At 33.7% G+C, this 110,781-nt stretch overlaps 4 protein-coding genes and 1 pseudogene across 6 annotated transcripts in view; 1 reads left to right on the top strand and 4 right to left on the bottom strand.

The window, feature by feature from the left end:
* PYROXD1 (pyridine nucleotide-disulphide oxidoreductase domain 1) overlaps positions 1-13,415 on the bottom strand; it is a 24,983-nt gene extending 11,568 nt beyond the window's left edge. Inside the window, exons 1-6 of one of the 3 annotated variants that reach the window (XM_025047338.1) lie at positions 13,235-13,378; positions 13,021-13,099; positions 10,830-10,910; positions 5,508-5,627; positions 2,663-2,791; positions 709-782 (exon numbers count right to left, since the gene is read on the bottom strand). In XM_025047338.1, the coding sequence (XP_024903106.1) occupies positions 709-782; positions 2,663-2,791; positions 5,508-5,627; positions 10,830-10,910; positions 13,021-13,068 (452 nt within the window). In that variant the 5' untranslated portion in view covers positions 13,069-13,099; positions 13,235-13,378. Of the gene's footprint in view, positions 1-708; positions 783-2,662; positions 2,792-5,507; positions 5,628-7,917; positions 8,023-10,829; positions 10,911-13,020; positions 13,100-13,234 lie in introns of those variants that run through there. The other 2 variants (XM_006912671.3, XM_015590006.2) reach the window with 2 other exon arrangements.
* A 14,670-nt stretch (positions 13,416-28,085) lies between these two features.
* On the top strand, positions 28,086-99,794 carry SLCO1A2 (solute carrier organic anion transporter family member 1A2). The gene is made up of 16 exons (XM_006912669.3): positions 28,086-28,238; positions 63,656-63,842; positions 64,188-64,301; positions 68,968-69,109; positions 73,469-73,601; positions 75,579-75,679; positions 77,783-77,929; positions 80,601-80,699; positions 81,270-81,488; positions 83,605-83,769; positions 85,106-85,301; positions 86,691-86,856; positions 87,770-87,942; positions 91,378-91,442; positions 91,999-92,116; positions 98,629-99,794. The coding sequence occupies exons 3-16, from the start codon at positions 64,245-64,247 to the stop codon at positions 98,840-98,842; spliced, it is 1,995 nt and encodes a 664-aa protein (XP_006912731.1). The 5' UTR covers positions 28,086-28,238; positions 63,656-63,842; positions 64,188-64,244; the 3' UTR covers positions 98,843-99,794.
* Positions 36,844-40,022, bottom strand: IAPP (islet amyloid polypeptide). The gene is given in 2 exon segments (XM_006912670.1): positions 36,844-37,033; positions 39,943-40,022. Coding segments are annotated over 2 exon segments (270 nt in total).
* Positions 99,795-105,585: 5,791 nt separating the features above from the next.
* LOC112480426 lies at positions 105,586-105,704 on the bottom strand (annotated as a pseudogene).
* Positions 105,705-108,870: 3,166 nt separating this feature from the next.
* LOC102889322 (solute carrier organic anion transporter family member 1B3) overlaps positions 108,871-110,781 on the bottom strand; it is a 37,768-nt gene continuing 35,857 nt past the window's right edge. The window contains exon 15 of the mRNA XM_015589993.2: positions 108,871-109,490. Within this exon, the coding sequence (XP_015445479.1) occupies positions 109,277-109,490 (214 nt within the window). The 3' untranslated portion in view covers positions 108,871-109,276. The remainder of the gene's footprint in view (positions 109,491-110,781) is intronic.

Here is a 110,781-nt window from a genome sequence, read left to right as displayed (position 1 = left end):
AAGACTACTCTGTGGCTTGGAATGGATGAAATTGAACAAAGACAGGGCTTTGGCAGATTCCTTATTGATACAAATTTATCCTTTTTGAAGTCAGACCCAACTTTCTGGCCTGAAAAATATCTGGAATATTTCTCCATGTCAGCCATCTACTGGAAGATAAATCACAAAGAAAGTGAACCAATGCTCTTGTAGACAACAGCAGGATATTTTCAATGGTTTTTGAACTTGAAATATCTTAAGATGATAATATTTCATTAATTAATGTGTTTGCATTTTCTAAACTTTCAAAAACCAAGAGCTGGGAGTACCACATAACCTGAAACATGAATCACAAACCTTTGGGTTTCATGATCCAGAAAAGTTAACACAGATAAGTGAACCAGGATGAGTACAAGCAATAAAAAATGGTGGGGATTATGACTAGTAATATAGTACATGCTTATAAAACACATATGGGTCAAATCTAGCCACTCACCAGTGTATGACCCTTTGAGACCTAAAGCATTCCCTAAATTCATGTTTTATAAGGACATTTCTATAACTCTGAATTCTATGGAAGCTAAAAAAATAAAGTGGATTTTTCTTCTTGAGTATATGAAAAACAATTATATTTATCTTTGTTTTTCAGGCTAACAAGATCTTTTCTAGTCTGCCAATAATCACACGAATCACAGAGGAGTTCTTAAATATTTAAAAATATATACTTACACTAATTCAAGTGCGATACCACCATTCCCTATGATCATTATTCTCTTAGCTTTAGTAAGCTGCTTCTGAAATTCCTATATTAAAAAGAAAACGACAGTGTTTTATATAGTGGGCAATATCAGAAGCAAGAGGCTTCACTGACAATTTCACTTTCCCACTCTGCCAGGATGCACCCTCCCAATTATTACAAATGTTCCCCTCAATGTTCCACCTCAAAATGCCTCTATAGGAATGCCTCTCCTGATTTTGTCTTTTATGTCATTACATTTAGAGTAGTAGTTCTGAATTTCATCAAGAGGCACTGTCTTTAGTTTACAACATTCCCAACTATTTGACCAAATCAATTTACTAACATGACATTGATCTGTATCTTAGATAACGGGATTCTTCCTTTTCTTTAAGTCCCTCACACAGTTGATACTCCCTACAGTCACTCGGCACTTAAAACTTGCAGGAATTCTTGAGAAGGATAGCAGCATGGTGGTTAGGAGCACAGAGTCCCTGGTTCTAGCAGTTTACTAACTTGGGCAAGTTGCTTAACCTCCCGTGGCTCACATTCTTCACCCATAAATAAAAAGCGACTATATCTTAAGGGTTCTGTAAGCATTAAGTAAGCCGTTAGGAGTAGCAGGCACTTAATAATGTCTAACATTTATTTTTTAAAATGTTACATTATTACAATTATAAGACCTCCACATTCCCATGCTCCCCACTCCCCCCACCAGAGATCACAACGAGCTTTCAAAAGTACAGAATAGTCCAATTGCTTCAGGATTTCTGAATAGCTAAATTCTTCCTCCTATGTCAAGTTACCATTTCTATTAAATTGACCTCAAAATGTATGATAATATTCAATAAATAACCACTGTGATTAGCTTACTTAAAATTCTACAAAAAAAAAAACCAATTTTAATTTGTTCTTCATTGAGGGCAGTAGATAATCTAAGCAAGATCTGTAAAGAGCACTGGACATGGAGAGATAAGTGGCATGAGTTTAAACTACTGATAAACTTAATAACTACCATAGTATGGGTCAATTACTTAATCTTTCCATCTCAGTTTCCTATTTGTAGAGCGGGAATAATGGCTATCACACAGGATTATAATGAGGATTCAATGAGTTCATGTACGTAGAGGGCATTGCTGGAACATAGTTATGAACGCAGTCTTTGATAATACGAACCTAAAATATTTACAAGAAGATAATCGAGTCTGGTTTTCTCTAAATTCCTAATTATTTAAGAACAGGCTGAAAGTAAACTATCAATTTCCAAGATGATAAAACATTATGTAATTGTAAATGTATCACCGCATGGGACAGAACAACGAGCTTCAGGTAAGTAAGACAAGAGTACTGTGATTCGAAACCAGGAAGAGCTTCTTGGTAATAAGGACCAACAAACTCCGAAATAAATTACCAAAAGTTGGATAAGGTTCCACTGATAGAGTTTCACCTTACTGGGATAGTACCACTGTTCTTGCGCAGAACGATAAACCCAGTGACTTCTTCAGTTTTAGGACTGTGTCATGGTTCTGTACCACAAAGATCTGACTACTAATTTCTTTGCTGAGGAGTAAGTTCAGTAAGTTTTAATATGTTTCGCCTTTTGGGAAAAAAGATCATTACATAATTAGGTTGCAAATCACATATTCCCAGTCAGAATAGATTAATGAATATGTGCATACTGCAAATTGTAATCTTCAGCATAACCGTTACATCTAAAAGTTGCATAACAAGGAACAGAAAACATTGTCATGAATAAAAAATTATCAACTAAAAACAAACTGAAACTGGCCGTAATGACATTATAACTACTTTCTGGTTTATGTGTCATCAAGGAAAAAAAACCTCTCTTCTACAGTTTAGGAGTTAACAAGAGTGGAATACTGTGATTTAAATGTAGAAAAGCCTAAGAATCTTCATATATCCCATGATCCAACCTCAAAATGTTACCTGAGCACTGTCTGTATCACGGATTCCTAAAACATAAGGATTTCCTTTACATATCAACTTTGGTTTAGCTCCAGCACACAGACAGAGTTTCTTATACACGTGCTGACTGCCATCTTCCGTTAAAATGCACTGTAAAAACATAGGGCAGTGAAGGGAAGAAAAAACATTTATATACGGGTACAATTCATTTTAAAAAGACAAAAGCAAAAAATATATTAAGGTTGCCTCTTGGTGGCACTCAATATTGCACTCAATACAGCGATTGCAAAGCTACCAAACATGAGAATGCATTCTTCAATCCAGTGATTCTTAATCATTTTAGAGCTATAAACCATTTTGAAAATGATGAAAACTAGTCTTTTTTCTTGGGAAAAAAGGCGTAGTCACATGAAATTTTGCATAAAACTTAGGGAATCTCATGATATTGGGAATGTTGACCTAAGATTAAAAATTAAAAATTTAGAACTTTTGAAATTGAGCATTCTGATGAACATTTTTGATCTCAATGGAAGTTACTTGAAGATCTAGTGAATCTAACTAACATATCTTAATATCTGTTATGGGTACAGGGGAGTAGTGTGGTAGAAGTTACAATGTCTTCTTATCTAAAAAGATTAGAAGTGCTAAAAAACTTTTTATATTCTTAAATACTAATAGCAATCACTTTACCAGCAAACTATATATTCTTTGGGGATTATATTTTCACATAAGTGACAAATATGTTAACCTTAAATTCTAGCATGCACAGGCTTTAAAGTTACTTATATTTTTAATAATATAAATGAATTTAAAAATATACATTAGAGATCCATTGTTTTTGTTCATTAATACTGAATGAAACTACACATAAGTGATAGCATTTAGAAAGCAGATACACATGCTATGAGAGATGCTGGACTTTGTTGGATGGTGTAGGGATGGCATAGGAGTTAACGTCTGTGCCTTGTGTTTGGAATTATAAAACTTGGCAAATCATGACACAGCACTTACTACTCATTGAGACATCTGTTACCATGTTAACTCTTCAGCTGCATAACAAATACCTAAAACCAATAATCAAACATAGTATAACCCATATAGAAATTCCATACAAGTATTCTTTCAGATAATCTGATTAGAATTTTATCTGACAAACAGAAGTTAGTTATAGCCACTGACCAAATTTAAGAAAGAATTTGCATTTAGCTACTGTAAAAATAAAAACTCTTGACTGGCTACTGTTGAATTTTTGGAAGCAGATACGAAGATAAAACACATTATCTATAATGCGATAAACAATATAAAGGATGGATAAGAGGATACAGACCTGTGTCTCATGTAGGACACTTTTCAAATGGTAATGGACGGCACTCTGATTCAAATGTCTTGATATATAAAATCCCTCACAATTCATTAGTATACTTTCAAGCTTACCTCAATTTGCAAATTGATTGAAGAGGATGTTATACTGAAGAAGTACTACTACTGTAAGTATTAGGAACTTACTCTGGTTTGGGGAATCAGGTTTTTAATTTTTTTCTTATAAAATTCAGTTCTTTCTCTTAAATTTTTTTCTGTCAAATTATTTGTCTTTCAAATGTGGTATACAGTGTTTTATCCCTAAGGGAGAATTCACAAGTTAAAGCTGCTTTAGAGAAACAACTACAGACTCTATTTCCCATCTCTCTTAAAGCTCATGTGAGGATATTGTTAATCATCTGATAACATCCTTTTCTGAGACTGCCTTATTCCTGAGACTGTCTTAGTTTGGGCATTATATCATTTTGGAATATTGCAACCACTTTCTAATCTGGTTGCTGGCCTCCAGCCACTCACTCAACCCCAGTTCCTCCTTGACACTGCTGTCAGATATTCCTAAAAGAATATCTATTTCATCATCACTGCTTCCACTTAAAATCTCTTTATTATTTCTCCATTGTTTATAAAATAAAAACTCAATTTCTTAGCATGACATAAAAAGCTTTTCACAATCTCATTTACTTATTTCTCTGGCTTTGTCTGCCAATCTCCTTTACTTATCCCCGCCCCAATCCCCTTGACAACCTTACTGTACCATGTGGCCCGTTTCCTTTCTTTGGGTCTTTGAACATGTATTCTCCTCTTCCTGAAATGCCCCCCTCCATCTAGAGAACTCTTAATTGACCCATCTTTTAAAACAGAACTCAAGTACTACTCGATCTGTGACATCTTCCTAAATATCTAATATCAGAACTTTGACACTATCTCAATGACTCCTTCTCATGTGTCCATATAATTATATGTATGCATGTCTATATTCCCTATGGCAGCGGCCTCCAACCTTTTTGGCACCAGGGACTGGTGCTCCTATGAGAGTCTAATGATCTGAGGTGGAGCTGAGGCAGTGATGCTAGCACTGGAGAGTGGCTGCAAATACAGATGAAGCTTCACTTGCTTGCTTGCTTGCTTGCTTGCTTGCTTGCTTGCCGCTCACCTCTTGCTGTGCGGCCCGGTTCCTAACAGGTACCGAGGTCAGGGAATCCCTGCCGTATGACAGTGAACACTCTCAAGAGCAGGCTCTTTATATTATTGCTGTTGTGTCCTACCTAGCACATAATGCAGTGCGCAGAAAACACTAGATGCTATATAAATGTTGACAATAATTTGAAAGATAAAACCTAAAAAAAATGCCAAGCTAAACTAATTATATAAATCTCAATAAACTCACAAAAATGTGTAAATTTTTCTAATAATAATGGAAATTAACATCACTAAAATTTACTTGCTAGGGATTTTGGTGGTGTTACAGGCGGGGCCAAAGGAAGACAGGCAAAACCTCACCAAGATGTAAGAAAGGAAAACGTCATTAAGAAAAAAATTCTCTTACATGTTCTTCACTCTTCAGTTGCTTTACTCCAGACTCTATAACCTTAATGTTGGGAAAGCGGTTTTCTAACATGGTACTTGGTTGTTCTTCAACATCAAATTTTTCCAATACTTTAGAAACCTGTATTAATCAAAGAGGTAAAAAGATAAAAACTTTTTCTTTCGAGAATTTTAAATAAAAATATTTTCATTTCTTTTTATACACTACTTATTTCATGTTCATAAAATAAGAAAGTTGGCCAGCTGCACTATAGACAGTGGAAAGAGGGCTAGACTCTGCATTTTAAGATGAACTCAAACACTAGTCCTAAGATGAACTCAAACACTAGACTCTTGGGCAAGTCAGGTAGGTCACTGAGCCTTAGTTTACTGGCCTGTAAAATGAGGGCAACACTCAATCAAACAGCTTATCTATCTCCTTACCCTTGTAGCTTTCTTCTTCCACTTGCTAGGTAACCTTATTACGATTGAGCCTTTGGACTTTTTCCTCTTCTCCAAAATCATCAGTATCCTCTTGGATTTCCCTCCTATCCTGCTAAGAGTCCACTAGGAATCATTTCATCTTTTGCCCAAACCCTTTATTTCCTTGTTCTCTTATCCTCAACCATTAATTACCCTGAAAATTTCCAACCATAGATCAAACTACCTGTTTTCTCCAGTCTGCTATGGAAGAACCACATACCTTGCATATTGGTATCCAGCATCAGTTGTTCTTTAAACACTGCATAGACATCCAACTATATGACCATAGCAATTCTCAAACCTTCGTCCTCAAGATCCCTTTACACTCTTACAAATGACTGAGGATCCCCAATGGACTTTTGTTTGCTTGAGTTATACCTAGCAATATTTGCTGCATTAGAAATTAAAGCTAAGAAAAAGTTTAAATATTTCTTAATTCACTTAAATAATAAATCCGGTATATGTTAAACAGATATGCTGTTAATGAAAAATAACTACTTTTTCCATAACAAAACAATGGCACTATTTTACATTTTTAAGTATCTCTTTAATGTCTGGCTTAAAAGAAGATAACTGCAAACTGCTCCTACAGTCTTCATTTGCATTGAAACTATTGTAATATGTTGTTTTGGCCTCTTACAAATATGCAGCCCTTTCAGGTAGCTGTATATTCTTTCTTAATGCATCGTTAAGACTCAACAAGTTATGGTTTCTTAAAGATTAGATGCAATGTAGAATTTGAAACCATATCAAAGAATTCTTCATACTCTATTCCTGTGAAATCCATTGGTTTATCCTGCATTTTGAATGGATCCTGAAACATCACACACTGCTCATATGGACAATGGTGGTTCAGTTACAGAGATCTTCCAAATACTGACACATTTCATAGCTATGCAATATAAAAAATAACATTCATTATTATCACCAACAATCTAATCAGTAAAGTCTTTAAGTACTGTATGACTCAGAGTGAAGAATGTGTTTTCCAAAATCTCCAATTTTTGCTTGCAAGCTATAATTTTGTCATATTGGCAACAAATACTGTCAGTTGTTTTCCTTGAAGTGACAGGTTCATTTCATTTTCCAAATATGAATGACCATAATTTGTCAGTTGTTCTTTCAAGTAAAATTGATGTCCCAAGATAAAAAGTACATCTTGCAACTCAGCAACTCCCCAATGGCTTTTCCTTGAGACAATACTGCACTCTTGTATGCAGAAGTGCTTGATGCATGCATCCTAGTTCATCATACAGAATAGTAACAAGATGTGCACTTGAGAGTAAAGATTTAATAAAATTAACATTTTTTACTGGCTTTTATTTTTTAACAGCTTGTGTGGCAGTGAAGAATGCGATGACCACTAGTATTTTTGCCACTATTGCTTTCCTACCATCGGTGCAAATGTCAATATAAGAGCAAATAAGAAGAGCAAATAAGAACTTGGTAACATATTCTAATCCTTCAGTGACTTTTTTCAAACTTCCACCACTCTAATGTTCCCCAAACACATTTCATCCTCTTTATTCTCAACAAATCACCTTATTTCTAGGCTTAAAGCAGCTACTAAGAACTATTACTACTTTCCCATTATCTAATTTCTCTGCTATCATCCACCTTCCTTGACCCACTTTCAACTTCTTGAAGTGAATCCATTAATAGCTGCTCCATTTCCCATCCTTCATCTTCGGCCTTCCCCACTAGTTTCTTAATCTCAAGAGGTAAACATGCTAAGTATATTCCACATGAAAAAATAAAACTCAATGTTAGACCTCATGTCCTCTTTTTTGCTACCACCCTGTCTTTTCTCCCTTCACAGTCAAATTTCATGAGAACAATGTTTACAGTTATTTTAGAGTTACCTCCCATTAATTTCTCAAAACAGTGTAAAGTATCTCAAAGTCACCACTCATTTTTTAGAAATTGCTACTTTTGACTCATTATCTTACCTGACTTCTACAGGATCTGACATGACTGATCACTCCTCTTAATTGAAACTTGGGCCTTTCTTGGCCTCAGGGATTCCGCTGTCAGTTTTCCCTTTAGATCTAAGACTAAGAAGAAGAATGGCCACTTTAAATTTCTCCTTTCTCTCTAATCTCCCCTTAAATGTCAGTGTTCCATAGGACATCACCACTGTGTTCTCACTCTATGCACCTTCCTGGGAAACTGCAACCCATGCCTGTGGCTTCAGCTGACACTGAGGGAATGATGAATAAAAAATTGTTATCTCTACCTTGGTCTTATCACCTGCTCAAAGTGCTCCAGAAGTTTGGCATCATTTAAATTTAAATAAAATGCAATTCCATATTGTGGTATGCAAGCCTGTCATGACTTGGCCCCTGCCTATTGGTTTAACCTCACATCACACTCCAGCAGTGCTGAACTGGTACCTGTTAGAGCACATTACATAGGCATACATACACTTTCACGCACCTTGGCGCATGCCTACATCCACTTGACCGCTGCAAACATGGTAAAACCTACTTATTCTTTAAGTTTCAGTTTCAATGCAACCTCCTAAGTAAAGCCTTCCTTGATTCTCAAAGGCAGGCTTCAGCATTCATTAACAGTGTTATTATATGAAAATATACATATGTTGGAATATGACCTCAATTTTTTTGCCTGTCGGGATAATTATACTGTATAACTACTCCTTGATTATCTGTTGCCCCGATATATAGTAACCATTCTGAGAAAGTGCTATTCATTAATCATGAGGACTCAAGAGCCAAAGTGCCTATATTCAAAACCTGACTATATACACCTTGAAAATGTACCTAACCTCACTGTGACTTTTTAAGCTCATCTGTAAAATGAGGTTAATGTAAAAACCTACTTCATAAGGTTAAGAATACATTAATATATTTAAAACATTTAGAAAAACGGTATATACTAAGTGTTCCATAAATAATGTGAATTATTATTAACAGTAATTTATTCTCCTTTAAAAATTATACAAGTCAGGAATACATGCTGTTTTTAACACTAAAAAAATAAACAAGTCATAATATAGTATAAAATGTTAAAATCCCTCTTTACTGCTTTCCAGCTCTCACATTTCCCCCTACCTCTGAGATAACCACCAGTGTCTTTTTGGTTATGTTCTATACTTTTAATTTCTGTATCCTGGGTGCCTAGCACATTGATTGATATATAATACAGATGCTCAATGAATGATTCAATTTCTGACTTCTAAACACCAAGAATAACTGACATTTGCATATTTATTATTTCAATGTACTTTTACATGTTAGTACAGTAAGTCCTTACTTAACATCATCAATAGGTTGTGTGACTTTAAGTGAAACAATGTATAACAAAACCAATTTTACCACAGGCTGATTGATAAAATCAAGAGTTAAATTCCTATGGCATCTCATCAACATTTTAACAAAATGACAGAATGATGTTACTCAAGGACCTGCTGTACATTTTAAGCCCACAACCTTGTTAAGTAAGCAAGGAGTATATCACCCTAATATTACATGTAAAGCAACTCAGGTACAGAGATTTGCCAAGTAAATAAAAGGCCTAGAACCCAAGTTATTTTCTTCTATTGTATAAAAGTTAAAAAATTGGCAAAAACTGAACTCAAGTCTTATAACTCTGGGATCATTACATCAAATTAAGTCTTCTGGAAAGACATTTATAAGACCTAGCTATTCACTTTTCTCTTATGGATGAATGCTTAAGCTTATAATTGAATATGCTATTTTCTTTTAGAGAAATTGTTCTCTGGGTCTTCAAATCCCATAACTCTTTTTCTGTACTTAGGTACTAAGACATTTTATGTATCTATAGGCAGGTTATAAAGGAGCAACATGGGCAACTAACTTCCCCTTGGTCTTAGGAGTTTATGTAAACCTTAGGAGTTTACATATGAGAATGAGGTGGGTTAACAGTATATTGATCTCTTCCCTGGGAGATAATATGTAAAATAATTTTTATAAAATATACTTTAAGATTAGAAAGGTGTGTCTGTAGGAGATGGCTAGGGGGAAGGTGGTTTTTCTTCCTTGGCATTAAATCTATTAACCTTTATATGAATAATAAGTCTTAGACAAAAATGCCAAAAAAAAAAGTTATACTCTATTAGAATATTATAAAGGAAAACTCGTATTAAATCAAAGACTATGATAGTAGTCTTCATTGAAGTATGGGAAGAAAAGATTTGTTTTTCACTTTTTTTATTCATTTATTTTTTGCATAGGCATTATAATACTCTTAAGTGTAGCCACTGAAACACATGTAATTTATAAATATATAAATGCACGCATATGAGAATATGAGACCAAAACTTTTGAACAGTTGAGGTACAGGATCAAAAATGTTTAGAGACCACTCTTCCACGATACTGACCTCAATGATCTTAGACTCCTATTACAGTGTTATAACATGTGTAATATAAATTCATGGAACCACGGTGTTCTGAGATGCTTATTACACATCCGAAACACTATCTACAAGTGTAAACTTGGCTCAGAAGCACTTCTGATTTGTAAATACAAATAACACACACAATTTACCATGAAGATATACACAGATATTTGCATTCATATTTAGATTTCATAGCATCTTTCCCCCCAAAAGAATCTTATTTTAAGTTTTCTGAAAAGTAATTCATAATGGGAAGAAAAGACAGGAGGGAAAAAACAGTAGACTAGAAATTCAATTCAGTATTATACTGGGTGCTTTGGTATTCAATTGGAAGAATTCTAAACTTTGAACTATGATTTTAAAATGAATATTAAAAGAACATTTGTCATTTTAAACAAAATACTATAGTTAACACTAACTGCTATGGAAGTAATTGCAATTTTTAAAATTAATACTAAGAAAGTGATACAAAGGTTCTTACCTGCTTGAAGTTTGTAACTGCTTTAATAACAGGAGCAGCTGTTATCAAGAGAATATCTTCTGATGGAAACTGAATCGCCAACTTATTTTTAAAAAAGTAGGAAAAAATATGATAAATCACTTTAGGTATTAGTATATTTAGCATTGGGTGTGAGATAGGGATAATGCAATTTTAATAATGTTATTAACCTAGGAAACTAAAAACTCACTGTTCCTCATCTAAAGGTCTCTATTATCCTGATCCTGGGTCTTGTTCATCATGTTTATAGGATGATGAGCAGTAGTATATTTGCACTAAATGCTAACAAAGATTTGAATAAGAGAAGTGACATAAAGAGGTATTTCTAATTTACTTAAACAATTTTATATGCCAATTTAAGTTATCATGCGGAGGATAAGAAGAAATGATCTTCCTATATAACAGTTAAACCAACTTCTATTTATTGTAAAATATTTTCATTTGCCTTTCAGCAGGATAAAATTACAGAAAATAATAAAGATTTAGAATCTTAGCCTGACTTTTCTCAAGTGCTTTGGCACTCTTATCCTGCCTCTTCCAAATGTCCAGCCAGTATATCTTCTGAGAAGACCAAGCCATTTTAATATTGACCTTACAAAATTTAGTGGTTTGACTTGCTCATTTCACCATTTTCCTCTAACTACAAACTTCTTTCTCACTTTAAACTTCATAAAAGCATTTTCCTAACTCATGTTTCTGTTCCTGAATTCTACCAATCTATAGTTTTATCGCTAGAACTAGAGATATTAAAATTGAGCATGAAGGGTTAAAGAAGTACAAATTAGTAGTTGATAGATGGTCATGGGGATGGGGAGCACGGCACAGGGAATGCAGTTAGCATTAATACAACGGCTAGGTGGAGAGCTAGAGAAGAGAAAGAGCAATTAGAGCGATCTTTTATAAACTACATAAATGTCTAATCAATGAACTGTATACCTGAAACTAATAATTAAAAAAAAACAAAACAGCATATTCGATTCACCTACACATTCTCAAAACCCCATATTTTTTAATATCGCCTTAAACATTCTACAATATTTGCCAATATTATCACTCTCCTCATCTTTCTTTCCTTTATATATTCTGTAATTTTTTCCCTTTCTGTTTCCATTGCTAGACTAGGCCTTGGAAACTTCTTTAAACTACTGAAGTCACCTTTAAATTGGCCTTCCAGTCTCATATTAACCAGCTGCTCCTGCCCCACATATTATAACTAATCATCTTGCTAGAATTTCCATTTGATCACAGTACTCCATTGCTCAAAATCATCTATTGTAAATTCTTGTTAAATTCTTAGCATCCCTTATGGTCTGGTTTCTGCCAACCTTCCTGGCTTCATCTTTAGTCATCACCAATACATACTTTGCTTCTCCCAGAGGATGCCACGCTTTTTCACCTGAGATTCTACTGTTGCCTCTCTTTGGAATGTCTATCTTTTCACATCTACCTGGTGAACTTTTACTCATTCTTCTACACTGAGACAAAAAGGTATCTCCTTTAAAAAAAGATACCTCTTCCCTCACTCCCTACCAACTCCATAGGCACCCCTAAGATAGCAAACACACTAATGAAATGATTTGATTACATGTCTTTTCCACTAAGCTACTATTAGTCCCTACAAAGGAGGTATCATGCTGTTTTATATTTGACTATTCAGCCCTTAGCACAGCAGAATAGTTAGTGCCAGGGTCATAGGGGTTTACTTGGTAAATAAATGGAAAATACCCATCCAAAGATTAAAAGTAAAAAACAAACAAAATAATTAAACTGTAAATTTCTTGCACTATTTATTACCGGTGATTGCTTACGTTTCCTTAATATCAAAATAATTTAGTCCTTTTTGAAATATATGTATATATAGTCATTATAATCAGAAAAGCATTCCCTAGCTGCATTTAATCCCTTGCTGGTTGTTTTACAAAAGATTACTAGAGATAACATCAATCCCGTCTTGGGAGTTCAAAGTATAGGAAACTTACGTAAGGGGCATGATGCACTAAGGACTTGACACCTATCTGGAAGCTGAATTCAATCATCTAATTTAAAAGGGGGCTGAATTTCCTGACCAAGTATTTACTAGTTACAAGCCCTCTTGTCTGCTCTGACATTACTAGGACCAGAGCCTGCCTGGTTCAGTGAGCTTTGGGTTCTCTCCCAACAACTTGTTCGTTACCCGTCCTCCATGCGCCTGAGGTTCAAGTTTGCGAGGTACTAAGGACATCAGCTCAGGGCCACCACGCAGTCTCTAATATCTGGGAGCAGGAAGGAGAGCGGGGTTAGAAAGCTTCTAAAGGGACCAGGAAGGACTAAGGAGTGGGTAGGAGGGAGCCTTGAGCACCACCTCCTGCGGGGTCGACGAAGCGGAGCCGCCTGCGTGCCAGCCCTACCTGCTCCGCGCAGGTTACACCCGCGATGCCACCGCCGACCACCACGAACTTCTCTGCCCTCGAGGGAGGGCGTGCTGCCTCCATGTTCTCAGTCTTCTAATGGTTTACTGACTACAGTGGGGTGGCTGTGGGAGCTTGCATTCCGGGAGAGGAGATCGAGCGGGGCGGTCACTTCCGGAGCCGGAGCCTGCGAATCCGACCTACGGGTGCCCAGGAGCTCACACTTAGTCGCCTGGCGTATCGGTCTTGGGCTGCGTTTCGGGAAGCACAGAACCTTGTTGATTCCAGGGCTTTCCGTTGCTATTATTACGTCTGAATGTAGTTTTTCCATGTAGATTTGAAACAGAGAAGACGAAAAATAATAATAATAATAAAGAAGATAGGTCGCCAAAAGAAGCTTCGAATTGTCTAGAGACAGACCAGTGTTCTCACGGGGCAAATGAAATGCTCTCGAGTTCTCGCTATAAGTTTCTTTGAGAAATTAGAGTCTGCAATGGGCTCTTGGAAAACTCATTTATCCTTTCCCTCAGCAAACCCTGAAAATGCATACCAGCCTACCATAGCATGTCTTTTTTCTGCTGTCAGACCATCTAGCTAGCCACATCTCCTTGCCATCAGTTGAATGAGATGCCACTTTCTGTATCCCTCACACTCCAGGGGATACATGTAAAGCCTTCCAAATAGATCTCTTGAAGTCTACCTCAATTATGCTAGGAACAGGGATTGTATCACCGGTGAGGTGAGAGTTCTCTCCCACTCCTCTCGTGCATTGCAAGTGTGTCGATGCTGGCTGGGATCTGGAGGTATTTTTCCAAGCATGCCTACGACTGTCTTTAAAAGAATTCTTATTACAGCCTCTGCAGTTCGTCAATGAATTCTTTACATTCTCTGTATAGCCTCAAGTAATATGACGGGCTAATGCTGGCAAAACTAGCTTTATAATCTTTTAGCATGCACCTACTTTCTAATCTTTTAGCATGGTCTAGTACTCTGTGCTAAAGGCATTGGGATACTTGGTACCTATTATATTGTTTTAGCTTTCGGAGCAGAATTAACCAGGAAAGTCAAATTTAATTCCACTGTATTCGTTTTTCTTCTATAAATATCGGACTCACCATTTAGAAAACTTGAGGCATTTTTTACACTATAGAGCCACAACCCCAAATTCGATTTCCCAAGTCCTTCCAACTCAGAAGAGTTTCTCAGTCTCTTCATTTTAGTTTTGATTGTTGACTGCCCTATATTAAGCCTTCTTCTTCCACTTGGACTATTAAATGAGGTTCCTAATGGTTCTTTCCTCCTCTGTTCTCTGCTTCTAATGTTTCTTCTATACTGCTGTAGGAGTTATATTACTATAAGGGAAATGTGGTTACTCTCCCTACCCAACACTTTTCCTCTGGCACATTCCCATTTTCCTGAACACATCAAGAATTTTCTTGTCTCCTCCATTCCAGGCCACTTTGTCCTACCTATAAAAATCTGTGGATCTATGAATGGCAAGCTCAAATGCTGCCTTCCCCACCTATCTCAGGCAGAAATAATCATGTCTATAGTACTTTATTGCATTTAACAGTGTTATTGTGTTAGGGTTTGGTGTGTCCCTATTGGGCTTCCTCTTTGAGGAAAGGGAGTGTATTTTATACACTTTTGATTTTCTTCCCTATGCCTCCAATCCCAGCACTTAGCACAATTACTTAAGCGATGCATGTGCAATAAATGTTTCTCAAGCCTTCAAAATTAGCATAGTAGGACTGATCTTACAAAGATTGAGCCTTCAGGGTATGATAAGATCCACCATTGTGAGGTATGAATTGGCTTTATGAAATGTTACTGTTCTTTCTTAAATAGTTTGCTATGATATTTTTAGATCAGATTGTTCTGGGTAGATAGGTGTTGAGGTTATCCCACAGTATCCACACAAAATTTGGTTGGGATGTCAAGATTTGATACACACACACACACACACACACACACACACACACACACACCATGAGGTAATGAAGAGGTTTATTACAAAATGAGGTTTTCTGAAGCTTCTGGGGAGAGCAGGGCAGTCTCTCAAGCTGATCCAAAAATGGTTTGAGAGAGAAAGGAAAGAAGACTAACTCTACTTTTATTACGATTAAATGGTTGGACTGGGGTGAGGGTTCCAGCACACATGGGCCAGGACTCGTTGCGGTTTGAATTTCATGCCAGCACCAAAGGTGGGCATGCCTAAATTTTCTCAGTGTGCCCATATGTGAGGCAGAAGAGCAAAGGGTAAGGCTTGAAAGCTGTTAACAAACGACAAAAATGGAGTCAGGTTCTTTATTACTATAGGTAGCTTTCTTGTGGTTTTCAACTCTATTTGATAAGTTTATAAAATTTCCAAGCTCTGCACAAGCTATACAATGAGCATCACAATTTAATTTCAATATTAATACATATTACCAGAAAACAGTCTTATCAGATTTTAAGTACACAAAGAAATTCCAAAATCAAATATAAAGTCTTTTTATTACTCCCAATTTTTCTATTATAGAAAATTGAGAATTGTCTTTAACCTTTTAAACTTTTTGAGTCATGATTAAAATTTCTGAAAGATATTCTTCACAGTATGAAATGTTATTATAACACAATTTGCATTTCTTTTCTGTATATTCTATAAATAAAGAATATTGATTTGGGCCTTATAATAGCTTTCATGCTATTTTTGAATAACATATCTCTACATATGTTCCATGGCATTTATTTGTTAATTGCTATACTTTTCACATATAAAATTATTGTACAGCACTTGAAGGAATTATTATTTAATTACCTCTGTGCTTAATTGTTTACCATTTTAGTGCGTGAGGCAATATTTTACTATCAGCTACATTGACGATAAGAGAAATTCAGTTTTCTCATAAGTAAATAAAATGTTTCCTATAGGTATTATATTAAGGAGATAGACAGGAATAACACTTTGTATTTATAATCTTTGTTTATTGAAATCACTTGTATTTCCCATAAAATAAATGCAGATTTATAGAAGGTAAAGCATATTTCCTTCCAAATGAGAAAAATGTTAAATTATGCTATCAAATGGATAACTAATTTATTTCAGTTGATATAAAATACTGAAAATAGAATTAGATTGCACCCCTTAAAGAATTTTATATATTTTAAAAAGAAAAAATCTTGTTTTAAATAATATAGCAAATACTGCATTATCCATTCATTTTTCAAATTCACATTAACCCAACACAGATTTATATGAAAGTTTAAGTAAATTTTTTTAGTATTGAAAATATATTTAAGTTTACATGAAACTTTAGAATTCTAGCTGTCAAAATGATCTTTAATCAATTTATTTATGGTAACAACAATGATATACATCGAGCATGCTTACTGAAGCATATCAAGCTAAAAGAGAAAAGAAGATCTCAGTTTATCATTAGTCTTGGGAAATACAAGTTTAGCTCAGGTCAGCTCATTTATTGAATGGATTACATTTTGAAAAACAGCTGTTTAAAAAAACATTTTATCTAACACCAAAAAATGTTGTTATTTATTATGGCTGTGAAATTGCATTCACAGGGGAAATTGTTTTCCTCAGAGAATGAAATATTTGTTTAAAAGACACATCAGCTGGCTTTGCTGTGATTCATTTTTTGATATCGTTGAAGTAATCTAAAGTTTTAATAGTTATAGAATAATTACAGCATTTGATGTTTGTAGAGAATTGGACACCCATTTATTTCCTTCTTTCTTTTGCCCCAGCCATCTACCCTAAGAACCTACACTATTTTTTTTTTTTTTTGTATTTATCAATGCTGTAGTTGAGAAAAAAAGTTAGTCAATTATCAGATGACCATTGCTTGTGGAAACATAATGGAACTACCTTCCTCACATTAAAAGGTAATTTAGAAATGTGTTGAAACATTTTATAAACCTAATAATATTGCAAAACATGAATAACTCTTTTAACAATATTCTTATTTTTCTTTTAGATCTCTAAGTCCTTTTCCTCTCTTTTCTATGATGATCTGCTTCCCCACCCCACCATGCCCCTAAATCCACTTGTTTCTGAAATCTCTATTCTCTATGAAGTTCTTTTCCTTTTCTATACTACCTTTATCAACACATCTGCTCCTAGTTACCCATTGAATAGGCATTCTCTCCTTCTTCCTTACTTACAGAATCCCAGGTGTGTTTAAATTGACAATGTGTTACTTAATAATATCCATTTTTCCAGACACTTTGGCAGCTAAGGTGGCCACATGGCACAGTTCTGGCCAACGGGTAAGTGAAAATCAGCCAGGGATTTGGGGGAAAGCCTTTGTTCTCCTGATAGGGATACTGCTAGTTCCTCCTTTTCTTTTCTTCCTTCTTCCTGTCTGGAATGTGGATGTGAGATTAGGAGAAGAGCAGCCATCTTGCCACCTTAAAATCACAGCTAAGAAGATAAAGATATATTTTCTGGTGATGTAGAGAGGAAAAGATGGAAAGATCCTTCTTGATGGGAAGAGCTGAATGAGCTACTCTGGATTGCCTACCTCCAGGCCTCTTGTTACCCCAAACAAATAAATCTCTATATGTTTAAGCCACTATTAGTTTTCTGTGCTTATCGCTGAACATAATTCAAACCTAGCCCACTTTTATGTCATTACATAAAGTCAGAAATATTTGATTCACCCTAACATAGCATATCTTTAAGCCAGATTTATTCCTATTGCTCATCCCTAATTTCCCGTCAATGTACTATTTGAAAGTGTACAAAACTGAAAGCAACATTCTGTATCGCTTGCAAAGTCAAATAAATTGCTTTTAGTTCAAATGAGTTCAGTGATTTATTCTGGCATTTCTCACTGTGATTTATCTGCAACATTTTTCTGTAGGCACAATGTGATTTATAATTTGGGGACCTTGCTGACCATTTGATTTCCTGCCCACAGTGGTGTCAATTCAAGTTAATCACTCTTGCAAACCCAGTCCAAATTAATCTTTTTGTGAATTTACTTTGTGAGAGGGCATGACATATTTTATCAGACATAGATTTCAATTTACTACCTCTTCTATGATGAGGTTGCTTAGCAGTGAGCAGAAAGTGTGTCACTGTTTAGACTAACATAATTAATACCTGTGTGCTTCTATATGTATATCTATATCTAGACCTATACTTGTATACCAATATTTACATCTAAATATGATTGAGATATAAAATAGTTGTATAAATGTAATTCTTTTAAAGGCAATTAATTTTCCTCCCAATCATCATGGATTTTATTTAATGATTCGATATGGCAAATTTCTAAGTCCGAATGTATTATTTCTTCAGTGTCATAAAACTTTATATTAATCAAAATTAGCCAATCATGCTCAATAAGCGTGTTTTCCTTTTGTAATGAACAATATAATAAAGTGAAGGACATTTAGGTTATAAAAATGCAAACCAGTTGGACCATGCTAATGTCATCTGAAAGTCTTTAAATTGTTACATTTTTACTCATTTATTCATTCGACAAACATTTACTAAGCACCCGCTATGTGCTAGATATCATTCTAGGCACTTGGGATATAACAGTGAATTTCTGCCACACCAAGGAAATACAGACAATAAACAAACAAACAAAGTTGTATGTTAAAGAGTGCTAAGTGTATGGAAAACAGAACAAGAAAAGTAGGATTAATGACATGTACGACGGTATGCTGTTTACAATTTTATTTATTTATTTAATTTATTTGTTATACATATTTTTTATTTCTTTCTGTCACTACATATTTGACACCTTTTACCCTATCTACAATTTTAATTAAGGCCAATAAGTAGGTCTCATTGGAAAGATGTTATTTGAGGTAAGACATGGGAGAGACATGTGGATATCTGGGAAAGAGCAATACAGATGATGAGGCAGGGACAAGGTGGTGGGTGATAAGTGCAAAGGCCCTAAAATGGGAACATGTCTGACTTGAACAAGGCATTATAAGGAGGCCAATACGGCTGGATCAAAGTGCCTGAGGGTGAAAGAAGAAGGATGTGAGGCGAGAGAGGGTCAGAAAAGGGATGGACAGACTTAGTAGAGCTTTGTAGGCTACGTAAGAACTTTGGCATTTATTTGGTAAATCAAGGAGTCATTGTAGGGCTTTGAACATAAGAGTGACATGCTCTGAAGACAAGTTCAAAAGCAGAGAGACAAAATGTGGCAGGTGACAGGAGATGGTGGCTTGCCTCAGTAAGAAGTATTTGGATTCTGGCTCTACTGAAGAAAGAATCAATAGGATTTGGGGCAATTGACCATATAATTTTTATCATTTATACTAGACATTTCTAAAATTGAAAAGGGGTGCTATTAATATTACACCAAGACAAGAGACATAAACCAGAAGTGTCTTGGACAAAAGTGTACATAAGAGTATAGTCATTACTGACCTCGTAAGAAACATTTTCTACCCTTTGTAGAACAATTTCCTTTCTCTTAAACCCACTCCAGTCAGGCTTAACTCCCATAATTCACAGCAATTGATCCATCTTGCAATTGTTCATCCTAGGTCAGAATAATGTTCTCTGGGCAAAATCAGCATTGAATGCTGGGAGAGACATGTTAGATGAGAAAGAGAAGCAAATATTGCTCCAAAGTTTCCAGCTAAACTAACCAGAAGGAAGATAGGATGATATGTCATTTACTGAGATGGAGAAGCTTGCAGGTGGAATAGGGTGATTTTTTTTTTCTTTTCCAGTGGAAAGAGAGGCAAAGAGAAGATGAGTTTTGTTTTGTATATTTTAAGTTTGATATGTCTAATAGAAATCCAATAGAAATACTGAATGGGCACATATCTGAAGTTTGGTGGCAATGTCTAGGCTGGATATATCTGTTTGGGATTGGTTAGCCTATAGGGAATACTTAAAAGGTCATTAGATGAGATCACAGAGGAAGTTAAGTATGGATGGAATAAAGAAGACCAAAGACTAAATCATGGGTATTCTAGTGTTAGAAGATTATAGAGAAGATGAGGGTCCACTAGAGGAGACTGAAATAAGTCACCAGCAAGATAAAAGAAAAACCAAGAGAATGTGGCATCCTGGAAGCCAAGTGAAGAGACTTTTCAGGAGTAAGGAATAATAGACTTTGTCAAATGCCACAAAGAAGTCAGATAAGAGAAAACTGAGCCATTAGATGGAAAGTTCATTGGTAGGTTGGCCATATAAGTTATTATTCAAACTTGACTTTTCTAAAACCAAAAGTAGGTGTGGCTATTATTTATGAAGCTAAAATAATAAGTATAAGTCAGAACTGACCTGAGCAACACTGGACGTCAGGTCACCCTAGTCATTAGTGATCCTTTGCAGAAATATTTATTTTCTTCTCTTCTCTTAAATTAATTCCAGTCAGACTTTTACATCCACACTCCACAGAAATTGATCAGTTTTTCAGTTGTCTATCTTAGATTAAAAAATAATTTCTTATGAATGAAAGCAGTGTTGAATGATTGAATTCTAGGATTATATCACATCTTATTTTCTGCTACAGATAGTAAATATTTTTAGCTTTATAGACCATACGGTCTCTTTCATAACTACTCAACTCTACCATTGAGGCATAAATGCAACCATAGGAAATATGTAAACAAATTATCATGACTGTCTTCCCATATAACTTTGTTTATGGATGCTGAAATTTGAATTTTATGTAATTTTAGCATGTTTTAAAAAATTAAACATTTTATAATGAGATAATTAAAGATTCACATTCAGTTTTAATAAATACAACAAAAAGATTCATGTACACTTTATCCCTCTTCCCACAATGGTTATATCTTAAAAATTACAGTACATTATCACATCCTTACAGAACATTTCTACCACACAAGGATTTCTGTTTCCTTTTATATCCATACCCACTTCTCTACCACCCTCATCTACTCCTTAATCCTTACTCCTGTTCTTGTGTATAATTTTCTTATTTAAAGAATGTTATATAAATGGGATAATTATCTGGAGACTTATCTAAGTTGTTGCATGCATCAATAGTTAAACCTTTAGTTTTAGCTGCCTTACTAGCAGTGGAAACTCCCTATCTCTTTGAATTTTTATACATGATTCTTCTACATTCTGTGCCTAAAATTTCCAATCTTTACAGTTCTCAGTAGTTTGATTCTGTTTGTTATTTCTTCTGACTCTCACTCAAATGAATTTGCCTTTCCATTGTTTGTGGAGCTAATTATTTGATCTTAATTGTGAAACTAAATTCGGAACATTTTTCTCCAGGTAGTATTTCCTTCTCTTTTTATTGTCTCACAGAGGCACACTATCTGGAAATGTCTTCTAGAATTTTGGCTCAGTGTTGAAGTCTCATGCTTAGCTTCCCTCTGTTGCTTCTGGACTAAGGTGTAACATCCCAATACTAGTATTGTTCTTGTCTTCATCCTTAGAGCTACCCAGGTCCTGGTTGGGAGTGGGTGTGGGAACATAGAGTTTTACCAACCTTGTAGATCTACTCTACCTCTGCAAAGCCCCATGGCATGCTGAAAATGTATATTTTCTTTTCATAAGCTGGGTGTTCTGTAGTGGGAAAATCTCTCAATGCTTATCTGACATAATGCTGGAAGCAAAGCACAACCATATATTTCTATAAGTTTATTTGATTTTGGCTACATTTTAATACATATGAACATAACACTTTTCTAACAGGGTCTAAGATTTTTCAATATTTCCCTCATTTTCCCAAATAGTTCAAGAAACTCAGCATTAAGTAGCTTCTCCTTGATACCCACTGAATTTCATCTTGCACATAATTTTGGTTATTGAATATATTAGTTACACATAGTTTTTATTTTTTATATAGTTTTAAACAAATTTTTAAATTTGTTTTTCTAAGTGTCAAAATTATGCATGTACAAATTTTAATAACTTTATAAAACTTGTAACAAAAATAATAATCTTTGTTTCTTTTTCCCATTTCCAAGTCTCCCTCATCAGAGGCAACTATTTTCAATATTTTTCACTTTTTTTTTCCTGGTATCACCTCCTTTTTCTTTTTTTAGAAGAACAAAGTAACTGGCTTTCTGCTTTTTATCTACTTTTTCCTATGGATGACGTAACTCTCTTAAATAACCCACTGTACGTATATCTGTGTATATCTACACTACCATACTCCTTTTAATAGTATCCTAATATAGTCAATTATAATTTTGATTAAATAATTATTCAATGTTTATATAGTAAGGACTTCACAGCTGATATTGCATTATAATCATATTTCTTTTCTTGTGCAACCTTTTGTTTCCCCTGAAATTAATAATTACCTTGCTGTTTTATTTGCTTTGTTTTCTTTGTTCCTATCACTAAATTTTCCCAAACTGTCCAAAAAGTGGAAGGTATAATAGGAATATAGAAAATTAATACATTGGGTACCTACGGTGTGCTACTTACTGCCCTCCTAAGGCTTACATTCTAGATCAGTAAGTGCAAATACTTAACATCCTAAACCACTAAGCTCAAGCATTTAACATTCCAGCTCAATAACTTCAAACACATTAGTAGTGTATTGGTTTGGTTTTAACCTTGGAAATGTTCCTCCTAGAGCCATTCATCGTTCTAATCCAGTTCAATTGTTGCTCCCCATTCTTGCTGCACAGGAATTTCTCTTCATCATCACAGAAATTTTATTCACTTAAGTTGGCTCACTTGTTTTCTAAATCTAATGACATTCTTTTTCTTGTTTTACTCCTTCATTTGCGATGAGTATATCCAGTGCAAAATGACTATTTGGGGCTCTTTGTCCAAATTTTGAGAGGAACAGCAGACTATTAAACAAAGGGCCCCACAGAGCATGAGCCCCTTTGTGACTGTACAGATCAAACACACATGAGCCTGGCTCTGTTCTGAGGTTTAGGAAATTAAAATGTAAAGCATATCTCCTCCTAATGATATTTCTAACTGGGCGATAAATAATAGGTACCTAACCTGAAGAATTATTTTGGAGGAAATGATGATTTTCAGTGGGTTTTTGGTATCTGGAATTCTACATATAGAGGTACATCATTTCCCACCTCTGATTTAACTGTGGCTGTTAGATAATGAGTTCTGGTCTTCCTACCTAGCAATGCCTGACAGATTAGCCAATATCTCTGGAGTAAAATGAACTCCGGGCTCAAATTTCAAGACATCTGAGAGCACAATCATTTGAAAACAACAGATTGGGTTATAGATTCAAATGGAAAGAGACTATTAGAACAGATATAACAAAAATTAAAATTTTTATAATATAATAAAATAATTAGCATAATGAATGCAGTAGAATGGATACAGCTTGAGGAATGAAGTTATGAAAGAGAAGATCAAGTTGAGAAAATCCTCTAGAAGAAAGTAAAAGACAAAATAATTAGGAAAATATAAAAGAAAAACCAATAGACAAGGAGGCTAGAAATGCCAGTCTTCCAGTGTAAGAAAAAAAAACAGTTTTACCCTCCTATCTTTCTGTGTGTCTCCCTCAGTTTTATACTACCAGCACACTCACATACCTCTGACACCAGATGTAGGCTTCTTTTCCCCTCACACCAAGCAATTATTTGTGACACCTGGGTGTCCTGAGGTTCAACTTAATTCTGACGCTATCTCCCTAGAGACAACATCAGATCCCACAGGTTAAAGGCTCAGTCCTACAAGACTGCCCTCAACCCTTTAGATGCCAAAATCAGAGGTTCCAGCAATCTTCTCCTTGAGTTTGATTAATTTGCTAGAATAGTTCACCAAACTCAGGCAAACACATTTACCAGTTTATTAACAAATACGGATGCACTGCCAGATGACGAGGTACGTAGGGTGAGGTCTGGGAGGGTCTCTGGTACGAGAGCTTCTGTCCCTGTGGAGCTGTGATGTGCCACCCTCCCAGCGTGAATGTGTTCACCAACCCGGAAGCTCTCTGAACTGAACCTCATCATCCTATTGGGATTTCATGGAAGCTTCCTCACATAAGCATGATCAGTTATTAGTATCATTTCTAACACTCTTCACTCTGGAGGATAGGGTAGGGCTGAAAAAAGCTTCCAATCATGGCTTTGTCTTTCTAGTGATCGGCCCCCATTCTGGGGTCATCCAGGAACCCACCTGGAGTCACCTTAGTAGAACAAAAGATACTCCTAGTGCTCTTATCACTTCCGAATTTAAGAGGGTTTTAGGAGTCCTGTGTAAGGGAAGGATTCAAAGACAGATATTTAAACGAGAGATACACCTAGTGCTCTTACTACTTAGGAAATTACAAGGGTTTCAGGAGCTCTGTGCCGGGGCAGAAACCAATATACATTTTCTATTATCTCACAAACCCACATGCTCACCAAAGGGAAAGCAGATGACTGAACAGTGATACATTCATTCAATGAAGTTTTATGCAACAATAAAACAAATTAGCTACAATGCAATAAAATAAATGAAGTATAGCATTAAGTGAAAAAATCGAGTTCCCTCAAATTACATACAGGCTGAAACTCAAAAGGTTAAACAATTAAACAGATACACGCATACATGCATTTTCTCCTGCTCTCTCCACAATTGCAAAGCTATTTAAAAATGAAAGCAAGGAAATGATGCATGAAAAATTCAAAATGAACCCAAAATTCAGGTGGATGGTTACCTTGGACTAGATGAAATAGGAGGTGAGTTAATGGGGGACACCAGATGTTTAGACGAGTAGTTTATTGACAAGTTTCTAGGATCTATCAATAGAAGCATACCAGGTATGGACAATGAGAACACATTGTGAACCAAGAAGTATGATTAATCATACTTCCTGAGGTTCGTAAAATAACTTTTTACCCAAGTGAGCGATTTCCTAAAAGGCTTACTTTTTACCTTTTCAAAATAGGGCACAGAAGGAATTTAGGAGGGACCATGCTTGACTAATCAGTACTCACTGAGAGAGAACTTGTGCAATGGGGCGAAGAGACCTTGCATAATGTCTCTGATGTTCAGAGGGATATAAACAGGGTGTGCAGCCTCTGAAGGAAGCTTCTATGCTGTACAATTCAGAGATATAACCATGATCTCAAAGGCTGTTTTGAAACCTTCGAAGATAGTAACAGGTCACGCATCACAAATGAATTCATTCCAGTACTTCACATTGCTATCTGTTTAGCTGGAGTCCCAATTTTTACCAGAACTCTGCTAACACTACCACAAACTGGTACTCCAGAAGCATTGTTCTACATTAAGAGTTAGCATTTTTTTTTTCCGTAAAGGGCTAAATAGTTAATATTTTAGGCTTTGCAGGCTATAAGATACTGTCACAACTATTCAAATCTGTTATCGCAGTGATGAAAGCAGCCACAGGTAAAATTTAAATGATAGAGTATGGCTGTGTTCGGTAAAACTTTAATTGCAAAAATAGGCAATAGGCCAGATTTGACCCCGAGACAGTTTATGAAACCGCGTTATATACCACCCATCCAATGATGACTCTTTTATCTTACAGTGGGAGTATCAACACAGCAGGCTCATCAGCGTGGTAAAATGGTATTTAGGTCAGGCCTTACCGTTCATGTTATTCCCCGACAGTTGCCACATCTTCTAATGTGAGAAGAAACAGAGTTCTATGATCCAGACTCTGGAATTGTTATAATGGAATTATTATCGGAGAACACTATCTCCAGAGTTGAAAGTTTGAGATGAGGATTTGAGGAAAAGCAAACAATAAAAAATAGTTTTTAAAAAGCGTCTCAGTTTTTATTGGGGAGTGGGGTTTATCAGTGCTTTCAGAACCCTAAGATGCCTATCTGGGGGTGATCTGCAAACTGTTTATACCTTCACCATCTGTGTATTAATAAGTTTGAAGCTATTTGAAAGCAAAAGTAAGCTTTATTCTACCAGCCATTCAAGGATTGTTTTAAGATAACTTTAGGATCTTAGGACATTTTCTTTTATTATCCTGTTTTTTAGAGTGGATAACAAGCTCACATTTTGCAGTTTGGCATTCTGTAAAAAAACAAAGACTAAAAGGGTAACCAATGTATCTTCACAGCCTGCTTTCCTGATTCATATGTCTGCCGAGAGCTTTTATACGGCAACTTACAGGACCAGCATCTTCAACATGACACAGACCACACTGGATTTTCAAACTCAAGGAAAGGAGTGGGATATTTCTTTGGTGACAATTTAGGGTCTCTGCCTCCGCTCTTGCTTCTTGTGCTCAGCCCTTTCTTTACACAGCAGCCAAATTTTTTTGTTTTAAACAGAAATTGATCAAGTCATTGCCCTACTCACATCCTTTATTGGCTTTTCATGCCCACAGAATACAATCTTAACTCCTCGCTGCACACAGAGCACTGTATGTGATCTGGCCTCTGCTTAGCATCCTAGCTGTATAGTCCCAACTACACCAATCTTCAATCTCCGAATACACCGTGCCTGTTTTTTTCCACCTTTAGGAAGGGAGCTTCCTCGTGGGGCTTCTTGAGAGAAAAGAAAGGTTGGAATTTCCATTTCCACTCTGAGTGACGTGACAGGTGGGATCAGAGCACTTCCTCCCCACTATCTGCCCCCACCCTCTGTCCGCTTTCTAAGCGGTTCTCAGGTTTTGCCCACAGGGCAGCAGGATGGGCAGATGTGCCCATCCTTCTTCAAATTAAACAGTTGAAAACAGCAAAAGATATCTCACCCTCAGAGGCTGAGGAGCAGTACAATATCTGAGAATTATTAAATATTATCTTGGGCAGAAAAAAGACATTGTAGAAAAAAATCCTAACTGGTTTGGTTATTAAGCATTCACACACACACACACACACACACACACACACACACGCACGCACGCACGCACGCACGCATTCCTCACAGCTTTTAAAGTATATTTATTAAATAAGTCCATTGAAGGAAAAAGATTCCCTCTTAATCTCATTATGCTGGCGTGTTTATTTTCTTCTTTTCCTTCAATCGGCATAAACAAAATCTATGAGGTAGAGATCTAGACCATTTTGTTCATTATTATATCCCTAGCACCTAGAATAGTATTTAGCATGCAATAGGCACTCAGCAAATACTTGTTGAATGAAAAAACAATAATTTCAGCAATTCCATGAGGTAAATGCTGTAATTATCCCATAGCTTAGACTAGAAATGTGAGGCTAATGAACTTTTTCAAGATCATAGCTAGTCAGTGCTACATCTGAGTTCAGCCAGTGCTTTTAAACATTCCATACCCTCAGTATCTTGTTTCCCCCTCTAAAATATCAACCCAAGCTATCTTTTCCAGTCAATCCCAAATTCCAACTGGATATGACCACTTCAGGACCTGGCAAGGCCTCTTAATTTTTTCATTCATCCAATCCAGTCAACAAGTTACTGGTAGAATAACTGATAGATAGACAGTTTTCTCTACTGTACAAAAATGTTGGTGTTTCCCACCCCTGCCCCCCGCCATAAGATATTGGTGCCACCCTATAGAACTGAATGTTTCTGTCTATAACCACCCTATGTTAACAAGTCTATTTTTATTTGCTATCATCTTTTTTAAGTTACACAGCTACACAGAAAATTGAACTCAGACTCAATTTTTTAAGCATCTTAGTTCACTAGTGAATAAACCAGTAATTCTTTGATTTACAAAAGACTTGCCAAATTTTTCTTAATCACAAAAGAAAAAAAAATTGAGAAAACTGAGACTCAGCAAGTTAAGTAACTTACTCATTAACTGAATTTTTCTATTGCCTTTTGATCTGATGTTGCTGTATAAGCCACAGCCACATAAAGGTTAACTGTTTAAAAAAAGAAATCTAAACCCACAAGGAGGAGCTTCTGGTTCCAAGTGACTAATCTTTTCTATAACCTGATTTATGCAACCCTGAGAGCCAAAGAAACTTTATAAAAGGATTAAAACTTATATAAACAAAGATCTCTTTATTTGCAGCTCTGATACTCTAGAGAGCAAGAAGCTCCAGCTTACATGTGTACAGAGCTTTGTTTATATTGGTTACTCAATGTATAATTTTAAAAATATCTGATGATCTTATACTATTGAAACAGCAGAGAATAGAGAGGATAGTCAATGCTAAGGTAAGAGAAATTCATTCATTTGGGTTACAGTGGGTTGCAATTCAGTCACTTTGGCTTGGAAAAATATCTAAGGTAGATTTAAAACTCATTTATAAACATAAGACCCTTTGAGTTTTCTAATTAACTTGTCTATAATTTCCTGATTGTGACAACAATTCTATTTAATGCAAGACTGTGTAAGAGTAATAATATTAGTTTTTCACAAACACAAACAAACATATGGGTATATACTTTGATTTTTTCCATATGTAGTTACAAGTAGTTTGAAGTATTGGAAAGGAGTCTGAATGATTCCAGATGATGTTTTCTTCCTATTTTGTCCATAGCCTGAAAACCTCTCTTTGTTTCGCCAGTTCCTCTAAGTCTATCCTTCAAGTTTTGATTAAGTCCTGTGTTCTCCATATCCCTTTCCCTCTCCCCTGAAATCCTAGTGAGTCACACACACACACACACACACACACACACACACACACACACTTTATTAGAGTTTTCTTTCAAAATTCAAAACTGAAAAAGTTATTTTTTTTAAAAGACCAAATAACACAAAAGTTTAAAAGAAAAAAGTCAATTTGGTACTTTTCTTTTTAGATTTTTCTAATGCTCATCTAAAAAAAATATAAAACATATATGTTTTATGCTTTTATATACATATACTCCTCCCTCTAATTTTATTCACAAGAAAAGGGTCATCATTATACACATGATCTGACTTGTTGCTGTCTTCATTTAACCATGTACTATGGACATTCCTCTAGGTCGGCACATAGATCTAAATTATTCTTGATCTATATATCCTTAGAAATAAATGTGTTTATTTTTATAGAATAAATTTCCAAAAGTGAAATTACCAGAAAAAAAAAAAAATGTGTAGTGCAATTCACAATCTTACCAGTTTTCTAGTCCCTTAGATGTTTTAAATCTTTAAAAATTTTGTTAATTTATTATATGAAAAAAATGAAGATGTTGTGTTGTTTTGAATTTCATATTCTTGGCTTTTAGTGAGAGTTAGCATCTTTTATAAAAGGCTTTTAATAAATCTTTTAGTCTATTTGCATCTCCTTTTTTATAAAACCTTAGTTCATACCTATGTTTTTTTGGTAGGAGTTTTTTTTTTTTTTTACATTAGAGATATAAACCCTTGCCTCATATATATTTCAAACATTTTCTCTATGTCTTTTTTTAATGGTATTTTTTTGCTTTTGTGTAATTTGTATTATGAAGTCAACTGTAATTTTTTTCCCATTATAATTTCTTGGTTTTTGTCTTTTTAAAGTTTTTCCTGACCATAACATTTTCTTATTTTATTCAAATATTTTTATTTTTTACATTAAAGTTTTTAATCCATTGCTCTTTTTATTTTCAAACATGATATTATCCAGGACTATCACTTTATTTTCCTTTCATATGGAGGTCTAATTATGATATCAAGATAATTCTTTAACTAAGTTGTATTTTGTTCTTATGAACTACTAAAGAAGTATTTATCATGCATTACATTTTCATTTATACTGGGTCTAGTTATGGTGACTTGTACCAGTGACTTGTTTGCCTATATTTTTTTCTTTCTTTTTCTTTTCTTTTTTTGCTCATGACTTACTGTTTTAATCAGGTTAGTGTCACAGAGGTTTTAATATCTCTTATGGCAGTATGGCAGTTATCTACAATCTTTTTCAATTTCAAGACAAGATGAGGTATTCTTTCTCCTCATCTGAAGCCTAGTGAGTTTGACTTAAAATTTGCTTAGAGTGCTTTATATTTGTCCTCTGTAGTTTGGAGGTCACAGGGAATTGGTGTCTGACTGCTACTTAAGAAGTCTAAAGGGTAGAAGGCTGTGGGTGTATCCGCCTGCCAGGAAGTAGAAGGAAGAGAGGGTCTATTTTAAAAGTAGCGCCATGTCCTCCCCCCCCCACTTTTTTATGGGTCAGCTGGACCTAGTTTGGGGATTGTCTTAGATATAGACTGATTGGATTATATGGAATAGTGTTGAGACCTCAAAAGAGGCTAAAAGTGTATGCAGCATATCTAAATTTAAAGGAGAAATTGTGTATGACTAGTCAGATGAGGTACCTGGTGCATTTACTCTGCCAAGGACACGTCGGGTGAGAGATCATGAATGAAAGGGGAGCTATCCAAAGATCTGTAAAAGCAGCCATGAGAGTCAGTTGTAAATATCTGTCCGTGCGAAAGGAGGAAAGGATGACATTTTCTGCCTCTTTAACTCCTCCCTCACAAGTTTCGACTCTGGAGGAAAGAGAGGCAGCTTGTTTAGCTTTGGGCAAAAGCTGAGTGTATTGAAGTAGGAAGAGGTTGGGAGAAACTGGAAAAGAAAATAGAGAAACAATCTGGGTTTTCCCAACTGAAGGCTTTGAATATGTTGTAGTGAGAGGAAAGAAACTAAAATTTAAATGATGTTCAAAGTTACTTAGATATATTAATCCAGAACTGAAACTTGTTGTGGGACTAAACATTATTGGAAGGCTTTTTTTTCTTTTGAAGGTCAACAGAAAGTAGTAAGACCTGTTTGAGATTCCCATAAAATGAATATGATAGACAATGGGGGGAGAAGAATAAGACTATTTTCTGATATCTCCACATAAATCCTCTTTGTTCAAGGCATTTGCACTTGCAGTCCATTTCTAATGTAAATATTGTTTTCGAGAACAAGGGTGGATTATTTCAAATTGAATTTCAATAACACATCCCTTTCAGTAAACATCGGTCTTCTCAGAAAGACACTGGAATTATGATTTTGCCTTCCTGCAACACTCCCTTCATTTTGCTATACTATTGCTAATTTTTCTACTTAAATATTTTCTACACATACATAATATTTTCTACTTATATATTTTCTACACATAGATATTTTTCCATTTAACCTGGAAATATCTTTTAAATCATGATAATAGATTTAGTTTTAGAGGCATGTCATCTGTCGAACAAACTCGAAAAGAGTCTGGAGGCTCCGGCCAGAAATAAATGATAAAGATTTGATTGAAGGTCTTAGGGTTTGTGAAATGGAAACCCAGCTAGGCAAAAACCCAGAAATGTTCTAAAGAAAAAAGAAATATTAAAAGTTCTTCTAGTAAAAAGTACATTATTGAGAATTATCAGTCTCCTATTCTTAGCCCTAGGATTAGTTCAGGACAGTTATCAGTTAGATGTCAAGCTGTCTGGATGGTGAATGTAGGTGGTTTGGAAGATGGGTGCCAAAAAATCTGGTCACGTCTGGCATTCTGGGTAATGGATGTTAGATGGATATCATGCGATCTGCATATGTGAATGCTTCAGGGGCTAATTAGAAGGTTATCTGGAGGTCTGGTGTAGGTCCAGCCAGGTATTGACACACAAAGAACTGATGTATAACTGGGCATTGACACAAGACTGGATAATTCAAAAGTTTAAGTTTCCAGGAGTGTTAGGACAAGAATAGAATTGTTTCTTTATGTCTCAACCTTCAAAACGTTAGTAATTTTAGCAGCTTGGTTAAAGTGACTCCATTTTATAAATTTTTTATCTCTACTATTTCTTCACACCAATTCTACAGAAAAGGAATTGATAAGGGCAGTCAAAGCATTTGAATCAAATTTGGACTACTCTATAAAGGGAGATTTTTTAAAGTAGAACTTATCATTTATCATAATGATAATAATAATTTCAGAAGTTTATATAGCATTTTAAATCTTCAAAATCTTCAAGACAGGAAATAAATAGAGTTACAATTCTCATATTTGAAATGAGTACAGAAAGTACAAATGTCTTAGGTGCTAACTTAATGCAAGTACTTAGAATCAGAACGAGGACAAGATGAAGCTTAAGCTTGACAACTTTTCTATTACTTTATCTAGCAAAAAGGTAATAGGAGCCACCAATTATTGAAATTTGCAATGTGTCAGGCTCTCTGACAGGCACTATACATTATTTATCTCATTTTTTATTATATGCCATGTGGTTGTCTAATCTTTTAAGGATCTAGAAATAGAAGATTTAAGAATCTCCTATTTGAATTAATTCTAGGAAGTCCAACGAAATCCGCCTAGATGGTCCCTTAGCAGCCTATGAAACATCAGAGATATTTAGGCTTTGAGGGCTTAAAAAGTGAGAATTAATTTAAATGTGGCTGCAACAGCTTGGGTGTTCCAAAACGTCATCCAAATATATGATGGAAATGTTGATAATGCAGGCAAAGAATGAGAGAATGTAAACTGAGCTCTACACTGTCCTGGTTCACCAATATTTTTGTCTTACAAATTAGAAATTTTTTTGACAGTAACAATCTGCGATTTTATTTATTTTTATGAGAATACAATATGGCGATCCAGTGAAACAGTCTACATTTTATTTGCATTCTAAAATAAAAAAAACAGCACATGAAATATGACTATGAAAATCTCACAGGAGGCACCTCATTTTGAAGAAGTCCTGGTTTCTTTTTCTATCCATTTTCTCTTCTATCTATGTGTTATTTTTTTCTTTATTTTCTGATGTCACTTATGTCATTTATGGTTTATGCATTCCTATTCTTTATGCTGTAAATCTTAGCATTAAAGCCCATGCTAACTAAATAGGGCTAGTTGGTAGGACTACTTAATATCTAAATTCAGCATAAACTACAATGTCACAAATATACACTTGAATAGTGAACATATCTTTGATTTTGCTATAGTATCTTTTGTCACATTTATATGGAAGAAAAGAGAGCTGTTTTCCAGTTGAGACTCTGATCATTTGCTAACCTCTTAAGTCAATATTGGATCTTAACCTGTTAATAATAAGTCTCACCTGAAATTATGGTCACATTTGTGGGTATTTCTGTAGGCTAAAATAGGTTTTAAATATACATTCTTAGAAAAGACTAAAAAGAAAGTGTGTAGGTGGTAATAATACCTAAGCTTTTCAGAGACAAATTCTAGATAAAAACAATAAAATGTAATTATAATAATTATAACTTTTTAAAATATATAAATAATATATGCTGATGCCTTCCTGTATTATAGATGAAAGACAATTTACCTCAAATTACTGGTTACAGTGACCAAGATCATTTTTGGTAATAAAGCACTGCATTATCCATTTTAGGTGATTCAGCTCCTAAATTCAAATATAGCAAAAGAGCAACATGTACTAGAGATGTATGAGATTCAAAAGATATTAAAGAGTTTCAGTACATTATGTCTCAAAATAGCCACATTAGATTGCTGTGTGATGGTGTTTGCAATGACAAAACATAAAAGAGTCTTTTCTGCATTTGAACACATCCTAAAAGACTAATCATACACTTGTGGCATTTTACCAGTTGTGGCTTTTAGAATCTCCCAAACATCTCGACCTGTGGGTTTACTTTTTTCTTGTTTTTTACTCAGAAGTCTGAGAATCAAGGTGGGGTTAATAAAGTAATGAAGCTGTGTAATTATTTTTATCCCGTCATGCTTTGGTCAATGCTATATCCTAGTATTTTAGTTAATAATAATCACAGCTAAAATTTACTAACCGTTGTATTGCCATGTATTATTATATACTAAGTGCTTTTCAGGCATTACCTCTATCTTCATATTTTTATAAAGCAGATATTATTTTTTTCATAAATGAAGGAATTGAGGGTAAAAGAAGTTAAGAAATGGATATAAATTTTCGAAAAAGAGCCAGGTTCTCAAAAAGGTCTGCCCTGATTCCAAAACCCTGTTCTTGCCACTATCCCAGTGGTCTGACTGAAGTAGCTCTCAGTGTCCTATTGATTTTTTTGCTCATTGACAGCACAGTAGAGAATCCTTTAAATGCTTAATTCTACTTTAATACTATGAAAGTTGACCACACTTAGAGCATATCTCCTGGTAGAGACAGACACTTATTATAGCCTCAGTTCCAGAAACTGATTTTGAATTTCCTGGAACTCAAAGGGTGTGGTTCTGTTTCATAGCCTCTTTTATTTTTCAGTGCATTTCTGCAGGAGGATTCTGAAAAAAGAGGGTTCCTAAAGGTGCAGTACAGTCTGAGGAAGCCAGATGAAGCTTCAGAGAAGCAAATGGTTTCCATTGTCTTGCTCTTGTCCCTCTTTTGTCCCGACAGCCTTCTCTACCCTGTCTACTCAGATTAACATTTAGGCTCTTTATAATCAGAGTAGAACTGGTGCTTTAAATTCTTGATCATGCTTAGCTATGTGCAAGAAAATGGTTGCAAATGTATGTAGGCTCTAAACCCGACTGGAGAAATTGTAAGCGAACCAGAACTCCTTTTGCCTTTTCTCCGCTGCTCTTTCTCCTTTTTCTTTTCCTTATAGATCACCCCTCTCCTTCCTTCACCATTTTTTTCTTGTTGTCAGGTACCTGCCTATTCCATTCTCCTGGGGCTTTGTTCTTAGCTTGCTGTTAACTAACTTCAACTAGGGTATTAGTAAATAATGATAAAGATCTCCCTTTCAAGAAGAATTTGACTTTCAATGAGAAACTCTTAAACTAAAAGATTCTTAAAATTCCAAAGAATGAATTTCAAATTACAGATTGTGATGGGAGTTAATTCTGGACTGGGTTTCTGCTCAAGACCTGTCATGGTGATTATTCAGATAATTCATATTTTCAAAAGTGGAGGCACGAATTGAACAAAGGGAAATGAATTATCACATACCAGAATACAGTTTTATTACAGTTATAGCTGTGTGTGGGACCACAGCCTCCTAGGCTTTATGTAAGCTCATATTAATTATTTTAGCATTTCTATTACATAGGCCCTATATTCACATGTTTACAGGATAATCAGGGCATTATGCCTATGAAGATGAAGAGATTTTTCTTATTTAAGTCTATAATTTTTTATAAAATTAATTTTCCTTTTTTATAATGCTTGTCCATAATTTCACTTTTAAAAGCATTAAATTTCTTAACATATAGTTTGCTATATATGTGATAACATTTGTGGCCACTTAAATTTGATCATTTCAGAATTTTAGAATTTGCTCTCACTCTTCTAATCTACTTACAACCCAGGTAAACTCTACCAGATATGCTGTTTCTATATTGTCTTCTATTTCCCTTTTAGGATTTGTATGACACTTCTTACTGATTATAACCTTTGTTCTAAATAACAAAAGAAATGTTCCCACAAGGAAGAGGGTGGATTTTTCTGAACCTATATCTAGTATGGTTTTGTCAACATTTTGTAATTCTAGAAGCAATTGCATAAGACAAGTGCCTTTGCATCATTGGTTATTGGAACAGGACAGGTATCTAGTGATACAAATCCTATTTAGGATTTGGGTAGATTATTTTTATTCTATTTTTTTTTGTTCCTTTGAATTTTTTTCCACATTGTTTTGGGTCCACTTATGTTGCCTACCTATATCTTTTTGCTTCTCACCTCTCTTTTTAAATCCTGTTTATTTTCTATTAATAACAAAAGTGCCCTTTGTTATACCAGGTCATTCCTTTATTCGTGTACAGTTACCATGGCTATAATAGTTACCACTGATTGAACACCAAAGATGTGCCATTGCATATTTTATTCCTACTCTTTAATAATTAATAAAACTTTACAATTATTATCTCTGTTTTACAAAGGGGGCACAAGATGCCACACTATCAACTTTATCACACCATATTAAATCTGAACTTTACATTAAAATTTACTTGCTCATTCATTTGTTCACGACTCATAAAATATATTTATTTAAACAATATTTTCAAGGTATTCTCAAAAACTCAACCACTAAAACAACATCAAATACCAAAATAAGCTCAGTAAAAACTGTTGAGTGACTAAGTAAATATTTGAATAAGCTGATATAAGAAAAGTAATGCAGATCAGAGTCTATGTAAATTCAGAAGAAAGTTGAAAGGATCATGAGAGGTTCCTTAGAGAATGTGGCATTTGAGGAGAATGTGGATATAGACTCCCGGGGGTAAGGGAAGAATATTGCAAGGTGAGCAAATTTCATGGGCAAAGGTATGGAGGTTAGTGAGTGTGAGGTGTGAAATATAGAAGGTTAATAGACAAGGGGAACAGTAGCAATGCAGATGTAGTCTGATGTCCCATGGGAAGGACCTTAAGGGACTGGCTATCAAATATGGGCTTATTTGCTCAGCAGAATTTTCAGTTAACCATAAAAGAAAAAAATAAAAACAAGAATATTCCAACTGAGGCAGGAGCAGGATTTAATTTTTTTAAAACAGCATTTTATCTCATTTCAGGAATCTAAAGCAAAGAAGGATGGCTTAACAAGGATACTTAAAATTGCTGGGTTTCTAATGTTCAGAATCATAACTCTACTATTAGCTGTTTACAATTTACCAAGTTTCCAACTATCATTTTCTCTTTTGTTCTCAAACTCGGGTCATAAAGATATAGGCAAAATAAATGGCTTTTTAAAATGTTTTAAAAATAAACATCTATAGCAAAAACATTTTATTTTCTAAGACTGACATTTTATTATAAGATCTTAGTTAGTATTAAATTTAACACAATTTTTAACATGACAATTTATGTGTACCGGCAACAAACATGTGACACAGAGATTCAAATATTCAGGCTAGCAATGCAAAAGGCATTGTTAAATTATACAGGAAATCACTAGAGTATTTATATTCAAACAGTAAGAACTGTAGAAGTACATTGACTTCTAAAGGGGTAAGTCAGTCAGCGTTTTTTTATTTAAAATCTCAACTGTATTTCTCTTGCCATATGTGTTGGATCCCACATTGGTAAGTGAGAGAATGACACTAAAATTGTTGCTGGAATGGACTAAAAAATTTGCTAGCCACTGAATTGCATATATGGCAGTGTCGCATTTCTATTTTTCCACCTGAGGACTAGAAACGTGGATCAAATACCACAAGTTAGAGATTTAGACTCAAGATTGGATACAGCTATGCAACACCAAGTATCTCATATAGATAAAATTTCAAAGAAACGTTTTCGCATAGGTAACTCAATGTTTTGGTTTAGAAACAGCTGGATGACTGACTAAGATTTTTTCTGACATTTTGAAGATGCAGCAGAATCAGTTTGTGACTAGGAAACCATATAATAAAGCTTCCATTATAGTCAATGTCAAATTTCACAATATGATATTTTCTTTGGAAGTTCAAACTATATTTTAAATAATAATAATAATAAAGTATCTTTGTCTTATATTCTTCAAAATCTTGTTGAAGAATATATTTCCTTATATGTAAGAAAGACTTAGAATGTGAAATATTTATGTAACCTAAAATTTCCCACATCTTTCCAACAAGAATTAAGCAGTATAGGTGAATTTTTAAGTTTTCTAAAATCATTGAATCAGAAATATTATGAAGTCTCAAAGGTAATCACACTCTGACTGTTGTATTGTGGGAGTTTTATTACTCTTAGCATAAATATGTAAACATTACCATCTTTCTGACACCTACATGGTTTCTATGCTTTCGACAATTTTAATAATGGATTAGGTGAAATGTTAAAACCAAAAAACTTTTTATGTCAATGGTATTAATGTTTACCACATTCTTTCAGCCACCTGAAACAATTGCATAATAGTATTATAGGTAAGTCAGTAATGATCTATAATCAAATAATTCATTTCAATTTTAACTTTTGTTTTTATTTATAGAATTTATTTATATCAACTCTATATTTTTGCACCACATTTTTTTTCAATGTGCTTTCGAAATGGTATTGGAAATAGATACAGAATAATATCATTGCTTTCTTTTCACTGATTATTAGGAAAGGTAGGGAAATGTTTTAGTTTTTCAGTACCATGGAAATCAAAATATTAGTGAAACTTAGGGTAAGTGTAAAGTAGGAAAGAGATGTAGGTCTGAAGTTATGTCCAGAAGCCAGTGGATATACATATCTTGGGCAAAACGCAATGGATTTTATCTTTATGTGTTTACTTTGTGTGGGGAGTACTTCATTATCTGTATCTTTGTATAGACATCCCTGTTAGTAAATATTTTTAAATCTATGATTCTTAGGGTTTATATTGTCATATTCCCTCCCAAATACAGAAAATTCTTTTTATAGAATCAGGTGAACTGGATATCAGTTGAGTATAAGTTTGTTGACAAACCAATTATTCAGGCAAAGGAAACTTGCTTTGAGACTAATTATCTCATCTATATATCAATACTATTTATACTATCTATTCAATTATTTTTCTTTGCATGTATAGTAAACATGTATATTGTCAAAGAATGATGTAATGCTTTCAAGGAATGAATCTATATTTCATACATTGGACAATAAATTCTGAAAGACAATAAATGTTTCCTGAAAAACATCAGGAATTGGAATTTGACCCAAACACTTCAAACTAATAAATTTAAATCAATAAAGAGAATTATAAATAAGACTGAGAAGGTTGAAAGGAATATCTATCACAATATGACCTGCAAATGCCTGTAACAGAGTGTGAAATACTCTATGTGCTAAATGTCTGAGTGGTTTTTGATAATTGTTCTCAAAAACTGTAACAGAATTTAAAATTATTCTAATTAAAATACTATCTCATTTGCATTGGTTAGAAGAGACATTTTACTTAAAAGAAATATTAAGAGCTTTTATGTTGGTTGATTTCATAATTGTGAAACTGCTTAGCTAGAAGGGCCATCATTCTACTTAAAAAAATATTAAGAGTTTTTATGTGGATTAGTTTCATAATTGTGAAACTGCTTCCATAAACAAGACTTTTCATGTAAATATAGTAATCAGTATGTACAAAGTTCTACCAAAAACTATCATTAAGATGGAAAAAGATAACTGAAATGGTTAGTGAAAGTCACCATAGGCCTACTTTCAGGTGTTTTTCCTCATCGACTACCCAGGCAGACAAGCCTTACCTGCCTACCAGCTATTAACAAACACTAGTTTAAAGCTACTGACCACTTACACACATGCACAGATACACGGAAATTCTTGTCTTTGATAGAGTTTAACCAGCGATGATATAGGCCAAACTATAACTCTTAAATTGTCTCTCTTTAAAAACATCTCAATTTCAAGGGCTTTCAAAACAGTTTTAAAATGAGTCCCTACTCGCAGCTTTTAATATTCATCTGTGGAGTTGTGTGAATTTCTATAGGGAACTCATAGTGGCTATAGCTTAAAACCCATGTAATTATGCTTTTAACTACCCTCTGACTTCTGCCAGGCAAATATTTTCTGCTGAGTGTGAAAAAGTTGCTGGGCAAGTGTGTGATCTTTTTGGCTCAGTCATGAGTGTAAAAATAACATAATTATTTCTATATATTTTACTTTCCAGAAGGAGATGTAAAAGTTTTGGATATTACCAGAGCCCTCTAAGAAAAAAAATACACAGTAAAATTCCACCTGATATAAAATATATATTTTTAAGTTTTTCCGTTTATTTAAGAATCAGGTTAATACAGTAAAAATTGCTACCCTTTGGTTTTTCCTGCTTCATGTTCTGACTTTGCCACTCTAAGTTCCAGTAGTATATTTCTTAAAAAAAACCTAGAACTATTCATTCCTGTCTGTCAGAAGTTCCATCAGGGGGAAAATAAAAAGAAGTTCCATCAGAGACATTTATCAGTCACTCTCATTATTCTTTTTAAAGAACACAGAATTCAAGAAATAGTTGAACAGCTTAATATGCTGTTCTTAAGGATGATTTAGTCAGAACTCTGATGACACAAGGGCTGTTAATTATATATCAGTAAATAATTCTAATTTTCTCATACTTTACAAAAGAGACAAGATATTTAAAGTTATTAACTTTTCAATGGGTGTAGCTTTCAGTTGGCTTAGTGCAACAGAGGGCACAATGAGAACTACTAGAAGCTGTTGAGTGCACATTGCTTCTCAAATTTTCTGAAAAGAATAATTCAGCACTGAAATCAAGAAATTTCTTATAGCTCTAATGATGGCATTTTGAAGTAGAGCCTACTTAAAAATTTTTTTAAACATAACCCCCAAAGATCATAATTTTATTGATATAGTTCCTCAATACTGTTCACATAATTTTGAAATATTTTCAAAATTTTCACTTTCCCAATTTTCTTCTCTAAACAATCTGGAAAATTGATATTATAGTACATTCTTCCTTTAGCCTTTCCTTGAAGAAAGCCATATATTTAATCTCAAGTCTGCTCTTTTCCTAAATAAGCAATACTTTCCCAGAAATAGCAAATTCTTTACCTTTTAATTGTTCAGTATCAGAAAATGCCTTTGTTAACAAAAAAGCTTCATGAAAAATCCCAAGCTTGCAACCACTGGAATATTACCTCCGAACTTCTAACCAGTCATCCAGCTCTTACAATATCCTTCACACCTTTCCAGGTCTGACATCAGGCAGCTCAGACAGACTGTCATTAATTTCCATCCCTATAGATAGAAACTGCCTCTTAGACAGCAGTAGCAGATGGGTCATTATTACATTAAACATCAATAAATATTAATGTAGTAGATACAGACTGTCTCTGTGTAGTTAATGGTGTGTCACACACAGCAGAAGTTTAAATTTGCCATCTTTGTAAAATTCCAGGATCAAATAGTATGTTACAGTAAGAAATTGATAAAGAGAAGTAATTAAGAATAAAACCAAATGCGTTTATATGAAAAGAGTGAAGCCAGGGACTTTGAGAATCTAGCTAAATCCAAGTGACCCCAATGGTTTAATTCTATGAGCATTCAGTAGTAGATTGGGTATAAGGGCAGGCGTGTGAGAAATGACACACAAAAGAATCAAAACTCACTTATGATGAAGAGAGGGAGGGAGAATTAAAGGCATAAAAACAATAGTTTTCAATTCACAGATTCATTTGTCAGCCTGTGAATAGAGAGACATAGCTACACAAATGTATTCAAGCAGCTCTTCACTGACTTTTTACATTATTACATTGAAACATCACAATTATTTTGAAGTAACAGATTTAATTTGATATTTTTTCCAAATTATTTTTTCTTGTATTTTTAAGCTTTATTTAATTTAATATTCTAAATAATGACAATTTAATATCATATATGACAACTAAAACAAATTCTACTGTCAGGGAAAATGTGTATATCTGTGTAATCTAAAAAAGATGGAAGTTCTCCAAGTAAGAAAATTAAGTTCATTGATTTCATGAACTTCTTTAGAGCTTAATAATATCATTTGAGGGTGTTTAATAAATATTTCAGAAGGGAAGAAAATAACTTTTTTTCAATTCTTGTTCTAATTATTGAATGATTCTGCAATTTTAATATTTCTGTGAAATTTGCTGATATTCTGAAAGAAAACAAAATATATAAAACAATTTAAGTAAGAATAGTGATTTACTGTAAGAAGATAAGTGATGTATTTAGCAAAGTGTATACAATAATTTAGAAATAATACAGAAGCCCAGAGGTGTTAAATAACTTGTCCAATATCACACATCTAGTTTGCGTTGAATCCTGGACTAAAGCTTAGCTTTTCTGATTCCTTTAGACCAAAAAGCCTACTTTTATGCTACATATTTATTTATTTTATTTTCCTAGCTTTTTGTCCCATCTGAAATGTTAAAGATGCCAAACATAACATTCAAAAATTGATTCTCTATCACTCCCTGGGAAAGTGTTATGAGGAAAATGTTCTACCTAAGAAAGGAACATGAGGACCTGGTACTTTGCAAGGACTACCACATGCCAGGCACAGTGGTTTAACTGGTATGTGATACCTCACTTCATCTTCACACTGCTAAAGTGAGTAGCATTTGCCCCAATTGATGCATGATAAATGTGATGTTCAGAGACTATAAGTGACTGCTTAAGGTTACACAGCTACTCAGGGGCAAAATCAAATTCAAATTCTCACCTGTCTGTCTCAGGATGTTTATTTCTTTGGTAAAAAGGACCTCTACTGCCATATACTGAATTGCTAATTGCTTCCTGTAAATTTTGCATCTTATTGTAACACTGTGAATAACTTTTTTAAAGCCAGATGCAGTCTCATGTTAGTTTTGGATAATGTTGGATAAGGTCAACAACTGTCCCAGTCTCCAATAGTTTCACGTCTTCCATGAAATGAAAGTGAAGGTGGTACATGGTGACTTAGATTGTTTTTATGAAGGAATTCCATTACTAGATCATAAGCTATTTCCTACAGGACAAACATTGCTATGTCTCATCTTTGTACCCCGTCTAGCCTGCTTAGCCAAAGTGTAAGCAAAGTGCTGGCAGCTTTGGCATCACCTGGAAACTTGTTAGAAAAGCAGAATCTTGTCCCCACCCCAGATCTCCTGAAAAAATAGATCTCTCCTCGGTGATTGTACGCACAGTAAAGTTTGAGAAAAACTGTCCTATTACACAGTTCATTTACTCACTGGTTAAATAAATATTAATTAAGGACCCACTGACAGGGAATGTTCTAGCTACTGGAGATACAACAGTGAGCAAAGCAAAGTTCCTGCTCTCATGCAGCTTACAGCCTGTGGAGGAAATGAAGAGTAAGCAAGTGAACAGGTAAAAATGCAATGAAAAGTGGTAGGTATTGTGGAGAAAATTAGTATGGTGGTGAGAGAAAGAAAAGTGGCGACTTTTAAGTTGAATTCTAAAACTTAAGAGATAACCAAGGAGAATGATGAGAAAGTGTTTAAGAATTGAGAAATAAAGCAAGTGCAAATTCAAGTGAATGAAGGGGAAAGTGGTATTAAGATGATGCTGGAGACATAAACAGGAGACTGAAGATGCAGGGCTCAGAGGCTGTGTTAAGGACCTTGGATTTATTCGGAGGGCAGTCCTAAAACTATTGAAGTGATCCATGTAGAGGTGCAATATCTTCTGTTTTCAGTATCTTTAAAATACCAGTCTGACTTTTGTGTGTGGAACGGATCAGAGAGTGCAAAAGTAAAAACAGAAAATCTGTTAGGAGACTAGACAGTGTTCTAGATAAGAGTTGATAAGGCCCTAGACCAGGGTGATGGCAGAGGTGTTAGAGAAGTAAATGAACTCAAATCATATTTGATATAATAACATGAAGTCAATGAACTAGGCAGGTATGGGGAACAAATGAAAGAGAATTAAAGATACAAATGAGTGCCAATTTAGGATATAATTCATAATAAGAATTAATGGGCTTCATCCCATCAAAATAAAATAGTAAAAGATGTTTAATATTTATTTTAAAATATTTTTTGTTTTTATCAAATTTGTGTGTGTTTAAAATTTAAAAAAATTGAATATTATTACAAGGCTAGCTGTTTCTCTATATTCCAAAAATTATAATTTCTCTGGACACTCCTGATTTATCAATTTTAAATGTTATATGCTTGTATTCTAATCTGGAAGATGAAGATTGAGTGTTGAACAACCACTTTTCTTCTCTACCACCCTCCTAAAATATTTTAATAAAACATTTGTATTATATCAATATTAGGTTTATTTTTTTTTATATTTACATTTTAACTTTTGGTTATGGAAACTTTCATGTATATATAAAATTTCAACAATTATCAACACATGGTCTGTCTAGTTCCTTTATATTCCTACCTACTTTCTTCCTGCTCCACACTAGATCATTCAAAACAAATCCTAGACATCATATAATTTTATCTGTAAATTTTTTAGTGTTTTATCTATGAAAGATAAGAACACTTTATACAACATAGCCATAATACCATGATCAGAACTAAAAATAAAATTTACAATAGCTCCTTAATATTCATTCAGTGTTCACATTTTTCAATTGTCTAGAAAAAAGTTTTACTTGATTTGTTGGAATCAGGAACTAAATAAGATTTCATTGATTGCTCTGTCTCATATGACTCTTTTGATATGTAACTCTCCTTTTTTCTTTTTCTTACCAATAATCCATTAAATAAATGTGGTCATTTATTGTGCAGAATTACCCACAGTTTGTATTTTGCTGACAACATACATGTGGCATCATTTAATGTGTCCTTTTCTCCCTTGTATTTCCTCTATACTGATAGCTTGGTCTACTGGTTTTATCCAATTCATAGTTTTGGTAAGAATGATTCACACGTGATAATGTTTATTTCCTATTGTATCACATCAAAGGACTCATAATATCTGGTTGAATTTCTTTTATGATGTTAAGATTGATCTGTGAGGTCATATGTTGTCAGCCACATTGTCTACTCTGAGTTCTCCATTAGCTCTTCGCTTACTGGTTTTTGCCACCATTGGTGATAATTGCCTGGAATCATTGTTTTCTGCTGTTTTAAGGTGGAATGTGCTATAAATGTTTATTAATTCATCTAGTCTAATGTGTCATTTAAGGCTACTTGGAATCTCTATCTGTTGATATAAGTGGGGTATTAAAGTTCCCTACTATTCTTGTATTATTGTTGATCTCTCTCTTATGTTTGTTAATATTTACTTTATGAATTTAGGTGCTCTTATGTTGGGTGCATGGATGTTTATAAGAGTTATAACCTCTTGTTGATTTGATCCCTTTATCACTACATATTGCCCATTTTTGTCTTTTGTACAGTCTTTATTTTAGAGTTTATTTTGTCTCATATAAGTATTGCTACCCCAGCTTTTCTTTTTTTCGTTTTCATTTGCTTGAAATATCTTTTTCTACCCCTTTACTTATAGTTTATGTGTCTTTCAATCTGAAATGAGTCTCTTTATGCAGAATATGTACAAATCTGTTTTTTTAATCCATCCAAACACCATATGTTTTCTGATTCACGCATTTAGTCCATTTACATGCAGAAAAGTTATTGATAGGTGTAAAGTTATTGCCATTTTATTAATAATTTTTCAGTTGTTTTTGTGGTTCTTTTCTGTTCCTTTCTTCGTCTCCTGCTCTCTTCTCTTATACATTGATGACTTTCTATAGTGGTTTGTTTGGATCCCTTTCTCTTTATTTTTGTTCATTATAGGTTTTTGGTTTATGGTTATTATTATTATATTATTATTTTAATACTACTGTAGTTAAGTGCAGTCCAGCATTACATGTTGATTCCTTTAAGAACTACTCTGTACCTTTGATAGGTATCTAAACTACTGTCCTAACAACCTTTGCTTTTTCTTTTTCTTTAAATTTTTTCAATATTGTTAGATTCTTATTTGTAGACTTCATACTTTAAAGTTACTTTTTGAACATAAAAATGTAGAGGAAGCAAAAATTAAAAATTGTGAACTAATGATAATAAAATATGACAAAACATTGTCTGTATACAATAGTTGAACTATATAGAATGTTTGGATATAAAAATAGAGAACATAAAAATAGTAAGAGTTTTTGTGTTTAAGTACTAAGTTATGGCTGATTTTCCTCTAAGCATTTTTTACATTGCTACATAGTTTTAAAACTATCTTGTTATAGATTTACCACACATAGAGTGAAGCTTAAATAATTTAAAATGTGTTTTGGACATTTATGCAATTTATTTTTTTAATCACCTGGAAATATTAATTTAGATTTCAGGTTAGGTCTGACCTAGAGATATGGAAGGTTTTAGACATGGATTATATAATCTAAGGAGAGCATGTACAACAAGAATAAATTAAGACAAATATGTTTTGGGAAACATCAAAATTTATGAGTCATGTTTAGGAGTAGGAGCCAGGGAAAAATGTGAGAGTGCTCAAACATGGCTTATTATTATTAAATGTCAGAAATAAAGTGAAAAGGAAGTTCAAGAAGGAAGCTTGATATGAATGTCATACCATATAGACAAATCACATAAGATGAAAGCTAAAAAAATAGAAATTAGAAATTAGCAAGTAAAAGTTTACTGATGATTATAGCTAGGATGCTTTCATTGCTTGGTATGGGCAGATGCAGATGTAAATGGGGTAGTGCGACAGTTCTGAAATGTTACCGATGTGGATCAAATAGATCTTAACATTTTGAGAATCAAAGGTCCTTTTGTTTCTTTTTTCTGGAAAACGTGCACTAGAACTTACAGCCTAAATTTCGAACACAATATCCAGACATTCATATTTCCTCTGACAACTTTCTTTATGTGGATTCCCTTACTGTTGCTTCATTGAAGAGGTTTGATTGTAGAGGGAAGCAGAAAGGCCAATAGCTTTCAGGAGAGGCTAGGGATATGTTGATAATGTGTAAAAATACCTGACACTTGCTAACTACATGTTCAATAAATGTTTATAGATTATTCAGAAACCATCAGGAAAAAAGAGTTTTGTGAAACAGGAGACAGAGAAATAATTGTTGTCAGTTATGCACGCCCCAAAATGAGAGGCAATGAGATCATGAGTATAGTAGAGAGATTAGTTTTACAGGGAGGAGAGAGGTAGACAGTAAAAATGTATGTTTATTCAGAATCAACTTTGTGTCAGGCATTGTGTTAGGATATTTCTGTACGATATCTCATTCTTCAAACAATCTTGTGAAGTAGAAAATGTTAACTTTTACAGATGAACATTTTAATGTTTTGAGATTATACAACTTTTCAAATCCATATTTAAAAGTGACAAACAGAAGAGTATGACCTTCATGTATCACACATCATAGCTGCTATATGGCTGGAAAATTATACAGAAGTCAAGGAATTAATTCTTATAACTAAGATTAGATTTCAAGAAGATGCAAATTTGAGAAATTTGACTCTCTATTTTCACAGTTAAGTGACAGAAAATGAATAGCTGAGAATGACCATTAGCCTGGCTGTCTCTCCCTTACTGATTCGTAAGCAATGTCCTTTAGTTACTTCAAGTAACATCCACAGAGATCTGCAGCTGATTGGCTCTGGACCCTCCCTTCATCTATGTCTGACTGGAAGCTGGAATCAGGGAGATCTCTGGGAAAGAGCCACATTGTCCACAGGAGCTTTTAAAATATGAGTTAAATGGAAAGGGAAAAAAAGAATATAGTAGTCTGTTAGAGCAATCACATATTACCTCCCACCAAAACCACTGAGTTTTGATTTTTTTTTCTTCTTGAGCACCATCAAGAAAGTACAGAAAGAGATTGTGAATGTTCCATGTTGTAGAAGCTTAGGACTAATCTTTTTTTCCTACATAATATTGTTGTGGCGCGATCAATTCTAAGACCCATGGAGCCAATTGAGATGAATTATGAGCCTTTATTAGCCGGCCACTGACTCTCTACCATGCAGGGTTCGAAGAGATCAGCTCCAAGCTCCCAAAAGAGGCAGTTTAATAAGCCTAGAACCACACCTTGGTTTAACATCAAACAAGCAAACAGATTAACTACACCCTAGTTAACATCAAACAAGCAAGCAGATTACAGAAGCAGAAGTTGGCCATTAGCATATCTTTGCCCAGAACCACACCCTTAACAATATTACTGCCCATTTTGGTTCAAAAAATAACTGGTTCTTAGAAATATTGCTTATATTTTTTGTTTTGTTTTATATGTAGGGACACTTTATGAATAATATTACTTTCTGTTGTTTATATTTGAGTCATATTGCAATTTGATCTAATGCTAAGGAACTTCCAACATAAGTAGATATGTGATAAAATTAACTGGCTCCAAATAGTCATTTCTTTTGGTTATAAATGTTGCGGTTGGGTCTAATTATAGAGTTTTAGTGATAATGTATATAGTCACAAATGAAAAATTCTGATTAGGATTTGATTATTTAAACTGATCTTATAATAATTAAAGAGGGATACCCTGTGATTATGTTGTAGCACTGCTCAGAGAAATAACATATAATTAAGGTTGAAATTGTGGGGCAGGAACAAGCTTTCTTCCACCCTCAAGGTTCTTCTGGCTGGTCTAAAAATCAAACAGACATGAGACAGATTAGCAAGAGAAAATAATCAAATTCAATACATACATATGTATGGGAACTCCACATACATGAGAGAGTCAAAGACCCCACATACAGGAGAGGTTCAGAAATAGAAAGGGGATCTAGGTATTTGAGACATCCTGAGCTAGGGATTAGGTAATGTACTTTGGGGTCTTCAAAGGGGCATTGCAGTTGACAAGAAAAGTAGATGCTTAGTAAATAAAACTTCATCCTGCCCTATAAATAGATTGAAAGAGATTATCTCTGATAATCTCTTATTAAGGGCAAGGCCCCTAATTCAAGTTCTTCTAAGTAGTTGAGGGAGGGGCAGAAGTTTCTCTTGAGCTGAAGGCTAACATTGCCTTGAGCTCAAAACAATCCGCTTACCACAAAAACACATCTTGGGGTGGCTTGTTCTCAATCTCCACAAAATCTAGCTATTTAATCCACTGTTTAAAAGTTTAATAACTCATGACAAAAATTCCTTTAAAGTTTAGTGGTTTCACTTTAAGTGTAAATTGATTGGATAACAAAACTGCCAAGCTCACAGGAGTATTTGCCTATATCTACCTATATTCCCCCATCCCCGTTCCCATGGAAATAGTCAACTAACCAGTGAAACAACCAAGCATATAGTGCAACAGTGAAAGAGTATTGTTATTTTAATGTGTTTCAGCATAACAGGATTGAAGATATTTGATGCATTATGCTTTGGCTGTGAATGGAAGAGTCAATACCTATGTATTCTGAATAAATATTTTGAGAGGCCCAAGCAACAAAATTTTATCAACAAACTATAGATGATAGGCAAAAAGTGCAGCCTTAAAGGATTTAGTGATGATGACTGGTGTTTTTAGACACACTCACACACAGAAGATCCAAATGTTCAATTTCAGATTCTTGCAATCAGATGACCTTATTGAAATTAGGTGAGGGTGGAGAACTAGGGTAATGATCAAGTTACTGGGAAAATAGAATAGGATTAGTTGAGATTTCATTGACACTATGGGATTGGAGTTACCAGACAAAAGCCCCTTAGGGCTTTTGATAGCTTGAACCTCCTAAAATTTTATCTGATTACTACCATCCATTCCTTTTAGTTTTCCTCAATTTGCATTTTCAGAGATAAGTTCAGTGTTGGGGATAGAGGCCTGCACTGAAGTGCTTGGTGAGGTGCTGTTCTAACCTGTAAATCTGAAATAAAATAGCAGAACTTACTGTGAGAGAATGGAATCCAGCTTGACTCCAAAATTTATGGTTTGGACAGTTTATATAGATAAATTTTAAATTTTTGCAAAATATCCAAATTGAGACTTTGAGAAGGCAATTGGGTCTTTATAGCTGGTAATGGAGACAATAAGAGTAGGTAGAACTCCACACAGACAAGATGAAGAAGGAAAGACTAATAACAGAGGCTTGAAAACTGTCAGCATTTATAGAATAGGTAGAAGAGAAGCATCCAAAGGAAACTAAGAAGGAGCAGATAGAGAAGAAGGAAACTCATAGAAGATAGGATGACTATTAATATAAATGGTTGAATTGAATTGATAGTAAATTCAAATGATAGGAATGTCTTCTGGCTTCAATCTCTGTGGTTGATAAATGATTCAGAGTGCAGTGAGGGTGGGTGTGAGGGATGATATAGAACGTGGTGTCATGAAGCCAAGGGAAGAGAATGTTTGTTTGTTTTCAAAAAAAAGGAATGGTCCTCAGAATTCAATATTGCTAATACGTGAAGAAAAGGGAAGACTAAAAGGTGGATGTTGAATTTAGCAACATCGAATTCACTGGAGGTCCTGACGAAGGCATCAACATAAGAAATGTCCATGTCGCCGCTGGAGGGCACTGATGATTTCCGCAGACACAGTAAAGAATCACCTACAAATCAGTGAAATTTAGGAAAAGTAAGATTTATTACAGTATGTTGCAAGAGAGAAAAAGGCCACACCAGGGACCTGCAAAATTCAAGAAGTGTACCTTATATCGATCTTTGCAAGGGTGTTAACAGGAGTAGGGGTAGGTGATTGGCATCTGAGATTGATTGATATTTAGCTGTTATATAGCCCTTTGTCTATTATGCATGCAGTTGCCCAGAATTCAGTCTTTTATAATTAGATTTATGAACTTCTGGGCATATGTATGATAACTTAATGATCGTATAATGAGGCTAATGTTAAGGAAATTCAGTATATGTACTAACTGTGCAAGCGCTTGTGGCCGAACTGTAAAATACGAGTTTCGGGGTGGTTCTAAGGGAGGTTTCTGGGTTCGGCCTTCATTTTCCTGTTTCTCACGTGTATCTGTCTGCCTCACAACCAGACCTATAGAGAATTCTTATAAGTTTATTTGAACAAAACTGATGACATATGCCAGGAAACAAGATCTCAAATTCTGCCTAGAATAATAGTTTTGCAACTTCTTTTAGCATTTGTAATTAAGAAGGGAATTAAAGAAGATTACATAGAGGTGAGAGAAATATAGGTGGAGATTAGATTACAGGTTAGTTAACAAGATTACTGCTGTCTTGAGGATGGTTATTTCAAAGGTGTGTTTACCTAGATACACAGAAACAATGGACAGGGCTTCCTTAAGACAAATTAGCTTTTTACTAAAGAAGTTTTATTCCCAGAGTGTGATACCCACCATGACCTGCCCAGTTAAGAATTTATTGCAATCAGATAACCCTGTGAGGTTCCATTTCATCAAACCCCTTTTTTTGTCTACAGAAATGAAGTGGAAATTTATTTTTTTTCTTATAATAATCAACTATCTCAAAAGAAAAGTAATGATAATAAACAAGTTGAACTGATAATAAAGAGATAAAAAGTTCATGTGGTTTGACCATTTGTGTGACTCAAAGAACTTTGGGCCTAAGAATGGGGGATAATATTTGTAAATTACTACTTATTCTGAAAGTCTGAAGACATGTTCTAGTAAAGCATGACCAGTCATTTATTTAGTCATATTTAGTTATAGAATCTCTTGAATCTACATTATTGTCCTGGCCAGCATCATGCAATCAGTACATCGTCAAAATGCAACACTAACTAGAAATTGTGGGTCTAAAAATAAGGTAAAATCATAATTCTGAGCCACAGGAAAATGTAAATATTGTTGAAACATATTTACACGAAACAATAAATGCGCCTGATCAGCTATGATACATGCTAACGGTGAAGTACAGACAATTACTGCAAACGGAGTTGGAAAAGCTGATGAAATGGTCTCAGGCTACCTCTAATACCGAATGCACTGCTTTGTACCCTGCAGGTACCAAATAAATTGTACTTGGGGAAGTAGAGCAACTTGGGCTAATTAATATACCATTGACAATGAAGTTTTAAGCACGGTTTCTTTAATGCTTCACTTTCAACATTCAATATCTTTCCAATTCAAGTTATCAAAAGAATTACAACTCCTTATCTTTTTAAAATTTAATTTATTAGTGTAGCATTCATTAATAAAATTATATAGGTTTCAAATGTACAATTCAATAATACATCATCTATATATTGCATTGTGTGTTTACCACCTAAAATCAAATCTCCTTCTGTCACTATATATTTGACCTCTTTTACCCTTTTCTACCTCCCCCTCCCCACTATCTTTCAAAATGATGCAGTTTTAACAGATGGGTTATAAATAATGCTTTTTTCCCTGTAGTTCAAAATAAATCTGAACTCGGGATCACTCATGTTACTAAAAGCTTCCCACAAGGAGTGAAGGAAATGCTTTACCTTACGTAGGGGATTAATGGTGACAATTCCCACAAAATACAATGGACCTACTATTGATGGAACAATGGCGCGTGTGTAACTTGCTAGCCCATCTTATTTCCAAAAGAAGTGCATTGGAAAATGTGACTTTTTCATAGTGAAGTACAGCAGACAGCCTTGGTTATATCTTTGCAAATTCGAAATATACAGTATCTAAACAATGCTGGAGATTGGGTTATGAATAAGCCAAATTCTAGTGAGAGGAAAATTATTTTGAAATCTATAACTAGGTATTTATCATGGCTGGGAAGATGGTTATGCCTGCGGCTTTTGCTGAACTAGAGATAAAAGATAGTCATTATTACACATATGTTTTCTTTTGAGGATTATATCTTCTCAGTGCAAAGTCGCACATATTTGGGAGTTATGGTTTGTTATACACATTTTTTTCACAAATAATAATATATTCAATGAATTTTTCATTCTTATTATGCTTATAATACTACCTTTATAATCCCATAGGGTAGGCAAGGATTTATTCTGGCCCAACTGAAAGAAAAGAATTAATAGATTGGGAGCATTTAAGATCCTGCTTCCCGGTATATATGTCATCAGTTTGGCTCAAATAAACTCTTTTGAAAATTTGAAAAACATTAATGAACCACCAACAGATATTTAATTAGTTCTCTTTATATTGGGAGAGCCAATGATATTTTAAACAAAAAAATATGTTAGTAAATTATAACTATTGATTATTCTTCTGCTAACTGAGAACCCTTTTGACATTGTATGATGAATTTGAAAACATCACATTTTCATAAACTCAGAATTATGGCCTAGTGAGTAATGAAAGTAAAATGTTATCTAGTTATGTAAACCAGTGATTCATAATTAGTGACCTTTTGTGAAAAACTTGAGAAAAATGAGGTCTTTGAGCTATAGCCAACCTATCTCACCTTTCTTTCTTTAAGCTGTATTAATCAAAGCCCTTTGTATAACAGCTAATTTGCAAGCAACTCAGATGATTAGATAAACTCAAAAGAATTTTAATTCATATTTTAACACATTTATCTCAAATAATAATATCAATAAGGGAGTTTTTTTAAAATCTGCTAGGGTAACTTGAAATAATATTTTGACTACTTGGGATACTGATGTCAATTTTATGCAAGTCCCAAGTAAGAGGCAAAATTGGCAAGTACCTACCAACTTAAGAAGCATAGAGCTAGTTTGAATATTTCAGAAATAATTTAAAAAAACATTTAATTTTTATTCAGCTTTTTCTAATGTTAAACAATTTTTTTGCTTCACTTATTCACATCATTTTGAGGTGCAGACCAGCCTTTTATTAGCTCCACTTTCTCCTTCATACACAGCAGCATTAGCTACGACTGAATTAATACGACTGAAGAAATTCTTTGTGGTTCTGCCTGCACTAAAAAAAAAAAAAAAAAATCAGTAACAGCAGTCTATAGGGCCATGTCAGTCTGGCCTGAAACTAATCACTCCTTTGGGTTAATATAGACAAAACTGGGGTCATTACTTCTAGGTGTTAGCTAGAATGCTCATTTGTCCACCTGTAAACAGATGGAAAATAAGGTGTGTGTGTGCGTGTGCTGTGCATGTGCGTGTGCGTGTGTGTGTGTGTGTGTGTGTTGAGGTTTAGGAGGACAGAGAGACTGAAAGAGAGTACAGGCAGGACAACTGTTGCTTTGGAAATAGGGCAGGCGATGGCTTGTTCCTCCAAATATCTAGAATGTGACCTTAAGTTAATCTCTTAATGACTTTGGTTTCAGTTTTTTCATAAGAAAAATAGTGGAATCATCTAATCTGTCTCTGTATTTTTATACAGAGAAAACATTAGCAATAGGAGAAGAGAATGTGAGCCCAACAGGAGAAGCAATCATCAGACATTTAGTCTCACTCATAACTAAAAGCCCATCTTAAGATTTTGACCCTGACTCCTACATGTCCATGGTGGAAATGCAGAGCTTCTTAAAGGAGCCCTGCTTATTTCATGCTAGACCTTTGCTCTTTTACTCTCCTGTTTGGAATGTCTTCTCCTCTCACTTTGTCTGTCTAAACCCTACCTTTCAAGTTCAACTTTAGTGGTAACTAATCATAAAACCTTCTCTAACTTTCTAAGTCAAAAGCGATCTTTTCCTCCCTTGGGAATTGTAACTAATATTTTTTGAGTACTTTTTATTCAGGCATGATGTTAAGAACACTGCACATATCAAATCTTTTGATTCTCATAGCAAACCTCTGAGGTACTCTTATTGAGCAGATTTCATTGAAAAGGAAACAAGGTAGATAATTTTTCAAGGCCGCATAGCCAAAAAGTTGTGCATCAGGATTGGAATCAAGACAGTCTGGTACCAGAACCTACTCTCTTACCCCTTTGTCTATGCATTGGCATGACATAACTTTGAATTATAGTTGCTGCTACAGTTATCTTATTTATTAGATGATAGATCTCCTATAGATAGAAATCATCTTCTAAAGCTACCTATCCTCCAAGCATCTATAAGACTTTTCTGTATATACTAGGTATATAATATATGTTTATTGAACAAATCTGATACATAAAAGAAGGATGGGGAGAAGTACGCAATCAAATACTGGAGAGAGAATTATTTTCCCTTACTGAACAAAAGAGATAACATTGAGACCACAGGAGACAAGATAGCAAATTGAACTAAAGTGATGGCAAAGAAGTTGAAAAAAGAAAAAGACTGAATTGATTCAAGAACTACTTAAGAGAGAGAACAGACAAGATTAAATAACAAGAGCACTCATAAAGCTCTCCCCACTTCACCCCTGGGATGGGCCTAGTATTTTTATCCACCTCATTTGGTTGGTCTGAGTGTCATATTTCTTCATACAGAGAATATCACATGAACATATTAAGACTCGTACAAATGTGTTTAGACAATCTCACTAATAAACGAGAGTGTTAAACAGCAAAACCATCAGCTGCTGCCTCTGGGGAGGATATTTAATAGTGGTAGGGTGAATTATAAGAGACTCCATGTTTTTGCCAAAAGTAAAGCTTCTAGCAAAAAGCAAATAGAAAAATACAAAAAAAGTACAAAACAAAACAAGTACAATAAATACAAAAAAACGAATAAATCTTCGACACCAATAACAAAAAACAAGTATAATAAAGACTGTTCCATTGCTTTAGTTTAGTAGAGAACACAGAGGCAATCAACTAGAAGACAAAAAAGTGCTCAGAACAGATAAATGAGCAAATCACAAAACAACTGCAAATAGAGATATTCGTCATTCCTGGTTAAGAATTAGAAAGGTGGCAAGTTCTTTTAGACACTTAGTTTTATTTTAAATTTGTGAAGTAAGAAAAAGTATGAATTTATTGACAAATACATCCAAAGATAACATGGCATTGTATTAGGTTTAGGAATCAAATACATTGGGGGAAAACAAAACAAAAGTTGATGTCAGAACCCATGATAAGAAGTTATCTAAAGTTGATAATAGAGAGGAAAAAATTTTTTCCGAGGGGAAAAAATAAATGATTATTTCAGTGCCGATCCATATTGGTTATAGTAGAAGATGGTGTTGGGTTGGAATTGGGGGTATCAGTATAAACTCATGCTTAATATCTACATATTTGCCTATATCTAAATTATTTATCTATATTTGCAAATATAGACACATATTTCCTGCACGTACATATATCTCTATCTCTGTCTTAGTTTCCAAATATTATTTACCAATAACAGAACCAGGGTTTCCTGGAAAAAGGGTTAATTTGAGAGCTGTGCCAAGGAAAGAAAAGAAATGAGCCTAGAACATCTAGGAAGTAGATGAAAGTAAGGAAGTGCCCAAACAGTGATGAGGACATAGCAAAAGGATACAGGAACCAGTTTTAACAGGCTTCTACTGTGAACTTATCAGAAGGATCTATGAACCAGCTTGAAGGTATTCTATTGGAAAATTTGAATATGAACATAAATAATAAAGGCAATAGATTATAATTCATTGAATAAAATAAAATCTCATGTGTTCATACTGAAATAAATGAATAAATATTGAGAGAGAAATGGAAGCTCTTACAGTAGAATGCCCACTAATAAATATAACGTGAATAATGGGATCAGAAAATCATTAATAGATCTAAAACTGATGAGGATGAAATATGATGAGAAACAATATTTATATATTCTCAAAGTACCTCCATAAAAATCACTTATTAATTACAAAGGGAAAGTAATAACTATACTGAAAAAACTGGCAGATATACTTTAACCATGTGATCAAAGCTAACATCCTCAATATTGGAACAAACTGGCATTATTTATCTCAAGATATCCATTAAAGAGGACATAATATAACTTCAGTGGTATTCCTGTCCAAAATGTGTAACCGAAATCTAATTATAAAGAAACACCAGACAAACTCATACTGAGGGATATTTTAAAAAACAACTAATGTATAATCAAAAAATGTTGAGATCAAGAAATACCAAAAAATAACCTGAGTAACTTTTTCTGATCAAAATTAACTAAAGATATATGATAACTAAATGCAATGTATGGTGCTGGATTGGATTCTGGGCCACTTAAACAAAAAAGCTAAAGGACATTATTAGGACAACTGACACAATTTGAATACAGACCATGGATTAGATAATAATATTGAACTGATGTTAAATTCTCAAACTTAAATGATTGTTCTAGTATACAATAGAATATCGTGCTTTTAGGAAATACATATAGAAATATTTAGTAATATTTAAAGGACCACATATCTCCAACTTATTCAAGTGGTTCAGAGGTTGGGGGTGGTGGGAATACATAGAGTTAGCCACTTATATCCATGAGTTCTGCATCTGAGGATTCAACCGTGGATCAAAAATATTAAAAAAAAAAATGTTACACCGTTGCTAACATGCGCTATGTACTTAGGCCTACAATGTACTATGTACTATGTACCATGTAGTTAAGCTTACAATAAATAGATGATTTACCTAAAATGTTTTATTTTAGATCAATTTGTAGACAATAATAAACTTTATTAATTTAATATATGGTAATTTTGAGTATAAAGACAAATTCTTGTCATGTATGTCATATTATTTAACATGTAATATAAATTCCTTATTTTTTATTAATGCTGTGAGAAAAAGTATGACCTGTTAAAAATAAATTCAAAGAAAATATGTTGTATTTGGCTTTAAAGAGTAACATATTAAAATGTAGATTGGTGTTTATTGTACGTGTTAAGATATTTAAATAAGAAAAAGGTTATGTCATAATGTTTGAAATTTTTATAATTTTACAATTTTTTAAAAAGTTACTAAAAAAAATCAATAAACTCAGTTTTATAATGTTTGAGTATTCTTTAGAATTGAGGAAATAGGAGAATGGGTTTTAAGCCATTATTTACAGATATTTCTTTGAGTACGAAAAAACTAGGTAAAATTCTCTATTCTATTATTCCTTTTCAAAAATTGGTTTTGGAGCAATAGAATCATAAAATGAGGTATTAAGTAGAAATTTTGACTAGATCAATGAAACTTACTGATCAGACGAAGGTAATCTTGAAGAAAATTTAAATATTTTTAAACTCCCCAATAGGTTATATTTTAATATCAATGCTCTTTTATGCTTCCTGTCTTTATCCAATAGCCAATTAGAGGTATAAGTAATAGAACATATGACTACAAATAAAGATAATTTAAAATTGTCTAATGATCCAAACCACCATGTTGACCAATAGTATGCAGCTGAGTGGTAAGCTGAAGAGCTAAGTTATGTGCACAGTCATCTGATTAACACTAATCTCTGAGCATCTTGCTTAATACTTATTCAGAACTCTGAATTGTTTTCTTTATATAATTTAAATAATTATTTTACTTATTAATCCCAAACTAGAAATTGGAATCAATACCATTATGGCCTGTAACCAAATGCAACCAATTGGGAATTTCTGAGCAGTGACTGTAGGTGCCTTCCAGTTGTAACATTCAGGCTGTTTTGCTAAATGAACACCCAAATAATCAAGGAGAAGGGAGAGAAAGAGGAGACTGACAAATGTTCTTAGTGAAAACAAAATAATTAGAGAAATAAGAAAAAAAGATAGAAATAGTTAAGAACACAGCATTCACGTGGTTTAGAAATGTGCTACATTCTTATCACATTTTTAAAGAATCAATTCCAATGATGCTTGTTCTTTTTCTCTATAATTTTTAATTTAAAAACGATTAATGATCCTTGTTGAAAACAGCTCAGAAATTTCTAAAAGAAAACCAAAATAAAATCAACCACTTTTAAGACTCTGGTTTCATTTCTTCAGTATTTTATCTTAGTGAATACAACAGTGAGCACACACACACACACACACACACACACACACACACTCGCACACACACACACTCGTACCCCACATAGGCAGAACAACAGCTTAGGGTAGTGATTAATAGTCCCTAGGGCCAGACTGCCTGAGTCTGAATCTTGGCTTTGACACTTAAAGCTGTGTGACCTTGCACAAGTTACTTGACATCTCTGTGCTTCAATTCTTGCACCATTAAAATTGGGATACTATTATTTATGTCATAGAGTTTTATAAGAATTAAATAGATTGCCATCCATAAAGCTTCTAGAACAGTGGTTGGAATATAGAAAATAGTATAATATTTATATTTTTATTATCTCCAATTATATTTACAGTTTTACAAAAAATGGTATCATATTGTACATATTTTATTAGAATTTGGTTTTTTTTTTTAAGTTCTAATATAAGAGCCCTTTAGGAAAATCTGTTACTTCACACTTTTCTGGTATGTTGGCATCTTTGGAGCATCCAATGAATAAATAGAAATAAAAATAAGCTTCCCCCATCCATACTAACTGTGAATCAATTGAAAAATAAGACAGAGAAGTATGACACGTGGAGTCTAAAATATAACTTTTTGCATTAAGCAAGCTGACATAAGGGAATGTGGCTTATTTCTGTTGGCCATCAGGCTTCCTTATAGTTAATATCCAGACTTCCCAATATCATTACTGGATCCTGTCAGCCTTCTCTGACTGGAGTGAGTGAGGATAAGGAGAGAGGAAAGGCATGTTGGGCTAGTGGAATTCCATCTATGTAGAAGAAAATAATAAGAATGAAGAACAATGATAGCATTATCCTCTTTTCTCCTTCCACCATGAAAAGTTTTTACTTCTGACTTTAATGTAACGTTTTTAATCTGGTTATTGAAGCATTCTCACAAAGCACTTGGTGATAACTAACACTGTGTATCTTGGATCTTTTGGACATTTTCCCTATACCCTACTTAAATAAGAAAACTGGATAAATTTTGCTATGTGAAGATTTGGTGACAGTGGCTGCATTTACCTGATGCAAAAGTAGTTGGTTAATGTATTTGAGTCAGTTAAAATTTAGTTGGTTTCATGATAAAATCTCATGTCTTATTTGGTATCACCTAGAGTTTGCAGTGTTTACATATGTAATGTCAAGTGTTGGTGAATTGTGCAACTAGTTAAATATCCTAAATCCTCTGTTGCTGAGAATAAAAAGAGCATTAAGGATTGAAGGTATATTACCCAATAATATAAATAACTACCCTTCACTGGATGTTGATTTTGTGCTAGCATCATAGTACTAAATATGTTATCTTATTCAACTCTACTGCAACTGATTATGGTTGTGTTAGTCATTTGTTTTTCTGGCTTCACATGCCCCTCCCCCCGCTGCCCGATTCTTTATCCTGAGGAACTGACTTCGGAAGTAAAATTTCAGGCCCCCTTGCCTCTGATTTCCTTTTAGATTGTTAATGGGAGATTTGGGTGAGAATGGGGCTGAAGAATAGGGAAGAGCTAGGGCATTTCTTCCCCTCCACCTTTTAGGGTTGCCTCTGGCAGTGGCTGTGTACTCCAAGGGCTCAAGCTCCTGTAGCTCAGCCCCTTTCTCTTTCTGAGGAGTGGGAGTGATTTCTCACTGGTATAAATCTCTGAGATGTCCATCATCTGTTTATTGGGGCTTTTTAATTCTTCTAATACCTTTATAACTAGTTTCCCATTTAAATTCCTCTATTGAACTACCTGTCATGGGTTCTATTTTCCTCTTTGTCTATTTTCTTATCTGATATAAAGGTAAAGACTATCTTCATTGTACGGATAGATAAGTGACTTGTACAAAATTGTACACCTGGTTTAAAAAAGGCTTTCAAACCAGTGTCCCTCCTTTCAAAGCCCAAGTACTTAAACTATGATGTGGTATTCAAATGATATTCCAAATGAATATCCAAATAAACAGTTTTCATTGATCACCTCTTGCTATTACCTAGCTCAAATTGTCTGCACTGTGGCACTAAGTAGCTATTATTATCATTTAATTGTCTATCTCTCCCTATAGCATGTGAGACCCCTTGGGAGTAAGCACGTATGTTATTCATCGTTGTATCCTTAGCATCAACTACTGTGCTTGGAATATAGTAGAGCCTTAATAAATATTTGTGGAATGAATGAATAATAATCACTGCCATTTAAGGAGTGACTTTTATTTCAGCAGCCATGCTAAGGGTCTGTCTTGTGTAAATTTTATAATTCAGTCTTTATACCAATCTTGCAAGATAGGCATAAATATTCCAATGCCTTAGAAAAGTTAAAAAAAAAAAAAAAGGCTCAAAGAGTTCAAGCAACTCACAACTAAACTAGGACTAAACCCGAGCTGACTAGGCTTCGAGGTCTGGCATTTTGACTATATCCATTAATGTGAATTAACAAATAAATGGGGAAAAAGTCTAAATATTTTATTACATTTTGGAACTTTATAAGCTGATTAAAAACCCCTTTCTCTGTGAGAAAAAAAACAGTTCAGTATTTACTTGTCATAATTAAATGAAGGAACATGTTTTTTGTATCCAAAACTATATGTGTACAGGGAAAAGGAAGAGAAGAACTGGGATAATAATTTTTAAGAAATGAAATGGTTTGAATTGCTAGTGTGGAAAACATTGGCTACTCTCATAATCATCTAATCAAACTCTAGCATTCCTTGGCATGGGATGTAACACTGAGGATATTCACAACTAGTTCACCTAAAGATTTGGGAAGTCAACTTTCAGGTTGGCTTTTCCATGTCTCGTTCTATTACCAGAGTTAGTATGTTATCCAAAGTAACAGGATAGATATTTTTATTGCTGAATTGCTGATCATAGTATTTGCTTGTGTTTCTGTGCATTTCATTCTTTGCTTTGCCTGGTGAAATCATATGTATGGTTCTATGGTTCAGTAAAGTTTCTCTTCTAGTTTTGCCTAAAGTGATACAGTCTTGATACCTCCCCTGAACATAGGAAATAAAATATTATCTATATATGCAAGGCTTATTTGCAGAATCCAATATCTTATTCTTTGATTTCTAATGGAAATGAATCAACAGAAGTAAAATAATTTGGTAGGCACTATACAAAGAGTCATTGTTGGTTCTACATGTGCTTCATTGGCACATAGTTACTTGGTTTGGTATTGGTTGAATTATTTCAGCTGGATTTCATTCCAAGAGGCCATTCTTTTCTAGGAGCCATTTGAAACTTCTGGTAAAAGACGATTTTCATAGATTGCTGATGGTATGACTCTCTCTCTCTTTTTTTTTTTTCCCAGAGAAAGGATGTTCTCCTAAGTCTTCTTCATGTATGTACTACTAGTTTTGCATGATAAAATAAAACTTTTATTTTGTTAATTTAATAGTATAATGTAAAATTAAATGTATGTATTTTCCCAGGTGATCTATAGCAATAAAAAACTATATCTATATACTTAACACTGGGGAAAGAGCACAAACAAGGGGGTTGTTTTGTAAAAAAACTGTATTCTTTTGTGATTGAGACGTGTCATTAAGGCTGACAACTAAGGAGTGTCAAAAACCTGAGCGTTGCTATTCAGTGGGTATAGAGTTCTAGAGTCCTGCTATCCAAAAATGTACATATAGTTAACAATTCCGTAATGCACTTTTACTACAATTAAAAACAAAACAAAACAAAACAAAAAACCCAGAGTTGTGTCCAGTAGTCATGGAAGAAACTCTACTACATTTTTGTGAGAATGTACACTACTCTCCTTCAAATACTGAGGAGTTAGAGAAATAAAATGATTCTCTTCTTAATAAAACTTCAGCAAGTCATTTTCATTAGCAGTGATGATTGATGAGGATTTATACTGTGGCGCTGTGATTCCAGGGACAGAAGTCACTGTGTAAACAACACCGTGCTAACAACAGGGGACTGTTTACATGGCTGGCACTTGTCAGGGACTGCCGGCCGCAAGGAGCAAAGAAACAATGTGTGCCTTCCTTGATTTGGGGCAAAAATGTTCAAAGTGACATTAACTATTGGATTTTGTAAATTTTATTTAAAAACATAATAGATTTTCTTCAGTCAGTACTTTATTTTCCTCCATTAAAATTTAAGGAATGTGTCTGAAAAGCTAAAATGTTTTCACTGTATAAACTGGCAAATTAGGAAATGTTTAGTGTTAACTGAATCACATTTAATTCATTCCAAGTGCTCAGTTTCAAACACTACTTCCTAACTTAGAAGAGACAATTATTTACAAAACTTCTCTCAAGATAATAAACACAGTTTGAAATAAATCTTTGAGACATGGTTATATAATATGCTCAGCATAGTTACATAGTATCATAATGCATAGAAGAAATGACAGAATTCCCCCATGTGGTGATTTTCTGAGTCACTCCTCTACCTTCTATGTCCCCTGGCCAAATAGGAAAAATAAGCATTTAGAAAACCTTTAGCCACTAAAAAGAGTGAAGACAACTTCAGCATGGAAGAGGAATAAGTTTTCTCTCTTTTATTGTTTGGGTGACTATATTGAGCTCAGATATTGGCAAGGAGGGATAGAAAAAAAAAAAGAAAGAGGAGCGGGATTAGGTTCTAAATCATGAGAAGGGAGACATGAAGGCAGTTGAGAGGTTTATAATAAAAGCAAATGTATTACAGATGAGGACCAAAAAATAACAGTTCCCATTCTTTTGAAAAATCACCCCATTCTATTGGTTTTTCTAAAACTAGTGCACTTGCATTATAGTTCAGATGATTTAGCATTTTATGTGATGGCTGCAGCATGAATTTGTCCATACGGCCATTTAGAATTGCCAAAAGTGTCTTTAACGATTTTCATCCATGACCTATAATTTTCACCTCTTACATACCGATCAGTTTGTATTTGATCGTACACTGTTTAATTCTCTTTCAATGTGTTTTAGTTAAAAGTTTTAATAAAAATTTCCAAATAAAAATATAGATTCCTTGGGATCTGAGTTCAAGTACTTTTCAGAGAGCCTTACCCTTCTCTAACTAGTTTATATTGTCTATAGGAGAGCTTGTCTGTCTTGTTCACTTCTGAAACCTGTGCTTAGCAAAATGACGGGCACCTAGTGTCCTTTCAGTATACAGTTGTAACCACGAGAGAATGAGTAAAGAGAGCAAAGCTCATACATTTTTCAGTGACTATTGCCTTAATGTATGTAGAAGACTGGGATCCAGCAAACTGACAGAGGTAAAGCAGTTGGGTTTTTAAAAGTTAGTGCATTCAAGATCCCTTCTTAAGTGGATATTGTTCAGAAGATTTGAATAAATTAACACTGGAGATACCGTTAATATATCATTCGCACAACTTGAAGTAGATTTACTAGAATAAATATTGTCACAGTGAAACACTTTGGTTTTGGTACAAAATATTGCCCTGGTTTCAAGATACTAAATAGACAAAAGGGGTTAGTAGAATTTAATAGTTTAGGTAATCTTTTTTACATATAAAACTGTGCACCTACATTATATGTGTATATATCTACACACACACACACACACACACACACACACACACACATCTGTATTTATTACCTGTGTAGACATACAGATGTGTACTTATGTGACTGGTCTTTTCCTAAACCTCACATCTTAACTTGCAACTAACTGTAGGATTCTTTTCCAGATCACAGAATTATTTGTTATTTTTACTTAGGCTATTTTCATAATTAAAATTCCATGTCTCCCCAGGTTTCTGTGAATCGGCAGTGCCCCGGAAAGTGTTTCCTTTCTTGAAACTCCAGGGAAGTCTTGGAACACAAAGAACTTCAAGAGGGAGCCTAGCCAAACAGAGATTTTTGAACTTTGGTAGGCTTGCTGAAGACTTTTAGCACAAACACATATCAAAGTGTGTGTGTTTTAAAAGCATCATTTTCATGTAAGTCCAAGAAGTTTACTTTGGTTCTATTTATTTTGGCTAAAGAAATGAAAAATTTTATTTTAACCACGTGGTTTTTATTTTACAAAAGGACGTTAAGAAAGAATTCCTTTAATCTCACTAAAGAGTAGACAAAGTTATTTGATGTAACTTTTTCGATAAGAAATTAACAGCTAAATCTTCTTTAATGTCATTATTTTCTAGATCTGAATCAAAAGCTTCCCAGGTATTTTTGTAATACAATGGATTCTGATTATGTTATTCAGATTCAGTATTTTCTTCAAAAGAATGACGACTTATGATTTTGTCAGTAATTTAATAGATTTTTTCTTTTAAAAATGATAGAACTAAGAAATATCAAGATTTAAATCATAAATACTTTAGAATACTCAGAAGAGCAACATGGGAGAAACTGAGAAAATTGAAACCCATAGAACGAGATGTATTTCCAAGTTTAAGGTATGAAAATATTTTATGTGTGTGTGGATATATGTGTATGTACTGTGTTTTTTAAAACTTAGACCTTATAAGGTTGCTCATATGTTCATGAAGCGATCTAATATTAATGTCCTACTACCTGAGATATTGATCCTTTCTTGCTTTAATGAAGTTGGTTTTATAACTGAGGATGTGTTCAAATAGGTTATTAATTCAGAAAATTTAATCAGAAATGGTTCTGAGGGACTTAAATGCTTCAACGACAAGATCTTAAATTTTTTCATGCACATGTTATGTTACAGCAGGACTTATTTTCCTGGATCAAAGGCCAATTTAATGTTTACCCCAGAGGCTTCTAGGCCAGAGGAGTGTAGAGATCTCTTCCAGAAAATGGTTCCTTAGACAGTAATTACTTTACAATAATTCATTAAAAAAAAAAATTTACTTCAAGCTTTGGCACATGTTAGTTATTCTCTATAAGAAAAAAAATGCCCATTTTGTTAGCCATTTCTGGTATTCTTGACTATTTAAGAGCAAATTCTTTTTGCATAGCTTCAAAGCCATTTTGGCTTCAAACAAAATTTGTTATTTTAAACCAAAGGATCTTTATCTTTATTCTATAGCTAGTGCCTGCAAGTGGTTTCCAAACTAAGACACTGCCACCAATTTTCTCCCTATCTAAAATTTATTTCTTTGTACATGTGTGGGGAAAATCTACTCATGTACATGAAAGTAGAGAATTGTAGTATAGATCTAGAAAACTACTTTTGCCTGAAGTGCCATGTTAATTGTATTTTTTAAATTTCCCCTTAAATTTTCCCTCAATTCTTATGTTCTTCTCCTAATATTGAATGGCTAAAAATATTTAGCTGAGGCATCACTTCTGAGTTCAACGGCTTACTTGCTGTGACACCATAGGCAAGTTGCTTAACCTCTTTGTGCTTCAGTTTTCTCATTTGAAAAGGGTAGTAAAATATTCCTATCTCATAGGATTGTTCCCTTTTTACGTGCTTAGAATAATGGCTGGAATATTGTAAACATTTAGTAAATATTAGCTATTATTATTGATAGCATTTGTGTATAAAAGTCAAGTCAGGTGTTATTTAGAAACAGTGATCTTTAATTTTTGATTACTTTGGAGTTTGGCAAGATTAAACATTGATCTGAATGTCAAGGCAAAATATTGTAAGCACAAGTTTATCAGGGAAAAGTGAGAGGCAATTACTCAATAATCAGATTTTTAGACATTTACTCTGAACTTAGAAATGTGCTCAGTGAGTAAAATTCTTTAGAAAGCATCAAAAGACTGCACTCAATACATTCACTTCAAATTTTGGAGCGTTATTGTTAAAAGCTAGTAGGCTTTTATAGATATAGAAGTTATTTTGCATGAATAGAAATTGCCTAGCAGATAGGAGGAGATACACGTATGCATGAGCCAGAACGGCCACTGATTGCTTTCACTTCATGAATAGAACCCAATAGCTTCAGCCCCAAACAGGTGTTTTAGGAAAAGAACACTGGGATTGTTGTTCTCTAGTTTCCTTTCTTAAAATGTTAAATAAATAAATTATTCTCTCAAATACAATTTATACTTTATTTGGTAGACCTTGCTTATAAATATGAAACCTGAATCATAAAATCACTTGAAAACTGTTTACTCTCAATAATGTGCTCTGCGAAAATTTATAGTGTGAAGAGCGACAGAGTTTATACAAATGATATTTACTCTAAAGGATAAATAACTAGAGATATAGCCATACTATTTCATCAGCCGTATAAGAATTTGACTAATATTGAGTTTGATGTTTTAATTTCACAGGTCTTTTTCACATAAAATTCTATTCAGATTTCCCTAAATGAATTACTACAGCTAACTCTAGGCTTTGGTATATTTAATCCTATTTCATTTCATCTTACATTCAGTTTACTTTCAGCTCTGACCAGTTTTTCAAGACGTTTTTGAATTCTTATTTTGTCATTAATCCTATACATTTGTATTGAGTGTCTACTACTTATCAAGCACTTACTACATACCAAAGATACAAGGTGAATAGTATATGGTTCCTATACTTGAACTGCTCACAGTATAGTGGGGGAGGACATTGTAGGCATCCAAATACATAAATAAACTGCACTGTGATAAGGGCTGCAATAGAGAAAGGCACAGTAGGGTGGGAAGATAAGAAGTGAGTGAGTGGTCAAGGCTACCGAGAGAGCAGAGAGACAAGTGATGATAAGAGTTAAATTTTAAAATTTGAGTACAGATTTATATAAGATGCACAAAGGGGGAAAAAAAAGCATTACCAGTGGAAGACCATCCTGTGAAAAACGCTAAGATGTGAAATGGCACAGTGAATTAAAGGAACTAAAAGAACATGATGTTTAGGGGCAAGCAGCCGGAGATGATACTAAGCTATAGATGAGGCATTGTTTGCCATCTAAAAAAGGTAGGATTTTTCTTTATGAGAGGTGACTAAAGAGTTTTAAGAGGTGAAATCACATGTTAACTTATTAAAGAGAACAAAGCTCATACATTGTTCAGTGACTATTGCCTTAATGTATGTAGAACTGGGATTCAGCAAACTTACAGAGCTAAAGTAGTTAGGTTTTTATAAGTTAGTGCATTCGGGATCCCTTGGTAATCATTAATTCTGACAGATATTTACTAAGTTCAAAATTATTGGTGGTGGCAGGTGGAAGGGAGGTAGAAGGGAGATTAGAGGTGGACAAGACTAGAGGAGACTAAAACATGATTGCAATTGTCCAACTAAACTGTGTATACATTTAAGAGATTTCAGCATATGAGTGACAGTTAAAGTCATGGGAATAAGTGAGGTTTTCTAGAGAGAGCATATAAAGCAAAAAGAGTACAGGGTATCAGACAAAAGCCTGAAGGAGTTAGCCAAAGAAGATATGACTGAATAAGATCTAGCTGGTAAGAGGAGAAATAAATATGCATAGGAGGAGAGAATTTCAGAAATAAAAGAGAGATTAATGGTGTCGAATGACCCAGAGAATCAAATAAGCTGATGACTAAGATGTATCTATGGAATTTGGAAATCAGGAAGTTCTTTATGACCTTTTATGGAGTAGCTTCAGGAGAAGCCAAACTAAAGCATAAATGATAGGTTAAATAGTCTAGACAAAGAATCTAGACTGTTCTTCCAAACATCTTGATGGCAGCTATTTTAGCTATTTTAGCTACCATCAAGGGTGAGAGACTGTACACACACACACACACACACACACACACACACACACACACACACACACACAAATATATTGAATATATTTATAAGATAGTAGAGACAGAGGCAGTAAATAGTGTGAGGCTGAAAATAGAGAAAGAAGGCAATAATTGATGAATCAGGATCTCAGAAATGGGAAGAATGAATTCAAGGGCATGGGTGGAAGTATTTTATTATACAAGAGGATGAGTACCTATTCTTCTAAGATGGGAAGGAAATTAAAGGGGCAGGGATAGAGGTAAGTTTGAAGGTGAAGTTGCTGAGATCATTAGCTGGTCATAAAGAGCAGATGGCTGGGTTGGAGACTTAGAAAATGATGTGAATAATATTGAAAGGAATGTACAAGTTGCAACATTAATTGTGGGATTGGTTCAAGATTGGGAATGTGGAAGGTGGTAGGCTAAGGATTTTAGGGATTTGAGTGTGCTGGATGGATCTGAGTGGACTGAATGGTCTCCCGGGATGGAAGTGTCACCAGGAACTATCTTTAAATAGGACCAAGAAAAACACCCCTATGGCGTAGGTTTGGAGACCACCACCATTAGGATTGACCTAAATTTATTTATCCCAAATTTGTTGATTTTGAAGCAGTAAATAATCCACCTAACTATACTGCGGCCCAGTATGCAATGCTCCTTTTTCAAATCCCTTGCTAAATTCTAAATCTTTTTCTTTCCAATTTAATATAACTATCAAAATTTTAACTTCTCAGATATTTAGTAAAACTGTACTAGCTCCTGGCTATCACAATGGTTCTATTTGTTAAGTTGTTCTCGATTTTTGTTACAGATTTCATTAACCTGGCTGCTCTCTGGAACTTTATCAATATATAGGAAATATGATTCAATATATGGAAATTTATTATATTCATATTTGTTTATCATAGCAAGTACCTGTTTAGTTTATAAATATTTTTTTATAATTACAATGTTGCTTTAAATAAATTAACTGGCAGTGAACAGTAATCTAATGTATAATTTGCATATTACTTTGGATAAGGAAGACCTTGAGCAAATTTGCTGCAGAAAAAAATGTCTTTGTGTAATACTATTTTACTTTTTTCATTAACATATATGTATTATTTTATTCTACAGATAGCATTGTAGTGCTGAAGATCTGTGTAAATCATGAGCCATATCTTATTTAAAATGACTAATTGTTTCTATGTATGTACCAGATGCGCTTATGAAATAAAGAGACTACAACTACATACAATATTCAATATCACTAATTAATTAGTCTTATGTTGAGTTTCCAAAGAAAGAACATGGTATGAAAGACCAAAAGAATAAACCACATTAAAAGTTTCTTGCAAAATCAAAAGTTACTTAAGTTGAACACAATCAGTCTGTGGTAGAAGATATTTCGTCAACAGGTGGCAAACATACAATTTAAAAATGTTTTTCATATGTTTTCTTATATTTTTTTCTCCCTAGATATTTCTGCTAGCAATAATACTTGCATTTGTATCCAAAACACTGTCTGGATCTTATATAAATTCTATGCTCACACAAATAGAAAGACAGTTCAACATCCCGACATCACTAGTTGGATTGATTAGTGGGAGCTTTGAGATTGGTAATGAATTATTTCTGCATTACTCCCTTTTATATTTTATTTTATCTATAAAGCTAGTCTGAATTTTATTCTTATTTATTGCTCTAGACCATTTAATCTTACTGAATAATACGTTTTCTGAAAAAGAGTGACTCTTTTAGCTAATTTTGGAATAAGCTTCAAAACAATTCATTTAAATATTACTTCTAAATAACACCTAAATATTGCCATATATTCCACCACTTTAAATAAATTTATTCTAATAGTTTTTTGTTGTTATCTAGCATAAGTAATTGAGTATTTAGACTTTTTACATTTAATCTATCATTTGATAACTCCTAAGAGCTCCATCTTCATACTTAGAAGATATCATGGAAAACAAAGAAATGCGTTTTCTAAAGGGAAAAGCAAATTATTTTCTTGTCCTGTTGTTTCTGTGAGGTTGACAATTCTTTCTAAGTGCAGAGGAAAGAGGAAACTCCTTTTATATCTCTCTGAATTTATTTCAGAAACAGTCTTTAGGGAAGAATCAAGTTTACTCTTAGGCTTTGATTTTTGTGGATGACTGGTAAGTTATGAGGACAGAGAGGGAAAATGACAGAGGGAAAGATTTCTCCTGTGAACACTCTACATAGAAATATGAAAGCCTTTATAGTTTTATCATGGCTTCTATCTCCTTCAGAGTAAAAGTTGCCTTTAATCAATATCTGAAAGAAAAATCACAATTGAGGAGAAGCAAAGCTGAAACAGATGATACTTGATCTTGTCTCTTAGGGTGCCCCTCCCTGAACCACCTGTGTGCTAGAATCTGGTCATGAAGTTAGAAATAACTCCTTATATATAGTCTTGCATAGGCTCAGCTCACAGTCTAATGGAGGGCACAGATGTAAAAGAATAATTTTAATTGAATGCAGTAAGTTTGGCGACATAAGTATATGCAAAGTCCTTTAGCAATACAGAGTGGGGACACAAACTCACTTAGGGAAGGTAGGCTCTTGACGGATGAGTAAAAGTTTTTCAGATGAAGAAACAGGGTTAAATAAGTGTGAAGGGAATTCCAACAGAAGAAGCATAGTATAGAGATAGCATGGTAGCTTGTGTGGGGAGCAACATTCAGCCCAATATTATTGACTGGCAAAGGTTAAGGTAGAATTAGTAAGATGTTAGTTTGGAGAAATAGGCTATGGTTAGCCTTGTGTACTTGCTATGCGACTTATCTTATCCTCTAGATAATGGAGAGTCACTAAAACATTAGCAGAGGTTATTAATATTTCTGTACCGAGGACTCTTTGGCATCTGATGCCATGGAATAATATTTGAATTCCACAAAATAAGAATTATAAAGGTACAAAGGAAGCCAATTATATTGAAATAAAATTATCAAAGTATAAAAATAACTTGTTACATAGTAATATTTGTGCTTACCAACACATTAAATACAACAATTACACTAATTTTGAAGTAATGATTAGTGTGCATAATATTTTGAGGTATCCGCAACAATTGTAATGTCATATGCAAATATTTGTAACTTCTATTGGTGGCAATCTGTGACAAAAGCATAGGTACCATCAATACTACTATAGTCTGTGCCTCCTTTCACCATCAAAGGAAATGTTAATATTTAGTTAAGTTAGTGAAAATAAAGATACAATTTTTTCCTCATTCGCATTCATGGAAACCCTAATTTCTATCCATGGATTCCTTGGGGATTTATAGACTGCAGGTTAAGAATTCCTGTTTAAAGCAAATGTCGGATTTGCAGGTGGCCAACCAGACTAGGACAGAAAGGATCCTAGGAGGCCATGAAAAAGCACAAGGGAAAGCTATTGGCCTGAGTCAGGATCACACTGGTAGAAATAAAGAGAAGACAATGACCTAAGAAATATTTAGGAGTTAAATTCCAGAGAACATAGGGATAGATGGGATATGGTGGATGAAAGAGCGTGTCCCTTGGTTTACAACTTGGGCAATAATGTGGATAGCTGTGCTAAGACAGAGAACAGGAGAAGGGGAACAAGATTATGGTGGTGGCTATGGGGACGATGATTTTGTTTAGGTGAATTGTTTGTGGTAGTACCAAGGAGACCTTTGGGTAGGAATGTTCACGTTGCAATTATATGAGTCTGAAGCATTGGGAAACTGTCTGGACTGGAACTATTGATTAGTGAATACATAGGTGGTTCTTAAAACTAGAGAAGAGATGAGGCTATTCAAGAAGAGGATATAGAATGATAAATACAACAGAGAAGGAATGGATCTCAGAGGCACACCAATGTTTAAGGAACAGGTAGAAAAAGAGCCCATGGAACTGTTAAGAGAGGGAATAGTCAGATAATTGAGAGAGGAAACAGGAGATAATTGTATTATAGATGCAAAGGAAGTAGAAATTTCCAAAAGAAAACTAATTGTCAACTATATCAAAAGCATTAGAAATACCTAATTGGATAAGGATAGAAGAGTATTCCCTAGGTTTTACAATAAGGAAATAACTTATTATCTTAGCCAGGGCACTTTCAGCTGAACAGTGGATTTAGAATTTAGAAAGCAGGGAGAGGAGAGCAGTGACTTTAGGAGAGAATGGGAGGGGACCAATGGTGAAATCTATGAATACAGATGAATGTTTGGAGGGAAACTATAGGATATCTGTAACAAAAGTGTAATAGAGAGAATTGAGGTTTAAAATACAAGAAAATAATTTTTATTGGATTAAGTTTCTGGAGAGAATGAAAGTGCCCAGGCAGTGTGTTTGACCTTGGATGTTCAGATGGTACCACAAACCTCTGAAATTAAAGGAAGGCGGTAAGGCCATAGGGTGGAAAACTCAGATATATTCATGTTTAATTGTCCCTAATTTCTTAACAAATATTAACTGTGGAAAGTGAGTGGCGATAGGTGGCTTGAGGAGAATGATGTAGATCTAAAATAGTTTTTGAAGGGAAATGGAGAGGTAATCTACAGAAACCAATAAAAGTATCACTTCCTTACCTTTCCTCAGTAATATTTACAGACAACATTCTCTATACCCTTGACAAAAACGTTATCTATATTTTCCCGTTCCCTTTCATGGTGATTATTTTACTGACAGAGCAAGGCAATTTGAAAGATGAACTCGCCTTTATGTGAGGAGAGAAATTACCTTCTTTTTTTTCTTTCAAAAATAGATGTGGATTTCAAACAGTGGCCTTCAAGAGACAATACCTTCAACATGGATAGTTTTGATAATAGAGATTTAATTAATTAATTAATTAGTTTGTCTAAAGCATAATTGACATACAATATTATTTTAGTTTCAGGTGTACAACATAATGATTCGACTTTTAAATACACTATGCAGTGATCACCACAATAAGTCTAGTTACCAGATGATGGGGATTTTAGAAACCTAGAGAGGTCAGTGTGGTTGCTATGGCTATAGATGTGGAGCATTCTCAATAGAAAATAACACAGGGGCTAATGTCTCCTCTACTTAAAAGGAAGACTAGAAAGAAACGTTTGCAACAACACTGAGAAAATTAACTTCTTCAGGAAGAGTTAAAAATTTTTATAATTTTTAAATGACTTTCCTTATACATAGTAGGATCAAGGTGAATATTGATTATTGAATTAAAATGTATAATTTGAGAACTTATATGTTTGACTCTTTCAACCCTTTACTCCATACTTATCAAGTGCTTGTCCATAATAATGGGGCTTCCCAATTAGTTTCTTTATCCTAAATCTTTATCCTAAGCATGCAGGTAAATTTTTTATTGAGTTATTTACTCCTCAAATCCAGACTTACTTCTAAGACCACTTAGAAAAATGAAGAATCCACTATTTCTTACTTCTAAGGAAAGAAGTAGAAATAAACATAAATCTCTGGCTTGGTCATGTTGACCAGTACAAAGTTATATTTGATTCATAAATTATAAAACATTTATCTATCTGAATTTGACTTTTGCTTCTCTTTTTAAGCATAGGAAAGCATTACAATATTCTGTAGAGCAGCATGGAGGGAGAGGCCAGAGGTGACACACAATCTGACACCAACTTTTGCATTCTATTTCCTAAGGCTAGACAATCATAAATACAACCTTTAAGATTTCTCAGAACCATTCTTTAATTCCTCCCACTAGCTTCTCTTTCTCTGCTCTCTTTAACTGTCTGTGTTCCATAGAGATCTGTTACTGTATCTGCCAACATTGTGAAATAGCCCTCCTTCAGGGCAGAGTTTGTGTCATATTCATTTATTGTTTTATGACTCCCTAGCACCAATCCCAATATTTGAGATAGTGTTTGTACAATAAATGCTAAATGGTAAATGATTGAATGAGGTTGTTAATTAAAACGTTATTCATACTTATGTAAATATTTATTTTTATCTCATTTTTTTTCCAGGAAACCTTTTTTTGATTATATTTGTGAGTTATTTTGGAACCAAGTTGCATAGACCTATAATGATTGGTGTTGGATGTGTGGTTATGGGCATAGGGTGTTTCTTACAATCTCTACCTCATTTCCTCATGGACCGGTAAGTATTCAGTCTCTGATGACTTTTTAGGTTCAATTTCAACTGCAAGAAATGAAGCTTGGAATTTTTGTCCAGGAACAATACTTCCTAAGAGTACAGAGCACTGTTATGGGAACCAGAAAATGTAGATTCTGTTCTAATGGTCTTTGTGCTCTTGGCTTCCTCACCTTCACTTATATAGTCATGTAATTTTTTCAATTTATAAAATAGAGATTTGGGACATCTCTTTTATGGAGTCGAGTCTGGTTGTTCCCCCTCACTCCCATCCCAATGGCACAGAATGGCCATAACTTGTGTTATCTTAGGGAGGGATTCGCTAATCTTTTGCCTGGGAGGTGGAAGCTTGGTCACCAACCAGGTGGGAACGGGAATCTCACTTTTCCATGCGTACATTTTTTTCACCTAATATACCCCGTTGTAAGTATGGCCTCCCTATCCTGAGTGTGCCTGTTTGAACTCTCTAATGTCAAAGACCATTTTCAGTTGGAATAGCAAATGATGTCTATTAGGGTCTAACTGTTCCTTATACATACTTTAAGCCAGTCCTCTTGTTTTTTGAACCATGCCTACTCTGGCATTTAGAAATGTCTTACATTTTGCCCAAAACTTTCCAGAGGTCTGTGGCACCTATTTGTTTTCTCCCCTGCAGGTACTTACTTATGGTTGCATTTCTCATATCTACTAATTCAGTGACTACTCACTTACCAGTTTCCCATTTTCAAAATCTTATTAAACTCTCTCTTCTCATCAAATCTTTCATTCTCGTTATCCTCGTGGCATTATGCTCTTTCTTTTTCCATTTTAAAATCTATCGATTGTCACTTTGCTGATGTTTCAGGAATGAATGGACTTTGAATGAGTTATTAGATTTTAAGTGGATAAGTTAAGTGGAAAAGATATCTTATTGTCTCAGGTTATTTCTGAAGGGATCAGAAGTTTCCAGGCATAGAGTTTTTACTCTCTTTCTATTTTCTGTCCTATCCAAGACAATGTCGAGTAATATTCAGCTAGTATTTACATTTCTTTCTACCCCCTGCTAAAAGTGTTATTTCTTTGTCTGAAGCTGGCATATCTATTAGGATCGTGAGTATGGAGACAGAAGCTTTTGTCCACTGTTAACAGCCAAACACTATAGGTCTGACTGAGCAATTGTTCTAAGGGAAGGTATTTTAACACTCTGGTTCATTTGGAACTCAGAGGGCAAGTTTTCTTTTGGCTTATTCTTATCTAATAGAAATATAGAAATGAATCCAACAGAAAAACTTTGCTGGACATATTTTCTTCCACTGTTGCTTAAGTTAGAATAATTTACTTTCTGGGAAAAGGTATGTAAATCTTGTGGTAATTCGCCTAAGGTAAATGGTCATAGTCTATTAATCCTTTGTTCTTATGAGAAGAGAAAGTCTTTTCATTGTGCTGTCACAGTGTTTGAGGTTCTCCTTTGGTTTTTCATTATAATAGGCAAATGTTTTATTTCTCTTAGGGGTTAATGAACACACGCAGGAATTATTGTTTGGATTCTCAGAAAGTAGAGATATATTTCTTCTGAACAAACCTCATTGAATCCAAAGTTGGAGACCTGTTTTGTTGTGTCGTTTTTCTCCCAAAGCCTTTATCTTCTTAATTATACTTTATTGAGTCTATTATTTTTTTTAGCTTTTGTTCCTCATTCTACAGTAATTATTTCCAGAAAACGATCACCTAAAAACCACAAAAAGTTGATATTAAATAATCTAAAAGGTAGATATTTCACATGCAGGTAATAAAAAGCTAGCTGTCAAGGAATTGCACATTTACAATGAGTGGCAAGTTTTTTTTGATGATATTAATTTGCAATTATTAAGTGGCAAAGATGAAAAAACTTCTTTACTGCATTTGGATGGTACATCGTAAGTGAAGCAAGAAGTAACCTATATAATGTTCACATTGTCTTCATTAGTTTCTTAACATAGCCATGCTTTTCCTGTGTTCCTACAGATATGAATATGAATCTATCATTTTGGGCAATTCATCCTCAAACGGTTTCTTGTGTAAGGAAAATGAAACCCAGATTTTCAGACCAACAGAAGATCCATCAGGTTGTTACTTCGTTTTATTGTTTTCTGTTCAATGAATTTGTAACTGAATATGTTCCACTGAGGGGTTTTGAATGAGTTATTGGGTTTGATTAAGTGAATAAGGTAAATGGACGAAATATATTTTCTTTTTTGGGGGACTTTGGAGGTTATCCTGGAGGGGAATAGAAATGGCTAATAATAGAGAATGCTATTCGTTTTTATTTGAATATACTTATTAAGACTACTTTGTCCATTCTTTAAAATGGCTATTTAAAAGTAAGTCAGACATCCATCCAAGGACCACTGCAGAGTTAATTCCACAGAGGAAGACATCTTAGAGAAATTTTCACAGATATTTTGGTTTATACAATTATAAGAAATAGTAAATAAGAAATAGAGATAGAAACAAAGTTCAAAATATTTGTGCTATGTCACTGATTTTCTATAGCAGAGAAAGCAAACAAGCATACTGGAGTTCTGATTTACTCTATTTTCTTTCTGCTAAACTAAGAACTTGTCTTTGTGCCCCATTTCTCCCTCTTTACCAGTGATACTACTTTATAGTCCAAAACAATAGCAGTGTTTGTTCTGGCTTCCTGTAGTTCCAGACACCAACGTGCTAGTCTCTGTTTCTTTGTATGATAGGAGACCTATATAAACTGGTGATACTTATTCTGGAGGTGACCTTGTTGATTTATCTCAGACCAGAACTAGTCTTCCTGTGATGGAGACATTTTTATGCTGGGTTCATATCAGTGGAAGTTACAGTAGTCCCCAAGGCTGGGAATGTCACTGCCAGCGTGAAATCAGAGGGACCCAAAATAGTTTCAAGGAATGTAAAAATAGCTGTCCCAGAAACTCTAAACCAAAGGAACCCCCCAGGAAAACAAAGGAAAACAATAATATCAACAGTGGCCTGTGTTCTCTTGAGCCCGTGACTGACCCAAGTCCTATTTCCTGTGTTTTTCTTTTTTTAAAATCTGTATTGCAGTAGATGAACCCCAAACTTCTCAGTCTGGTGAATCTTCACAAAAGTGCGTTGATTCTTTAATCACCTAATATTTTCAGTTTTGCCTAGAATGGGCCTAGAGTTTGCCTGAGACCTCTAAACATAAATTACTGTATTCACCACAGAAAAAAAAATCTGAGTAACTGGAAATAGAAACTATAATTTTCTGGACTAGGAATAAGTGAGAGACTACACAAAAAAATTTCCAGATCCAGCTATGCTCAGGACCCTCACATCTGTGGGTGGCACCTGGCTAGTTTATAGTAGATAAGAATAAGTTGTTATTCACTTTCCCAAAAAGATGACTCCACAGAATACCCTCCTGGCTTGACAGCCATTTTGGCTTAGAATAGAAATACCAAGTCTTCAGAGATCCTCCTATCTACCTCCATTTTAGCTCTCTTAGGCCCAATCTTTGTTATTTTACAAAGCAGTTGCTGCTCCAAGAATTGGGGTGAATTTCTTTATCAAATGTTATTTGGTGGATATGGTACACAGGTGCTATAGAGAAAATGTGATTACTACCTAGTTCAATATTTTTTTAGTGACTACAAAATAATTAAAGCTGTAGAGAATTCAAACTTCAGTGAGACTCTTATTTAAATCTTATAAATATAATATCAATTCTAGGGAGAGATATTTGTGTGTGTGTTTTTTTTTTCCTCTCCCTAAAGTTAGTATGGAAATGGAGTAGCACTCACAGCAGTTAACTGAGTCAAGTAGTTGCTGGTAAACTGGTTCTCTTGAGGAGAAAAAAGGCTCCAACATTTAGTGTTTGCCAATTTCTATGATGTAAATATTCCCATCAAACTACCAATGTGTTGTCACTAAACACTGAATTGGAAAGAGATGTATATACTACTCATCTCTCCCAACTCAGTAGGAAGTGGATCCAGCATACCACTTACACTTGGCCATACCTAAGCACTCTCAGTAAATGCAAGAGGAATAGACCAATAAGTCATCACTGGCATAGTAATATAAATCATTTACAAGGTGCTATGCCACATGAGAACTGTGAAATACTTACCAAAAACTTAAAATTATAGCTTGTACTTACAGCTTAATATTTTACTATGAAAATACTAATGCAATGTCTTTTTCTTTTAATGCAGACTATGTGAAGAAAGTTAAGTCATTAATGTGGGTGTATGTACTAGTAGGAAATATAATACGTGGAATTGGTGAAACTCCCATCATGCCTTTGGGTATTTCCTACATAGAAGATTTTGCTAAATCTGAAAATTCTCCTTTATATATTGGTGAGTTTGAAAATCTGCTTTAGCTTTTTTTTCAGGATAGTTAAGTTCATTGAGAATGGATATTAGTTATTTATTTGGACTCAGTAATTTCCAGAATGACAAGCAGAGTACCTTGGCACAGTTGGTCATCAATAAAAGTTTGTTGAACCGAGTAATTACACACAATACCAGATAATCCACTTTGCTAAATCTGCTTTTTTGCTGTTGAAAATCTAGTACCCTCCATTTCCTTGGCACCACTCTATATCCAATCTAAAAGGTTTACAATGCCTTCTTTAACATGTCCCTTGTATTTAAAATTTTTCTCACTATTTTTATTATGTCTATTTTTGTTCAGGTTTTCATGACTTTACTTGTAGATTATTATAACTTCTTTGTTGGTCATTTTATTTCTAGTATCTTATTTTATTATTTTCTCATAAACATTCTTGTAGTATAATTTTTCTCAAATATAGTTTTAATTATGTCTTCTCTACTAAGTTAATGAAACATATTGGCTCTTTAATTTACTAAATCGGATCTCCCCACTTACTATTCATTGCTCTGTACTCAATTTATCTAGTTAGTTTTTCATATAGTTTTATTTCATCACCATCTCTCCATACTAGTCAGACTTTTTCATAATTTTCACAAATATCTGTCTTCATTCTTTTGGTTATGCTTCCTGAAAATTTCTTTTCTAAAACCTATCAATGTCACTTCCCAGAATAACCAACTTAAAACACACTATCTTATGTTGTCTTCCAATCTCCTAAATATTCTTAATTTATTATGGATCACTTGCTTATATTCTTTAGTTATTCCATCTGTTGTTTATAAAATTATAACTTTGAGTACAGGGACATTTTGTAATTAATATAGACATATGTTTTAAAAACCAGAAAAGTCAAAAAGAATGAAAGAAGATAGAAACAGAACTATACTTAATCAATATAGATTAAAATATTTAGGAATCATTAGCCCAAATAACTTTTGGCACTATTTGATGACTCACTGATTTCACAATAATCTTTTTCAGTGTTTTTCTATTCAATCCTTTCAGATTCCTTCACATACTTACATTGAAACAATACAAATGCTCGCCTGCAATAAAGTAGGAAACATCTTGTTATAACATATATTTCTTTACAACAAATGATAAGTTGTATAATATATAGAAATAACTGTGATGATCTCTATATTTAGTAAGATGAATGAAACATGGTCCATATAAGGTTTAGTATGTAAATACATAATTACAAATTGATTAAATCTGATAAATACCTGTGTAATTAATTTTTTAAAGTTAAATTCGATTTGAAACATTAAGTAAATAAAAATATGTGTATATAAATAAATTTCTACAAACCGGTTAGCTATACATCAAGAAAACAGTTCCATGTATGATTCTGGAGTTTAGGAGAGAACATAAAAGCTAACAGTTAAGTTTGAGAATCATCTATACAGAGACAATAAATGAAATTAAGAAAGAAGAAGTGAGGTTGCTATGCGAAGCCATATATATATAGTAAGAGGTGCTAGGTTAAAATACGAGGGAACACTTCTACCTAGTAGAGTAAGAGGAAGAAAAATCAAGAACAAAGTAGTCACAGTGGAAACAGTAAAGCAATCAATGTATCATTTTGTGAAAGTCTTAGGAGGGAAATGTCAAAGAGGAGTTGGTCAGCAATGTCAAATAATTAGGAGAGTTAGGAGGATGAGGGCCAGAAAACGACAGTAGATAAGTGGCAAAGAGATCACTGGTGCTACCTGAAATGTTTTTGAGTAAAATATGGAAGGATTTGAATAGAGTGAATGATTGGTGAGAAAGTAGAGGCAGAGTATAGTGAAAGGAAAGAAAACAGGGTGAATTTGAGATACTGTAAATATGAGTGGATGGGGGAGATTGTACAAGAATAAGAAAAGAAGTGTTTGGTTGAGCAAGACCTCGGAAAGAAAGGTGTTAATGTCAATAACTCGTGTGTGCATAGGGTGAACCAATCAGTGAACTTTAGAGACGGCAGAGACAACAAGCAAAAACATATTTTGAAGTAAAAAGAAAGACAGTTAAGAAGCTCATGTCTGGATTTTCAGTGAGCAGGGAGGGCACATTATAGATTCTGAATTGTGGACAAGTTATGAGATAACTGATGATGATATTCCAGATGTGTAAGCAGTTATGAGGACAGAGGGGATTGATTGAAATGGAAAATAAGAATGTGAAGAAGAAGAAAGGAGATTATGATAAAAGTGAAAAGAAGTATCAATAATAGTAAGAAGAAAGCCAGGGAAAGTTTCAAGTTGGAGATTTGGGACCGATCACAGGAAATTTATCAAAACATGATATAGCTTTAGAATTCCTCTAAAAATAACAAAAGAATCTTGTTCTGTATTATACCTTTATTAATAACATGATCCCAGCCTATGCTGCTCCAGCAAAACTTTACCTGTGATCCAGCAAAAGAGAATTTGGAGGCTTAGAGAAAGGGGCTTTTAATTACGAGTCTCCTTCTACAACATTCACAGAAACAAAAGAAACAAATTTGTTACTTATATGTACATTAAGCTTAATTTCCTTACAAATTGAACATCTAAAGCAAAAATAATTCTGTTTTCAGACTCTTCATGGAATTAGAACTCTTTATATGAATAAATAACTATATTATAACTTTATATTTTTCTTTATTTTTAGGGTTTGTAGAAACAGGAGCTATCATTGGTCCTTTGTTTGGACTTCTGTTAGCATCATTCTGTGCAAATGTTTATGTTGACATTGGATTTGTAAACACAGGTAATTCATTAAAATCTAGTTATACAATGTCTAGAGTACATAAAGCAATTTCAAGTATGCGATCACAGTTAATTGGTGCCTTACTTGACCTTCAATTAGCTAAATTAACTATACTTTCCAGGAGTGCAAACTAAAGTGGAGGAGTTCAGATATTTTTTTTTTTTTTTTTAATATTTCAAACAACTGAGCAGGAGTGCGAGATAAAATACTGATCTTCTGACTCAAAATTCAGTGCTCTTTCTACTTCAACGTAACCATATTTCTTGTTTTCAAAAAGCTTAAGCACATAGGCTTTAATTTCTTTTCACCAAGTAATCATTTGTGTATAATTAAATAGTCCTTGTACTTATTTAATAAGTACCTATTTATAAATTCCTTCCATGATAGGACAGATCTCCAAAGTAATTTATTGCTAGACGATATTACATACTACACATTGTCAGACAAGTTTTATAAATGTCTGACTTGTATACAACCGCTATACTTGGATAGAACCTGAGAATAGTAATTTAAATTTTTTTCTATAGTTCGTACAGGAAATAATGTTTATATGTGTATATTTTTTTACAGATGATCTGACCATAACTCCCACTGATATTCGTTGGGTTGGTGCATGGTGGTTTGGCCTTTTGATATGTGCAGGAGTGAATGTGCTCACTGCCATTCCTTTTTTCTTTTTGCCCAAAACACTTACAAAGGAAGGACAAAAGGATAATGCCGACATTAAAAATGACAAAGAAGAGAAACAAATAGAAGAGGTCAAGAAGAAAAATGATGGAATCATTAAAGGCAAATATAAAATTTTTAAATACTATATATTTACTTTTTGTTTTATATAGATATGTCTGTATTTTAGTCTTACACTATAACGTGCTAGAATGCATTAAGACAATTTGTCATTAATAGTCAGCAGTCAATAATGTCTAATTAGTCTGATTCTTCCTATGCTATTATTTGGTAATAAACAATATAATTTGAGAGCTGAATTATCTCAGATCAGAACAAAAGAAAGAAAAATATGCACTAATCCAAATAAGCGTATATTTCTGAAACCAAAAATATTAGCTTAGCTGTGAGTTTCCTAGAAGTTAAAGCAGAAAGAGAAAACATGATGGATCATATAATTTCCTATATTTGATAGAGGGAAGGATAATAGTTCTTAAAGAGAAAATCTTCCCCAAGTAACAAATTCTTAAAAAAGAAAAAGATCGTTATTTGTTGTATGATATAGGTAATATTGAATTACATAGTTGTTTTCTAGCCAACACAGGAGCATATTTCATGAAACAGTTTTGTTGTTGTTGTTGTTTATTTGTCAATAAAAGCTCAAAGTATAATGTACAGAAGGTGCTTCTGGTGGAAACTAAGCTAAGATAGTCTAAGTACTTAGTATTCAAGAATACTGATTCTTAAACTTGACCACATAGAATCACCTGGGAAATTTTAAAAATTATTGATGCCTGGAAATTCTGTAGTATTCTTAAGAGATCTGATTTTATTAATATGAGTATTTAATTAGTATGGTCTGGTCTTTAAAATTCTTAGAGTGTTCATTTAGAAGATAAGAAGTTTCTTTATCTGTAAAATAGAGATAGTAATAATTATAAAGTTGTTGTTTTCAGGCACATATTACTATTATTACTTCCACTAGTATTAGTATTACTGTTGTCGATATTGCTATTTTTAGTAACACCCATAAATTACAATACCAACTTGCACAGAATTTTTATTAACAATTAAAAATTCACTTAAACTACAATTGAACATAATTTAATACTTCTCAAATCATTAAGAGACAATTTAGAATCTTGAAAATTTAGTATGACATATAGAAAAGAATTCGAAGTACTAAAACTCATCTATTAGGAAAGGGATGTCAACGAAATAGGTAACTTAAAATGTTCCAAAGAGCTCCGAACACAACTCTTACACCTGCCAAGTATTTCATTCATAAATACGAATTCTACCACTCATTTTTTTTGCCTGAAGCTATGCTTCTTCCTCTTCCAATTTGCTTTCTTTATTGATACTTTGTTCTAGAATTGATTTTAGGCAGTTTATTAAGCAAAACAGGATAATATACAATAAGCAAGGAACTCGAGACAGAGAACATGAAGGCAGGAATAGTGAAAAAAACTATAAGTTAGACTTTGACACAAAATGGTGGCAGTTTGCTTGAGGTGGGCCACAAATTTGGCTCTGTTTTGTCAGTCCACACCAACAGGGAAAAGTTTGGGGTAAATTATTTACATGGTCCTTAGTATGTACCTAATGAATCAAGATCTCAGGGATTGGGACCTGCGGGTTGGTGTTTTAAAAGCAACCCAGGTAGTTTTAAGTACATTTTGTTGCGAACCATTGGCAGAACCACCAAAACAGTTGTTCTAAACAAGCAGAAAAATACCTGGAACTTGAGGATATTTACATTCCTTGAATTCCCATGAATTCCTTTATTTTAAATGTTCAGGAGTGATAATGTCAATATTTTTTTATGAACTTCTTTATCAAATTGATTTTCTTCTAGACTTTAGAGGTCAGGACAAGCATCTTTCATTTTAGATGATCTCAGGAGAAGTGAAGATATTGATAGAAGGAAGAAGAGAAGGAAAAAAGGAAATGGTGTGAACACAGGCAATATTTTGGTCACATTACAGTTTTTCCTTAAGACATAGTAGTAACTTAGTAAAGCAAGACTATTGTGTCCTGATCCTTGCCCAGTAAGCTGTCACTGACTCGCAGAATCTACCAAAACAATGATATAACTTTAGCTTTCAAGGGGTAAAAAGAATTAACAACATGTGAATTATAAAACAGAAAAACATAATTTAGAGGGGACGTTTCAGAAAAAGCCTATCATAAAATGCAAAATCCAGTTAGTTTGACACTTGTCATTCTTTCATTTCAGATTTTTTACCGTTCATGAAAAGTCTTTTTTCCAACCGAGTTTACATGCTTTTCATACTAGTAAGTGTGATACAATTTAATGCATTTGTTAATATGCTACTCTTCATGCCTAAATATCTGGAACAGCAATATGGAAAATCAACTTCAGACGCAGTCTTTCTAATTGGTATGTTTGCTCTCTGCCATTAGTAGCCCACTTCCCCCCACCCCGCCCCACCTCCACGCCCCGCCCCCTAGAACGGTGAACAGTGTGATGATGGGTCTAGGAAACTCCGAAATGGAAATCTGTTAGAATATTTCTGTCTCTGGTACATTTCCCTCTTCCGTTCTTCAGTGAAATCGACAAAGGGTAGGAAGAGAAGAAAGTCAGGAAATCTTGGTTTTTCTGTTCTCTCTCCAGTAAGAACACAAATTCAAAGTATTTGTGGAAATCTTGGGGAATGAACAAATTAGATACAATTTTCGGTTAGGCAATCCATTAATAAAAAAATGAAGACAGAGTTAATTCATTAGGAGTCAGTGTTTTACTCTCAGATTTTACTATTGGATGAATGAATTCCACTTTCCTCCTTATTTAGTTCCCTGGTCCCCCTGGTGGTTTGAGGTGTCTCTGCAGCCCATACATTCTGATTTTTCCTGTGACCACACGACCCCACCTTTAGTTTGCTTCTCAAGGGATATTTTTACAGTTTTGAGTGAATTTCCTAGACTACCTGCATCCACATTACCTCGAGTGTTTGTTACAAGTTCAGCTACCTGGTGCCCACCTCAGACATGCTAAATCAGACTCTGCTATGGGACTCGAATGGATTTTTCACAAGTTCTCCCAAGAGATTGTGATTCAGTGAGCAAACCCTGGCATATAAGAATGCAACCTAGGGCTGTTTCTTCCTTTTTTTTTTCTTTTCTCGTTTTTGGAGGAAAGAGTAGGGTAGAGAGAGTGCTTGTCAATAGCAGCAGTAAGCAGCAAGATATGAAATGTAAATATACTTGACAATCGGGCTCAGCAGTGATCTAATGTACCTTGAACTGAGTCAAATTCTTAACAACCATAATGGTAATAAACAGCAGCATGATCATATAAATCATATATATATTCATATATATTTTCATATATAGTCATATATATTCATATATATACATATATATTCATATACGTATACATATATATGTATCACCCCAAAGAATGGAAAACAATAAATTACTGGTGAAAAGATATATCAGTCATGATCTCTGCCTACATGAAATTTACAACCTACTGCAATAAATTGAATGATAAGAGCAATCTTCAAAATATACTTTGACATTGAAGGACATTTAAAGATCTCTCTTAATACATGTATATAATATGTGACCAAGTAAGGATAAAACTCTATCACTCTTCTTCACTGTGAATGGGACCAAAATATTTTCTTATGCCAAACATGTTAGGTAAAGGTGATATTATATTTGTTCCTTTGCTAAGTCACATTGTAAATATCATTTTTTTCTTGCATTTATAGGTGTTTACAACTTACCTCCCATATGCATTGGATATATAGTTGGTGGTTTAATTATGCAGAAGTTCAAGATTACTGTCAAACAAGCTGCCCACATAGGATTTTGGTTATCTTTAATTGAATTTCTTATATATTTTTTGCGTTTTCTTATGATCTGTGATAATTCTTCAGTGGCTGGCATAACAACTTCTTATGAAGGGTAAGTTTTTTACTAATGAATGTTATCACTTCGTACAGTTAATAACATATTTTCTCGAGTGATTACCTGTGACTAGACCATTTGCTGATTGGAGTTAATGGTGGAAATCCATAGTCTTTCATCTTTCCTCCTCCTGTCAATTATAACCCAATACATTCAGGCTCTAGGATTATTAAAGAGGCTGGGAACATATCACAGGGTAGTGAGTTTATGATTGTGTGTGTGTTTGTTTTGTGATATCCTAGTAGGTATTAAAGGGGATATCAAAAGAAACGACCTATAGTTTTAGGTTGCATTGGGATATGTCATCCATGTATTTCATACTTCCATAAACGAGTAAAATTAAGAGTTGACTATATAGTCTCAATCGCCTTTATGTTTCCACAATGAGCTTAAATTTACCGTAACTGAATCTTAATATATAATACATTAATTCATATCTTTCATTTGTATAGTTACATCTCCAATATTGAATAGTTTTAGATTTGTATTTTGAGGCTTATCTGGGTTTATAGGAAGGTTGAGTGGTGCTAGAGATCGTGGTCCCGGGTTGAGCAAGGTCACTGTCCACATTCTCTCATTGAGTGAGCCTGTAGGCTATGCTCCTTGATTGGGCAGGGTCACAGGCTACGTTCCCTGACTGAGCAAGGCTGCAGGCTGTGTTCAGCAATTGGATAGGGCGATAGGCTGGGTGCTGATGCAGGGCAGTGTTAGTTGCTTGACAGTATCATAATACTGTAGATTAGGCTCTGCGGCTGCTCAGGATAACTCTTCAAGCTCTCGGTTATGTGGAACCAGAGACTTAACAGTAGAGCAAGGCTGCTATCTTGGCTCCTTGCCTTAGTGGGATGATGGATGAGCTCTATGGCTGCCTAAGTTCTCTGGCTAATCTTCCTACATGTGTGGTCTCAAGATGGCAACATAGGTTGTTCCTGATACATCTTTGTAGAAGAATGTATTTGTTTACTCACATAGTTTTGTTCTGGAGCTACATATATTATCTATATTATATATTAAATTGTAGATTTTGATCTTCAAGTAAGCACTTGAGATTCTTTTCATAAAATATGATCTCTTGTTACTTTCCACCATATGGATCAACCACAGGGATTAGGTCTTTATTTTTGAGTTCTAATATCACCTGAAAAAAAACCTCTCATATGGTAGGCACTCAATTAATGCTTGTTTATTGGCCATTTGTTTCTCTAAATAAATCATTGAAAAAGTGCCTTTTATGCCAGATCTGTAGTGCCCAGGCTACACACTGATGGTTGGAAGATTTCTGTTTTTATTTTGGGGAGGAAAGAATATTGTGAACTGAGATGAAAAAAGAAAGAGAAGATGCTCTAAGGCTTTCAACATCCATGACATTATTTTAAATCATTACAGAACAGCACAAGATTTATATGCTGGAAATGCTATCCTCGCTGACTGCAACATGGATTGTAACTGTCCAACTAAAATATGGGACCCAGTGTGTGGAAGCAATAGTTTGTCATATATGTCAGCTTGCCTTGCTGGTTGTGAGACATTCGTTGGAACAGGAATAAACATGGTACAACAACTTATCGGCCATTTTTTTTTTTTTTTAAACAGAACTTCTCTTTTATGTACTGCATTGGCACTTTTCAACAATGAACTGGGTGCACATTTGAAAAAATGTAAAATTAACCATCTTCCTTAAAACCTAATTAATTTTTTTTGTGTGTGGAAAAAATTAATTACCTTCATATGCTCACTTGATTTACTTTTTTCCCTTAGATTTTATTTTAAACATTCACAGTGTCTGAGCACTGATCTTTAATTCATAGCAGTTGACATTATTACTCAGATAATTTGTTTTAAAAGTACTCAACTGAAATCTTTTTATCAAGGTAAAATTGGCTAATTGTTTTACTGGGGAGTTTTTTGGTCTGTTCATTTGTATTTTTCTGTATTTTACATTCTGGCAGCTTTGTAAAAAGAATGTAAGATGGAATTAGGCAAGTTTTCTTGCCTAAAAAATGTTACAATACTTAAAATGTTGGCTGGTTATCAAAGTAAAATATAAATTTTGATTTGTATTAAAATCTGGAGACATAAAAATTCAAAAAGGGTTGATTTTACTCTGTTTTTGCAATAAACTATATTTTTTAATAAAGCTTTGTTTAAGTACCTAAATATTTCAACTGAGCATTCAGAAACAAATTTTCTTTGTCATCGTGGCAAAACAGTATATATTTTTTAAAAACATGATTTCAGATAGCTGAGCTCTTGCAAATTTACTCCATATATTTAGAGAGAGATATTGTTTTTCTGAAACCATTCTTCTGTGGTTTGTTTTATGGTATGATCCTGAAACTATGAAAGAGATGAGAATAAGGGAATAAACAGTCCCTATCTTTATTCAATTGGGCATGTAAAAATATTTGAGATTTCTGTTCAAATATTTCTTTCTTAAATAGGATAAATGGTTATTTTTTGGACAGGTATTCCAAAATTGTAGCTGTATTCAAACATCAGGAAATTCATCTGCAGTTCTTGGGCTGTGTGGCAAAGGACAGGACTGTTCCATGATGCTCCAGTACTTTTTAATCTTGTCGGTGATCAGCAGTTTCATTTATTCTTTATCTGCCATACCTGGATATATGGTTCTCCTGAGGTACACTAATTGTTTTCTTTATATAGATTCCTTCCTGGTCATTTATTAAGGTGATTTTTTTACAAAGCCGCTTGGCGCACCCGGTACCTAAGAATTCTGTGCTCTAACATACCACTGATTAAGAATGTCACATTAAACATTGTTGAATTTTACAAAATTTTAGAGTTAGTAATATAAATATCTCCATTTGTATCTTTCCGTCCTTATTTCTTAGAGTTAAATTAGTAAAACTCATTGTTTAACACAAGAAGAGATACATTTATATTTTAGGGTAAACCATATGAAATGGTCATTTGGTAGGTAAAGAGTGATTGCCTAGCAGTCATATCCTATAGTCCAACTTACAAGACAACAGAGAGTAAAGCTGTCAGAAGTCCCAGTTTCACCAGCTATCGTCTATCTACAGGGGATTAGGCAGATCACTGGACCTTCTGAGCTCCATTTTTCTTTAAGAAAAAATGGGCATAATAATAAATGCTTCTCTCTCTAATCAGGCTATTTTGAGACATACATGTTGAAAGGTTTAGTAAAACCAGGAAATTGCAAAGGGAATTCAAACTTTGGCATATCGTACATGTGTTCCTTTAATTACAGCATTCTTCATACCTAGTAAATAATTCTAAACATGTCTAGTAAACAAAGTTTACATTTCTTTCTTTTTAAAAATATTTTATTGGAACTCAGAAGCAGTGTTAAACTAATCATAATTCTCAGTCCCATAGCATATTATCATTAGAGATTGGAGCAAGGTTTCTCTCTTGTTTTATTTCCTCTTATTTTTATTTTTGTCCTCTCATTCCCCACTTCCTTTCATCATAGGCACCCACAAATCAAAATTAGCTTCTTAGTTATTAGTGCATTATATAGCTTTACTATATATGGGAACTTTCTATAGGTATCTTTTTATTATTTGTTATTCCATTTTTATGTTCAGAGAACATAATCTGAAAGATGTGAGGTTTTAAGGGAAAATATTGGGGCTTTCTTTGGGGCCTAGTGCATAGTTAATTTTTGTGTGTTCCATGTGTTTCTGGAAAGAATGTATACTTCTGCATTTTGGTTATACAGTTCCCATATCTCTTAGATTGAAGTAAATCATTGCGTTATCTAAATTTTGGGAATCTATAATTGTTTTTTTGTCTACTTAATCCATCAGTTTTTCAGAGATGTTTGTTAAAATCTAAAAATTTCTAATGTCTTTCTCCCTGTAGTTATGTCATTTTTTAATTTATACATTTGGAGGCTATGTTATATTATGCAGATGCGCCTTTGATCACTATACTTCTAAATTATATACCAGCCTATAATTTTCCTCTTGATCTTTTCTACATTTTTTTCTGAGGGAATTTTATTCAATTTCTTTTAAAACTGCTGTTCTGAGTTTCTTTTGGCTCATTGTTGCCCATTATATCTTTTTCCTACCCTTTATTTTTAATCGTCAATCTTCCATTTGTTAGTTCTGATAGTGTAATCTGAGATTGGTGAGTTTAACCTACTTATCGTTATTTTAATTACTGTGATAGGGCTTTTTTTTGCCATTTTATTTCATATATTTTATCTGACCTTCCCTTAGCTGCTGCTTTTTTTTTTTTTTTTTGCTTTCCATTATATGCATTGGATTTGCTGCTTCTGCTTTGAAAACTATATCTTTCAAATGGTTAAACTGATTATTGAAATTCTTAACTATGTTTCTGTTTTTCTGATGAATTTCAAAACTTTTCAGTATTAATATCTACTCCTTAATAAGACAAGTACTTAATCATGCTCTCAGCTCTTTTCGTGTCTCTACTTTTTTCCTTCATCTTTTTCCAAGATTATACTATACGTAGAGTTTAACACCTAGATTTTTATGTATATACTTATGCTTTTCTCCATTTTTGTGGACTCTCCATGAATTTCCTATCATGATGGTAGAGGGCTGCAACATCTATGTTACTCAGCCAGTTTTAAAGAACTATTTGAATTTCTGTCAGCACTTCTTCCATAATTTGCATTTTCATTTTTATTTCTGATTCCTGGATTCTAGAAATTGTTATTATCAATGCCAATTAATTACAGTATTTATAGAACAGTTTAAACTGCTTACAATTTCTTAACTATTAAGATTTATGCTTCTGTGAGATTACAAAGAGAGATATTAGAGATAGAAAAGAGAAAGTCTTTGGTAAAATTTTAATGCCCTATTTTTGTATTAAATGGAAACCACGGGACCAAGAGAGTCATGCTAGGTCTCCTGGATTTTCTTACTTCCTTCAGAGTAAAATCACTGATGTTTTCTAAATAACCTATGTGTTAAACATATAATGCCAAGTTCAACTGTGTCTCAACCTGAGTTTGTAGAGTTATTAGAATCTAGTAAAATATTTGTACCAGGAAAATACCAATGAGATGATGTTTTGTTAAAAATGTATTTCATCTTTTTGTAAATAAAGCTGCTTTTATTTTCTCAGCTTTAAGTTAATCAGGGAAACTCAAAATGAATTCTTTGAGTAGCAGTGCCAATGCCGAAGTGAGTGGGACACAAATTATAGCCTTCATTTCTACTTATAGGCATTTCAGGCAACAGTGGAAAGGTGGGAGAATTTTTAGAGAGAATAGAGAAATCTATGTGACTCTTGAAATTGTACCAAATCACTTAAAATATGTTTGCTTTGGATGTTTTCATCACTTTTCTTTGAAAATTTTTATTCTTGCTGTATTTCTTTCTTAGATTTACTTATGTAAATTCTTGGCATTTCTGTATTTTATTAATATAAATAATTTAAATACAGCTAATTTTGCATTGTTCTTATTTCAGACTGAAGGTTGAACTATTAGAATCAAGAACTACTACTTTAATAAAAGGATAGATATTGATTGATATGAAATATGTTTTCTTTAATAACTTTCTGATAGAAATGAATGAGCAAAAAGTGTTGGGTAATTGCCAATGACCAGAAGTGAGATTCCTGTGTAGATACAAATTTGATAATTAGGTCTTGAATAACCAAGACCTGAGTATGCAAGAAAATTTTGTATTGCTCAATGTTACTAGTACACAAACAGTTCTTTTAAGAAACTATGGCAGTTTTTATTTTTTTTATTTATTTATTTTTTAAAAATGCTTCATTTTTAAAATTTTTGTACTTTTTAAAAATTTCATTCATGTCCCCACACCTCTCCCTTTTGACAACCATCAGCTTGTTCTCTATATCTATGGGTCTCTCTGATTTGATTCATTTGTATTATTTTTTAGATTCCACATATAACTGAAAACATACAGTATTTGTCTTTTTCTGTCTGACTTATTTCACTTAGCATAATACCCTCTAGGGCCATCCATGTTGTCATAAATGGCAAGATTTCATTTTTTTTTTATTGATGAGTAATATTCCATTGTTGTGGTAGTTTTTAATCTCTATTTTAGTTTTATTCATTAATTTATTTAATTTTTAGGTGTATCAAGCCTGAAGAGAAGTCTCTTGGTATAGGATTACATGCATTTTCCACAAGAGCATTTGGTAAAAATAGTTATTTTTCCTAACATTATATTAGATCATTATTAAATACGAATTAAATTAAATTATTCTCTTAGAGTAATGGTCTAGTAAATACCCCATCTGCTTGTAAACAGCACTTTGTAAATAGTAGGAGAATGAAGTACAAGAAGAAATAGAGAACTTTCTTTTTTACTTGAAAATGTCCTATTTGACCTTAATTCTAGTTTTTATCTGTTAGATTTGAAAAGCAAATGAAGAGGAAATACTACGTTAAAATAAAATGTACACATGATTGGCCCAAAATATTGCAGAAAAAAGTATAAAGAATCATTAATTTAACGTTTTCTTCTATTAATAATTTTTATGTTGCATTCACCCATCGGATTATTTATCCTTTATAATATGGAAATTTTACAGTGAAAGTAATCTTTAATTTCTGAAAATAAAAGTTAAAGCATTAGATTTATATTTCATTAATCTTTATTCTACAAATAGAGAAAATTGAAATGTTTTCAAACAAAACAATGTATCTTAAGTCTCCTTTTTGATGGATTTTTCTTTCTTCCTTTTATTATAGCTGGAATTCCTGCACCTATATATTTTGGTGCTTTAATGGACTCCACATGTTTATACTGGGCAACTTTGAAATCTGGTGAGTCAGGGGCATGCAGGATATATGATTCCACCAACTTCAGGTAAAGACTTTTTTAAATAATTGTTTTCTTAGCATAAATTGCACATAAAATGGCACCATTAATGTCTAACATTTTCTTTGTCAAGTGACTAGCATACTTTTTGCTTTGTTTCCAGAATTGTTTATGATACTATATCTCCATTTTTAATTTATATACTAGATAATAAATGTTTATTTATATACTAGAATTTTATTTCCTCAATATTTTCAAAGTACGTGATAAATATAAGCATGGATGATTTCCTTAACCCACCCTTTCAAAGTGTTGTTTGTTAAATTGATTACAGTCAATACGTTATTGAAGTAATGGCTATACATCAGCTACCTCTCTAAATTATGTTAGTCTCTAAAGTATCCCCATTTCTCCTACATCATTTTAGAATCTTACTAGCCTCAGTCTTTACTTCCTTTCACCACTTCTGATCTATAAAATTATACTTGTTCTCTCTCATTAAATTTTGCTGACACAATATTCTTCATGTCTCTTTAAGGCTTATTTTTTGTTAATATAGATCTAATTTTGAACAAAACACATATGATAGCATTAATGTTTTTGAACAAAACTTTTCCATTTTTCTCTTTCTATTTCATGCTCTTTTTCATTCAGAGACCTGAATTTGGTTTAAATTTATATGAACATCTCATGATGGGGCAGTAAGAAAATTCTTTTATTTACCTAAAAACAATTTTTCATTGTTTAAAACATTCTAAGGTCTTATCTTGATCAGTAAAAGGGCTGTCAAGAACTGTGAAGAGAGCACTCAGCATGAGATTCATGTTTTCATTAGTTTCCCCTTTGCCTAAAGTTACACAGGGGTAAAGTGGAAGTGGGTCCAGGTAAACACTGCACATGCAATGGATTTGCATCATAGTTGAGGAACCCCGAGGATTACAAGTGTAGGTCGGCCTCATCCTGCTGCTTAGGTTTCTGTTGATAGTGGCCTTAATTAAATGTTGTTTCAGACAAAATAATTAAATTTGGTACCTTCTTTTGTCAGTCAGATACATTAGAATGGCCTGTCAAGTGTATTCATGAGAAAATTCACTGGAAACTAATATAGAAACAAGAGGTAGATATTGTTGGTAGTCAATTCTCCATGGGTCCCTAGAATTTCTGCATAGCTTGTTAGCAGATTTTTGTTCTGGACTATCTTCTCAAGGATGTTTGAACAGTACATGACCTTGGAAGATATAGATGATGTTTCCCTCTGGAGCAGAGTTTGCTGTCTGGGATGATAAAGATAAAATCTCCTTCTGGGCTAAGGTGGGCAGATTTGTTTGCAACCCATTTAAAAGATTGAGATTTCCTAAACTTTGGATTTCTTACCTGGGTCTTCTTCTGTGTCACCCCTTTGGGATTTGAGGATTAAAGAAAACTAACACGAACATGAACTTTGTGTTAACTGCTGCAATTACAGTAAAAAAGTCCTTTGTCACTGACCCTGGAGTCTTGTATCTTCTGTCGGCATCCATGCAGTTAGGGCAGGCTAACCTAGCATAAAATCCAGGTAAAATCTAGAACTCTTTTAGAGTTCTGGAGAACAGATATACTGATTAACTTTATATTTTGACAAAAATAAGAGGATAATCACTTAAATTTATTCCCATCTACTAGAAACAGAGAAAAATATTAAGAAAAATTCAATGGAATAAGAAATAGGAAAATAAAAGCACACACAATAAGTTGAAAAAATATGCCTAAATATACCAGGTTTCACAATAAATGTAAACCAATTAGACTCACTTTTAAGAGATAATGACTTCTATATTGGAGTTTTCAAAATTCTAGTTATATGTTGTTTACAAGAGACAGTCTAAAAAATATAATGCAAAGAAAGGTTGAAGACAGAGATCAGAAAAAATATACCTGGTGGATATTAAATCAAGTTTCCATTGTTATATTAATGACTGTGAGACAAAATAGAATTCAAAGTGAAAAAGATTAATGGAGATAAAGAAGATATATATAACAGTTATAAACCCATATAATTATATATTAACATAACCTCAAATATGCAAAACAAAAATTCACAAAACTACAAGAAAAAATTTACAGAGTTGAAAATTTTAACACACTTCTCCAACAAGTGAATATGAAATACAGACAAAAAATTAGTGAGGATACATAGTTGCACTACCAAATTATATGAGGGTTATCTCATAGATATATAGCAATTGTTTAACCCAACCATCAGAATATATATTCCTCTCAAGCCTAGAATAAACATTTATAACAATTTACCAGGTCCTATGCTGCAAAGAAAGCTTTTTAAAAATTCCAGGCAATGATACCATATAACCTGTTTTCTGTCCCTAATGCAGTGGAATTAGAAATCTATGAAAAAATGTTGCCAAACTTCACATGTTTGGAATTACTCATGGGTAAAAGAATAAATTATAATAAAATAGATAAGTAACTACAACTCTATGTCAATGAAAACATGGAATAGGAAAACTTACAAGATGAAGCTAAACCACTACTCAAAGGGATATTTTGAACTTTAAATATATATGTGTTCTTTAAAAAGAGTGACTACTAATAAATTCAAATTTAGAAAAAGACAACAAAGTAATTTAAAGTAAAACAACCTGATAAATGATTTAATAAGTTATATATTGATTTATTTCCTATCTCAAATAAACAATAGATACAATATATTTTTAAAATTCCAAAGGGACAAATTTAAGTTCAAAGATAATTATAAACATCATCCTGGACATCCTGTTTTCCTGAATCAAAAATTGATCAGTAACATAAAGAGAGTAAACAGATCTGAATTCAAAGGCTGAATGCAAAGTCTCTAAGTCTAGAAACAGACAGTGGTTTCTGGGAGATGAGCTTCCAAATGAAAAACAAAGTACTTCCAAGGACCCAAGAAACTAGATCTAGATTCAACACTTTAATCCAAGTGGTGGGGTAGAACACTCTTGGATTGGGTTGAGTAGTATCCCTCAAAATTTCATGTCCACCTATAACCTTAGAATATTTTATTTGGAAATAGGGTTTTTGCAAATGGACTCATTTAATTAACTTAAGATGAGGACATACTGGAGTAGAGTGGGCCCTAAAGCTATTCACTACTGCCCTTATAAGAAGAAGAAAGGAAACACAAAGACACAGACACACAGGGAAAACTGTCATGTGGTGACAGAGGTAGAGATTGCAGTGATGCATCTACAAACCAAGAAATTGTAAGGATTGCTGACAGTACCAGCTAGGAAGAGTGGAGGAAAGATTCTTTCCTGGAGCCTTCAGAGGACTCATGGTCCTGACAACATCTCAATTTCAGATTTCTAGCCTCCAGAATTGTAAGAGAATAAATTTCTGTTGTTTTAAGCCATTATGTTTGTGGTGCTTTGTTTCAGCAGCTCTAGGAAACTAATGCAAACCTCATTGTAAGAGATTAAAAATTACAAACAAACAAACAAACAAACAAACAAACAAAACTTTTGCAGATCATTGCTTTGTTACTGAGGAGGGAATAATACACAGTTACACTAAAAACTAAACCAAGTGACATGTTCCCACTGTGGTTATTCCCAGTATCACTATGAAAAATCATCCTTATGAGAACTAGGTTGACTTAGGGCCTGAGGAATTGAGGAAAGGAAAGGAAAATCTATCAGATTTGGAGGAGTAAATGCAAAGACACAGAGCAGGAAAAGAAAATGAAACCAACCAACCAACCAACCAACCACCACCAACAAAACACTCAAAAGGAGCTTGCAATCTAAAACTTAAAAATACGTGAATAAATCTAATAGTAAAAAAGATAAGCACATAAATTACCAACTGAAAGATGATTTCATTCCAGACTAAATTTAATGTAATATAAGAGTATGACAAAGGTTTTAAAGTAAGTATGCTTAACCAGCTCAATAGGATTAAAAAATAGTAAATGGTTGGCATTTACTATCTGTTAAAAATGAACAAGAAATGATGAAAGAAGTAACAAGCAGAAATAAGAATATCAAAAGAAACTTTAGAAATATTAGAGATTAAATGTATAGCATTGAGATAAAAAAGGAATTCTAAATATGTAATAAATTTCAAGTCAATGTGATTAAAATAAGAATTAGTGAACTGGAAGAGAGCACATAAGAATTTATCTAAAATATAAATTTTAAGAGAGACATGAATTTTCAGATGAAAAGTGCATTTCAGGACGTGGTTCCACAGTGTAGCGGTTAGCACAACTGCTTTGCATGCAGAAGGTCCTAGGTTCGGGCCCCAGTGGAGCCATGGTCCATGGTCTACGGCCACGCCACCCTGAACGAGCCCGATGTCTGATCTCGGAAGCTAAGTAAAATAATACTAATAATAATAATAATAATAATAATAATAATAAAGAAAAGTGCATATCAAATGTCTTGTAGAATAAATATAAACAGATCTATCAGAGTAAGATTAAAAATCCTCAAGGTAAAAAAAAACATTAAAATTACTCAGAGAAACATGCATATAGTTTACAAAAAAATAATTAGACCAATAGTAGATAAATCATCAGCAACAGATCTTAATATCTTTATGATCCTTATTGCTTTGGGTTCGGGTTGAAACAAAATCATAAACCAGAAAACAAGAAATGGGCAAATGTGGCTGCACATAAAATTTAAAATTTTATTTACGACAGACGATACCGTAGACAATGAAGAATATTAGAACACAAATTGGGAGCATAAGAACTCTCACACGCTGCTGGCAGTGAATAAAAGCCATGGAGAACTTTTGGGCTATATTTACTTAGTTCCATAACCTAAAACCTTTAGATAAACTCATTTTAGAGAAACTTGCTCATGTGCACAAGGAAACATGTAAAAGGAGGTTTATTGCAGTATCGGTATTAGAAAAAATTTGAACAATAAGTGTCTCATAGGAAACTAAATTAATAAATTGTTGTGTATTCATACATTGGAATATGGTGCAATAGTTAAAAATAAACAAAGTAGAACTACTTGTGTAAACGGTTTTTAAATGGGCTAAAATAGAAAATTTTAGAGTAAAACATTTAGCATTATGCCATTTATTTAAAATGTAAAAATATATAAAGTAATTGTATATATCAAGAATGTTTACATACACACTTTATAAAACTATAAAAATAAACTAAGAACAAACTTCATAAAATTCAACATAGTATTACATCTGGGATGGGTTAGAAGATAATCAAATAATAGGGGTACACAGAGGACTTAAATGTATTAGTATTTTCTTCTAAATTGGTCTAAAAATATAGCAATATTTAATTATTTAAAAAACCTGGGTGGTGAGTACAGACATGTTTAATTTTTTAATTTCCCTGTATTCTTAAAATGTTTCATAATAGAAAATTTTAGGAGTAGAAAGTTGAAAATAAAAAGCAGAAATGAATAGACTACATACCAAAAAAATAAAAAGCTATATTTTTTAAAATATTAAAATATAATAATAATGACAATTATCTGAAAAGGCAAGTAGAGAGGAGATACAAATAAACTATTAAGATTGAAAAATGGAATATAAATACAGTTACTTAGGGATTTTAGACATAATAATTTGTAAACATTACACGAGAACTTTCTAACCAAATATGTATTACCAAATTTTACTATAAACATATAAAAACATGAATATTTTTATAGCTATTCAAACTGAATTGGTCAAAATTCCCACTTTCTAAAAGCACCAAGTCCAGATGCTTCTAAGGCAAGTTTTACAAATCTTCAGTGAATTGATGATTCCCACATCATACAATTTACTCCAAGAAATGGAAAAAGAAGAAAAATTTTCCTCTATTTACAAAGCTAGCACAATCTTTATATCTACATTAGACAAGTTCAGTACAAAGAAAAAAGTATAGGCTGATTTTACTTATAAATATACATGGAAAAATCTTTTAAAAAATTAACAAATTTAATCTAATAATGTGGAAAAATTAACTGATAGAGTTTATTTTAGGCATGCAAAGATAATTCAACTTCAGAAAAAGCTATTAATGTAATATACCTTCTTAACATAATAACAAAAAATTCGGATCTTCTGCTAACTATGTGCAAAAATATGATTTGGTGATGTTTCACACATCAATAGTTAAGACTTTGACCAAACACAGAAGAGAAGAGAGGAACTTCTTTAACTTAATTAAGGTCATCTTAAAAATAACAAGAGTAAGTATCATTAATGGTGATTCTTTGGAATTATGCTTATTAAATACTGGAATAAAACTGCAATCACTGTCAATATCAAATTTAAGTTGGAAGTTCTATTCAATGTAAAAAAATAAAATACAAACAGTAGTAAAAGAATAGAAAAGAAGAAAATAAAAATGGATTTTCTAGGTGAAAAATTCTAAAAAAAACCATTTTAACGAACAATAAGAGAGTTTGGCAAAGTTGCTTATATATGACCAACATGCAAAACAATTAGCTGCTGTTGTTTTTATGGGAATAAAATATTAATAAAGATATGCAAAACTAGTTTATATTCACCACACTATGTGAGATTTAATGTGTTTTAATTTTTTCTTTTAATAGATACATCTACCTTGGACTGCCAATAGCCCTAAGAGGATTAGGCTTTATCCCAGCTCTTTTTATCCTAATTATTTTGAGGAAATATCGTCTACCTGGTAAAAATGCCTCTTCAGGAACTGTAGAGGCAAGAGTTATAAGGAAGGAAAATGAGTGCCAAGAAATGGACCAAATTTCCAAAGTTTTGAATAATGATGAATTGAAAACTAAACTGTAATGTTCTATTATATCATGCTTCCCAGAGTTGGAGAACACACTACAATTTAATTGTTTTAAAATCAATAGAGGTACTGCACATAACTTTTTCTTGTCTTTAAGAATCTCAAAAATATATATATATTTTTTACTTAAGATGAAAAAAAGTTCACTGATGGTATTTCTGAGACATCGATGGCATTAGAAGTTTTCCTCAGAGGGACATTTATAACAGCCCTCAAAACAGGATATCAGAGCCAAATTTATTTTTATGTTAAAATGATAATTTCTCTTATACATACCATAAGAGTATATTTCCCACTTCTCCTTTTCCAAATGATTCTAAAAATTTCCTCCTGTGAAATTTTTATTTAATTTCTATTTAATTCCATTGAATTTCTGCTTTGATATTGGTGTTATTCAGAGACAGAAATTTTCATCTTGCTTACGTAAATATTTAAGTATTATATTCAAATTTATTACTTCCAAGTTAAAGAAGTCTGTGTGTTTTTATTTGATTTAGAAATTGTTCTTTAACTTTTCCTATTCATTTCAGACATGACTCTTTCAAAATAGATTACTCATCACTTGCTTCCAATTCATTCCCCGCTTTATTACTCATGCTATATATTTCCTCATTTTGTTCAGAATACTGACAAACTTAATCAGGTTATTAAAAATCATGTAATAAAGATTGTTAGAATTTTTTTTCAGCAATTCAAACCTAGTGACTAAACTCTCTCTTAAAAACAAGAGTCTGAGCCAAAGGATAAAAGGGTGATATTAGAAAAACATTAGTCCTTAAAGGCTACTTGTAGTGAAGATATTGTCAAAGGAACACTTTCCCAGATTCAGGAGGCTTTCTTAGATCAATGTTTATGCCACGCACAGTGTCCTAAGTTAAAACACAAGCACTAATTCCATAAACCATCTTAAAGAATGAAGCTTTTAAGAAGCAGCTTTTTAAAAACTGAGGTTAATAAAATTTGAGATGCTCCTTTAAAACTAAATCTACTCACAGTATTATTTTATAACTTATAGATACAATACAAGAGATCTTATGAATGGTATGGAATTTTTGGTTCAAGATAATAGAATGAACAGCTCTGTTTATCTATTCTGTATTCTCCCTCTTTAGTCTTTATCACACTGAAATGATAGTAAATATATATAAAATGATATAAATCTCTAATGGTGAGGAGAATGAGGAAAGGAAGAATGGGAGACGAGGATGTCAATATACTATAGTTATTTATGTGTAACATAAAGAGAATGAGAGTGTGTCTAGGGATAGATTCGAGTGGAAGAAGCTGTCATCCAGAATGCACTTAGAAAGAGTTCCTAATGTAGGTAGGAACCTCTGGTTGCAAGCTCAAAGAATACTAGTTGGTAGGTGGACAGAAAATAGGCCACTTACTTGATGAACTGTCTATAGATATTTTTCAGACCAACATGATTTTCTCAGCAATTGGATGTGCCGTATGAGAAAAAAGCAACTCATGAGAAAGAACAAGTTTTTGGAGAAGAATTAAGAGTGAAGTTTTGGACTCATGTCACCTCTAGGACTATTAAAAATAACCATGATTCAAGACCAAGGGACAGTGTTGAAAGATGACAGGCGAGCTAAAATCTTCAGAAATGAAGAATGTAACTCAGAGTAAATATGATTGAAACATATAGAGCCCAATAACTTGAAGTCTGGAGCTGTTTTTTCTGGAGGGGAGAAAGTGAGGAGAATGGTCTGGAAGTTAAAATAAGGTTGTAAGAAAAAGTAAACAGCTACCACATAAGAAATTTTTGTGGAAAGCCGCACCCTCAGGAAAAACCAGGATTTGGTGCAGTGGTGAAGAGAATGCTCATTTATGAGTTTGAGAATGCAGATGGTTTTGATGATGAGGGACCCTAAGTTCCAGAGGACAAATGAAAGTGAGCAGATTTCAGAAAACGGTGTTTGAGAGGAAAAGGTAGATAATTGGAAGTGTATGGAAATCAGACTTATAGAAATTAGAAGAAAGACAATGAGAACTTGGAGTCCTGAAGCTTTTTGGGTGACTGACGTAAAGGGATCGGTTCTGATGCATTTTAAGGCGGAAAGTGCTGGTGAGACTGTGAGTGTCACATTTAAGAGGAGTCATGACTGGGCTCCTTCATGACCCCATGTTATAGATGCAAACAGGAGAAGCAGATTTTTACTTGAGTATCGTGGCCCTTTCTTGACATCTATTAGTAAACTGATCAGAGAAAGCTGAGCTTTGCTCTATTCACAGTTTACTCACTTGAATATTCTTGGTAGAGCATAGTAGGTCCAAAGACACATGATTTTTGACCTGGTCCCATGAGCCCATTCTTACCCACTACAGGGAAAGATAGCTTTTTACTCTGAGAACATAGGGTTCTCTCTTGATGATTCTTGATAGAGGAAAGAAGATCAGAGAAAGTGGGTATTGGAGTGCTTTGTGACCCCTCATGACCTCTGTTGTTAGAGTCCATGAGGCCTGGGGTGGTCTGTTCTTTTTCTCAGCACTTGTACTCCCTCATGACAGTGCAGAGGTGATGGCATAGAAGACAGAGAAGAAAAGAGAAACAGGAAAAAACAGGTAGTGGAGAGTCTAGGGTTACTAATTTTCTTATTTAATATTGTGAGTAGTCTAACTGAATGGAATTAGAAATAGTTTATTATTTATAATACTACAAGTAACCAATATTTACAGGAGCTTGAAAAATAAGAACTTAAAAAAACAGAAATCGGGAAAAGAAATGTAAATGGAAGGAGAGGGAATAACCATTCTTCATATTTTATAGCATAAAGTTTAAAAATATATTTTAAACTTGATCAATTAAGATAAAATTTACAAACATGTTTGAATTGTTTCAAAGTGGTTGCCTCTGTGACATTGGATTATCATGAGGAGGAGCAAAAAACAATACATTTATCTTTCATTTCAGTTCCTTTGTACTCCGATTTTTTTGCCCTCGTGCATGTAACACATGATTAAAAATAATGTTTCATAAAGAATAACACATCAGCAAAGGCAATGCATTTTACAGAAAGAGATGAAATCGAGTCCTCCAATTATAAGAGGTGTTGAGGCTCTCCAGTGGGTGTTTATTGAACAATTGTTTTCTCATTGCTATTCTTGGTTCTAGAGAATATTTGTGTTGGTGTGTGCTTGTGAGGGATATGATAACTAAGTTGTAGGCTGTAGAACTGAAGGAGAATTCAAGTGGTGTCATTTTATTAGGGTGAGTAAATTTACATAGAAAGTAATGCAGAACATCAAATAACAGTACAAGGTAACTTTAAACACTGTGGATATGTGGTGAGTCACTAAGGAATCAGAATTTTTACATAAGCTTCCTATTCAGGTCTTGGTGGGAAATGATGACTCTGGATTGACGGAGAGAAAGAAAAACATTCAGTTCTTATTGACAGACAGTAGAAGCAAATTTAAGAATATCTCCTTTGTTACTGGCTACAGTTACAGCGATTACAGTATTACTCGATGAGATATTGGCAGAAGTTTGCTAATTGGGAAGGGATTTTTTTTTTTCCTAAAATAAAAAGAAAGCTTTCGAAGAAGACATTTGCCCTTTTCCTTTTTCCTTCCTAAACCATGGATATTGGGCCTTGTGGAGCAGTAAGGAGTCATCTTGCAACCAAAAGGCGAGAAGCATAGAGATGAAAGGCGACAGTTGAAGGATGGTGGAGCAGGAACACAGCGAGAGCCTGGCTTCCGGATGCAGCACTGAGCACGTGCACCGGCAGGGGCGGGGCTAACTTTTGTGGAGGGAAACTTAAATTTGAGAAGAGGGCCTCTATAAGAAAATATTTTAAATTATGAATATACAATGAGATTAAAAAGTAAATACTTAGAATGAGTAGAAAAATCACAAATTTCCATGTGATATGCTTCAGGATACAATCATGGTTTAAAAACCCTAATGCAAACATTATAATTAAATGGAAAATAGTAAAGTTTCCCTGCTGATATTGGAAGTGAGACGATAATGCCTGCTATCACCATTTCTATCCAATATCATATCATAGCCAGGGAAACAGGGGAAGAAAAAGAATTAAAATTTGTAAGGATAAGGAAGGAAAAATATAACTAGCAGTGACATGTTTATATGCAGAAAATCCAAAAGTTACTACAGATTTAATTACTATCAAAATTAATAAGTGAATTTTAATAAAGTTCACTGTATAAAAGGGTAATACATAAAATCAAATGTAGTTTTTCATATGTCAAAAGCAATTAGGAAATTATATTAGCAAGGAGTACCATTTAGTGTAGCATCAAAAAAAGAAAAACACATTGAAATCCTAGCACTAAATCCCGTAACAAGTGTCTAAGACTACTGCCTCAACTATAAAACAGTTCAGAGAAATTAAGACATATATCACATTTACTGATTCAAAGGTTTAATATTGTAAGGATGTCAGATCTCTCAAAATTTATCTATAAATTCAGTGAAATCTCAAACAAAATTCTAGTACTTTTTGAAATGTAGATATTGACAAGATTATTTTGGCCTCTAGATGTCAAGCTTGGTAAATTAAAAAACTAGCCCTTACTAACATCATATTTTGATAACTAAATGAAATGAAAGCAATAGAAGTTACGAAGAGGAGGAGGAGGAGGAGGAGGGAGACAGAGACAGAGATTCCCATCAGCAATGATGTACTGTGCTAAATTCCTTAGAATGGCTAATATGGGGGAAAGATATTTATGTGGCTTCAATATGAGTTAGAAAACCTCATTCTTTTCATAATTCTGTAAGTTTCCTTAAAATCTGGGAGAAAAGTCACTTGCAGATCTAGTATAGTATACAACAAATAACTTCTAACAAATTTGCCACATTGAAAATGTTCTTGTAGTCAGTCCGAATATCAAATGTATTTGCAAGACTATACCTTTTCTTCTACTTTCATTCTTAATATTATTCATAATTTTCTTTATTAGCTATTTAGGACCTCATATTAAAGAAAGAACCATAAGAATATGGGAAATATTGCTAAAAGAACATCATAGAACTCTTTATGCACAGGTACTAGGGATAAATCTTTGGGTAAAAAATTCCAAGTTAACAAAACAAGACCTACCATTTTGAAAAAACTTCTGATCTTTAAAAAATCAACAGAGAAGATAAAAGGAAACAAAATAAAAACCTTCTTGCCTGATGACTCGGGCCTATGAAATGAAAGGTACAGTTCAGAATGATAGATGTGCTAAGAATTGTTTACAAATTGATAATTTACTAGTTACTGGAGAACCTATTGACTAGAATCAGGTGGGAGAAAGGAAGAGAAGTGCTCTCAAATAATTCAAATAGGTCTTAAAAGTTCTTAAAGGTAATTGAAATAGATTTTCTTTCACATCAAAGGAATAAAAGTGAGACTCCTGGTTTCAACTCAAACATGCAGAGAGAAGGAAACAGTATTCCACCTACACGCTTATACTTAGAAAAAGCTGGATAAAATGCAAATTACGACTTTTCTTGAACCTATCAATGATCTGAGGTTATTGGGCAAAGAGTTAACAGGGCATCTGGAGAGAGAGGCTCCTGCAGGGAGAAACAAGATTTGAACATTTATTTACTTGGGGCAGAAGCCACCCAATGCCACTTATGTCAGTTAAATGATTCAGCTAGAAATTTGCAAAGACCAGGTGTAAGTAGGCATGAGAAAATGAAGCCTCAGAAGGCTGCATACAAAGGTGAGATTACGCCTCTTGCAGGTGATTCCCCCAGGACCCACACCAGACACCCTCAAAGAAGATCAGAGGGAATCTGGAGAGAGCACTCTTGGTGCTGGCAGGGAGGAGGGTGGTGAAGAATAGCAGCGACTGTTCGAGTTCAGTCTCCCTTTCTTCCCTAAGGAACAAAATCCTTTCTCCAGTGAGGAAGGGCAACCCAAACTGTAGGGCCTTGTTGAAAAATCCTGCCACTGGGAAGGGATGCAAGAAACAAAAGTTCCTCTTCTGGGGGAGGGGCAGGGCACCCCCAAGACCCAGGTTCACAGAGCCTGCTTAAGTCCCCCTCCTCCACCCCTTCCCCCAACCGTGGTAACAAGCATCTAGCAAATACAAGAATGGACTATATAGCATTAATAATTTGGCTAGGTGGAGGGTCAGGAGAGGGAGGGAGCAAATGGGGGGATCGTTTTATGAACTATATAGATGTCTAACCAATGTACCATATACTTGAAACTAATTAAAATAAATAAATTTAAAAAAGGAGAATGGACTATAGTTGGGAGAGCTGTAAGAGAGATTGTTTCTGGGTAACAGGACAAAAGGAAGAATAAAATCCAAGTAGAGAGCAGACCCTAGATACAAAGTTTCCCCAGAGGAATTCGAAGCTCTGGAGGCACAGAGGGTAACCATAGCAGCAATAAACTTCAAACCCAGCCTTACTCCTGATACAAATCCACACTATAGGCCTAGAAGAAGGAAAAATGAGCTTAGCTCCAAGTATAAAAAACATTTACCTCAGTATCGATTGTCCTATACTCCATTTATGGTCTTCAACAGAAAATTCTAAGACATAAAAAGGCAATAGAAAATAGTGTGGGTAGACAAAGCAATTATCAGGGCTAAACTCTCTCTCTCTCTCTCTCTCTCTCTCTCTCTCTCTTTTTTTTAAAGACCAGTATTACAGTACTGATCCTGGCTTTTTTTTTTTAAGGCAAGGCAACCCTTGGTTGACCTCACAGATTGCAAGGACCTCATCAGTTTACAATCCCTTATTTTTTATAATTTTTTATGCCTACGGTACCTGGTTTTCCTAAGTGGTCTCCAATCCAAGTACTAACCAGGCCTAACCCTGCTTAGCTTCTGAGATCAGATGGGATCAGACTTGTTCAGGGTAGCGTGGCTGTAGACAGGGCTAAACTCTAGATATGAAACAGATTACTTGATAAATTATTAGACAGAATTATTAAACAAATGAAGACTTTTTAATAAACATGGCTCAAAGGAACATTTTTGCAGAAGATTTAAATGTATAGAATCATTATTATTAAGATGAGGCCTAAATAAAATGATGAGTAGAAGACAAAAATCTTTTTGAGTTTTTAGTGTTTATTATCTCATGTTTCTGTGACCTTTCTCTTCTTCTCTGCACATTTTCTCTTCCTCTCATGTTCTCCATTTGTACTCCTATCAAAAACCTATTTCTTAAAAATGATTGGAATCTCATATGGTCATATATGCTCTCTTCCAATTTAAATAAAGACAAAGTCTTCAAAGGGATAAACTTCCAATGATGGAACTTGGGGCAACATCAATTTTAATAGTGGAGGTTGGTTGAGGGTGAGAGGTGAGTCTACGGGTTAATGGTCAAGAATGCTTTAAGATGTTGCTAAAATTACACTGCTTATGTTGCAATCATCTCATCAAGTTGATTCTTGAGTTCCAGAGGGTAAGCACTGTCTATTGAGAAAGGGTAGAAGGCACACAGAGTAAAGTAACAATGACCACTGCCAAATTTGTTATAATTAATTCTTAATCATTTTGTTTTGGTAAAATCTCCAGTAATACATATGTTGAAATTGAAACAAAGAGATTACCATGGTCCCCGTGAATGAGAGACTTGAACATTTTTTATTCTATTACGGAATTTATTATAGTATATGTTATCATGTTTACATGCCTACTTTCCCATCTCATTTATGGGCTCCCAAGGGGCAAAAGTTCTATTTCATAAATGTTTTTTTATCTCCTGGGCTTAGCCTATAAATGGCACTCAAAAGATACTTTTTTGACATTTAAAAATTTTTTTGTTTGTTTTAAAATATTAAAGTCTTTAAAACATCTGAAACCATCACTCCATATCCAATGACCTTAATGCAGCTAGCTATTTTTATTTTTGCATGTTTCTTTTAGTTCTTATTTATGACATTATTTAATAAGACTGACATTTTTTAACTTCATACATTCATTCATTCATTCATTCAAAAATAATTGATAAAGCACCTATTGTGTGTAACACACCAAGATAGAGGCTGGGAATAAAATAGACAGGTAAAATGAGTTTAATTCCTACCTTCCTATAGTATAACTAGTAGAGGAGACAGATACTTATCACATAATCACAAATAAATGTAAAATTATCATTTGATAAGTGCTAACTTGCTACAAATATAATTGGAAGATTTTTGAGTAGTGAAGTCAGAGACATTGAAGAAATGTGATAAAGCTAGATCTCAACGCTGAGAAGCAGTTAATTAGGTGGAAATAGCATTTCAGGATGAAGAAACATCAGAGTCAAAGGCTCCATTGCATGAAAATGGATAGGAGTGTGAAGAAACTTCAGTCTGTATACTCAAGTCTTTCTTCATAGTGGAAAGGCATTCTTCCCCTAAATCTTTGATTAACACTTCCTTTCCATATCTAATTTCTTCTTTAAAAATATCAAATTTCTTAGGTTGGTGCCTTAATTTGTTCTCTTAACCATCTATCTTCTTTTATAATTTGCTTCTTTATCTTTTTCTTCCATGTTTTGACAGATTTTCAAATGTAACTTCCTCATCATTGATCTGTTTTTTTGACCATTCTCTTCTTTTAACCTCATCCAATACATATTTTAATTACATTCTTGCATTATTTTCATTTCTTGCAAGCTTCCTTTATCTTATTCATATCTATTGAATTTTTCCTCTTTTTTCTCCTAAGATTCCTGTTTAAGAAATGCTATTGAATTAAATATTAATATGTTTATTCTTGATTCTTGGATTCTGAAGTAGAACAAATAATCTGAAGTATATGTTTTAATGTTCCTTTCTCTCACTGTACATATCATATTTAGAAATGATAAATTTATCTTTTTAATTTATATTATTTTATTATTTTATAATTTAATTTTATTATTGTCCTTCCCCTCGAAAGTGTAAGCTTCACGAAGCAATATCCCTCTTTGTTTTTGTTTACTATTATACTTAATTTTGTCTGACAGATATTCGACACTCAAAAATTATTGAATAAATAAACATTCAAAACATTGCTTTTATTTTCTTTGTTTTAAAAAAAAGAGCTTCATAATTTTTCTGTTTATTTTTACTGAGACAAGATGCCATCAGACTTGTTATTTACCAATCTAGCAAGGAGGGTGGTCTTTTGAAATTGCTGCCTCTGTGATTAATGAATCTTTTCTCAAGTCTACGACTTGAGAATAGGTTGCTATATATAACTTTTAGTCCAGTTCCTGATTCTGGCAAGCTTTCATGTCGTATGACTTTGCTATACTCGGGAATATCTTCTATCCTGCAGTTTGGTTTTTTGTATCTCTTCATCAAGGACTCTATATAGATTTTTTAAAAGGCGATGTCCACAGATTTAACATCACAAATGCTTTGAATCAGAATCTCTATGGTGAGTATAAGATTGGAGTATTCAAAAAATTTTTTCGCAGGTGATTCTGGTACCCCCCCAACAATTTATTTTAACCTATCAGAATAAACTCTATAATTTCTAGCATTCACAATAACAATGCTGCTGTCACTAGCAAATTCAGTATTTAAATATTTGTACTCTATCACTCTATTTGTTGTCCTACTTGCAGGGATGTGAAAGATATATCTTTGTGCACAAAACAAACAAACAAACAAATAAACATGCAAAAAAACTATGTAATTGAGAGACAGCTCATAAATGATCTGATATGGACTTCACTTCTTCCAGGAGCAGACATGAAATGAAGACACATCTTTGAAATGGGCTTTGCTTTCTCAAGTTTATGTCAGTTTTTCTTAATCCTTTTCCATGGATTTATATTAAGTTATTTACATGGGCCCTAAAGAAACTTAAAATACATTCTGTAATATGTTGTCTGATAATCATAGCTTGCAAATTTTTGATTATTGCTATATCTTCAGCAGTATTTTAATGAGAGATTGGAAGAAGTTGCATCAGGGGTTGCTAGATAAATTCAATTTTAAATTATAAATGATAAGGTTTGAGAAATATATGACTTAATACACGAATGACAAATGTCATGACAATATAAATGCTCCATCATACTAGACTTCAGGCTTGAGTAACTGGTCTCGACTTTTTTTTTTAATCTTAAGATTTTTTTTTTTAAATTTAGGCTATTAATTTCTGCTCCCCCCTTTCATCTCTACCTAGTCACTGATTTTATTGTTTTATTGAGTTATGTTGCCTGAGCAAATATTTTTTCTTCTATTACATACTAATCTCACTTTAAATTTATATGGATCATATGTTCTAATCTTAACCACAAATACATAGCCTCATGCTAACAATGAGTACTTCTATTCCTTTTTGTTTATAGTTTGTTTCATTATTATAAATTCATAGGTAATTTATTGTTCCATCACATGTAAAGAGTATGGGAATTATCAGCAAAAGAATCGGAAAATGCTCAGAAATGACATCCTACTGAATGTACACACTGTTGATTGGAAACACAGCAACAGGATTTTTTTTCCCTCCCCTCACATGTGTGTTTCACTATCTGCTCTGGCAGGAGGTATGCAACGTCCATAATTATTTAAGAATTTTAAGTTTTCTTCATTCACAGTTTTTCTTCCATTTTCTGATACCTTGGTATCTTTTCCTTGATATTTTTTCTTCATAGCATAAATAAATGCGATAAACAAAATAACTGTTAACAACTTAGTGCTCCCAATCAAGCCCCAGAAGCTGTACCTGTGAAAAGAGAAAGTCAATTTTCATTTTAAATTGTATGACATAATTTACAGAGCTCCTCTCCAGTATGCAGAAGACCTTAAAAAATTGTTAGAAATTATACATAAAAATATTAAGGCAGCAATTCTAATGATTCTTTTTGTTGGTGCATAAGGAGTTTTTGATTATTTTTAATGGAACATTAAGCAGAATATTTTAAACAGAAACTAAGAGTGGTTAATGATCTACCCAAGTGCTTTCTATAAAAAAAGGTGTATTTGGAATGGTTAACTTTCTCTGAGGCAGATTAATTCATGTGTAGTGCGACAGATTATAAAGAGAATGAATTGACTGAGATAACCAAATTGAATGCATTTAGATTGAACCAAGAGCCAACGTTTAGCTTATAGGCTGAATGCAGTCTGAAAGGCCCTGCAGCATGGCCTACTGGAAGTATTTAACAAAACCACACAAAACAATCTAGCACGCAAGGTCTATTCCTGTGAGTCTCAATTAAAATAAAATCACCTGAGGAACAAACAAACAAAAAGTCACCTGAAGAGATTTAAAAAGTTTCATGCTCAGGCCGCACCCCTTGATGAATTAAATCAAAATCTCTACAGGTAGGACACAGAAATTAGTATTTTTTTAAAGCTCTTCAGATGATTATAAAGACCAGGAAAAACTGATGACAATTAACATGGTAGGTTAGGAAGCACTCACTGGCTTCACGACATTGTTAACTAAATGTCGACAAGCTTTATGCAAAAAATATTTTGAACAATCAGGTTTAATTGAAGGTGAATGGAATCAATTATATAATTTTGACCTGTTTAAACTTAAGTTTATTTCAATTTTAATCTTCAGTGGGATCTTGTGGTATACCAAATAAAATGAAAGAAATATTTTAAAAGTCTTCAAGTATATTTGCCTCATGCTTGGGTTATGTCAAGTAGTAATACACTAATGTTGAACTTTTAAAAAATTCCATTGCTATCCAGAAAATTAATATAGGTTTCTGGTTAGGTGACTATTGCTGAGAAAACTTGAAGAAGTTGGGTTTAGATTTAGGACTTATATCATAATATAGATTTCTATTCTTTGGATTAGGAATTGATGATATTTGTCTTGCTAGATAAAATCAATGAATGATTATCTGGTTATTATCTCTACATAATAAATCTAAAAAAGTCACAGGATAACGATTGAACTATTTTTATGTATTCATTGGTGAGTGCACCACTTTTATTAAAAAAAAAATCTTCTTTTGAAAATAATTTGGCAATTATTTTGCAAAGAACTTTTTAAAATG

The sequence above is a fragment of the Pteropus alecto genome, unplaced genomic scaffold (assembly GCF_000325575.1).
Source record: "Pteropus alecto unplaced genomic scaffold, ASM32557v1 scaffold103, whole genome shotgun sequence".
Taxonomy (NCBI): Eukaryota; Metazoa; Chordata; class Mammalia; order Chiroptera; family Pteropodidae; genus Pteropus; species Pteropus alecto.
The sequence above is the reverse complement of the archived record's forward strand: the minus strand, read 5'-3'. Positions and strand labels throughout refer to the sequence as shown.

Bases quoted from the DNA above. Each gene is read 5' to 3' on its own strand.
- SLCO1A2 (XM_006912669.3), top strand. From the start codon at position 64,245: ATGGGAGAAACTGAGAAAATTGAAACCCATAGAACGAGATGTATTTCC. The intron at 73,602-75,578 runs GTAAGTATTCAG...GTGTTCCTACAG, and splicing joins CCTCATTTCCTCATGGACCG to ATATGAATATGAATCTATCA. The intron at 77,930-80,600 runs GTGAGTTTGAAA...CTTTATTTTTAG, and splicing joins AAATTCTCCTTTATATATTG to GGTTTGTAGAAACAGGAGCT.